Source organism: Oncorhynchus keta, chromosome 34 (assembly GCF_023373465.1).
Source record: "Oncorhynchus keta strain PuntledgeMale-10-30-2019 chromosome 34, Oket_V2, whole genome shotgun sequence".
NCBI lineage: Eukaryota > Metazoa > Chordata > Actinopteri > Salmoniformes > Salmonidae > Oncorhynchus > Oncorhynchus keta.
In genome coordinates, this window is record NC_068454.1 from 44,438,968 (window position 1) to 44,581,664 (window position 142,697).

The window sequence follows — 142,697 nt, forward strand, 5'->3', positions numbered from 1 at the left end:
GCGCCAAGGACTAAAATATTGTGTGTTGCCTCTTCGTGTGCAGGGCAAATAAAAAGAATCCACCCAGCAGACCTCCAGTTGTGGCAGTGTCCTAACTAAAAGTACACAACGCAGAACGAACCACGCTACAGATACATAAGGGTACATCAAGTGTACAACACACCCAATTTTCTCTCTGGAATGCCTAGATACAGTATTAATCTGTAACTCACACTCTCAGATCTCCTTGTGCGCTTTCAAACGTATATGAAACACAGACCTGGGTCAAAATAACATTATGTTTTCTTTCAATTAATTTAGGTGCGCTTGATTTAGCTTGTCTGGTCTGCTGGGTGGGCAGGGTTTGCCCCTTTGGGACAACTTCGTGGGTTTCATTGGACCATTTACCACTTTTAGCCAAGTCCTGTAGCAAAGGAGCACTACTATAAACCACTAAATCTTTCGGTTATACTGTCCATGCAAATATAAATTACTTTCGCACAGAACTGTGGTCAATTCCATATCAAATACCAAATACAAATATACACCTCCTTACAATATTTAACTTTATAATCACTCCACGCAATAAAGCGTTTATAATGGGTTAGTAAATAGTTTGATTTATCACTGCTCCATTTATAAGATATTTAATATAGGTCCTTATAAACCATTTACTAATCATTAGTTAAGTCTTTTTTTGCGTGGCCTCATCTAAAGTGTGGGCTACTCATATTTTATAAAAACGTATTTTCTTTTCAGTGTAATTTCTCATAAAAAGATGAACATGCCACTGGTAGACATTACAACAGTACCTGATGCTCCTTATGGTCTCAGAATAGCCTAGAACATATCAATTGGGAAATGACTAAGCACACAACACGGGATGTTCAAGGAAATATATTGAACATTTTAGTCACAAAAACTGTTGTGAAACAACTGTTACAAGGACTTGAGAAAGAGTTGTAATGTGAATGTTTTTCTAATGTTGCATACCTCGCAAATGCAAACTAATCATAAAACAGGTATATGCAGCCTACACAAAACAGTTTTTGTCTAATGGATTTTTACTTCTTCATTACTACTGATATGTATGATTTGTAGGTAGAAACGTTACATGTATAACACTTAAATGCTTCTAGATGTCAACAGTCTTTAGAACCTTGTCTGATGCTTCTACTGTGAAGGGGGGGGGGGGGCTGAATGAGTCAGAGGTCTGCCAGAATGGCATGAACTGGTCACGCGCACCCACGTGAGATTTAGTTCTGTTCCATTGCATTTTTACAGACAAAGGATGGAACATTATTGGAGATTTATGATAAAAACATCCTAAAGATTGATTCTATACATCGTCATGAGTGGATTTGTGAACTGAACACACTATCAAAAGGAGGTATTTGGACATAAATGATGTACTTTATCGAACAAATCAAACATTTATTGTGGAAATGAGATTCCTGGGAGTGCATTTTGATGAAGATCATCAAAGGTAAATTAATATTTATAACGCTATTTCGGAACGCTGTTGACTCCAACATGGCGGATATCTGTATGGCTTGTTTTGTTGTCTGAGCGCTGTACTCAGATTATTGCATGGTTTGCTTTTTCCGTATTTTTTTTGGTAATCTGACACCGCGGTTGCATTAAGGAGAAGTATATCTCTAATTCTGTGCATAACACTTGTACCTTATATTACATTTTATGATGACTTTTTCTGTAAATTGATGTGGCTCTCTGCAAAATCACTGGATGTTTTGGAAGCAAAACATTACTGAACGTAACACGCCTATGTAAACTGAGATTTTTGGATATAAATATGCACTTTATCGAACAAAACATACATGTATTGTGTAACATGAAGTCCTATGAGTGCCATCTGGTGACGATCATCAAAGGTTAGTGATTAACTTTATCTCTATTTCTGCTTTTTGTGACTCCTCTCTTTGGCTGGAAAATAGATGTATGTGATTTTGTGACTAGGCTCTGACCTAACATAATCATATGTTGTGCTTTCGCTGTAAAGCTTTTTTGAAATTGGACACGATGGGTAGATTAACAAGAAGTTGAGCTTTAATTTAGTGTTTTGCACTTGTGAATGTATGAAAGTTAAATATTTCTAAAAAATATTTTTGAATTTCACCTTTTCAGCGGAATGTTGTCGAGGGGTTCTGCTAGCGGAAGAAAATAAGAAGATATATTGTCGGAGTAGATGACCTTGTGCATTTCAGCTAAAATAACAATTCAATGTCCACATCGAGGGGACCACAGTGGAGAAGGTGGAAATCTTCAAGTTCCTCGGCATACACATCACTGACAAGCTGAAAAGGTCCACCCACACAGACAGTTTGGTGGAGAAGGCGCAACAGCGCCTCTTCAACCTCTGGAGGCTGAATAAATTTGTCTTGGCACCTAAAACTCTCACAAACTTTTACAGATGTACAATTGAGAGCGTCCTGTCGGGCTGTATCACCGCCAGGTATGGCAACTGCACCGCCAGCAACCTCAGGGCTCTCCAGAGGGTGATGCAGTCTTCCCAGTCTACCGGGGTCAACCTTCCTGTCCTCTAGGACACCTACATCACCGAATGCCACAGGAAGGCCAAAAAGATCATCAAGGATAACAACCACCCAAGCCACTGCCTGTTCACCCCACTATCATCCAGAAGGCGAGGGCAGTATTGGTGCATCAAAGCTGGGACCGAGAGACTGCAAAACAGCTTCTATCTCAAGGCTATCAGACTGTTAAACAGCCATCACTAGCACACTAGAGGATGCTGCCTATATACATAGACTTGAAATCACTGGCCACTTTAATAAATGGAACACTAATCGCTTTAATAATGTTTACATATCTTGCATTACTTATCTCATATGCACTGTAGATACTGTATTCTATTCTACTGTATCTTAATGTATACCGCTCTGACATTGCTCGTTTATTTATATATTCTTAATTCATCATTCCTTTACTTAGATTAGTGTGTACTGGGTATATGTTGTGAAATTGTCAGATATTACTGCACTGTCGTAGCTAGAAACACAAGCATTTCGCTACACCCGCAATAACATCTGCTAAACACGTGTATGTGACCAATACATTTTGATTTGGATAACTTCACCATGCTCAAAGTCATATTCGATGTCTGATTGTTTTTACCCATCTACCAATACATGCCCTTCTTTGCGAGGCATTGGCAACCCTCCCTGGTCTTTGTGGTTGAATCTGTGTTTGAAATGCACTGCTCGGCTGAGTGACCTTACAGATAATTCTATGTGTTGGGTACAGAGATGAGGTAGTCATTCAAAAATCATGTTAAACACTATTATTGCACACTGAGTGAGTCCATGCAACTTATTATGACTTCTTAAACAAGTTTTACTCCTTAACTTATTTAGGCTTCCCATAACAAAAGGGTTGAACACTTATTGACTCAATACCTTTCAGCTTTATATATTTTTTTATTAATTTGTAAAAAAAAAAAAAAAAAACAACAACAACAAAAATAATTACACTTCGACATTATGGGGTATCTCAATGTAATCAATTTTAACACAACACAACGTAACACAACAACATTAGGAATAAGTCAAGGGGGTGTGGATACTTTCTGAAAGCACTGTACATGCTCTTGGATATTACGAACTTGCATCTTGGATGATAAAAAATAGTCTCTGACAAAAAGCGATGTACACCTGATTACAGTAAATTATCCAGGACCCATCTGTAAACACAGTGTCTTATTTAATCCAAACAGGAAATAGCCTGAGCATCGCCCAAATTCCAAAGTGGTGGACAGTAGAATAAATTATCTTGACCACTGTGCTCCCGAGTGGCACAGTGGTCTAAGGCACTGCATCTCAGTGCAAGAGGTGTCTGTACAGACCCTGGTTTGATTCCAGGCTGTATCACAACCTGGCTGTGATTGCAAGTCTCATAAGGCGGTGCACAATTGGCCCAGTTTCGTCTGGGTTAGGGTTTGACCGGGGTAGGCTGTCATTATAAATAAGAATTTGTTCATTAACTGACTAGCCTAGGTCAATAAAGGTAAAAAAACAAAAGCACCACCCCTTCACTTAACCCTGACCTTGACCACTTTATGGGTAAGCCATCAACATCACCCGGCAATATTAAATTCAATCGGGAAGGCAATAACCTGTAAAAAGACAGGACAAATGTCTTTGTGTTTAAGCACGTCTCGGTGAAGGACTATACCATGTCAAACAGTGTTCAGGTTTGTCTGAAGGTGGCCAGAACCGGTCTGGCTGACTGTAGGACCATGCCGTACAATGTATCCTCACGAACTTCTCCAGATGCACCATTGAGAGCAGTACAGGCGCATCAAAGCCGGGACTTGGGATGTGCACGATTAACAAAAGTTTTTTTTTCCCATTGACGTCATTCAATAATTTACACAAAAATCTTGCCTCAACTTTAAATCGATAATTGGGCCATGATCACCACACTAAATAAGATTTTCTGTACAATATCTTTGTTCAGATATGCTACATCAAATCCAGAGGCCACTGATTCAAAACGGTTGCTAATAGTCATGCATTTGTGCAATTCATACGCTGTAAACCTTTCAGAAAACAGCTTGCAAGTACTATTACATTCTAAGTTCTATCAACCTGAGTGATACAAAACGTTGAGGGTTTGTGGGAACATTTTGTACAGTTACATGTGTACCCTGCGCCTTTCTAGAACTCGGCAATGTCCAGTGACAAAGCTCACTCTGCCAGGCCCCTGCACTTATGGCGGGGGGGGAGGAGGGGGGACCCTTCCATTGTCGTGCTCTTAGTGGCCACCACTGCTGTCCTGCCAGCTCTGCCACCCTGGCTGTGATAAGAGATGCCGGGGTGTGGAAGCATGGCTGCTCGCCAATATTGTAGGTTGGCCACGGCTCGCCCCCCAATCTGGCTAGGGGAGTTCCCTTTTATGCTCTTCACATTGCAGGAAATCTCCACGGAACAATTGTGTGAAAGAGCACCCCTGGTAGGCCCCCTGATCTCCATGGCGTTGCTGCGCCCAAGAGCCAGGTCCCGGGTATCAATGGTGATGTTACAGTTGATGGTCTAGGGACTATCTCCCACGCCTGCATGTCAATGGTGAGGTGAAAGGTCACAAATCAAACAAAAGGTCACAAAATGGTGCAAACTAAATAGTACAGAGATGGGTCTATTTTCAAATGTTCCCAATTAGTGGTTACACTCTGGGTACACTCTCCCTGTTCCGTCATAAGACTTTAATGTGGGGGAACTGAGGGACTGTCTCTTTAGAATGAAACTTGCAAATGGAACCTGATCATCTTCAAAATCACCTTACATTTCATCCAATGACATGTCAATATTAGCCCTAAGCCGGTGCTAATCTCTGAGGCTGTATTGTCTCTGTGGCAGGAGCCCAACATCGAGTTCGATGGTTCACGTGTCTGGATTCTTCCTGAAACAGCCCATCTCCTTGCGTCTCACCAGGCCTCAATGCTGAGGTGAGTCTGCCCAGCCAAAAAAGAAAGCACTGGTGCCACTTACTCACTCAGTCAGTCCAGCAGCCACCGCTGGACAGGGTGAGAAGATGGGTTAGCACACATACCTTACATACATACACCACCACAAGAGACAGAAGGTATTGAGACCCCTTTACTTTTTCCAAATTTTGTTACGTTACAGCCTTATTTTTTTTTATGGATTAATTTGAGTTTTTTCCCCCTCATCAATCTACACACAATACCCCATGATGATAAAGCAAAACATGTTTTTTAGAAATGTTTGCACATTTCTAAAAGCCTTTTTTCACTTTGTCATTATGTGGTACTGTTTGTAGATTGATGAGGATTTGTATTTTTTAAATCCATTTTAGAATAAGGCTGCAACGTAACAAATGGTGGGAAAATTTAAGGGGTCTGAATACAGTGTAGCTCAGTCGGTAGAGCATGGTGCCTATAATTCCAGCGTTGTGGGTTCAATTCCCATGGGGGACTAATATGCACTTAGTCTAGTATGGATAGTCTAGTTGCTCTAGACAAATAGTATCTGCTAAATTATGTAAATGTACTTTTCGAATGCCCTGTATACAGTATGATGAAAGTATACTGAGATGAGAGAAAGCCTTAAAGTGTATGCATGTGGCTCTAGCTTCCTTTGCATAGTCCTCCAGGTCACAATGCCCATTCTTGGATGTCCCACTGCATGGGCACTCATGTCAATCAGCCCACAGGCCTGCTCACGGAGAGACAACACTGCCTCCCCTGCAACAGAAACCCATTGACAACTCCTACAGTTTGGATAAGGTATGTGCTATCATTTTATTGTGTCTAGGAATTCTTATCCATCCATCTCCACGATCATGTCTGTTGGGAACTGTAAATATTGGTGATCCATATCAGATCACCAATTACTATTTTGTACATTGTAGAATAATAGTGAAGTCATCAAAACTATGAAAATGGACCAATAGCTGTATTGAAGTAGGCCAGTCTATTTTAGGGGTTGTTTATGGATATTTGTTTCTTTCCTTGGGTCCAGCTCAGCTCCTCCACCCCCCCCCCCCCACCGTTTGTTTTTTTACCGTGTGTGTTTGACGGTAGATTTACAGTGTTTGACGGTAGATTTACGTTGTCTGTGGTTATTTGTTCCCACTGTTACTTTTTCACTGTTATAATTTGCATGAGTTATGTTACGGGTCTCATTACCATCCCCCCTAGACTGCCGAGCCAACGAGATTCGTAACACTGAGGAGTGGCTTCCGTCTGGCCACTATCATAAAGGCCTGACCGGTGGAGTGCTTCAGAGATGGTTGTCCTTCTGGAAGGCCTTTATGGTCTCCACAGACAAACTCTGTATCTCTGTCAGAGTGACCATTGAGTTTTTGGTCACTACCCTGACCAAGACCCTTCTCCCCCGATTGCTCAGTTTAGCCAGGCAGCCAGCTCTAGGAAGAGTTTTGGTGGTTCAATACTTCTTCCATTTAAGATTGATGGAGGCCACTTTGTTCTTGGGGACCTTCAATGCTGCAGAACGTTTTTTGTACCCTTCCACAGATCTGTACCTCGACACAATCCTGCAGATTGCAGCTCTACGGACTATTCCTTCGACCTCATGGCTTGGTTTTTGCTCTGACATGCATTGTCAACTGTGGGACGTTATATAGACAGGTGTGTGCCTTTCAAAACCATGGCCAATCAATTGAATTAACCACAGGTGGACTCCAAGTTGTAGAAACATCAAGAATGATCAATGGAAAGGATGCACCTGAGTCTCATAGCAAAAGGTCTGAAAACGTATGTAAATAAGTTAAGTACATTTGCTAAAATTTCTAAAAATCTCTTTTCATTTTGTCATTAAGGGGTATTGAGCTTAGATTGATGAGAAAAAACATGTATTTAATACATTCCAGAAAATCACATGGTAGGATGTTTTATGAATTTATTTGCAAATTATGGTGGAAAATAAGTATTTGGTCACCTACAAACAAGCAAGATTTCTGGCTCTCACAGACCTGTAACTTCTTCTTTGAGAGGCTCCTCTGTCCTCCACTCGTTACCTGTATTAATGGCACCTGTTTGAACTTGTTATCAGTATAAAAGACACCTGTCCACAACCTCAAACAGTCACACTCCAAACTCCACTATGGCCAAGACCAACGAGCTGTCAGAGGACACCAGAAACAAAATTGTAGACCTGCACCAGGCTGGGAAGACTGAATCTGCAATAGGTAAGCAGCTTGGTTTGAAGAAATCAACTGTGGGAGCAATTATTAGGAAATGGAAGACATACAAGACCACTGATAATCTCCCTCGATCTGGGGCTCCACGCAAGATCTCACCCCGTGGGGTCAAAATGAACACAAGAACGGTGAGCAAAAATCCCAGAACCACACGGGGGGACCTAGTGAATGACCTGCAGAGAGCTGGGACCAAAGTAACAAAGCCTACCATCAGTAACACACTACGCCGCCAGGGTCTCAAATCCTGCAGTGCCAGACGTGTCCCCCTGCTTAAGCCAGTACATGTCCAGGCCCGTCTGAAGTTTGCTAGAGAGCATTTGGATGATCCAGAAGAAGATTGGGAGAATGTCATATGGTCAGATGAAACCAAAATATAACTTTTTGGTAAGAACTCAACTCGTCGTGTTTGGAGGACAAAGGATGCTGAGTTGCATCGAAAGAACATCATACCTACTGTGAAGCATGGGGGTGGAAACAACATGCTTTGGGCTGTTTTTCTGCAAAGCGGCCAGGACGACTGATCCGTGTAAAGGAAAGAATGAATGGGGCCATGTATCGTGAGATTTTGAGTGAAAACCTCCTTCCATCAGCAAGGGCATTGAAGATGAAACGTGGCTGGGTCTTTCAGCATGACAATGATCCCAAACACACCGCCCGGGCAATGAAGGAGTGGCTTCGAAGCATTTCAAGGTCCTGGAGTGGCCTAGCCAGTCTCCATATCTCAACCCCATAGAACATCTTTGGAGGGAGTTGAAAGTCTGTGTTGCCCAGCAACAGCCCCAAAACATCCCTGCTCTAGAGGAGATCTGCATGGAGGAATGGGCCAAAATACCAGCAACAGTGTGTGAAAACCTTGTGAAGATTTACAGAAAACGTTTGACCTCTGTCATTGCCAACAAAGAGTATATAACAAAGTATAGAGATACACTTTTGTTATTGACCAAATACTTATTTTCCACCATAATTTGCAAATAAATTCATTAAAAATCATACAATGTGATTTTCTGGATTTTTTTTTATAAATGAAGTGTACCTATGATGAAGATTACAGGCCTCTCTCATCTTTTTAAGTGGGAGAACTTGCACAATTGGTGGCTGACTAAATACTTTTTTGCCCCACTGTACAAATATACACACATACTACATACACACACACACACAAACACGCATAATGATGCCACGCAAAACAATGTTATTCTGTTCAAGCTTTAAACTCAGGCAGTGAGACCCTCTCCTCGAGTTAAGTATTTTGTATTTTGTTCCAAGACCAAGGAGTGTTGTACTGTAGAAGGATTGTTTCCCACTTTAAATCCTTGCCCTAGGAACTGAGAATGAGAGTACTGACTGAGAGCAGAGGCTGTAGGATGTTGTTAGTGAGGAGCATCGATATGTAGGGAGTAGGCCAAGCACAGCCTTGTACACAAATATGTAACAGTGCTTAAGCCTTCTGGTATTCACTGTGTATTTATTCCTCGTGTCATTATTTCTCTGTATATTTAAAAAAAAAAATCTTTAACTCTGCATTGTTGGAAAGGGATCCAGTAAGTAAACATTTCACTGTTAGTCCACACCTGTTGTTTACAAAGCATGTGACAAAAAAACATTTGATTTGATTTATTCTAGAAATACATCTGGTGCGGCTGAGAAAAGAAGGTAAAATCTCTCCCCCCGGGATGAATTATTCTCCAGGCGTCAGACAACTCAATACATAGCTCTTAAGACTGGCACTTTTCCTAGCAGGCGACTGACTGGTCAGGCAAGCGGTATGTAGGGAGTGGTAAATGAGGAAATATCAGATAATAATCTAGATTATTCTTTTTTTTTTAAAGAGTCGGGTGCATAAACACAGTCTAAGAGAACATGTTCTCCAAAAATAAACCCTGGCATGAGAATGTATCAGCCCTCATGATCTTTAAATTTGACATTTTAGTCATTTAGGAAGTGAACATTATTAATAATAAGGGTTACATGGAGAAAATTGGACCTCTGAAATAAAAATAGATGGCCCTCCCTTCAGTAAAATATATTTGACCTAAACCCTCCCTGAAATGACAAGTGACCCTACCCTATACCCCAAATAATAATTTAAACAAAGTGTATAGCAGAGAACATGTCTACCATAGACCAGAGCCTTAGATATGCAGTTTAAGAAAATGTTCTTCATCCATTAAGCATAACATGCAAACACAGGCATTTAAGTGCACAGGCCTGCGGGCCAGACTGTTGTAAAACTGCCGACCACAGTGGACAAGAGTAGGGATGGAAAGATCTCCTATATAGTAAAAGCATTGCATGAGTCTATCATCGTATTTGCAGATCAGAGAAAAAAAAATGGTATTTTATAAATATTTAATGCAACTATGTAATGTTACATATTAGAAGAATGTTTTTTAGTACCACACAAATGACTGAAATGACAGGCTAAGAATGGACAGGTAGGGCTGTGTGTTCCATCTAATCGAATGCCAAATCAGTGTGTCTTGTTTGCAATGAAACTGTCTTCGTTTGCAAATAATTAAATCTGAGACATCATTAGGAATCTGAGCATGATACTTTAGGCCTACCTTTTCAACCCAGACAGAGTAGGCCTACCAATGCAGAGTAGGCCTACCAATGCAGAGTAGGCCTACCTTTTCAACCCAGACAGAGTAGGCCTACCAATGCAGAGTAGGCCTACCAATGCAGAGTAGGCCTACCAATGCAGAGTAGGCCTACCAATGCAGAATTTTTTTATCTTGAACGGTTTGCTACTCTTCTTCCATGGCTTAACCCAACGAGAGGTCACAGGTATTCACCTAAAAGCTGTCTGGGTTTAAACATCTTCTATTGTACAGAAAGTGAATAGCTTAATCAATTGATAATAACATAATTAGATTATTTTCTACATTGCAGAATAATAGTGAAGATATCAAAACTACGAAATAACACATATGGAATCATGTAATAACCAAGAAAGTGTTAAACAAATCAAAAAATATTTTACATTTGAGATTCTTCAAAGTATCCACCCTTTGCCTTGATGACAGCTTTGCGCACTCTTGGCATTCTCTCAATTAGCTTCATGAGGTAGTCACTTGGATAAATGATGCCCTCTGGTGTATTTTGGACATTGAGAGCGGGCTCCTCCCGTCTATGACGAGTCACATTTATTTATTATGCAGTTAATTCTTTTAATTCTTTATTAATCAGTTACCCAATCAAATCAGGGTCCCCCAGTTACCCACGTGGGCCCCATACTTCCTCTCCTACCCCTATATTTTGATGTTATACAGTAGTTCCAAAAGTGCTGAACAATTGTCCCTGGAAATATCTGGATATTATACTGAACAAAAATGTAAACACAACATGCAAAAAATGTCAATGATTTTACAGAGTTGCAGTTCATATAAAGGAAATCAGTCAATTGAAATAAATTCATTACACCCTAATCTATGGATTTCACAACGAGGCAGGGGCGCAGCCATGGGTGGGCATAGGCCCAGATCGTCTGTAAGTCAAAGTCCATTCTGACGGCCGTACAAAATGAAAAAGCAGTGGCGCTCTCACAAATATAATCAAGTTTTACAAGTCCACTACTGTGCCAATTGGTCTCAGCAATACAAAACAATAGCGTTACAACAGTGAATCTCCTACAACTGTAATCAAGTCCATTTTTTGTCACTTGAACAGCTCATAATAAATGTCTGGAATGGCATCAAACATTCCGCCTTTTCTGCTCCAGCCATTATCATGACACCATTCTCCCCAATTAAAAAAGGTGCCACCAACCTCCTGTGGTAATCAAAGTCATATACCAGTTGAGCTCCTACAAATAATCAAGTTGTACAAGTCCACTTTGCGCCAATTGGTGACAGCAGCACCTCAAACGTCTGTGTTTTCATTTGAAATGTCTTTGAACTGATGGTAATGATTACTAAACCAATGTAATTACGTAGCGGTGTTCAAGTTCTCCGTATGGATGACAGCATACATTGAGTGTTTGGCCGTGGCCGGAGAAGTCCCTCTCCAAGACAAAGGCTATTGTGTGTGCCAGGCCGGTGACATCTCTCTGGTAAACCTTGAGGCCCACAAACAAGAAAGTCTTCGCACCTTTTTTGAACTGACATGTTCAGTTGAGGTCGACTGGCAGTTAGGCTTCATAACAATCCAGATTCAATGATCAATACTGAGAACCCCTTGAAGCATTTGTATATTATTTCATAACTTCACAGGTGGATGGGCTTCCATGTGAATGAATGCTCAACAGAGCACTTCCAATTCATGTTCTTCACTGTCAAAAGTGTTCCGTACTAGGACCGTCCATATATCCCAAAAATAATCCTCCTCCTGGTAACACTGTACAAATATCTCAAAAATGTTCCTGTTCATCGACTGCATTACTAAAATGTTTTCCTGTCCATGATTCAGTGAATTCCATAACCTTTACCCACATCACTTCCGTAACCCGAAATATTTTATCGTCCTCTCCGCAAGCTTCTCAACGGCATATCCTTTCCTCATAACGGAAACCCATTTTTTCTATTATAAATCCATCTCTAATCACTTTGCCAAAGCGTTCACGCATATCAAACATTCACCACTTTAAAAGCAAACCATATTTACATTTTGTCACCCGTTACCAAAACATATTTTTGTTAAGAGATGCTATCAATACTATATTCCATATATTCTTAATAAACTATATCCCATATAACCTTAATAAACCCATCTGAAGCCAGTTAAATAAAAGCACAATGTACATCTAAACAAACAAAACACCATCACATTATAGAATTATATTGATAATCAGGTTAGACAAAATGTACATAAAAAAGGGCGAATATAAAGAGGCACACAATCGTAATGACCAAAGTAAAAGGTAATTTGCCCTGAGACGAGGAAATGGAATGAAGAGGGGATAGGACGTAATATATTCGCCTCCATACAGAGACAATCTGTTGACTCCCAATATACAGTGAATTCAGAAAGTATCCAGACCCCTTCCCTTCTTCCACATTGTTACATTTTAGAATAAGACTAACGTATTAAATCAATCAAATAAAAAAATCCACATCTATACACAATAACTGATAATGACAAAGCAACATTTTTTTTACATTTATTTATAAAAAATAGAAATACCTTATTTACATCACTTTTCAGATCCTTTGCTATGAGACTCGAAATTGAGCTCAACTGAATCCTGTTTCCATTGATCATCCTTGAGATGTTTCTACAACTTAACCTGTGGTTAATTCAATTGATTGGACATGATTTGGAAAGGCACATACCTGTCTATATAAAAAGGTCCCACAGTTGACAGTGCATGTCAGAGCAAAAACCAAGCTATAAGGTTGAAGGAATTGTCCGTAGCGCTCCGAGGCACAGTTCTGGGGAAGGACACAAAAACATTTCTGCAGCATTGAAGGTCCAAGAATAGAGTGGCCTCCATCATTCTTAAATGGAAGAAGTTTGGAACCACCAAAACTCTTCCTAAAGAAGGGCCTTGGTCAGGGAGGTCATTAGCTTAAGGCAAATGTGACTGAAGCACTTTCTATTTATCATCTGGGTATTTCATGAATTACTGGAAAATAACCATGTCCTCTGAAGTGTTTTTAATTCCATGTTTTAAAAAAAAAGTATAACTTGAAAACAACTTATTTTCTTATGTTCACCAAAGTAATCTAATCTGTATCCCTTTAATCAGCATTAAAAAGCTATTCAATTTTTCTAGGGCTAGGAGTCCTTTAAAGCTCAATGGGAATCAGGTACAGTGCATTTGGAAAGTATTCAGACCCTGACTTTTTCTACATTTTGTTAATGTACAGCCTTGTTCTAAAATTGATTAAATAGTTTTCCCCCTTCAATACCCCATAATGACAAAGCAAAAACAGGTCATTAGAAGCACATTTGGCAACAATTACAGCCTCGAGTCTTCTTGGGTATGACGCTACAAGCGTGGCACAACTGTATTTGGAGAATTTTTCCCTTCACCAATATTGAACTATTTGGCCTAATTGCCAAGTGCCAAGGAAACCTGGTGCTATCCCTATGGTGAAGCATGGTGGTGGCAGCATCATGCTGTGGGAATGTTTTTTTTTAGCAGCAGGGACTGGGAGACTAGTCAGGATCAAATAAAAGACGAATGAAGCAAAGTACAGAGATCCTTGATGAAAACCTGCTCGAGAACGCTCTGGACCTCAGACTGGGGCGTAGGTTCACCTTCGAACAGGACAACAACCCTAAGCACACAGCCAAGACAACGCAGAAGTGACTTCGGGACAAGACTTTGAATGTCCTTGAGTGACCCAGCAGAGCCTGGACTTGAACCCGATCGAACATCCCTGGAAAGAACTGAAACACTCCCCATCCAACCGGACAGAGCTTGAGAGGATCTGCAGAGAAAAATTCCCCAAATACATTGAAGGGGGGGAAAACTATTTAATCAATTTTAGAACAAGGCTCTACATTAACAAAATGTAGAAAAAGTCAGGGTCTGAATACTTTCCAAATGCACTGTACCCGATTCCCATTGAGCTTTAAAGGACTCCTAGCCCTAGAAAAATTGAATAGCTTTTTAATGCTGATTAAAGGGATACAGATTAGATTACTTTGGTGAACATCAGAAAGTTGTTTTCAAGTTATACTTTAAAAAGAAAACATGGAATTAAAAACACTTCAGAGGACATGGTTATTTTCCAGTAATTCATGAAATACCCAGATGATAAATAGAAAGTGCTTCAGTCACATTTGCCTTAAGCTAATGATTAAAGAGGAACTGACAACTTTGCAGAAACATTTGAGTAAGCATGGGTGTGGTGTGAACTGTCCATGAGTCACCTTTTTTCGAGCCCTCTTAAACCGCCTCTATTACTGTGGAATTGTAAACCAGGAGAGTTCAGGTAAACAATAAACACTGTAATTGACAGAAAATAGTGTGACTCATTGGCTTACTTATTATGCAGGCCAAGGCTGGGTAATGTGTGCATAGAAAACCTGTCTTCAATGACGTGTTTTCAGATGTGGTGTGTTGTAGAGTGTCTAAGAACTAGACAAGGGAATGTCAGATGGAATGGAATGGAATATGCCACTCGGCATAAGCCATGGCCCGAAGCTGATGCTTGTTTGAGAGTAGGGAGGTAAAATGCACATCTTGGGTCAAGCAAATAAGCATATAGTACGAGGATACTTTACTTTCACGACCTCAAATAGACTGATTTAGCTTGTATATGCACAGCTCAGTGTTCTTTCGAATGCTTTTAGCACAAAATACTAAAAACACTTTGGGGCGTCTAAGAACACTTTTACGACAAAAATGGCAAAAATGGTCAAGTAATAATTTGCTGACTGTTTAAAATGTCTTAAAAGTTTGTGGTAAAACAGTATAGCATAGATTTCCCTTAAAATATACCTGGCCACCCATTCTCTGTAAATTCAGGGACATAAATGAACCAGACAAAACAAAAGACAAAAACAGCTCACTATAAAATACTATTACTTATTAGATCACAAAGTAAGCTGGTTAACTTTGGTTTGGCCGGACACACTGGATACAAGCGAGCGGTAGAACAGAACTGAATAGCTCTTGGGTAGGCAACAGTGCTGCCTGCAGGTTCATTGCTGCATAAAACCAATAAAATCATAAGGGCAGGTCGCAGGAGGGAGGGCGCTTGCGTCGCTCTTTCCCCCTCAAAAGTCGGAGGCGTGCGTCTCCACCTCAAACCGAAACCTCTTGGCGTGGGTGTGGTGCGAGTCCAAGGTGAAGTTCTCCTTGTCTTCTGGGTCCTCGGGTGGGGCAGCCCACTTGTTACCGGTGCTCCTGTCGCGGGGTGTACGTGGCGCGATGGGCTCGGTAATTGGGTATTGATGCCACAGCCAGGGGTGGGTCATGCAGTCGGCTGCACTGGACCTGTCCCTGTGTGGAGAGGGTGAAGACAGACCAAAGTGAACACCAAGAGGTGAAAGTTCTAGATGAATTTATATCTCACAAAACACAAATATTTCAAATCAAAAAAGGTATAGTAAGTACAAAAACAAGAATTCATTAATTATCATCTGTATTGCTAAACACAATTTGTGACAACATTTCCAGTCAGTAGCAGTACTTCCCTTATGATTTGAATTCCCTGAACTTTTATTGGTCTGCAACATTCCCACTTACTCTGGTGTTTTGACCAGCAGCTTGCGGATGAAGTCGACGGCGAGCTCCGACACCCTGGAGAAGGCCTCTTGGCTGTAGTCCACATTGACTTGGGACACATTCAGGTACGTCTCCTGTTTGTCGTCCCCTGCAAACGGAGACTCGCCCGTCACCAGCATGTAGGCTATCACCCCCACACTCCTTAGGAACAACACACCCATGACACAGTTAGTACAAATGTGTCAGAGTACACACGCGTGTTGACCTGCAAACACACACTTCACACAAGTGCCTCAGGCAGGCAGGCAGGCAGGCAGGCACAGACGCACATATCTATCAACAGTCATTGAATTTGATAGTGTTGATTGTGATGACTCACCACAAGTCAGTTGCTGTGGTGATAGGCTCGTAGTTCAGAATTTCTGGAGCTAAGCTCGTAGTTTAGAATGGAATAACAAGGGAGAAAGAGAGGCCAGATCATTACATCGCAACATTGATAGTGTAGAAAGTCAGACTTATTTGCAACTGGTTTAGGGAATGTTGGACGTAAGTTAAATGGACGTTGCCTTACCCACGTACTCGGGCGTGCCCAAGATCTCTCGGAGCTCTCCGACTGTGCCCAGTTTGCGCGCCAGGCCAAAGTCCACAATCTTTATGTCCCCCAGCGGAGCCAGGCTGGTCAAGAGAATGTTCTGGGGCTGTAAGAAATAGGGAAGAGTAGTCCAATAGGGTGACATAAGTTTGTGCAGGGTCATAATACAGCTGTATACAGCACAATCCTTTCTGCATGTGATCATGTTTACAGGGGAGAAGTGGGCGGCAGGTATCCTAGCAGTTAAGGGCGTTTGGCCAGTAACCAAAAAGTCACTGGTTTGAATCCCCAAGCTGACTAGGTGAACAACCTGTCGTTGCGTCCTTGAGCAAGGCACTTAACCCTAACTGCTCCTGTAAGTCGTTCTGGTAAAATGTAAATATGCAGGTGGTGATGTAAAGATTAATAAAGGGAGCAAATAAAGTTGAGAAGTGTATTTTAGGTGTATGCACGTGTTGTTGTATGCGTGTGTGCGCAGTGCACTTCTGTTTGTAAACTAGCCTGTGTGTGTGTGTGTGTGTGCATTAAGAGGGGTGGAGGGACAGACCTTGAGGTCCAGGTGCACCACGCTGGTCTGGTGGAGGAGGTGGACACCCTCCAGCATCTGTCTGATCAGGCGTGTGATCTGGCCCTCTGGGAGCAGCTCATCACAGTCACAGTAGTCAAAGATCTCACCTCCTGCCGCACTGTGAAACACAGTTGTCAGTACTGACACAGTGTCTAATGCTAAATATCATAAATTGTTGCATTCTTACATTCATAAAACCTAGGTGGTTTTGGCTCTGATGAGCGTATAAGTCTGTTTCATATGATTTCAGGTTTGGCAACAGATAATTGGCTATTTCTAATAGTCTATTCCATCCCTTTCAGAGTTTACAAGGCACTCTGCTTTCGTGGAAGGATTAGTAAAGCTTTCTTCAAAACTCAATGAAACAAATAGGGAGGGTTGAAACGTTTCTATTAGAGTTGGCGCTCAATACACAAGAGTGCCAAGGGTGGAGTTTAGGAACAACAGAACTTTCAAACCTAAGGACAGAATGTGGATTGAATTCTTTATCTCCAATCTACATTCTAGTTTCTGTTTTGCTGGATTCAGAGAAAAGGTGTACTCGTTCCAATGAAGTTCAAAGCGCAATCACTAGGGATTGTTAATGGTTAACTGGTTAGCCTCTGAAAATACATCTGGTCATGCTTAACGGTCTATAGGTTAATTTGTATAATTCTGTGGAATTAAATTGGCACCCGTTATGTATAGGGCTGTTGCGGTGACTGCAGGGCTGGGCAATATTTCAAATTAATGTCTTTGCACGATATTCCAAATGTCTGTATTGCACAAATCAAGATTGTGTTATTTTTCATGTGTTTATGTCCGCTTGTTCTCGCGTTGTATTTTTAGTCTCGTCTCCTTCGCTGTGTGCACCTTCCCATTCACAACAGAGATCTGTGTATCCATCTCGTCATTATACACATCTCCGCCCTAACAATGGGAATCATTGTCCAAAAGGCAGCAGACAAGCTAATGTCCAAAATAAGCCCATACTGTAGAAACGCATTGGCCTTATTTTGGACAGATTTTTAGCAAGAGTGAAACCTCTCGGGTTTGCCTCTTCCTCTATGGTTTACACACACACCCTGAGCCCCTCCCGCTACCTCTCTCACCAACACAGTTGAGAGAGATCACAGCATCTCTAAAAAGCGGTTTCAACTCGCCATTTGCATTTGAGGTTTGGTCCAACAGAAATCGGTCACATGGACAAACACATTGAAACATTATTTTACTGTAATAAAGGAGAAGTTAAAAAGGGTATCATTATGAAAGTTGTCTCAATTACTCAAATTGCATGGAGAGTAGTGACTAAAATGAGAGTATCAATGAATATTGATGCTGGAAAATGAATGCTCAGTTTGTTGCACTGCATTGGGGCACCAAATAACGTTATACTAGCTGTCAAGTCTGTTTTACAAATGTGCAATAAGCATAAAACACAATTATATATGGAATTGGAAACTCGTTCTCCTTCTGAGAAATAAGATAGGCGACTTGATTTCAACACCTGAACAGTGTACAGGCTAACATGCTTTTCAAACAGTTGGAGACAGGCAGAAGGGTATGTTCATAACAAATCAACTGTTCAAATAGATCCAAGTTGGCTAAACTTGAAATACAAAGATTAGCTGGCTAATCACTAGCAAGTTGGCTTGAGACATTGTTGATGAGACCTGTGTTAATTTATATAGTTTAATGCCTGCTACAAGAAGTTATCATTAGTGAATGTGCATTATGCATGGTTCTAGTTATATTTGTGACAAAAAAGGGGCATTTTCATAGACAGACTTGAAGGCCAGAAAGTGCTTATTACAAAAGAAAAAGCAGGTTAAACTATTGATACAATAATTCAATTGTTGTAACTAATGGTTGTGGATGGCTTATATTTAGGTACAACTTCACAAGAACTGCATTCATTAAATTATTGCTGACTGATTCAAATGCAGTGTGGTTGACCTTTAAAATTGTGCAATGCTTATTTAGAGAAAATATATTAAGGTGTACGGTATCATTCAAAAAAGTTTGGACACCTCATTCCAGGGTTTCTTTTTATTTTCTACATTGTAGAATAATAGCGAAGACATCAAAACTATGGAATAACATATGAAATCATGTAGTAACCAAAAAAAAGTGTTAAACAAATCAAAAATAAATGTTATATGTAGCCACCCTTTGCCAGCTTTGTAAACTCTTAGCATGCTCTCCAACCAGCTTCACCTGGAAGGCGTTTCCAACAGTCTTGAGAGTTCCCACATATGCTGAGCACTTGTTGGCTGCTTTTTCTTCACTCTGCAGTCCAACTCATCCAAAACCATCTCAATTGGGTTTAGGTCGGGTGATTGTGGAGGCCAGGTCATCTGATACATCACTCAGCCTGGAGGCGTGTTGGGTCATTGTCCTGTTAAAATACAAATTAATCTTCCCCCTAAGCGCAAACCAGATGGGATGGCGTATCGCTGCAGAATGCTGTGGTAGCCATGCTGGTTAAGCATGCCTTGAATATATATATTTTTTAAAGACAGTTTCACCAGCAAAGCACTCCCACACCATCACACCTCTTCCTCCATGCTTCACGGTTGAAAAGACACATGTGGAGATCATCCGCTCACCTACTACGCATCTCAAAAGACACAGCAGTTGGAACCAAAAATGTCAAATTCGGACTCAGACCAAAAGGATAGATTTCCACCAGACTAATATCCATTGTTCTTGTTTCTTGGCCCAAGCAAGTGTGTTCTTCTTATTGCTGTCTGTTAGAAGTGGTTTCTTTGCAGCGATTCGACAATGAAGGCCTGATTCATGCAGTCTCCTCTGAAAAGGATGATGTTGAGATGTTTCTGTTACTTAAACTCTGAAAAATATATTTGGGTTGCAATTTTGAGGCTGGTAACTCAAATGAACTTATCCTCTGCAGCTGAGGTAACTCTGGGTCTTCCTTTCCTGTGGCTGTCCTCATGAGTGTCATCATAGCGCTTGATGGTTTTTGTAATTGCAATGGAAGAAACTTTCTTGTTCTTGAAATTTCCCAGATTGACTGAACTTCATGCCTCAAAGTAATGATGGACTGTGGTTTCTCATTGTTTATTTGAGCAGGTCATGCCATAATATGGACTTGGTCTTTTACCAAAAAAGGGCTATGTACCACCCTACCTTGGTCACAACACAAATGATTGTCTCAAACATTTAACAAGGAACACCTGTTAATTGAAATGCATTCCAGGTGATTGATTACCTTACAAAGCTGGATGAGAGAATGGCAACAGTGTGCAAAGCAGTCATCAAGGCAAAGGGTAGCGACTTCGAAAAATCTCAAGATTCGAAATTTTTCATTTGTTTAACACTTTTTTGGTTACTACATGATTCCATGTGTTATACAGTGCCCTCCAAAAGTATTCATCCCCCTCTGCGTTTTTTCCTATTTTGTTGCATTACAACCTGTAATTTAAATAGATTTTTATTTGGATTTCATGTAATGGACATACACAAAATATTTGTGAAATAAAAAAATAATCATTTTACTGGTGCATATGTATTCACCCCTTTGCTATAAAGTCCCTAAATAAGATGTGCAACCAATTCCCTTCAGTCACATAATTAGTGCCTTCCACATGAAGTAATTTATAAATACATACACACACACACACACACACACACCCCTCACTGCTCAAAAAAATAAAATAAAATAGTTTTATTAAATACTTTTTTTCCTACAAATGGCTTCCAGTAATGTTTTTATTTGCAATGCCTGGGCATGCTCCTGATGAGGCGGCGGATGGTCCCTGAGGGATCTCCTCCCAGAACTGGACTAAAGCATCCGCCAACTCCTGGACAGTCCGTCCTCCGCCTCCCACTACAACATGCTCCTGATGAGGCAGTAGTGTGTGTGGCTTCACGGCGGATGGTCTCCTGAGGGATCTCCTCCCAGAACTGGACTAAAGCATCCGCCAACTCCTGGACAGTCCAGATGTGCTCAATTGGAACGGGCAGGCCAGTTGAATGCCTTCCTCTTGCAGGAACTGCTGACACACTCCAGCCACATGAGGTCTAGCATTGTCTTGCATTAGGAGGAACCCAGGGCCAACCGCACAGCATATGGTCTCACAAAGGCGGTACCATGGCAGTCAGGCTACCCTGGCGCACATGGAGGGCCTCCCCAAAGAAATGCTCATGACTCCACTGTCATGCTGGAGGATTTGCAGGCAGTTGTCTCCAACTCTGTCACGCCTGTCACATGTGCTCAGTGTGAACCTGCTTTCATCTGTGAAGAGCATAGACCATGGTGTGTTCTCTGGCAAACTCCGGAGCTGTGAGGGGAGCACAACCCCCGGCACCTCATGCCACCTCCAGGCTCTGATCAGGCCCTACACCCAAACAAGGGCACTGCGTTCATCCACCTCTGGGCCTGCTCGCCTCCCTACCACTGAGGATGAGTACAGTTCAGTCTCATGCTCAGCCCAGTCAAAACTGAGAAGTTCTGTGGCTGCAGCTCTGGCCTATAATTTCCCCTGTTGTCTATTCCATTTGCGCAACAGCATGGATGTACAATCAGTGTTGCTCCCAGTTTGATTTCAGAAGTGTGATTGACTTGAGTTACATTGTGTTGTGTCCCCTTTGACACGTTCTGAAAGGCCCCAGAGTCTGCAACACCACCAAGCAAGCACCATGAAGACCAACATCTACAAACAGGTCAGGAACAAAGTTGTGGAGAAGCACAGATCAGGGTTTGGATATTTAAAAAATATTCGAAACTTTGAACATCCCATGGAGTCCCATTAAATCCGTTATTTAAAAAAATTGAAAGAATATAGCACCACAACAAACCTGCCAAGAGAGGGCCCCCGCCCAAAACTCAGACTAGGCAAGAAGGGCATTAATCAGAGAAGCAACAAAGAGATCAAAGGTAGCCCTGATGGAGCAGCAAAGCTCCACAGTGGAAGTCCATAGGACTCACAAGCCAAGTGAGGATATTTAAAAATATTCGAAACTTTGAACATCCCATGGGCTCACACAACAGAATGGCCAGAAAAAAGCCATTGCAAAGAGAAAAAATAAGCAAACACATTTGGTGTTTGCCTAAAGAAGAATGGCCAGAAAAAAAAGCCATGCTTAATGGGAGACTTCCAAAACATATTGAAGAAGGTACTCTGGTCAGATGAGACTAAAATTGAGCTTTTTGGGCATCAAGGGATGGCGCAAACCCAACACCTCTCATCGTCCCAAGAAAATCATCCCCACATTGAAATATGGTGGTGGCAGCATCATGCTGTGGGGATGTTTTTCCCCATCGGCAGGAACTGGGAAACTAGTCAAAATTGAATGGATGATGAATGGCGCTAAATACAGGGAAATCTTTTAGGGGAAACCGGTTTCAGTCTTCCAGAGATTTGAGACTAGGATGGAGTTTCACCTTCCAGCAGGCCAATGAAACCCCACCTCTTTAAATGCCTTGGAATACCTAGGATAGAATCATAAAGAACCCATTAATGAAGGAGCCAGTTTTCTCAAACATTCCCCCTTGTAGACACAGCTGCAAGTGTCTTGGGGTAAAGCAAAAGGTTTAGATGCAGAACTGAGCATGCGTGTTGTTTCACAAAAAATATTTTGCAAAGTGGCTGTTCAACCCCCACTGGAAATGTAAATGATGAAAAGATATGGTCATAGCTCTCAACCCTAGGTGGCTTAATAGCGCCACACCGGAGTCATCATGAGTAATAATGAGTCATCACTACTGGGTAAAATTCCACAAGACCGTTGAGCCACGGTAATCTCCTTTTATGCACTCTGAATGCACCAATTTGTGGCTTAAAAATGCAGGTTTAAAAAAAAAAAAAAAGTGTTGGAGATTAAAGTAAAAGCGCAATATTTGCCATGTAAAAAAGCTCACGTTTAAGTTTCTTGCTCAGAACATATGAAAGCTGGTGGTTCCTTTTAAGATGACAGGCTCTGGATGGCTTATAGTCTGTATTGCCAGCCTAATCTCGGGCCTTGATAGGCTTGAAGTCATAAACAGCACAATGCTTGAAGCACAATGCCTACCAATGCTCAGTCGGACAGACTTAATTATAATATAACACAGAAATACGAGCCTTAGGTCATTGATCAAATCCAGAAACTATCCATTCTTTCAGGGAAATATGGAAACGCTCGCTTATTTTATCTGGCAATGTCATAACTATACAATCTGGCAAATTACATACTACCTTTGTTAATGAAGCACTGGTTTTACCTATACCCTGATTCAGATGCTACATTTTGGATCAAAGATAACATTTGCACAACCTTCAAATTGTCATAATTATGTACAAAAAATACGGTCTTTGTTAAGAAGCACTGGTTTTCAAAGTTCGCAGCCCAATTTGTAAGTAACTAAATATGCAGGTTTAAAAAAATATATACATTTGTATTTTTTAAGAAAGGCTGGTAAATCGTTAAATCATCATAAGTACTAAAGTTAACACCTTTGGCTCTTGCTGCACTTGCAGAAAAAAAAAGGTAGTCAGCCTAAACAGATGGCACTATGCATTCCACTCAGGGGGGCAAGACTCCTGAACAGGTGCAATTTGCATGCTACTCTCTGTTTATTAAATGTTCTCCGAGTCTGGCATCCGCAAGTTCCCCACCATTAAACCAGTATTTTGGTCAATAACAAAAGTTTCTAGCCAATGACTCAAAATGGTATTTTGGTCCATTCCTCCATGCAGATCTCCTCTAGAGCAGTGAAAACAGACTTAACTCCCTCCAAAGATTTCTCTATATAAAACCAATTAATTTATTTCGGACTAAACATTACAGATGGTGAAGATGTGATGGCATCCGCCAAAAACCCAGATCCAGCCGTCACTGCCAGAAAGTGTGATTCCACTGTTTCCAGCTCCAGAGTCCAATGGTGGCAACACTCCAGCCGACACTTGGCATGGTGATCTTAAGCTTGTGTGTGTCTGCTCGGCCATGGAAACCCATTTCATGAAGCTCCCGACGAACAGTTCTTGTGCCGACGTTGCTTCCAGAGGCAGTTTGGAACTTGGTAGTGAGTGTTGCAACCAAGGACCGGTGCTTCAGCACTCGGCGGTCCCTTTCTGTGAGCTTGTGTGGCCTACCTCTCAGAGAGCGGGACAAGCGGCATGAAGCTCTACTCCTAACAAGTTTAACTTCAAACCCAATTGTTTGCGTATTTAACTAAACCCATGTCATCTGAGGTGAAGAGTGATATATAAATAGACTTGTGCAGTACTGACGCTCAGGTTAATTTTGTGTTTTATGTTCAAGTTGTAAATGTTAATGTGTTGTAAATGTTCATATGGTATACAGTGTTCAGCTGTAGGCTACAGTTTTATGAAGGTGCTGAGCAGACCATCCTGCTGGGGGTCTGTCCTCATCCTCCAGCCTTAATCATCTACATTTAGAATACGGTCTTAACCAGATCGACTTAGGCCTACAGTCAGTGCAGGTAAGACAACTACATATCACTGTCGCATATTGAATTACTGAAATTATTTTCAATACTTCCAAAACAAATAATAGCCTACATATTTCTGGCGCAAAAATGAGCATGGGACGGGAGTGATTTTTTAAATATGGAAGGGACATGGAAGTTCTGAGGTTATAGAACTGTTGCAAGATCAGGAACAGTACAGGAAAACAATTAACATGACAAGATGGGACAGGAATTACTACTAGTCTAGCCTACAAAAGTAACCTACAAAATGGATCGGCAGAAAAGCACCGCCTCCATTCACTTTTTGAGTGCATGCAGATGACATGTATTTTTTCGCCTGCCCATGTGATAACAGGCTATTCTAAATCGAAACTGTTTACATATTAGTAAAGACAAGACTCAATTGAGAATAGTCTGATCAGAGAGAACAGCTGTGCAGCCTGAGGCAAGGAACAGAGTGCAAGCTTTTTTTTGTGCTACTTTCTCAAATCATCAACAGCCTATAGTTGTACCATGCTGTTTTGATTTAGAAGACAGTCTAAGGTTTGTATCATTCACAACTAAAGTTACAAATAACTCTCAATCTACCATATAGGACCTGTTTCAAATGATAACTTTTACACTCAATACAGCCACTTCATATGTGCACTCACTAATGGGGAAAAATATATTTATATTTTCAATTATATGCATCTTTCTATAAAATCAGATAAAATAATGGCACGGGACTTAAGCATATCTTGTCTTCTAAATGAACATGCCTACAGCCTATGGCATGGAGCATAGCCAGATAACATAAGCCAACAGTAGGCCAACTCATATTCTGTTCTTCTGAAATACAAGAGCTTCCTATCATGTTGCTTTAGAACTGACTAAAATAACTAATGGATTGATTGTGATGGTGTACATTAAATGTATTTATTATACTTATTTTTTTATGTAGATGTTCAAAAGGAGTGCATCAGCAGCTTGTATGGGAAGATGCCTAGAAATGCTAAACAGGTTTATATTAATAAACGGTCAATTACTGTAAATTGTAAAAATAAATAAGAATTTGTTCTTAACAGACTTGCCTAGTTAAATAAAGGCTAAATTAAAAAATAATCTCTACTGTTTTATTGGTTTTTATATTAACTTTCTTTTGCTGTCCAGAAGGCTAAGGCACCATCCTAGCCATAGCAACCCATCCTAGTTGTTGGTATTAGATTCCCCATCTTTTAGGTTCTAACAGAGATTTTTTTAGCTCTGTCATATATGGAACTGCTCACATTAGGTGCGCTGTTAAGAACTGTGTTTTTCCACAAATTAAATTTTGGCAAATATTTGAAAACTGCATTTTATTAACTGCTTCATTACAGGGGTTGCATGCTCAATTATAAGATATAGCCTTTTGACTGTAAAATGATAGGCTTGCTATTGTTGCATGTTTCCATTCAGCTCTTAATGAAAAATGTCAGTTCCTGGTATGCATGCATAGTATTTTCTGTTGGTCACGTCCCTTTAGTCTTGTAAAAAAAATATAACCATTTGCTGACCCGGTTAATGAGGGGGGGGGGTTAGTCAGAAGCAAAATGTGTCTAAATTTGCATCCATAGCAATCACACATTATAGTGTCTCAGGTATATGATAAAGTGTTCAGATTTTAAATAGCCTATCATCTGTCCTGTACATTATACATTCATTTTTTTAAAACATACATGAGTTAAGGAGCTGACAGATGTAGTGGAGGAAGCTGATGGGTGTGAAGTGGATGTTGTGGGAACAATGAACATTTCAAATGTTACCGACTGAACTGATTGCATTGAGTGCAACATTTTTTAAAAATGTTTTAAATAATAACTCACTATTCCAGCAGCAGTATTATGTCGTGGTCTGTCTCGTAGGCAGCTTGCAGGTTGACCACACGAGGGTTGTTGCGGGCCGCCTCCAGCACGGCCATCTCGTGCACCACCTCGGCCCGACAATCTCGGCCCTGCCTCCGCTTCCGCAGGAACTTGGCGGCGAACATCTTTCCCGTAGCCTTCTCCATGCACCGCTTCACCACTGCAAATTTCCCCCTGGCACCAAGGACAGAGCGAGGGAGGGCTGAGTAATTTTTTTAAATCACACACTATCTGGGTCATTTTAGTCTTCTCTGAAGGAGACAACATTGTTACCATTTGAACATCAGTTCATACAGTACCAGTCAAAAGTTTAAACACACCTACTCATTCAAGGGTTCTTTATTTTTCTACATTGTTGAATAAAAGAATACATCAAAACTATGAAATAACAAATGGAATCATGTAGTAACCAAAAAGGGTTAAACAAATCCAAATATATTTTAGATCCCTCAAAATAGCCACCCTTTGCCTTGATGACAGCTTTGCACAGGTGGCATTCTCCCAACCAGCTTAACCTGGAATGCTAATCCAACAGTTTTGAAGGACTTCCCACATATACTGAGCTCTTATTGGGTGCTTTTTCTTCACTCTGCGAGCCAACTCGTCCCAAACCAATCTCAATTAGGTTGAGGTTAGGTGATTGTGGAGGCCAGGTCATTGATACAGCCCTCCATCACTCTCCTTCTTGGTCAAATAGCCCTTGCACAGCCTGGAGGTGTGTTAGGTCATTGTCCTGCTGAAAAACGAATGGCGTATCACTGCAAAATGCTGTGGTAGCTATGCTTGTTAAGTGTACCTTGAATTCTAAATAAATCACCGACAACTTCACCAGCAATGCAGCCCCACACCATCACATCACCACCGCCATACTTCATGGAGGGAACCACACATGCGGAGATCATCTGTTTATTTACTATGAGTCTCACAAAGATACAGCAGTTAGAACCAATATTTTCAGATTTTGACTCATCAGACCAAAGAACAGATTTTCCTCGGTCTAATGTCCATTGCTTGTTTCTTCGACAAAGCAAGTCTCTTCTTATTGGTGTCCTTTAGTGGTTTCTTTACAACAATTTGACCATGAAGGCCTGATTCACGCAGTGTCCTCTGAAAAGTTGATGTTGAGATGTGTCTTTTAGTTGAACTGAAACATTTACTTTGGGCTGCAATTTCTGAGGCTGGTAACTGTAATGAACTTATCCTCCGCAGCAGAGGTAAATCTGGGTCTTCCTTTCCTGTGGCGGTCCTCATGAAACCAGTTTCATCATAGCGCTTGATGGTTTTTGCAACAGCACTTGAACTTTAAAAGTTATTGAAATATTATGGATTGATTGACCGTCATGTCTTAAAGTAATGATGGACTGTCATTTCTCTTTGCTTATTTGAAGTATTCTTGCCATAATATGGACTTGGTCTTTTACCAAATAGGGCTATCTGCTGTATACCAACCCTACCTTGTCACAACAACTGATTGACTCAAATGCATTACGGAAAGAATTTCCACAAATTAACTTTTACCAAGGCACACCTGTTAATTGAAACGCATTCCAGGTGACTAACGCACAAAGCTGGTTGAGAGAAAGCTTTGCACACTCTTGGCAATCATCAAGGAAAAGGGTGGCTACTTTTAAGAATTTCATATATAATATATTTTGATTTGTTTAACACTTTTTTGGTTATTACATGATTATGTGTTATTTCATAGTCTTGATGTCTTCACTATTATTCTAAAATGTACAAAAAGTACAAATAAAGAAAAACCCTGGAATGAGTGAGTGTGTCCAAACTTGACTGGTACTGTATGTAAATGTAAAATGTACATTTAGGTCATTTAGCAGACGCTCTTGACCAAAGTTTTAGTGGCCCTCCTGTTGACAGCGGAGAGGAAATGTTGCAGGTTTAAAGCAAGTTCTCTGGATTTTACACATTTTCCATTGGGCGGTGAGAACGTTTAACAATTTTATAACAAATTTCATTCAATTCTACTCATTTCGCCATGTGGTAGTGGAAAATGAGCTGTTTTACAGCTAATTTCCTGCAATTCTACACCTTTTGCCACAGGGTGGAGAGAAACGTTTGCCGTTTTTAATATATCTGAGAGAGGCTGACAAACAAATACAAGGGGGGGGTCCTGCAGCTGGTAATTCAACCATGATAACAGATCTTTGTTTGGGCACAAATTCTTAATGTAGCCAACGTTTCCCCTTCAAACTTTGCAAACACCACCAAGAAAGAAAAAACACAAACTGGAAGTTGCCAGACATAGTTGATTTCCTCATTTCTTCTGTGGCTGAATTCAAGTCTGGTTTTCACATGCCCTTGCTTCCTTCCTCCTGAATTGCACTAGTAAGGTTGGGGACACCGGCGATGTGACATACCCTAATGGGTCCTTTATGATAGGCAACAAATGTTAGGTTTGGCTCATGTAGAGCACTTATAGCCACATCGCTTACAAAAGGACAATGAGGTAATCGTATGAAAACGGAACAAAAAATGTCCACCAAGTATGGATTTTCATGAAATTTCATAAAACGAAATGATCTTGTGAGAAATGCCTTTCCATGCATTTATTTGTAGACTTGCCTATTTGGTGCAATTTCTAACATTTAGCCTATCCAACAATAAAAACTCTAGGCACACCAAAACTATCTGATACACAATCTTAGAGGTAGCCTTGCTAGCTATATTGTAGGTAGGCATTTACAGTTGGTAAACAAAGTTCAAGCATCAATGTAGTTAAAAAGTCTAACTATTAGTCAACTACTATAGCTAACCATACTTGAGAGGTGCCATGTTATAGCTAATTTTAAGGATAACGTTATTTCTAATTACATTTGACGCGTTAGTTAGTCCGTAGTATATTGTGATGTATCGCACTATAATCCAAGAGACCAGTAATGCATTGGAGTCAGAAGGTCAAGATGTGAGAAGAGAATGAAGGAATTAGAAAGCTTTAAAAAGGGGGAAATCGTAACGTTAGCATTGGCTCACCTGCCCAACTCGCCGGTGATTTCGTACATACTGTCCATCGGTTCCGTATTGATAAGGGTTTGAATTTCTCCAAGTAACCCAGTAGGTCCATTGCGGTTGTCAAGCCGCCTCCGAGACATCGTTGTGGTTAGCCTGACTGTAGGAATAAATTAGCGCCTGTTAAGGCTGTAGACTAGCTAGCGAAATGTGTTTAGTACTAAACCAGTTAAGGTTAGTTGGCAGTTGTATAGCTAACTAGCGTTTACTAACATCGTTATATTAGCTGGATAACGTTACATAGCTTACTAGCTAAATAACTAGCTAGTTGTAAATGTTTTAGCTGTTGAGAACTTGTTAGCTAGTTGTAGGAAAGCTAGCTAACGTTAGTTACTTGTTTGACAAGACAGGTCAAGAACAACGGTTAACGTCAGCTCATCTACTGTACTGCAGCTAACTAAACAAGCAAACAACACTAATACGTTAGCTAGCTAACGTTACACCTTTCTAGACAGCGAATTACGTCACTCACAAGTTGCCACTTGTGGGGGTTGATTGACAAACGTGCCGAAACTGTCCCTTGTGACATCGTAGAGTCATTTGCGACATTAGTGCCTAGTTTCCTAAAATCCTTCCCCTCGTCGATGTGCCCAAAACGTCTTCTATTTTTTACTACCAATCACCTGTCCACAGGTTTGATATTTGCCGCTTCGTTATGCCCGCAGCTTCTTCGTTGGTATCATGGCGTTCGCACAATTTATTTGTGCATTTATTTGTGCAATGCCGCCACCTGCTGTGAGGTATGGAAGGCCAAGCGTTTACCCGGAACACTTGTAATTATCATTTTCACTTGCTTTTTTCAAGTGTCAAATGTAATTTGCGTGGATGGAAAGAGTCAATTTATATATACAGTGGGGAGAACAAGTATTTGATACACTGCCGATTTTGCAGGTTTTCCTACTTACAAAGCATGTAGAGGTCTGTATTTTTTTTTTATCATAGGTACACTTCAACTGTGAGAGACAGAATCTAAAACAACAATCCAGAAATCAAATTGTATGATTTTTAAGTAATTAATTTGCATCATCCAGTTTGCTTTTCGCACAGCGAGAGATGCAGTTTGGAAGAAAGCGAAGGAAAGCCCCTTTCTGAAAGAGATCAAATTCAGATTAGTTGAGGACCTGATTGCAGCAGACAAGGCAGCAAAGGCAAAGTTGTGGCCTCTTGTACAACAGGCCCGGAATCAAGGAAAGGGTGGATACCACAGGGAAATCAGAGCCTTTTTCGCCAACGGAAAATAAATACGACCGGGGTGATTTGTTCTGTCGGTAGGTTTAAAAGGTAGCTCCTTCCCCACTGCAAACTGAGCGTTCTAGTTTTGAATTATGGTGTTACTGTTTACCAGTTAAGACTTCTGTTAATGCATATATAAAGCAACTTTTTTTTATAGAGGTTTAGCAAGGACTGCAATGCAGATCTTGTATTCTTTCAAGAAACACATTCATGCAAAGAGGACTATAATTCTTGGAAAAATCAGTGGGGCAATGTCATTTCTTTGGCCCACGGGACTAATCATTCAGCTGGGGTTGCAATTTTAGCACACAATTTCAAAGGGCAATTTCTGTTTACTCAAATGGACTCCAATGGGCATTGGCTAGTAAGCGGTCATCAACCACATGGACAGATTATGTGTTGTGTAATGTGTATGGATACTGTTCTAGTCCTCCAAATAACTTACTTCTAGAGGAAATTCGTAAATCTGAGAAAATATCCATCCAGTCAGATTATAGTTGGTGGAGATTTTAATATGGCTTATTCTAATTGGATTGATAGATTGCCCCATAGGACTAACATTGGTGTGAACAAGTCGGTGAATTTCTGCCAAAGCCTGCACTTAATTGACACATGGAGAGTTAAAAACCCTGGAGAGAAACAATACACATGGAGTAATAGAGATCGTTCTTTACAATCAAGAATTTATTTGTGGGTGATAACCTCTAGTCTTGAGCACAACACTGTAGAGGTAAAAAAAATACTTCCTGCAGTCCTAATGCATCATAAGGTCATGGTTGACTAAATGTGCAGTAATGATGGTAAGAAATACTCTGGTCGTTATTGGAAATTAAATAACTCATTGTTATTGCATGATTTAAAAATGTGATTAAGAATCTAATTTCTGTTTACTGGAGTTTAGCTACATCTAATCCAGAATTTGGGAAATATTGGGAACTGCTGAATTTTAAAATCCGCTCAGCCTGTATTACTTATGGAAAACAGCTTGCTTTAAGAAGGAGATGTGAGGTAGCTGAACTCTTAAAACAATTGCGGATATCACAGAGATTGAGCATCTTGATCTTAATGAGAAAGCTAAATTGAATGATTTACAGAATCAACTAGATACATTGTATGAGGAAAAGGCTAGAGGAACTTTCATAAGATCCAGAAAACAATGGCTTGAAAAGGCGAAAAGAACAGATACATTTTTAATTTGGAAAAGAGGGGAACTCGACACACAGATTAATGGGGTTACCACTGAGGATGCAGAGTTGTTATCAGACTTTACCACTAAGTTTTATGAGAATCTTTACTCCTTAGATGACAATTTTAGTGACTAAGGATCTCCTTGATTCTTTAGAGAATGTTTATTTGGTTAGTGAAGAATTCAATTGGTCTTGTCAATTTTTATCCATTATGGACATACAGTACGGGGTTGCTCAGTTAAAAAATAATACATCTCCAGGTTGTGATGGATTAACCACTGAATTTGACAAAAGAAATAGCACAATTTTTACTTGAAACCTTTAAGGAGGCTATAAAGAAGGGACAACAACCTGCCTCTGAAGCAAGGGGTTATTACTCTTATACCTAAACCAAACAAGGATCTCTTAAATATTGATCATTGGCGTATAGCCTTAGTCTTTGCAAAAAGGTTCAAGTCTTGCTTGAATGATCTGATTGAATGTCAATCAGGGTTTATGAAAGGGTGCCATATATCTAATCATCTGAGGCTATTGTTAGACTTGGTTGAGTATTGTGATCTATTGAATGACTTCCCTGTTATCCTATTTTTGGACTTTCAGAAAGAATTTGTTAAGTCACAATTTTATTGTTGATTGTCTTAAGCATTTGAAATCTGGTCGTATTTTTGTTGATGCTATTAGAACTCTGTATAATGGTGGCAATAGCTGTATCAAACTCTGTCATGGAACATCCTCAGGGTTTAACATTTACAAAGAAATACGACAAGGTTGTCCAATTTCTTTTTTGTTAGTATCTCAAATGTTATGCTCATTATTTCATAAAATTCCATTTGAAGGCATGGTGGATGACACCTCACTTAAAAAAATTGTGTAACAAGCTAGATTAGTTTTGGATATCGTGAAGCAATTCTCCAAAATCTCAGGTTTGGCATTAAATCTCTCCAAATGTGAGATGTTTGTTTCGAAGGAGCTGTCAATCCAGCAGATTGTAACATCTCTGAAAAAGATACTGTAACCTATAGCCTATCAATGTGTAGGCATACTGTGTAATAAAATCGATAATTGTGTACTAAAAACGTTAATGTGTTTTTGCAGAGTATACAACCATGCCGACAAACATCCAGAGAGATCAGTGGACAAAGGGCTGGACAATGGGCTGCACTGAAAAAAACGCATGGTTCCACAGAATACCAACTGGGATGGATCCCGAGGCAAATGTGGCTTCTTCATCACAATCTTTTTGCTTGTGTTAATAAAATAATTATAAAAATACTCTCCCTAGCTTTGATCCATGCCTGGGCAGCAGGACGCACATTTATTTGTTTGTCAGACGAATCATTGGGTCGAAACTACAGAACACACATGGTTAATGTTCAGAATTGTTTTATATATATATATATACATGTGTGTAATGTCTCCAGAGTGGTGCAGCGGTCTAAGGCACTGCATCTCAGTTCAAGAGGCATCACTGCTGTATCACATCTGTATCACATCCAGCCGAGTCTCATAGGGCGGCGCACAATTGGCCCAGCGTCATCTGGGTTTTGCCGGGGTAGGCCGTCATTGTAAATAAGAATGTGTTCTTAACTGACTTGCCTAGTTAAATAAAGGTGAAATAAAATACAAATAAAATGGTTTCATTTCAAATTCAAAATGATATAATATAGTGCCGAAACAACAAAAACTTGTCCCTTTTCCAAGGAACTCACTGTACATAATGTAATGACCTGGCTAGATCATAAAGGAACAATTGTCCAGACAGAGGTATGAGTTTACAAATTCCCAGTTTATTAACCCAACTGAACACAGGCTACTGTTTGGCCGCAGCCCACGCCAAATAAATCAAGGATACCCGTATGAAACAACTGACCATCTCTTTTTAAGACCAGAGGTAAGAGAGAGAACAATGGCTAAACATGGCTTTAGACGTGCGATGCTCCACCTCCCTGCCAACCACCCTCCTCCCCCCACGCTGCTCCACCAACCACCAGGATGCCTGGCACAAGAACATTCCAGGCGTTTCCGTGGTTGGCAGATAGCAGGTTGACTGGCATGTCAGACCCCGCAAACACTCGGTACTGGTAAGTACAACACAACCAGTGAACAGCATTACACATAACAAACAGCTGTCTGTACGGGTTGCTACATAGCCCACCCACCAAAGTCTCTCGTCCCCAAGGGAACAAACTAAATCCCTGAAGCAATCCGGAGGTCTCCTTTGCCTGTGTGGCCGTGATGGTTGCAGAGTATCCAGATTAGAGGTCGACCGATTATGATTTTTCAACGCCGATACCAATACCGATTATTGGAGGACCAAAAATAGCCGGTACCAATTAATCGGCCGATTTGTTTTATTTATTTATTTGAACTTAATATAATACATCAATAAAATCAATTTAGCCTCAAATAAATAATGAAACATGTTCAATTTGGTTTAAATAATGCAAAAACAAAGTGTTGGAGAAGAAGGTAAAAGTGCAACATGTGCCATGTAAAAAGCTAACGTTTAAGTTCCTTGCTCAGAACATGAGAACATATGAAAGCTGGTGGTTTCTTTTAACATGAGTCTTTAATATTCCCAGGTAAGAAGTTTTAGGTTGTCGTTATTATAGGAATTATAGGACTATTTCTATCTATACCATTTGTATTTCATATACCTTTGACTATTGGATGTTATTATAGGCACTTTAGTATTGCCAGTGTAACAGTATAGCTTCCGTACCTCTCCTCGTCCCTACCTGGGCTCGAACTAGGAACACATTGACAACAGCCACCCTCGAAGCATCGTTACCCATCGCTCCACAAAAGCCCTCTGCAAGGGGAACAACTACTTCAAGGTCTCAGAGCGAGTTACGTTACGTTAAGTTAAAATGTATGCAGATGATACAGTGATTTATGTGCATGCAAAGAGCAAACAACAAGCTGCACAAGAACTCACTACTGTAATGGTCCAGGTTACAAAGTGGCTCTGTGACTCGTGTTTGCATCTCAATGTGAAAAAAACTGTTTGCATGTTCTTCACAAAGAGGGCAACAGATGCTACTGAGCCAGATGTCTATGTGTCAGGGGAGAAGCTCCAGGTGGTATCCGATTTTAAGTACCTTGGCATCATACTTGATTCCAACCTCTCTTTAAAAAGCATGTGAAAAAGGTAATTCAAATAACTAAATTCAATCTAGCTAATTTCCGATTTATACGAAATTGTTTGACTACAGAGGTAGCAAAACTGTACTTCAAATCTATGATACTCCCCACTTAACATACTGCTTGACTAGTTGGGCCCAAGCTTGCTGTACAACATTAAAACCTATTCAGTCTGTCTACAAACAGGCTCTCAAAGTGCTTGATAGGAAGCCCAATAGCCATCATCATTGTCACATCCTTAGAAAACATGAGCTCTTGAGTTGGGAAAATCTTGTGCAATACACCGACGCATGTCTTGTATTCAAGATCCTTAATGGCCTGGCTCCCCCTCCACTCAATATTTTTGTTAAACAGAAAACCCAGACATATGGCAGCAGATCCACAAGGTTGGCCATGAGAGGTGACTGTATAGTTCCCCTAAGGAAAAGCACCTTTAGTAAATCTGCATTCTCTGTGAGATTCCATGTCTGGAATACACTGCCATCAGACACACATAACTGCACCACATATCACACTTTCACAAAATGCTTGAAGACATGGCTAAAGGTCAATCAGATTTGTGAACATGGTCCCTAGCTGTGTGTTGCCGCTTTCCATGTTGTCTGTAGCTTGTGAGGTATGGAAACACTTTGTTGCTTTTATGAATTTTGTCTTGCTGCTTTTTGTTCTATGTTGCTCTGTCTGTATGCTATGTCTTGCTTGTCCTATGTTGCTATGTTGCTATGTCTATGGTGCTATTGTCTATATTGTAATTGTTTTTAATAACATGCCCAGGGAATGCGGTTGAAAATTAGCCGGCTGGCTAAAACAGGCACTTTTACTGAAACGTTGATTAATGTGCACTGTCCCTGTAAAAATAAAATAAAAATAAACTAAAAACTAAACGTCACCGATTGAAACGCTATTAGCACGCACCCCGCTAACTAGCTAGCCATTTCACATCGGTTACACCAGCCTAATCTCGGGAGTTGATAGACTTGAAGTCATAAACAGCTCAATGCTTGAAGCACAGGGAAGAGCTGCTGGCAAACGCACAAAAGTGCTGTTTGAATGAATGCTTACGAGCCTGTTGCTGCCTACCACCGCTCAGTCAGACGGCTTTATCAAATATCAAATTAATTATAACATAAGAACACACAGAAATACGAGCCTTGTGTTATTAATATGGTCAAATCCGCAAACTATCATTTCGAAAACAAAACGTTTCTTCTTTCAGTGAAATACGGAACCCTTCCGTATTTTATCTAACGGGTGGCATCCATATGTCTAAATATTCCTGTTATACATTGCACAACAGAGAGAATTCACAACCTTCAATGTTATGTCATAATTACGTAAAATTCTGGCACATTAGTTCGCAACGAGCCAGGCTGCCCAAACTGTTGCATATAATAAGACTCTGTGTGTAATGAACGCAAGAGAAGTGACACAATTTCCCTAGTTTAATATTGCCTGCTAACCTGGATTTCTTTCAGCTAAATATGCAGGTTTAAAAAAAATATACCTCTGTGTATTCATTTAAAGAAAGGCATTGGGGTTTATGGCTAGGTACATTCGTACAACGATTGTGCTTTTTTCGCAAATGCGCTTTTGATAAGTCATCCCGCTTTTGGCGAAGTTGGTCTTCACACAGTTCGCAACGAACCAGGCGGCCCAAACTACTGCATATAGCCTGACTCTGTTGCACAGAAAGCAGGAGAAGTGACATAATTTTGCCTAGTTAAAAGAAATTCATGTTAGCAGGCATTATTAACTAAATATGCAGGTTTAAAATATATATACTTGTGTATCAATTTAAAGAAAGGCATTAATGTTTATGGATAAATACACATTGGTGCAATGACAGTGCTTTTTTCACGAATGCGCTTGTTAAATAACCGTTTGGTGAAGTAGGCTATGATTCAATGATAAATTAACAGGCACCGCCTCGATTATATGCAACACAGGACAAGCTAGATAAACTAGTAATATCATCAACCATGTGTAGTTAACAAGTAATTATGTTAAGATTCATTGTTTTTATAAGATGCGTTTTATGCTAGCTAGCCCCTTACCTTGGCTCCTTGCTGCACTGGCATAACAGCTGCACTCGCATAATGTAATCGGCCGTGATCGGTGTTCAAAAATGCTGATTAGCGATTGTTATGAAAACTTGAAATCGGCCCTAATTAATCGGCCATTCCGATTAATCGGTCGACCTCTAGTCCAGATGTGAAACAGGGGGCTCAGTCCATGGCAGGGGGCTGCCCATCTGAGGCCCAGGGAATGAAGGCAGGGAAATGGGGGACAAGGATGAGGGAATGGGGAATACAGTCCGTGACTCCGGGGAACCACATGGTGACACAGGGAAGGAGACTGGGTGAGTGGGCTGTCTGGAGCCTTGTATGCAGCGCCTGGGTGTGGGTGCCTGGGGAATGTCATTGCCAGAGAGGGGAATTGTGGGGGTCCCTGGGGTTTGGGGAGAAGAGGCCCCTCTGTATGGGGCTAACCTGTCCCAGGACAGTGTCACCTTTCTCCCCCTGGGAGACAGCTGCACCCGCTACACAACCTCCCCTACCCTCTCCAGAATGCTGCAGGGCCCCACTCAGTGGCTGTCCAACTTGGGCCATCTGCCTTTCTTTCTCAGGGGGCTGTAGACCCAGACCAGCTCCCCAGACACAAAGTCCCTTCCCCGGGTATGCACGTCATAGTTCCTCTTCTGCCTCACACACACCTACATTTATCAGCTGCTCTCTGGCAAATGTGTGGGCCGTCTCCAGGCAGTCCTGGAGTCTCCGGCCCCGGGGGAACAGGAGGGCTATACAGGGGCCGACCAAACGCCATCGCTGGAGGGGTGCGGATCTCTCCCCAGCATGAAGAGGGCAGGCATGCAGGTGGAGTCTTGGACAGTGAAGCGGCATGCCATGAGGACCATGGGCACATGCTTGTCCCAGTCATGCTGATGTTTGGCAGAGACGATGGCCAGCTGCTGTCCAAGCGTTTTGTTGAAGCGCTCCACAAGGCCATCACTTTGAGGATGGAGGAGATCAGTGCGGGTGTTGTGCATACCCAGCCTCTCACACATGGTGGTGAACACGTGGGACTCAAAGTTTTTGCCTTGGTCGCTGTGGATGGACTCCGCAGCTCCAACATCCCTGCTGTCAGGGTGTTGACAATGGTCACTTTCTCCTGGTCAGGCAGAGTATAGTCTATAGGCCATTTTGTGAAGTAGACCATGGCCGTGAGCACCCAGCGGAGCACCCAGCGGCACCCAGCATCCACTACATCCACTCCCACCCGACTGCAGTACAGGGTCAAAGGGACATGGCGTTGGAGTGGCGTGCCTCTGCCCTGTGAAGTCGTACAGCTGAAGCTCCTCCAACCAGCGTGCAACCTGCCCCTCTGGCTCTTTGAAAGACATGAGCCACTGGAGAGCAGAGTGGTCAGTCCTTACAATAAAGGGCAGGCCACCCAGGTAGTACTTGAAGTGTTTGATGGAAGCCACAGCAACCAGGAGCTCCCGCCGGGTGACACAGTAGGGGTGCTCATGTTTGTCTCCCTCTCTGGCCCCAGCTGGGCCAGCACCCCACCCATGCCCACATTGCTCATGTCTGTGTCCAGGATAAAGGGCAAGGTGAGGTCAGGGGGGCAAGCACAGGGACCTTGATCAGTGGACGTTTGAGGCTGTTAAATGCCTTGTCTTTTGGCAGCATGCGGTTCAGGGGAGCAGCAACGCTTGGGAAGCCCCATACAAACCTCCTGTAGTACGAGGCCAGGCTCAGGAAGCTCTTCAGCTGATGCTGGTCGTTGGGGGTGGGCCAGTCTCGGACAGCCCCCACTTTGTCCTCCATGGTGCTGATACCCTTCTTCCCAAATTGGTGGGCCAAGAAGGACACCTCTCTCCTCATAAAGTGGCACTTCTCGGGGTGGAGCTTCAGGCCTGCGACAGCCACCCTCTCCAGCACATACCGTTGCGCCCCCAGGGCTGGCCGGAAGGAGCTGCCATGGGCCAGGGTGTCGTCGAGGTATACCAGACATTCCTGTCGGGGGATGCCATCCAGCACCCTGTCTATCAAACGTTCAAATGTAACTGGATCGTAGCACGGGCCGAAGCACAGGACCTTGAACTGCCAGTGTCCTCTGTTAGTGGAGAACGCAGTTTTGGCTTCTGGGGAGAGGGGCACCTGTCAATAGCCACTGCGGAGGTCCAGTGAGGAGAACCACCTAACCAGGTCCAGTGACTAATCGATATGGGGTATGAGTCCTTCCTGGTTACCTCATTCATCTGCCTGTAGTCCACACAGAACCTCAGCTTGCATCCCTTCTTAGGAACCATTACGACTGGTATTACATACGGAAAATGTCAAGAACTTTGAAAGTTTCTTCAATTGCAGTCGCAAAAACCATCAAGCGCTATGATGAAACTGTCTCTCATGAGGACAACCACAGGAAAGGAAGACCCACAGTTACCTCTGCAGCAGAGTACAACTTCACAAATAAATGCTGAAGCCCACATCAATGCTTCAGAGTTTAAGTAACAGACAAATCTCACAATCAACAGTTCAGAGGAGACTGCGTGAATCAGGCCTAAATGGCAAAGAAACCACTTCTAAAGGACACCAATAAGAAGAGACTTGCTTGGGCAAAGAAACACGAACAATTGACATTAGACCGGGGGGAATCTGTCCGTTGGTCTGATAAGTCAAAATTTGTGATTTTTGGTTCCAACCACTGTGTCTTTGTGAGACGCAGAGTAGGTGAACAGATGATCTCCGCAATATGTGGTTCCCACCTTGAACCATAGAGGAGGAGGTGTGATGGTGTGGGGTTCTTTCCTGGTGACACTGTGATTTACTATCTACTCCAGCCCGAGTTGTCTGTTTAGCTCACATAGACCTCTGTACAGTAGTGTGTGCACCCCATAGAAAATGTGTGTGTGTGTGTGTGTGTAAATAAATCCTTTGGGTAGGGGTTATGCAATGAGAAGTCCAAAACCAGGATGAAAACATGCTTTCAAGAAATCGTAAGCATCTGTGTTGGTGTGTAGTGTATGCCCCATGCTTAAAAAAGCTTCTATAGCTGTGTGGATGGTACTGAAGTACAGTTTTAACCATGTTTTGAGGCTACAAAGTCTCTCGTTACAACTGAGTTTTTAGTCGTGACCCAATAGGAAATGGACGCATCCCTTCGTAAAACAATGAGTAAAAGTGTCTCTCATAACAAGGCACATGTCCGATGCCAGTCTCGGCTTCCATATTCCTCATTCAACCACAGTCAGCAATTGTACGAGCTACACTTTGTGCGGCTCTGGTGTTTCTTCTTCTTTGAAGGCTCCTCAGTCTTCCAACTACGGCAAGCTGGAGGTTCATACATTCACTCTTTTGTGATACATTCATCAGTTCACTGAATGGGAGAACATTTCTTCATTGAGAAATAAAGCCTTTTGTTTGGCAATGTCTCAGTGTGTGTGTATTTGCAGCCAGGTGATGGATTGTGATTTTAAGGTAACTAACAAGTTGCCAAACCAGGCTGAAATGCCATAGAATAGAATGCTCTCTATGACAGCATGATAGAATAGGAGCATGTCCTTCTGTTTGACAAAAAAAACCTGAACCTACTCAAAAAATAAAGTCATTGTTGGACCCTGGTGCATTTGTAAAAGTAGACCTGAGTAATATCCACATTATGGACCACCACAGGTGTGGCCGCCAACAGATTTGGGGTTGAAAACCATTTCCTCAGTTTGCTTGACATTTAGGATGAACATCTATATCTCTTACAAACCTCTGTTTCTCTGACACAGTAGTCGGTCTCTTTACATTAGACCCAGAATGTCAGTATCATCAGAAAACTGGGCAATATAGCTATCAGTGTGAATGGGATAGGTTCGCTCTGACCTGCTGGGTCCTGTTGGTCAGAAATGAGTGATACCCCCTGATGGTATAGGGTTTGACTGACATTTTCTGAGTTCACTGTGGAGGATGTGTGGCTGCAAGATGTTAAATGCTGAACCAAAATCCACAAATAGCAGTTGAGCATAGGCCGATGAGGATTGCTTCAACAGTGCCACATTTGTATTTGTAAGTAAGCTGATAAGGGTCCTTCAATACTCCTCATTTTAAGCTGCCCAATTCTATAAGAGTAATTATTTTGAGCCAAACACATTTTTGTCATCATCTGACAATAGTCAAATAGATGCCATGAGTTATAGTAGTCAAACATAGATTTATTGGTAAAAACCAGTAGGCTGTTTGCTACCCAATTATTCAAGAGTAGTTATTTTTATTGGTAATAAATAAAAACTGGTAGACTAATAACTGACATCAAAATTACTTTTATTTTCATATTTTCGCTATATGTGAGGTGTTTGTTGTGTGTTCTGTTAACATTCAAATGGCACAAATTGATTCTCTATCAAGAATAGAGTGCCTTGTAGCTCTCCCAGTCTTATTTCACACGGTCGGGAACCGACCAATAAAAATGTGTTAAGAAACTAAAAACAACACACTCAATTAAAACCGCCTAACCAATTACAGAGCACTGGTTTAACGCCTATCGCTGTTGTTCCTCCCACTTCTGTTGACACGCCCACTTTCAGACACACTCCACATACTGTATGCGGTTACCCATTCTTGCAGCGCGTGGCTTCTCAAACACCATACTTACGATGAGGGGCTTCTTCAAACGGACGGCATCATCGATGTGAACCTAGTATCTCACAATGACAGGGTCATTCACACATGTATTGCACAAAAAGCTGTAAAGCAGAAATACAATCATAGATCAGAAAAAAATGAAAAATAAATGGGGCAATTCAATTGTTTAGCTGGAACTCTGTATTTTCATATTTTCCAAAATACTTTATGGAATGCAGAGTTAAAATAAAATGTGTGTGTGCGTGTGTTCCTTTCTTTCTGCAAAAAATAAATAGAGAATAGAAAACCATGTCCATGGTATGCTGTAGATCTCTATATGCTGCTCTCTAAGTGCAATCCGTTTTGTCACCAAAGCCCCATATACTACCCACCATTGCGACCTGTACGCTTTCGTTGGCTGGCCCTCGCTTCATACTCGTTACCAAACCCACTGGCTCCATGTCATCTACAAGACCCTGCTAGGTAAAGTCCCCCCTTATCTCAGCTCGCTGGTCACCATAGCATCACCCACCTGTAGCACGCGCTCCAGCAGGTATATCTCTCTGGTCACCCCCAAAACCAATTCTTTCTTTGGCCGCCTCTCCTTCCAGTTCTCTGCTGCCAATGACTGGAACGAACTACAAACATCTCTGAAACTGGAAACACTTATCTCCCTCACTAGCTTTAAGCACTGTCAGAGCAGCTCACAGATTACTGCACCTGTACACAGGCCACCTATAATTTAGCCCAAACAACTACCTCTTTCCCTACTGTATTTATTTATTTATTTTGCTCCTTTGCACCCCATTATTTTTATTTCTACTTTGCACATTCTTCCACTGCAAATCTACCATTCCAGTGTTTCACTTGCTATATTGTATGTACTTTGCCACCATGGCCTTTTTTTTGCCTTTACCTCCCTTATCTCACCTCATTTGCTCACATCGTATATAGACTTGTTTATACTGTATTATCGACTGTATGTTTGTTTTACTCCATGTGTAACTCTGTGTCGTATGTGTCGAACTGCTTTGCTTTATCTTGGCCAGGTCGCAATTGTAAATGAGAACTTGTTCTCAACTTGCCTACCTGGTTAAATAAAGGTGAAATAAAAATAAAAAAATGAATAAAGTGTTAAGCCCTACTGGCTGAGCCCCTGCTTCACCTAAAAAAAATACACAGAAAGAAAACACACATTCATGTATCGCTAATTAAAACTTGCCCTGTGCCATTGTCTTTTAATACAATCATTGGGGGTGAAAAGGAGAAATACAGGAGCTTTTGCATAGAGTGGAGTTCTGACAGTGGGATGTCCAATCCTATTGGTAATTGATTAGGCAAGGGGAGTGGTGGTGGCGGTGAGTTTTGTCCTTATTGGGCGAGAAGCAGACTGACTTTATTCTTATTGGACATTCGCAGCAGAAGAAAAAGCCATGGAAAATGTCTTGATTGGCAGAAATGATTTGAACCCCATTGTGAAAGGTTACTGCACATGCCACAAAGCCGCCCCTCCAAGCTCGGGGTGATGTGGGGATGTGTGGACGTTCGAGACTGGGGTCATTCCGTTAAACAGAAATAGGAAGACATGGTTGACTATGCGAGCCCCAAACCATTAGTACATTTCGTGCAAAATAAACAGTACCAGTCAAAGGTATGGACACACCTACTCATTAAAGGGTTTTTCTTTATTATTATTTTCTACATTGTAGAATAATAGTGAAAACATCCACATTGAAATAACACATGGAATCATGTAGTAACCAAAAAAAAGTGTTAAACAAAGACAATGCCAAGAGTGTGCAAAACTGTCATCAAGTCAAAGGGTGGCTACTTTGAAGAATCTCAAATGTAAAATATATTTTGATTTGTTTAACACCTTTTTGGTTACTACATGATTCCATATGTGTTATTTCATAGTTGTGATGTCTTCACTATTATTCTACAATGTAGAAAATAGTAAAAATAAAGAAAAACCCTGGAATGACTAGGTGTGTCCAAACTTTTGAATGGTACTGTATATGTATACACAACAGGGACAGACATACAGTACATGTACAAGTATATACAAAGAAAAGTGCTCTCACTTCCTCTTCGTCATTCATTACTTCCCTATTGGTTCTCTGTGTAGCCATGAACTATGACCCTTAACCTCCATCCTCTAATATATCGTCACGACAAGTGAACACTTGAATGTAACAAAACAATTTCCCTTAAAGCGTGCTGGCACAGTTCTTCAGTAACACTCGTCATAACCTGTCACATAAACAACAATGCCTGTTATAACATTTCATAGTTAGTGAACCCATACACAATGGGACACAAAACATAGAGATATATTTGACGTATCCCTCGTCATGTCTTTGGACGTATTTATAACAGTGCTACGAACACATTATAGCAACATACCCTAAAGTACTGGCTCCTCCCGCTATTTTCTCCACATCGATTGCGATATCCTCATGCAAAATCTAATAAGGACAAACTTGGGTTGCACTATTTCGGCATGCAAATATCGAGCTATAACACAACACCATCTAGGGGTTCCGGACTCAGTGCAGCTCACAGAGTTGCTGAGATGGACCCTGCATGCAGTATCGAGCCAGGCTGAGATATGAAGGCTGCCTCCACAGTGCATCACAGTGGGGCTTCTATTACTATCTACTCTAGCCCGAGTTGTCTGTTTAGCTCACATAGACCTCTGTACAGTAGTGTGTGCACCCCATAGAAAATGTGTGTGTGTGTGTGTGTGTGTGTGTGTGTGTGTGTGTGTGTGTGTGTGTGTGTGTGTGTGTGTGTGTGTGTGTGTGTGTGTGTGTGTGTGTGTGTGTGTGTGTGTGTAAATAAATCCTTTGGGTAGGGGTTATGCACTGAGAAGTCCAAAACCAGGATGAAAACATGCTTTCAAGAAATCGTAAGCATCTGTGTTGGTGTGTAGTGTATGCCCCATGCTTAAAAATGCTTCTCTAGCTGTGTGGATGGTACTGAAGTACCCATATATGATGTGCTGCCCTCTTGTGTTTGCATCCTGGAACTGTTTTGGAATACACTTAAAGCTAGAATCCTTAATTGAAAGAATAACAAAGTGGCACCCCGCCTCTGTTTTGGTAGAAAGCTGAGGGTTGGGCCTGGAGAAATGTAAACCCTCTCAAATTCATAGACAGAGCTATGGATGCAAGGACTGACCATCCATGATATAAAAAGTACAGTTTTAACCATGTTTTGAGGCTATACAGTTTGTTTACATGCACATTGTTTACAATCATTGGAGTAAAACAAGTTTATATTTTGGGTTCTGATGGGGTACAACTGTTGAACTAAGTTCATTATGCATTTATAAGTTATATTCTTCAAGAATCAATGGGTATATATCATTCATTTATAGGTCCAAAAATAGATGTAGGAAGCAACTAAGGATTCTAGCTTTAAACGTTTTTTTTTTTTTGTGTGTGACACAGATAAACCTTTTGAATGTAATTTTGAACAACCAAATAGACAATACAAAGTCTCTCGTTACAACTGAGTTTTCAGTCGTGACCCAATAGGAAATGGACGCATCCCTTCGTAAAACAATGAGTAAAAGTGTCTCTCATATCTCTCATAACAAGGCACATGTCCGATGCCACAGTCTCGGCTTCCATATTCCTCAATCAACCACAGTCATCAATTGTATGAGCTACACTTCGTGCGGCTCTGGTGTTTCTTCTTCTTTGAAGGCTCCTCAGTCTTCCTACTACGGCAAGCTGGAGATTCATACAGGTTCATACACAGGTTCACTCTTTTGTGATACATTCATCAGTAAGTACACTGAATGGGAGAAAATTACATCAGTGAGAAATAAAGCCTTTTGTTTGGCAATGTCTCAATGTGTATGTGTATGTGTATGTGTGTGTGTGTGTGCACATGCATGTGGAGCTACATGCATCTATGAGAAAGTGCATCTCATCTATTTGGAAAAAGAGTGACCCTACAATTGTATCCGTATGTAAGTGTGTGTCAGTTTTAAAGCCTTGCTCATGTAGTCTAACATAAGGTAAGTGCAGTGTGTTTTGGAGTATGACAATGCCTTTGGTGCCCCTTAGGAGCTCTGACATACAATTGAATCCCTTCAGAAATGATAACGGTCTTACTCATGAGGGTCATCTTGAAAGTGTGTGTGTTAGAAGCGTGTGTATGTTCGAAGCCAAGGCATTAGTTCATTATGTATTATAGTGTGCATAGTCTACAGCCCCAGAGTAGAAAATGAAACAGTTCTGAGGTCCAGAACACGAGGTCACTCCAGGAGGAAGCATAGGGGATTAGGATAAGGTTTCTCTGGGCTTGAAGTGCAGGCTGAACCCCTGGAGGAAGGAGGAGGACTGGAGATACAGTAACCAAGGCCATTAAACTGATAAGAGATAAAGCACAAGTGTGGTGGTTGTACGCAGGAATCGAATGGAGGGCATCAGTGTAAGTAAAAGAACAGTAACGTTATTCCAGGAAGTATGGGCTCATGGAGCAGGGAGGTATAGCAAAGCCAGGGGGTCAAATTGGGATTATCTTGTTGGTGAAATTGTCCCAAAGGTTGTTGTTTTTTCTCCACAATGATAATTTCTTGTAGATGTCTATTCAGTCTCCATTGTGTACTGTGAGTCCTGTCTCGCCTCAAGCTAAGGTGGTGGGATTTCCTATCCACCATTGTTCTTACCCAATTCAACCCCTGGCTGTGTCGGACATTTTGGAGAGGTTACTCCAGGCCAAAGGTGCTGGTTTCCTCCACAGCCGTCAGCATTTTCTCGTAGAGCATGGAGAACGACGGGTACGGCGGGAGGTCCAGACGGTTAAAGCATGTGTGGGCCCTGTAGAGAGACAGATCCATAGTGAGGAGTAAACTGACAGAATATGCACGCACGCACCCACGCATGTACAATGTGCATGATATACATTCTACTTTATATGTGCAACAGTGGCGGTCGGTGCCATTTAAGATGAGGACGCCATTTAATTGTTTTACTAGCATGGCCTTATTTTTATTACAGCATATTGGATGACTGTCATTCATATTCCATTCACCTAACTCAATGCAGCATCGATAGATCTAGGCTACTACATGACACTCAAATTTCCCAATACCCATCATGAGGTTGCTACAACCTAGCTTATAAATTAAAGTTTACAACTTAGGTGCACAGGTTGAGAGAATTCTTAGTAATCAAGGTGACAGACAGTAACACATTCAATACCGTCATGCACACTCTTGCCTGTATCTAGCTGATCTAGGGTGTAATCATTAGTCCAACAGTTGCAAATGAGAGTTTCTATTGGACAAATTCAGGTATGTTTATCCCCGTTTCCTTCTGTTTGCTTCCATTTAAGAATCATTGTTCAACAGAATCAGCGGAATGAATACAAATCAAATCAACATTTTATTTGTCACATGTGCCGAATACAAACCTTAACCAACAATGCAGTTGAAGAAATAGAGTTAATAAAATATTTACTAAATATAGTTTTAAAAAATTTAATCAATCAATAGGTAACACAAGAAATGTACATAACAATAACGAGGCTGTACACAGGGGGTACCTGTACCGAGTCAATGTACGGGGGTACAGGTTAATAGAGGTCATTTGTAAAGAGACTATGCATAGATAGTAAACAGTGAGTAGCAGCAGTGTAAAACAAACGCGGTAAAGCAACCATGCTCTCGATGGTGCAGCTGTAGAACTTTGAAGATCTGGGGACGCATACCAAATCTTTTCAGTCTCCTGATGGGGAAAAGATTTTGTCATGCCCTGTTCACAACTGTCTTGGTGTGTTTGGACCGATAGTTTGTTGATGATGTGGACACCAAGGAACTTGAAACTCTCATCCCGATCCACTTTAGTCCCGTCGATGTTAATGGGGGCCTGTATGGTCCTCCTTTTCCTATAGTCCACTATCAGCTCCTTTGTCTTGCTCACATTGAAAGGTTGTTGTCCAGGCACCTCACTGCCAGGTCTCTGACCTCCCTATAGTCTGTCTCATCAATGTCGGTGATCAGGCCAATCACTGTTGTGTCGTCAGCAGACTTATTGTGTTGGAGTCGTGCTTGGCCACGCAGTCATGGGTGAACAGGGAGTACAGGAGGGGACTAAGCACGCACCTCTGAGGGGCCCCAGTATTGAGGATCAGTGTGGCAGATATGTGGTTGCCTGCCCTTACCATCTGGGGGCGGCATGTCAGGAAGTCCAGGATCCAGTTGCAGAGGGAGGTGTTTAGTCCCAGGGTCCTTAGCTTAGTGATGAGCTTTGTGGGCACTGTGGAGTTGAATGCTGAGCTGTAGTCAATTTACAGCATTCTCACGCAGGTGTTCCTTTTGTCCAGGTGGGAAAGGGCAGTGTGGAGTGCGATTGAGATTGCATCTCTGGATCTGTTGGGGCGGTATGCGAATTGGAGTGGGTCTAGGATTTCTGGCATGATGGTGTTGATGGGGTGGCAGGGTAGCCTAGTGGTTAGAGCATTGGACTAGTAACTGGAAGGTTGCAAGTTCAAATCCACGAGCTGACAAGGTACAAACCTGTCATTCTGCCCCTGAACAGGCAGTTAACCCACTGTTCCTAGGCTGTCATTGAAAATAAGAATTTGTTCTTAACTGACTTGCCTAGTTAAATAAAAATATGTTTTATAAAATGTGAGCCATGACCAGCTTTTCAAAGCACTTCATGTCAACCGACGTGAGTACTATGGGGCAATAATCATTTAGGCAGGTTACTTTCGCCATCTTGGGCACAGGGTCTGTTTGAAACAGAGACCGGTTGAAAATGTCAGTGAAGACACTTGCCAGTTGGTCCGTGCATGCTTTGAGTACACGTCCTGGTAATCTGTCTGTCCCTGCGGCTTTGTGAATGTTGACCTGTTTAAAGGTCTTGCTCACATCAGCTACGGAGAGTGTTCACACAGTCATCCGGAACAGCTGGTGCTCTCATGCATGTTTCAGTGTTGTTTGCCTCAAAGCGAGCATAAAAAGGCATTTACCTCATCTGGTAGGCTCGCGTCACTTGGCAGCACGTGGCTGGGTTTCCCTTTGTAGTCCTTAACAGTTTGCAAACCCTGTCACATCCGATGAGCATCAGAGGCGGTGTAGTAGGATTCAATCTTAGTCCTGTATTGACGCTTTGCCTGTTTGATGGTTCGTCTGAGGGCATAGCAATATTTCCCATAAGCGCCCGGATTAGTGTCCCGCTCCTTGAAAGCGGAAACTCTAGCCTTTAGCTCGGTGAGGTTGTTGCCTGTAATCCATGGCTTCTGGTTGGAAAATGTACGTACCGTCACTGTGGGTAACGACAAGTCCATGCACTACATCCCAGAACATATTCAGTCTGTGCTAACAAAACAGTCCTGTAGGGTAGCATCCGGGTCATCGGACCACTTCTGTATTGAGCAAGTCACTTGTACTTCCTGCTTTAGTTTTTCCTTGTAAGCAGCAATCAGGAGGATATAATTATGGTCATATTTGTCAAATGGAGGGCGAGGGAGAGCTATGTATGCATCTCTGTGTGTGGAGGAAAGGTGGTCTAGAGTGTTTTTTCCTCTGGTTACACATGACATGCTGGTAGAAATTGGGTAAAATGGATTTAAGTTTGCCTGTACTTCTGGATGAGCATTTTTCCTGTTTGCTGATGGCTTTATACAGCTTGTTGAGTGTGGTCTTCGTGCCAGCATTGGTTTTTGGTGGTAAATAGACGGCTACGAATAATATAGATGTGAACTCTCTTGGTAGACAGCTTATCATGACATATTTTACCTCAGGCGAGCAATACCTTGAGACTTCCTCAATATTAGACATTGTGCACCAGCAGTTTTTGACAAATGGACACACACCCTCTTGACAAAGCAGTATAGCCTTTGCATCGGACTCATTAAAGAAATACAGATGAAGTCGGAAGTTCACATACACCTTAGGAAAATACATATAAACTAAGTTTTTCACAATTCCTCACATCTAATCCTAGTAAAAATTCCCTGTCTTAGGTCAGTTCGGATCACCAGTTTATTTTAAGAATGTGAAATGTCAGAATAATAGTAGAGAGAATTATTTGGAAGACCTATTTGCGACCAAGCTTCAACTTCCTGACTGGTGTCTTGAGATGTTGCATCAATATATCTGCATAATTTTCCTACCTCATGATGCAATCTATTTTGCGAAGTGCACGAGTCCCTCCTGCAGCAAAGCACCCCCACAACATGATGCTGCCACCCCCGTGCTTCACGGTTGGGATGGTGTTCTTCTGCAAGCCTCACCCTTTTTTCCTCCAAACATAACGATGATCAAAATGGCCAAATAGTTATGTTTCTGTTTCATCAGATCAAAGGACATTTCTCAAAAAAGTACGCTCTTTGTCCACATGTGCAGTTGCAAACTGTAGTCTGGCTTTTTTAATGGCTGTTATTGTTCCTTGCTGAGCGGCCTTTCAGGTTATGTCAATATAGGACTTGTTTTACTGTGGATATAGATACTTAACTACCTGTTTCCTCCAGCATCTTCACAAGGTCCTTTGCTGGGATTGATTTGCACTTTTCACACCAAAGTACATTCATCTCTAGGAGACAGAACGCGTCTCCTTCCTGAGCGGTATGCCGTCTGCGTGGTCCCATGGTGTTTATACTTGCATGCTATTGTTTGTACAGATGAACATTGTACCTTTAGGCATTTAGAAATTGCTCCCAACAATGAACCAGACCTGTGGAGTCTACAATTTTCTTTCTGTCTTGGCTGAATTCTTTAGATTTTTCATGATGTCAAGCAAAGAGGCACTGAGTTTGAAGGTAGGCCTTGAAATACATCCACAGGTACACCTCCAATTGACTCAAATGATGTCATTTAGCCTATCAGAAGCTTCTAAAGCCATGGCATAATTTTCTGGAATTTCCCACGCTGTTTAAATGCACAGACAACTTAGTGTATGTAAACTACTGACCCACTGGAATTGTGATACAGTGAATTAATTATAAGTGAAATAATCTGTCTGTAAACAATTGTTGGAAAAATTACTTGTGTCATACACAAAGTAGATGTCCTAACTGACTTGCCAAAACTATAGTTTGTTAACAAGAAGTTTGTGGAGTGGTTGAAAAACCAGGTTTAATGACTCCAACCTAAGTGTATGTAAACTTCTGACATCAACTGTACATCTTCATCCAGATTGAGGTGAGTAATCACTGTTCTGATGTCTAGAAGCTCTTTTTGGTCATAAGAGGTGGTAGCAACAATGGTGGCAGTAACATTATGTACAAAATGAGTTACAACAAATGCTAAATAAATAAATACATAGCACAGTTGGTTAGGAGCCTGTAAAACGTCAGCCATCCCCTCCTGCTCCATTGTCTTGTTGTACTCCTAATTCCACGCAAACACAGTTCACTTTCATAGTAGCCACATACAGCATGATCACTTTGCTTGTTGTAATTCATTCTCGCAACTATGCACTCTCCCCTCTCACCTTTTCCCTTCACTTGTGGACTTCAGTGCACAACACATTAGCTGTCTGTGACCAGGCAAATAAAAGCTTTCCAAGCCCAACATTCATATCATCACCGCTGCACACAACCTACATCATTGTCACCATCTCATGTCATTGTCAACATTGCTCATAGAACTAAACGCATTTGTAAACCCGCTACAATCATGCTGTACAGTGTACAGTCAGCAAGCACTTCAGCAGTTACACCTGTGCGCCCAATGGCAATAAATTAATAAAAACAATGCTTACCTTGACTTGGAAGCATTCCAGTGTTTGATAGCAATATCCAGCTAGCTAACATACTCTAGCATTCCTCTGTTTGAGCAAGCAAAACTGGCTAGCTAGCTAAGTAAGTGAAAAAATAGGAAACATAGCTAGCTCTCCCTCTTGCTTTAATTTGTTCAAAACTGTTAAACTCTTGTATTTTTCTCTCTTTGAGTCAACTACTCACCACATTTTATGCACTGCAGTGCTAGCTAGCTGTAGCTTATGCTTTCAGTATTAGATTCATTCTCTGATCCTTTGATTGTGTGGACAAAATGTCAGTTCATGCTGCAAGAGCTATGACAGGTTGGAAGATGTCCTCCGGAAGTTGTCATAATTAGTACCATGAGCCTCCAATGTTTTGCATTAGCTGTCCTCCGGCTACACCATGGTGGTTCCCTACAAAGTGCTGTAGACCTTTATTGCAAAACAGTGTGTTTTAATCAATTATTTGGTTACGTGAATATATTTAGTATAGTTTTATCTAAAAATGATAGTTTTTCTAACAGTGAAACTGTTTTAATTTGTATTAAATTCACTGAGTATGGTCCTCCTTTTCCTCCTCTGAGGAGCTTCCACTGATGTGCGCACACACATCACATACACACAAACCTATAGTACACACAGGATAGTGACAGAAGCAGAACATGTTGAATAGCTCACACAAACAGGTAGGCAAATATACAGACAGACAGACGGGTGTACTGTACCTGGGCAAGGAGGTGATTTTGCCCCACTTCTCCACACAGAACCTGCGTGGTCCATTGCTACCTCTGAGGGAGGCAAAGCCCTCATAGGGAATACTGGAGGTGCCTGTCACAAACTAGGGAGAAATAAACAATGTCAACTATCCAATTTTAGGTAACAATATTTTTACAGCACCAAATATGGGCTCCCGAGTGGCGCAGGCTAGAGGCATCTAGCATCTCAGTGCTAGAAGTGTCACTACAGACCCTGGTTCGATTCCAGGCAGTATCACAACCGGCCGTGATTGTGAGTCCCATAGGGCGGTGCACAATTGGCCCAGCGTCCGGGTTAGGGTTTGGCTGGGGTAGGCGGTGATTGTAATTAAGAATTTGCTCTTAACTGACTTGCCTAATTAAATACAGGTTAAATCAATAATAAGCAGGTATTTACATGCAATTATATACATTTTGCACAAAAATGACTTCTTGTCACTAGGATTTTAATTGTACCAGGAAGCACCAATTTTAAGCAAGTAATTTCACATTCAATACCAAATAAATACCAGTGGTAACAGAGCTGTAAAATAAAGAGCTATTGTAAGTTAAGACTGGGGAGCTTAGCCTTTCCTAAGTATCAAACTCTGTTGGAGTTTCCCCTGAAAAGTAGTACCTGCAGCAGTCTCAATTTCTGCTCATTGTTGAACCTCTCCACTGCCGCCCAGAACCAGCGGATTACTATGTGGTTGTCATGGTACCCTGGGGAGAAAGATGGAAGGCATCTCAGTCAGCCGTAGATCAAAATAAGCCTCCTGTTCTTAAAAGTAGCTTTCATGTCCAGTCAAAAGTGTTGCCCCTGCACTTGTTTGTAAACTGGGTGGGTTGTGCAGGGCCAAGCAGTAACAGCTGATTCCACTAAATCAAAGTTATGATCTCATCTTTGATTAGTAGAATTATGGGTGTTACTACTTGGCTGGAGCAAAAGCATGCCCCCACAGCGTCTGACTGACCACCACTGCTCCCGTCTCTACCTCCTCTGTACTCTGTGTTGTTCCTCCAGTCTGCCAGGTCGATCTCTGCAGTGCCAGCGATCACCAGCTCCAGCTCCCGGGCATCAAACACAGATACCAGCCGCACATCCACCACCTAACCAATACATGTCACAATACTAACGTATTATCTATTACAGAGACATTCCCACCTGGCCAATACATATTGCAACACTGATACACCCCTAAGAAATTTAGAGTAACCACATGGAATGTTAATGGCCTGCATGATTATCCATTTGATTATATCTATTTAAGATACATTACCACCTGCTGCATCATTATCTATTACCCAATACACATACTGTACATTACCACCTGACCAATACATACTGTATGTATCACAACGTAACAGTGCATCATTATCTATTGCAGATACAATACCACTTGACCAATACATGTCAGAATGATGGACCATTGTTGGTGTGTGTGATGTCATAGGGCCCTGTGTTTTGTACAATCATGTCACATGACCTAGATTTGAACCTTTATTTAAAGCTTTTTCATCAAACTGTCCCATTCTCTTTTTATTTCAAATGGTCCAGCACCATCCTCAGACAATTTCTTTCATTTTTTGTGAAACAAATTCCAGGATAAGGCTTTAAAATACAGGATAAAAATCATGCTACAGTGAGCTCCATAAGTATTGGGACAGTGACAATTTGTGTTGTTGTTTTGGCTCTGTACTCCAGCACTTTGGATTTGAAAAGATACAATGACTATGAAGTGCAGACTGTCAGCTTCAATTTGACTGTATTCTTATCCATTTTGCATGAACCATTTAGAAATTACAGCACTTTTTGTACATAGTCCCTCCTATTTTAGGGGACCAAAGGCATTGTGACAAATTCACTTATGTATGTATTAAAGTAGTCAAAAGTTATGTATTTGGTCCCATATTCATAGCCCGCAATCAAGCTTGTGACCTTACACATTTGTTGGATTTGCTGTTTCTTTTGGTTGTGTTTCAGATTATCTTGTGCCCAACGGTAAATAAGAGTCACTTTTATTGTAAATAAGAATAGTACATGTTTCAAAACACTTCTGACTAATAATGAGTGAGAAAGTTAGATGCACGAATATCATACCCCGCAAAAAAATGCTAATCTCCCCTGTTACTGTAATGGTGAGCGGTTAACATGTCTTGGGGGTTTATTTGTGCAGCTGTAACAGTCGGCACTTTAACTTCATAGTCATTGCGTCATTTCAAATCCAAAGTGCTGGAGTACAGAGCTAAAACAACAAAAAATGTGTCAGTGTCCCAATACTTTTTGGAGCTCACTTTATGTCACAAGATTGCACAAAACACAGGGCCCTACCTCATAGAAGCCTCGCACCAGGCTCTCCGTCTGCTGAGCCACACCCCGTTCGATGCGCCACTTAACCATACGCTCGATGTACTCCTTCTTATTCTTCTCTGACACTGGAATACCTGCCCCGCCTGGCTTCAGCTCTCTCTCTGTGATCTAAAAGGCCGTAGAGATTGATACACAACATGGGTGAAACTTAGTCTGGGTACCAGTCTTTTTTAGCTAGCATTCCACTTCTTGACGCTTCTATCATTTGCCAAAGAGACTGGCCTTTCTTCAATCTTCCAATATGAACATTCTATCGTTAATGAGCGAGGAGATCCGAGGATTTGATCTTGACTCGAAAACCCTCACAGCTGTCCTCAAATCACAAAGGTTGTGCAAATATTAGAACTCTATCACTCTTTGTTCTCCACATGTCTGTTGGCAGTTGGTTGCTAAGCAACCAATTTTAGTTGTCCAGAGTTAAACCAGTCTGTCAAAGGTTGATAGCGCACATCTAAAATCTCAAACTAAATACGTACTGCAATTCCAACCACAAAACATTTTATACAACAACTTGCTAGAGCTAAATGTTGGTTTTTGACTTTTATACAGATGTTGGATGTTAACTTGATTACTCTTGTCGCTGAGAATTTTCCTGTTGTTTCAAGAAATTCAAATGAGCCTCGTGATTCCTTGAAAATGAACATCAAAATAATATATTTCGCTCACTCAGGCCTAGGTCCCCTAACCGACTTGCCAAAACTATAGTTTGTTAACAATACATTTATGGAGTGGTTGTCAAACAAGTTTTAATGACTCCAACCTAAATGTATGTAAACATCTGACTTCAAATGTAAGTATCCCATGATCTCAGTATATATGCACCTGTTCTGAAAGGCCCCACAGTCTGCAACACCTCTAAGCAAGGGGCACCACCAAGCAGGCAGCACCATGAAGATCTCCAAACAGGTCAGGGACAAAGTTGTGGAGAAGTACAGATCAGGGTTGGGTTATAAATAAATATCCAAAACTTTGAACGGAGAACCATTAAATCCGTTATTAAAAAATGGAAAGAATATGGCACCACAACAAACTTGCCAAAGGGACGGCCGCCCACCAAAACTCACAGACCAGGCAAAGAGGGGGTTAACCAGAGAGGCAACAAAGTTACCGAAGATAACCATGAAGGAGCTGCAAATCTCCACCGCGGAGATTGGAGTATCTGTCCATAGGACCACTTTAAGCTGTACACTTCACAGAGCTGGGCTTTACGGAAGAGTGGCCAGAAAAAAAGCCATTGCTTAACCTCTCTTGGGTAGAGGGCAGTATTTTCACGTCCGGATGAAAAGTGTGCCCAAAGTTAACTGCCTGTTACTCAGGCCCAGAAGCTAGGATATGCATATATTGGTAGATATGGATAGAAAACACTCTAACGTTTCTAACACTGTTAAGTTAACCCTCGGAGTGTGGTTTCAGGAAAATAACCTCACACTCAACGTCAACAAAACTAAGGAGATGATTGTGGACTTCAGGAAACAGCAGAGGGAACACCCCCCTATCCACATCGATGGAACAGTAGTGGAGAGGGTAGTAAGTTTTAAGTTCCTCGGCATACGCATCACAGACAAACTGAATTGGTCCACTCACAAAGACAGCATCATGAAGAGGGCGCAGCAGGAGGAGGCTGCGCCCTGAGGCACCTCAGGAGGCTGAAGAAATTTGGCTTGTCACCAAAAGCACTCACAAACTTCTACAGATGCACAATCGAGAGCATTCTGGCGGGCTGTATCACCGCCTGGTACGGCAACTGCTCCGCCTACAACCGTAAGGCTCTCCAGAGAGTAGTGAGGTCTGCACAACGCATCACCGGGGGCAAACTACCTGCCCTCCAGGACACCTACACCACTCGGTGTTACAGGAAGGCCATAAAGATCATCAAGGACAACAACCACCCGAGCCACTGCCTGTTCACCCCGCTATCATCCAGAAGGCGAGGTCAGTACAGGTGCATCAAAGCTGGGACCGAGAGACTGAAAAACAGCTTCTATCCCAAAGGCATCAGACTGTTAAACAGCCACCACTAACATTGAGTGGCTGCTGCCAACACACTGACTCAACTCCAGCCACTTTAATAATGGGAATTGATGGGAAATTATGTAAAATATATCACTAGCCACTTTAAACAATGCTACCTAATATAATGTTTACATACCCTACATTATTCATCTCATATGTATACGTATATACTGTACTCTATATCATCTACTGCATCTTTATGTAATACATGTATCACTAGCCACTTTAACTATGCCACTTTGTTTACATACTCATCTCATATGTTTATACTGTACTCGATACCATCTACTGTATCTTGCCTATGCCGCTCTGTACCATCACTCATTCATATATATTTATGTACATATTCTTTATCCCCTTATACACACAAGTGTAAGACAGTAGTTTTGGAATTGTTAGTTAGATTACTTGTTGGTTATTACTGCATTGTCGGAACTAGAAGCACAAGCATTTCGCTACACTCGCATTAACATCTGCTAACCATGTGTATGTGACAAATCAAATTTGATTTGAATCCAAGTGGTGTGTAAATAGGGGTGCTAATTTGCATTCGTGTAAAGTACTTAAGTAAAAATACTTTAAAGTACTACTTGAGTAGTTTTTGGAGGTATCTGTAGTTTACTATTTATATTTTGGGCAACTTTTACTTTATTACATTGCTATAGAAAATAAAAGTACTTTTTACTCCCTACATTTTCCATGACATTCAAAAGTACTCATTACATTTTGAATGCTTAACAGGACAAGAAGATTGTCCAATTCACACACTTATCAAGAGAATATCCCTGGTCGTCCCTACTGCCTCTGATCTGGCGGACTTACTAAACACAAATGCATCTTTTGTAAATTATGTCTGTGTGTAGGGGTGTACCCCTGACTATTCGTACATTTTAAAACAAGAAAATGGTGCCGCCTGCTTTGCTTAATATAACTCATTTGAAATTATTTATAAATTTACTTTTGATACTGAAGTATATTTAGAACCAAATACTTTTACTCAAGTAGTATTTTACTGGATGACTTCCAATTGTACTTGAGTAACTTTCTATTAATAAAAAGGCATCTATAATTTTACTCAAGTATGACAATTGGGTATTTTTTACACCGCTGCTAATTTTGTCCCAACATGTTTAAATAGAATGATATGGGAAAGCTCTGCCTTCCTGGTGCTTTTCTCCACAGTAACGTTTTAACAGTGTTTAATATTTATTTTGGGGTGAACCTTCTTTTTAGTGATTCTGTTCTGCTGATAGTTACTACAGGGTTTTTGAGTCTACGAAGGCAGTAGGATCAGTCCAACTGTTGTTTAATTCTGAATTATATCGATTTTAAAATAGTTGTTAATCACTGTTGTTTCTAATTAACGCATTTGTATATCTTTTAAAATTATAACTAGTTTGGCATGTATTTGCGTTGCGAGTGCTGTGGGGTTTGCCATTAAGTAGTGTGCTTTATTTGAGCTTAGTAGTTGTTGTAGTTGTTGGCTCTCTTCAAAAGTAAAAGATCATATATTCCTGTTTAAGTTTTTTTAGAGTACTTTCTTCTTAAGATAGAAATTCAAATGAAAGAGAAATAAATCACTAACTCAGATGTAACTTTTGCAGAGTATGAGATTATCATTTCCCTATGTTCGCCTTAAAAGCATCCAAAATTATATCGAAGGTTGGCTTTTCTCTGTCCTCTATGTCTACATTTGTAATGGTTTTTATTTTTTTCATTTAAATATTTAATACATTTTGGGTCTTGAAGATGTACTCTGTTCATTCTCCATATTCTGTCGCTAATTGTATTTTCTGTTGATGTAATTAAGCATGAGATACAGGTGAATGATTTGATATGTCAAGGATTTTATAACCAGTAAATTATTGTGTGCATTTTTGTAAGAAGCAAAAACGTAGTAAATTCTTGAATAGTCCTTCTATAATAGCTTTTCAATAAATATTGTTTTGTATTTGGGAATCATAATCTCCAGGTGTCCTGTAAATTATTTGTAGAGATGACATTTTTCCGCATCACTGGAGGCTCAATGAAAACGTATTTATTGCGACATCTGTCAAACTTATTGAATGTGTGATTTAGTGTTGCCTGCTAAAATAATAGTTCATGTCTGGATTTGATTTAATATAGCTTGAATTCTATCTATAATTAACAGATTTGACATTTGATTTGCATTCGCCTTCAACACACAATTTCAACAGTAGAACTATATCTGCGAAATAACGATTGTACTGCAGAAATATTTAATATATAAAAATGCAGTAGTTAAACTACGAACCTACGAAACAAAAATATCCTCCAGGAGTGAAGACGTGCGCTTCACTTTAAGAGCCGAGGTGGAGGTACAGGGTTTGAAGGACAACTATGAGAGCCAATGGAATTAAGAGTTCTGATGACAAGCTATTTTGAAAACATTTCGTTGTTGGTCAAGGGGTCGTGAAACGTTCATGCAGAATTAAATGAACAGAATTACATTTACATTTACATTTAAGTCATTTAGCAGACGCTCTTATCTAGAGCGACTTACAAATTGGATTATACAGATTTAAATCAAATAGTATCGATTCATGTACAAAAATAGCACTCACTTCTGTCATCATGAAGTGCTCTGAGAGGCTAGGATCATATCACCTCCACTTTACCTGACACCCTAGAACCAATGCAATTTACATACTGCCCCAATAGCTCCACGGATGATGCAATCGCCATCGTACTGCACACTGCCCTATCCCATCTGGACAAGAGGAAGACCTACATAAGAATTATGTTCATTGACTACAGTTCAGCCTTAAAACACCATAGCCATACCCTCCAAGCTCATCATTAAGCTTGGGGCCCTGGGTCTGAACCCCGCCCTGTGAAATTGGGTCCTGGACTTCCTGACGAGCCTATCCCAGGTGGTGAAGGTAGCCAACAACACCTTCACTACGCTGATCCTCAACACTGGGGCCCCACAAGGGTGAGTACTCAGCCCCTTCCTGTACTCCCTGTTCACCCATGACTGCATGGCCACGCAGGTCCCCAACTCAATCACCAAGTTTGCAGCCACTGTTGTGCCAGGTAAATAACCTGAGCTGATCGTGGACTTCAGGATACAGCAGAGTGAGCACACCCCCATCCACATCGATGGGTCCACAGAGGAGAAGGTGAAAAGATTCAAGTACCTCGGCGTACACATCACTGAAAATCAAAAATGGTCCACCCGCACAGAAGTCGCAACAGTGCCTCTTCAAACTCAGGAGGCAGAAGAAATTTGGCTTGGCCTATAAGACCCTCACAAACTTTTATTGGTGCACCATTGAGAGCATCCTGTCGGGCTATATCACTGCCTTGTATGGCAACTGCACCACCCGCAACCGCAGGGCTCTCCAGAGGGCCCCCTCCTAGTACCCTGCCCTGAACTGTAGTCACTAGTTGCCTTCCACCCGGTTACTCTACCATGCTGCTGACCTATGTATACTTAACAGAAATATAAATGCTGCAGGCGACAATTTCAAGAAATCTACAGATTTACAGTTCATATAAGGAAATCCTTACATTGAAATTAATTAAAACCTAATCGATGGATTTCACATGACTGGGCAGGAGCGCAGCCATGGGTGGGCATAGGCTCACCCACTTGGAAGCCAGGCCCAGCCAATCAGTGTTTGTTTTTCTCTACAAAAGAGATGTATTACAAACAGGAATACTCTTCAGTTTCATCAGTTGTCCGGGTGGCAGGTCTCAGACGATCCAACAGGTAAAGAAGCCGGATGTGGAGGTCCGTGGTCTGCGGTTGTGAGGCCAGATGGACGCGCTGCCACATTCTCTAAAATGACATTGGAGGTGGCTTATGGTAGAGAAAGTAACATTACATTCTCTAGCAACAGCTCTGGTGGACATTCCTTCAGTCAGCATGCCAATTGCACACACACTCCCTCAAAACTTGACATATGTGGCATTGTGTTGTGTGATAAAACTGCACATTTTAGAGAAGCCTTTTAATTGTTCCCAGCACAAGGTGCATCTGTGTAATTATCATGTGGTTTAAATCAGATTGTCTTGGTATGCCACACCTGTCAGGTTGATGGATTATCTTGGCAAACTGAGAAATGCCCACTGACAGAGAAGTAAACAAATGTGTACACAACATTTGAGTGAAATAAGCTTTCTGTAAGATCCTGGGATCTTTTCTTTCAGCTCATGAAACATGGGACCAACATTTTACGTTTATATTAATTGTTTAGTAGACAGTCATGGAACTGGTCACTTTAAATAATGTTTACATATTGTTTTACCCCATTCATGTATTCTAGTCAAAGCCTATCCCATGCTGTCTAGGAGCTCTACGGACAATTCCTTCAACCTCATGGCTTGGTTTTTGTTCTGACAACTGTGGGACCTTGATTAGACAGGTGTGTGCGCCTTTCCAAATCATGTCTATTCAATTGAATTTACCACAGGTGGACTCCAATCAAGTTGTATAAACATCTCGTAACCAAATGTGTTAAAGGTCAAGGGGTCTGAATACTTTCTGAAGGCACTGTACGCACACACACACACACTCACTATTGTTTTTATTTGTACTATTTTGTTCATTGTAGAAAAATAGTAAAGCGATCAAAAGTATGAAATAACATATGGAATCATGTAGTAACCAAAAAAAGGTTAAACAAATCTAAATATATTTTAGATTCTTCAAAGTAGCCATCCTTCGCCTTGACAGCTTTTCACACTTAGTATTCTTTCAACCAGCTTCACCTGTAATGCTTTTCCAACAGTCTTGAAGCAGTTCCCAGTTCCCAGTCTTGAAGCAGGTAGCCTAGGGGTTAGAGTGTTGGTCTTCTAACCAAAAGGTTGCAAGATCAAATCCCTGAGCTGACAAGCTAAAAATTTAATTCTGCCCCTGAACAAGGCAGTTAACCCACTGTTCCAAGGCTGTCATTGAAAATAAGAATTATTACTTAACTGACTTGCCTAGTTAAATAAAAGGTAAATAAATTTTAAAAATACGCTGAGCACTTGTTGGCTGCTTTTCGGTCACTCTGTGGTCCAACTCATCCCAAACCATCTCTTTGCAGCAATTCAACCATGAAGACCTGATTCACACATCTCCGAACTATGCAATAACTATTTTGGGAAGAAGCAGTCGGCTGGTATTCTGTCTATAATGGAGTGGCCAGCACAATCACCGGATTGTGGGAGCAGCTTGACCGTATGGCACGTAAAAAGTACGTACCATACGTAAAAAGTGCCAATCAAGCCAATCCAACTTGTGGGAGGTGCTTCAGGATACATGGGGTGAAATATCTTCAGATTACCTCAACAAACTGACAACTAAAATGCCAAAGATCTGCAAGGCTGTAATTGCTGCAAATGGAGGATTCTTTGACGAAAGCAAAGTTTGAAAGACAATTATTATTTCAATTTAAAAAATCATTATTTATAGCCTTGTCAACATCTTGACTATATTTGCTACTCATTTTGCAACTAATTTCATGTATGTTTTCATGGAAAACAAGGACATTTCAAAGTGACCCCAAACTTTTGAACAGTGTATTTTGATTTGTTGAAGACTTTTTGGTCACATGATTCCATATGTGTTATTTCATAGTTTTGAGGTCTTCACTATTATTCTACAATGTAGAAAATAGTAAACATTTTTTTAAAAAAAATGGAATTAGTAGGTGTGTCCAAACTTTTGACTGTCACGCACGCACGCTCCGGACTCAGATGTTGCTCGTCCTAATATTTCTTAATTAAATTATTTTATTTTCATGTATGTGCATTGTTAGATATTAGTGCACTGTTGGAGCCAGAAACGCAATTATTTTGCTACAACCGCAGTAACAAATAAATGCCAAATGTGTATGCGACCAATAAAGAACAGTATGCCTAGGGTGGCTGTAGTCTTTTTTAGGGCCTTCCTCTGACACCGCCTGGTACAGAGGTCCTGGATGGCAGGAAGCTTGGCCCAGGTGATGTACTGGGCCGTATGCACTACCCTCTAGTGCCTTGCAGTTGGAGGCCGAGCAGATGCCATACCAGGCAGCAGAGGTGTGGACTCGAGTCACATGACTTGGACTCGAGTCACAAATATGACTTGCAACTCAACTTTGACTTGAACACCAATGACTCGTGACTTAACTTGGACTTGAGCCTTTTGACTTGACCTGACTTGATACCCTCCTCAAGCCCAGATATTAAAAATGATGCTATTAAAAAAAAGGGTGCAGCGCACAAACTCTTCATTTAACAGATTACAATTTGAATTGGAAAGTAGCCAATCAAATTGTGGCAGCTGAGAAAAAAGTGCGTGTGGCAGTGCAGAGGAAAGTCGGCTGGTGAATTCAGATGGAGCCCTTGGAAAGATGATACCCAAAATGATTATTTTTGGATATAAAGACGACGCTGTATCAACAAAAACGGATTGCAACTTGCAAAACATGCGGGAAGAAAATTACAGACGGAGGTGCAACAATTTCCAACTTTGTTCGACATTTGAAGCTGCACAAAGAACAGTAATTTGTGGCAAATATAGCCGACAGCTATATAATTGATATCTTTGTTAGTGTAGTATGTAGGCTAACATAACGTTAAATCAATGAGCCTCCACAGTCAGTGCGGGAATGTGAACATTGCACCCAAGATTGAGCTACAACTGGCTATGCAGTTGGTAGCCTAAATCCTGCCAGATGTTACTGCTGTTCCTAAATACTTTGACATACGTTAGCCTAATGTAACCACACACAGGGAATGTGCGTGTGCGTGTTAAGGTGGTGAGATTGTGTACAAGCCTACGGCGCCCAATAGCGATCCTCGATAGTCGATTTCTATGGGGGAAGGGGGGTCTTTCTCATGGCTACCCATGTATTTCCATGGAAATACAAAGTTTATTCGGAAAGTATAAATATATATATATATTAAAAGCATTCATCATTTGCATAAATGTAATATACTATTACTCTTGTTAAAAATATGAAATGGTACTACAGTTGGTGAAGAGCACATTATGACTTGTTTAGGACTCGACTTGGGACTTGAGTCTTACTTGTGACTTGTAAAACAATGACTTTGTCCCACCTCTGCCAGGCAGTGATTCAACCCATCAGGATGCACTGACCTCCCTATAGGCTGTCTCATCGTTGTCGATGATCAGGCCTACCACTTGTGTCATCAGCAAACTTAATGATGGTGTTGGAGTCGTGCCTGGCAGTGCATTCATGAGTGAACAGGGAGTACAGGAGTTGACTGAGCATGCAACTGAGGGGCCCTTTGCTGCAGCAACAGATCAGGCTGAAGCTATCACCAAATCTATTGGGATGTTTAATCGCTGCAGACATAAGACCACACTCTGTTGTGGAAAACAAAAAGGCTTAAAAATATTGTTAAAATGCTTGAGCCACGCTACGAAATCCCCTCATGCCAGATCTTTGTGAACAGGAAAAGATCAAAATTGAGCACTGAAACTGCACCGTCTGTGTCCATGATCCTACCTCTGAAAACAAGGATTCTACAGTGGTTCCCACTTTAAAAGTTGGGGCACACCTAGCATGCTGCCTCAGCTTTCTGTGGCACGTCATTTAATTCTCAGCCATTTTTTATGTTACTGCAAGTAATTGCTAGTTTGACCACCAGAGGGGATCTTTGAGAAGCATTTGATAGTATTCCATATAGGCATTAACAGAGAATTTAAAACCTTTTTTGTATAGTATGAGGTTGATTAAGAAATGTGGCTTAATTAATTTGATTAGAATTATGGTGTTTCTATTCAGAGAAAAACGAAACCCTCAGGGTATCTATGGCGCTGTACAACGTGACGTCGGGAGTAGACTACAGGATCGGAGGATTCTAAATTGTTTGTCATCATTAGACAACTTCGTTCCAATATTTCTGTAAATCAGTGATATTTATTCCCATAGTAATTCGTTATGGATCCATAACTAAATCAACTTTGAAAGAGCATTTTGAAAGAAAATCATTATTGTACTAAATAAATGTGTTTATTAGGCTACTGTGCAGTTTACAATAAATACTGTAGTAAACATGGCTAATTCCTTACATAAGGGAGAGTAGGCCATGTCTATACTACAGCATGCGGGGTACGCGGGAGACCGGTGTTATGTCCGGTGTGATGTCTTCACTATTATTCTACAATGTAGAAAATAGTAAAAATAAAGAAAAATCCTGGAATGAGTAAGTGTCCAAACTTTTGACTGGTACTTGCTTAATTAATTTGATTAATATTATGGTGTTTCTATTCCATGAAAAACCCTCTGGGTTTCTGTTCGAATGGAACGGAAAATATGATGCTGTACAATGTGACGGTAGGCAGTACAGTACTGGGCTATTTAGCTAAAGAATCCCTGTGTCCTGTGGACGGGAGACCGGGTGGAAGGAGTAGGCTGTTCACGTAAATAGGAATTTGTTCTTAACTGATTCCATATGTGTTTTTATTTCATAGTTGTGTTGTCTTCACTATTATTCTACAATGTAGGAAATAGTTTTTTTTTTTAAATATAGAAAAATCCTGGAATGAGTAGGTGTGTCCAAACTTTTGACTGGTACTTGCTGGAACGGAAAATGACGGTCGGCAGTGCAGTACTGGGCTACGCTGTCCTTTAGTTCATAACTGACTTGCCTAGTTAAATAAAGTTTACACTATGAGCATAACACTTCTGCACCCTAATTTTCTAATTCTTGTCTAACCAATACCCAAATATTGCGATTAAGTGAAATATAACTATAATTTGAATGTCCTTTTTTAAATGTTATTAACGAAAGCATAAAGATAGATGAAGAAATACTGTGCTGCTGTTTTGAGTTAGAAATGTAACACTTTAGAGTACTTAAGCATCAAATACATTGCAAGTTGAGGGATTTCCACAACAGTAGCCATTATAAAAAGTATATTGTCCTGCTAATAGGAAACATTTGCATGATGGGCTCTTTAAATAAATAAGACCTACACCATTTAACAGTATATTTAAAAATATATTTTTTAAATGATGTGACTCTCCGCCAATAATTACATTTAGAGGATTCTCAGATATTCTCACAGATCCTAAGGGGCTTTTATATAATTCTAAAGTAATTAATAATAGCTTTGATAAAAAGTAACGCTATTTGAGATTTTGTTTTCATTTCACCTAGAGTGAGCGAGAAAAAGGCAATTCTTGAACATGGGGTGAGACATTCTTACTAATTTGTAAATAGTCAGTTATTTAGAATGATTTATTTCCGGAGAAACCTAACTTGATTATTTAGCAGACGTCACTTGGTTATATTCAGTCAACACAGTGGGGAGAACAAGTATTTGATAACCTGCAAAATCGGCAGTGTTTCCTACTTACAAAGCATGTAGAGGTCTGTAATTTTTATCATAGGTACACTTCAACTGTGAGAGACAGAATCTAAAACAAAAAATCCAGAAAATCGCATTGTATGATTTTTAAGCAATGAATTTGCAGTTTATTGCATGACATAAGTATTTGATCACCTACCAACCAGTAAGAATTCCGGCTCTCACAGACCTGTTAGTTTTTCTTTAAGAAGTCCCTGTTCTCCACTCATTACCTGTATTAACTGCACCTGTTTGAACTCGTTACCTGTATAAAAGACACCTGTCCACACACTCAGACTCCAACCTCTCCACAATGGCCAAGACCAGAGAGCTGTGTAAGGACATCAGGCATAAAATTGTAGACCTGCACAAGGCTGGGATGGGCTACAGGACAATAGGCAAGCAGCTTGGTGAGAAGGCAACAACTGTTGGCGCAATTATTAGAAAATGGAAGAAGTTCAAGATGAAGGTCAATCTTCCTGGGTCTGGGGCTCCATGCAAGATCTCACCTCGTGAGGCATCAATGATCATGAGGAGGGTGAGGGATCAGCCCAGAACTACACGGCAGGACCTGGTCAATGACCTGAAGAGAGCTGGGACCACAGTCTCAAAGAAAACCATTAGTAACACACCATGCCGTCTTGGATTAAAATCCTGCAGCGCCACGCAAGGTCCCCCTGCTCAAGCCAGCACATGTCCAGGCCCGTCTGAAGTTTGCAATGACCATCTGGATAAAAAAGTATATTGTCCTGCTAATAGGACTAATTTGCATGATGGGCTACATTCTTTACTATAACCACAATGTCACGTCATTTGTATCTACCTTTCCAATTACTTTTAGACTTTGGGAATTACAAATGCGTGCTCTCTTTTTAGTTTGAACGTGCAGACTTTTTTTCTTTAAATTGTTTTATGTAGGATTCTAAGGCCTAATAAAAAAAATCCTACTTCTACTAGGCTGTTAAGCCTCATAACTTGCTGAGGTAGGCTAAGTTATTTTATATACAGTGGGGCAAAAAAGTATTTAGTCAGCCACCAATTGTGCATGTTCTCCAACTTAAAAAGATGAGAGTCCTGCAATTTTCATCATAGGTACACTTCAACTATGACAGACAAAATGAGAAGAAAACAAATCCAGAAAAATCACATTGTAGGATTTTTAATGAATTTATTTGCAAATTATGGTGGAAAATAAGTATTTTCCACCATAACGAATCATAATACTTTTCCCCCTTTCCATGTTAAAGATTCCAATTGATAGTGTTTTTAGCCACAATCGGCCCAACCCCAATTAATACATTTGGGCACAGACGATAGCGTGCTGGTGTCACGTCCTGACCTTAGTTCCTTTTTATGTCTCTATTTTGGTTTGGTCAGGGCGTGAGTTGGGGTGGGCATTCTATGTTTTTGCCTGGTATGGTTCCAAATCAGAGGCAGCTGTCAATCGTTGTCTCTGATTGAGAACCATACTTAGGTAGCCTGTTCCCACCTGGGTTTGTGGGTAGTTGTTTCCTGTTTTTTCACCTTACAGGACTGTTTTGTCGTTCACTCCCTTTTTTTGTCATTCAGTATTCAGTTTATTGAATTAAATTTACTATGAACACTTACCACGCTGCATGTTGGTCCGATGATTCCTATTCCTCATCATCAGACGAAGAGGAGAGCCGTTACAGCTGGACTTCAGGCTACAATGTTGAGGGTTTGAAATCTGCTCGCTGTAATGAATGAGTTTGATCCACCTGGTATTGGATATGGCTGGGAAAAAAAACTTGCTAAATAGCGATTTTCGTAAATTAACTTTTTGACTCTACATTAACTAACATATCCCTCTCAATTGTATTTTTTTTGCTTGACTCGTTATGACGTTATAATTACTTAAATGATCTTCCCCGTAATGTTTTGTCAGCCATCTTTGCTGAAGACACCAGGGATGGGTGGCCCGTGTGAAATTCGTCATTGGAACCACTCGATGAATATCAACATCTTGGGACCCAAATGCATAATGAGTGCTATAACTATGAATATTAATTCAGAACCTAACATACACAGATCGGCTAGCTACACATCCATAGGCATACAATTACTTTTATCCTCCACTACACAATAAGCAAGTAAATAGTTAGCTAGCTATGTACTTCAGCTGCATTGCAAGGCAAGCTTACACAATTGCACAACCAATTTCCAGTAAATGCTTTAGCTAGCTAGATTCTGCACATCCACAAGACGACAGCCTGGTTTGTTGGTTCTCAGGAGTCCCTAAAACATTAAACACATTAATTCTCCTAACACTAGCTAGATGGTTAATGTTAGCTAGTCAGATAACTCGCTTAATAGCGATTTTCATAAATTAATTGTATGACAAAATAAGTACAAACCTTTGTCTCTACATTAACATATTCCTCTCAATTCTATTTTTTTTGCCTGACTCGTTATGGCGTTATAACAACTTACATGTGGTTCCACCATAATGTTTTGTCAGCCATCTTTGTTGACGAACGCCACAAGGCAAGGGTCAAAATTCATCATTCGAGCCACTCATTATGATTGGTCATTTAAAAACCTTTGGGATCCAAATGCATAATGAGTGCTCGAACTCTCCCTTGTGGTGGTCTGGAGAAATGAAGCTGTGACACTGGGTACCTCTAAGTCCTGCGGTGCAAGCTCGCAACTTTTAAAAGAAGGAACCACTGTACAATCTATGGTCACAAGTGAGGAAGACATCACAAGAGATGTCAAGGCAGCCATTTAGAGAGGATCGGAACCCCAGAAATCCCCCTAATGTACAGGACTACCTTCATAGATCTACTGCACTGGATCCAAGGTTCAAGTCCCTGTCTTACCTAGACCCTGCCCTACGCCAGAGGACATACAGTGATCTCACCACTGAGATTGTGGCTACTGAAGAAGTAAAAAAAAAATAAAGTGTGAATTAGTTAATAAATATGCTGCAGTCTAATCTCAGTCTATGCTATTGCTATTAGAATCATCCACTTTTGATTTTGAATAATAATCGCTTTTAAATGTTATTGCCACAATTATAGTTATATGAAATATGAAAATAAATCATTAATTTAATAGAGCAAGTCATTTTTTCTGCGGGGTCAAGCCACAGTACCGACAGGAGCAGACTCACAAAATAGGCATCTGCTCCACAAAATAATTTGGCCATGAAGGAGTTTTTCAGGGAGACCTTTGCGAGCAAGGACACGGGCAAGACGTTGGAAACACCATCAAAGAGGAGGTGGCATCCTACAAAGCAGCAAGTGGCATTCCAGTGGGGGGTGATCCACTGGTATGGTAGAAAAGCAATGAGTGTAAATACACTCACATTGCCATGATAGCAAGACGCTACCTGGCTGTGCCTGGCACTTCAGTTCCTAGTGAGAGGATGTTCTCCACAGCAGGGAACATAGTGACTGCAAAGAGGTCTACCATCTCCCCAGACATCCTCCTCTTTTAAAAATGTTTTATTGTAAGTTATAAGCTCAGGTTTGCTTTGCTTTATCTCAACTTTTCTTTTATGTTGACACAGGCTATTTTTTCCATTCACTATTGTTCAAAGGAAGAAGGTATCATGCCTCATATTGCACTTTAATTTAACAATTGAGAACAGAATATTTTATTTTAAATTTGTATTTAAACATTAAAAAGTTCCTTGCTTTAAGTGTACTTTAAGTAATAAATGGAAAGCAAAGTTCTATTTTTCTCCCGCTGATCCGAATAATGAACCGATCCGTAAGTCAAAACCGCGATCCGATCCCTGAGTTTTGTGATCCGTTGCACCACTAAAATCTAATGTAACTGAAGTGATTTGGTAAAATGTCAAGGAGTAGAAAAGTAGGTTACTTCCTTCAGAAATTACTTGAGTATGAGTACAACCCACAGAGAGTAACTAGAAAAGTACTAGTTCCTCCAAAAATTCAAAGGGCCAACCATGCCAACTATGGCATATGTGTGCCGGGGTCAGCGGCTATAACAGCTAGACCACACAGGCAACCAATCATTTATTCGACCTATTGCTTTCCTTGAAAATAAAATAAAGCAATTAATAAACAATTCATACAATAAAACAACTGTTTTACCCCTAATGAAAAATACATCTACCCTTTACAAATATAAGAATTCCCACGAGACCCACTGTAGCCTACAAACACTGCTTCCAGCTGCCCCCAGAAGTGACTCTAAACATTCTATATTCATTCAAATCCTGCTGCTGAAGGATTATTTTCCTCCTGCGACGAAAGGGGTGACATTAAGATCCGACATATGTATAATTCTAATTTCGAGGCCCCACATATTGTCATGGAAAGTGTTATTTCCAACAACCAACGAGCAACTCTGGTGGAAATCAAGCTGTACGTTGAGATTGCTGACAGGCCAGTCTCTTTGGCAAATGACAGGAGGGGCAATTAGTGGAATGTTAGCTAAAAATGACTGATAGGTGAATCCTACCTTCCCATTGACATCAATGCATGACTAAGCAAAAATGTGACTTAAGTAGAAGTTAGGATTCAGCCACAAGTACAGCACACTGCAACAAACAGTCAAATATAAAATGCAGGGCAGTGTATTTAGTCTAAAAACCATTGAAGATGCATACAATATATTCATTAAAACAATCATGCATACACACACCTGTCCAAAGACCTCCTCGTTGACGGTAAAGGTGAGGTCCAGCATGTCCTCGATGTCATTGTCCTTCATCCACTGTAAACTCTGGTGAAACTCCTCATCCAGGAACTCCAGGTCACTCAGGTCACACGGGCTGCAGGGGTCAAAGGTCAACAAGAGGAGAACAAGTGTAAATAGAGGTCAAAGATTGAACTCCTAACTCTACCACGAATAAGTCTTACATTTCAGTCATTTAGAATGTGCTTACCCAGAGTGTATATCAACCACTTAATAAAAGCATGGTAACTGAATTATTAATGCCAAATCCATTTAATCAACTTCTGTCAGTTCACCTTCCACCAGGTCAGTATAAAATATTTCACGTTAAAGCATTACTCGCTATTTGACATTGTGGTTGTTTTTCCAAAACCTAACACGCATTAACAATGCGTGTTCATGACAATAGGAGCCCTAGCCAGCTGCTGGCTGGGGGCCTGATTGAGACACTCACATGCGCAGCAGGCCCTTGTAGAACGGGCGGGTAAAGAAGGCATCCAGCAGATACTGGTGGATCAGAGCCAGGCCCAGGATACGCCCACTGAAACGGAACCTGGAACACAGAGCAACATCACTGCTAGGTGTACAGTGCAGTGTGTTTATGATGACAAGTCAGATGTTATGGGTTTTTGTGTCTTTGTTCTTTATTTTACCTACAGTCGGTCTGTCCAGCATGTCTGTCTGTCTTCCTATATCCATCCACCCACTCACCATCCATATCATTGTAATGTAAACTTGTCACTCACCACTCGTGATGGTTGTCCACGAAGGCAGACATGGGGCTGATCTGCACAGTGTAGGTGTCGTTGGCGGAGTACTCAAACAGGCCGTAGTAAGGGTTAAACAGCTCCCTCGACACCAGGAAGAAGAACTCCCTCGAGGGGCCGCTGTAGTCCAGCCTATGAGACACACAACACACTTTTGTAAACCATATATTAAGATTATGGAAAATACACAACTTACACAGCGGTGGGCTAGAGTTTAGAGCGTTGGGCCAGCAATGGAAAGGTTGCTGGTTCGAATCCCAGAGCCGACGAGGCGATCTGTCAATCTGCCCTTGAGCAAGGCACTTAACCCTAATTGCTCCAGGGTCACCGTCAATAATGCCTGATCCCTGGCCGTGACCCCACTCGCTGAAGGTGTCTCAGGGCGAGTTGGGAAATGCAAAAAAACACATTTCCATTTGACACCGACACACTTGTAAAACACAGGAGAAATATAAGCACCCACCTATCGGACCTTGACATAACAACCGATGCATATGAGCAAACAGAAGGAAATGTGTCGCATATATGAAATACCTAAACCCAAACACTCACCCTTCCTCGCCCACAAAGCTGACGTAGAGCTTACTCCTCTGCAGGTCTTTGCGGGAGTAGCACATTATCTGATTGAAGGCATCCTCCAATAGGTGATCTCTACGAATGATCAATCTGGAAGGTGAAACACACAGTCACGAACGTGCACATCACACATACACACAGTTTAAGATTATTATACGGCTGATATTTATCTGTTCTCTGAACCTGTTGAAACACGTCGTCAAACAGCAACAGTACTCACTTGACTTTCCCAGGTCCCTGGCCATAGCCTTTCGTCTCCAGCTTGCGATAGAAGTTTCTCAGTTTGGCCTCAAAGTCACGTTTGTAAGGGGCAGGGGCGCGTGCATTCGCCCGCTGAGTACCTGAGAGGGGGGCAGAAAAGGAAGAGCAGAGAGGAGGAAGATGAAAAATAGACAAAAAATACATAAGTTTATCAGAAAATCGTGTATCTCATTATTACAACTTTCATTAGAATAGAATTAGTTCATATGAAACACTTCACTTTACTGATTGAGAGCGCTAACAGCAACTTCTACGGCTCAAGGCTTATTCTCACTGTCTTGCCCTGGTTAGGATGGATAGTTTGGATTAAAAGCAAAGCTATGGGAAGAAAAGGCATGAGGAGAAAGTGTGTGCGCACGCGGCTTTGCATGTGTGTTCTCACCGGGGGAGCTCTGAGGGGAGGAGCAGTAGCTGGGGTGCAGTAAGGCATGAGGTGGCACATAGGACATAACCTCCTCTTCAAACAGGCTGAGGGAGAGAGGGGTGCTTAATAACACACACACACTTATCACAAGCACACTAACAAACACAATACTCACAAACATACAGTCACACACACATGCAATACCATCTCGCACACACAAACACACACAAATCACAAACAGACATTAACCCCCAGAAGACACACCTGAGCAAAATGACTAGATCAGCATCGCTAGAGAGACGAGCAAGCCCAGAAACACCCTCACTGCGAATGAACTGTAACCTTTCCCTGCAGACACACACAGGTTAACATTTGTGATACTGCTGTATGGCACAAACATAATACACTTAGAGGGTTAGGATTAAAGGTTAAATATCTGGTTAAAGGGTTCCCATGGTGATTCGGGGTGACCTACTTGAGTGAGTGGTTCCTGACGAGCTCTGGCTGCCTCTCCTGCAGGATCTCAATGATGTTGGGTTGCCGTAGAAACGCCACAATCTTGTCGTTGTAGGCTGGGGAGAGACCTGTGTCAATATCAACATTCCTGGGTCTGTAACTGCATGTGTGCGTGCACCGGCGTGTGTGTGTGTGTGTATAAGCCAGTGTACTCACCCACAGGCACCAGGTCCTGATTGCGAGTGGACCCACTGAAGGTGCTGGAGGGGCAGGGCACGACAGGTGGGCTGGAGTGTCGCATGTCATCTACAACCTGCAACATAAGGGACACACATTTTAGTCAAGTCCATTTGGCAGTCCATTTGGCAATACTTTGGCAGTATTGTCTATTTTGGATGTGTAAGCTAGCATGTTCAGCTAGCCAGGCAAGCTGCCAAGCCACATGTACTGTAGGGTAGTCCACTAGTTTGCATGCTGTCCGGTCTGACCATGTTTTGAGTCGCCTAAGGGAATTTAGCAGTAGTCTCACCTCGCCTGCGCTGTGGCTGCGTTGGCGGTTAAGGTGCTGTCGGTGGGCCAGCAGGCTAGTTGAGTGTGCACTCTGGAGGGGGAGCCGCGGGTCGATGAAGGTTGTGGAGCGACAGTTGTGATCCACAAAGAAGGGCTGTGGAGAAACACAGCCAGCCACTTACATTAAGATAGATAAACAAATGACAGTTTATAAAGGTGTACTGTACACACAGTTCCAGTCAAAAGTTTGGACACACCTACTCATTCAAGGGTTATTTATTTTTACCGTTTGCCTTGACAGCTTTGCACACTCTAGGGATTCTCTCAACCAGATTCCCCTGGAATGCTTTTCCAACAGTCTTGAAGGAGTTCCCACATATGTAGGGCACTTGTTGGCTGCGTTTCCTTCATTCTGCAATCCAACTGATCCCAAACTATCTCAATTGGGTTGAGGTCAGATGATTGTGGAGGCCAGGTCATCTGATGCAGCACTCCATCACTCTCCTTGGTCAAATAGCCCTTACACAGCCTGGAGGTGTGTTGGGTCATTGTCCTGTAGAAAAACAAATGACAGCCTCACTAAGCCTAAACCAGATGGGATGGTGTATCGCTGCAGAATGCTGTGGTAGCCATGCTCGTTAAGGGTGCCTTGAATTCTAAATAAATCAGTGTCACCAGCAAAGCACCCCCACACCTCCATGCTTCGCGGTGGGTACCAAACATGTGGAGATCATATGTTCACCTACTCGGCATCTCACAAAGACACGGCAGTGGGAACCAAAAATTTCAAATCTGGTCCAAAAGGACAGATTTCCACGAGTCTAATGTCCATTGCTCGTGTTTTTTGAACCAAGCAAGTCTGGTCTTACTGGTGTCCTTTAGTAGTGGTTTCTTTGCAGCAATTCTACCATGAAGGCCGGATTCACGCAGTCTTCTCTGAACAGTTGATGTAGAGATGAACTCTGAAGAATCTATTTTGGCTGCAAATTCTGAGGCTGGCAACTCTAATGAAGTTATCATCTGCAGCAGAGGTAACTCTGGGTCTTCCTTTCCTTTGGCAGTCCTAATGAGAGCCAGTTTCACCATAGAGCTTGACGGTTTTTGCGACTGCACTTGAAGAAAATGTCAAAGGTCTTGAAATGTTCCGGATTGACTGACCTTCATGTCTCAAAGTAATGATGGACTGCTCGACAAAGATGGCATTGATGGAGATGGCAGCATCGCGACTAGCTCTTAGGAAAATGCAGTATTTTTTTTTTTTACATTATTAGCTCAGGAAATGTTGTCATTACATACAGCCGGGAAGAACTATTGGATATTAGAGTGCCGACTCACCAGAACTACCAGACTTCCCTGGAGCAGATCCTTTGTTCACTCTCCCCAGAACAATTTAACTTATTCCAGAGGCCGACACAGAACGTCACCGGCGGAGGAGAGGCACTCGACGCGGCCTGCTGGTTTGACCTAGGAGGCGCGCACACCATATACCACTTCTGAGTATTTAACTCGCTAATGTTCGGTCTTTGGATTTAAAAAAAGTTGAGCTTAGAGCAAGGATTTCTATCCAGAGAAACATTGCGTACTTTGATTCACGGAAACATGGCTCTCTCGGGACACTGTCGGAGTCCGTAAAGCCAGCAGGATTCTCACTACATCGCACAGACAGGAATAAATATCTTTGGGAAGCAGAAGGGCAGTGGGGTGTGTTTCATGATTAATGACTCATGGTGTAATTCTAGGAACATACAGGAACTCAAGTCCTTTTGTTCACCCAACCTAGAATACCTCACGATTAAATGTTGACCATATTATCTCCCAAGAGAATTCTCCTCCGTCATCACCATGGCCGTTTACATCCCACCTCAAACCGAAACCTCGATGGCCCTCAAAGAACTTCACTGGACTTTATGCAAACTGGAAATCACATAACCCGAGGCTGCATTTATTGTAGCTGAGGATTTTAACAAAGCACATCTGAGGACGAGGCTGCCAAGGTTCTATCAACATGCTGACTGTCCTACCTGAGCTACTAAGACTCAAACATTGCTATTCAAACTTCCTGAATGCTTAAAAGGCCCTCCCCCGCCCTTCTTACGGCAAATCAGTCCACATCTCCATCTTGCTCCTCCAGTCCTATAGGCAGAAACTCAAACAGGAAGTACCCATGCTTCGTACTATTCAACGCTGGTCTGACCAATCGGAATCTATGCTTCAGGATTGTTTTGATCAAGTGGACTGGGATATGTTCCAGGAAGCTTGTGAGGAAATAATCTAGACGCATATACGGAGATGGAGTTTATAAGGAAGTGTATAGGAGATGTAGTACCCACTGACTATTAAAACCTACCCCAACCAGAAACCGTGGATAGATGGTAGCATTCATGCAAAACTGAAAGCGTGAACCACCGCATTTAACCATGGCAAGACGATCGGTAATATGGCAGAATATAAACAGTGTAGTTATTCACTCCGCAAGGCAACCAAACAAGCTAAATGTCAGTATAGAGATAAAGTGGAGTCGCAATTTAACGGCTCAGACCCGAGACGTATGTAGCAGGGACAACAGACAATCACGGACTACAAAAGGAAAACCAGCCACATCGCCGAAACCGACGTCTCGCTTCTGGATAGGCTAAACACATTCTTCACACGCTTTGAGGATAACAGTGCCACAGACGTGGCCCGCTACAAAGAGCTGTGGGCTCTTCTCTGTGGCAGATGAGAGTAAAACATTTAAAATGTGTTAACCCTTGCAAGGCTACCGGGCCCAGATGGCACCCCTAGCTGCGTCCTCAAAGCATGTGCAGACCAGCTGGCTAGAGTGTTTACAGACATATTCGATCTCTCCCCATTCCAGTCTGCTGTCCTCACATGCTTCAAGATGGCCATTGTTCCATTGTTCCTGTACCCAAGAAGGCAAAGGTAACTTAATGACTATCGTCCCATAGCACTCACCTCTGTCATCATGAAGTGCTTTCAGAGACTAGTCAAGGATTATATCACCTCCACCCTACCTGCCACCCTACACCCACTTCAATTTGCTTACCGCCCCAATAGATCCACAGACGATGCAATCGACATCACTCTGCACACTGCCCTATCCCATTTGGACAAGAGGAATACCTATGTAAGAATGCTGTTTATTGACTATAGCTCAGCATTCAACACCATAGTACCCTCCAAGCTCATCATTAAGCTCTCGGCCCTGGGTCTGAACCCCACCCTGTGCAACTGGGTCCTGGACCTAAGTAGGAAACATCACCTCCACTCTGCTGATCCTCAACACTGGGGCCCCACAAGGGTGCATGCTCAGCCTCCTCCTGTACTCCCTGTTCACCCATCACTGCGTGGCTAAGCACGCATCCAACTCAATCATAAAGTTTGCACACGACAACAGTAGTAGGCTTGATTACCAACAATGACAAGACCGCCTACAGGGAATAGGTGAGGGCTCTGGGAATGTGGTGGCTGGAAAACAGCCTCTCACTCAACGTCAACAAAGCAAGATGATCGTGGACTTCAGGAAAGCTTACATCCCTGACAAACATCCCTGACAAACTGAAATGGTCCACCCACACAGTCAGTGTGGTGAAGAAGGCACAACAGCCTCTTCAACCTCAGGAGGCTAAAGAAATTTGGCTTGTCACCTAAAACCCTCAAACATTTACAGATGCACAATTGAAAGCATCCTGTCGGGCTGTATCACCGCCTGGTACGGCAACTGCAATGCCCACAACCGCAAGGCTCTCCAGAGGGTGGTATGGTCTGCCCAGCGCATTCCCGGGGGCAAAATACCCACCCTCCAGGACCCAATGTCACAGGAAGACCAAAAAGATCAAGGACACCCGAGCCACTGCCTGTTCACCCCACTATCATCCAGAAGGTGAGGTCAGTACAGGTGCATAAAAGCTGGGACCATGAGACTGAAAAACATCTTCCATCTCAAGGCCATCAGACTGTTAAACAGCCATCACTAGCACATTAGAGGCTGTTGCCTGTAAGCATAGACTAGAAACCACTGGCCATTTTAAGGAATAGAACACTAGTCACTTTAATAATGTTTACATATCTGGAATTACTCATCTCATATGTATATACTGTTTTCTATACTATTCTAAGGTATCTCATTCACTTAATGTTTACATATCTTGCATTACTCATATGTATATATTGTTTTCTATACTATTCTACAGAATATTAGTCCGTTCCGCTCTGACATCGCTCATCCATATGTATATAGCCTTAATTAATTCCTACTTATATTTGTGTGCATTTGGGTATATGTTGTGTAATTTGTTAGATATCACTGCACTGTCGGAGCTAGAAGCACAAGCATTTCGCTACAACCGCAATACATCTGCTAATCATGTGTATGTGATGTACCAATAAAATTTGATTTGACTCATTTCTCTTTGCTTATTTGAGCGGTTCATGCCATAATATGGACTTGGTCTTTTACCAAATAGGGATATCTTCTATATACCACCCCTACCTTGTCACAACACAACTGATTGGCTCAAACACATTAGGATGTGAAGAAATTCCACAAATTAACTTTTAACAAGGCACACAAGTTAATTGCAATGCTTTTCAGGTGACGACCTCATGAGGCTGGTTGAGAGAATGCCAAGGGTGCGCAAAACTATCATCAAGGAAAAGGGTGTCTACTTTGAAGAATCTAAAATATATTGATTTGTTTAACACTTTTTTGGGGGGGCTTTGATGTCTTCACTACTATTCCACAATATAATACAAGTAATACAAGTAAATAAAAACCCTGGAATGAGTAGGTGTCCAAACTCTTGACTGGTACTGTATATCCACACACTCCCTGCTCTTACACCCAACCCCACTTCACACACACCCCTACCCCCCACACACTGGTCCAGACCTTGCCAGTCTGGTCATGCTTCATCTCCCAGCCCCTGGGTAGCTCCAGCTGGCTGTTGGTGAACATGTTGAGGAAGGCCACCAGGTCCCGATTGTGCTGGTAACGCTCATAGTGGTGGGCGTCCCGACGCACCTTACTGATCATGTGCTTCAGGCAGGTGTTGCTCGTAAACATGCTGTAGGCACTCTGGGGAGGGAGGGGGGGGGGGACAGACTGATGAGGACATCAAAAGAGGGACATTAAATGCTGGGCTCTTCTGTAAATGGGGTTATTACTGTGAGCAAACACATTAAGGGAGAATGACGAATGAAAACCCAGGTAGCATGGCTCGTATTTATATATCAATTAACCTGATGAAGGCAAAATTTGAAGTAAACGAGAAAAGAGCAGTTCACTCCAAGAAGCTCTTTCCTTACCATACACACCTTTGCTGATCATTATCAACTACTGAGAGATATGACATGGTAAGGGTGACCTTGAGGGACCAAAGGTGATCCATAAGAAGGTGAAAGGTGAGAGTTGAGCGCCTGTGCAGCCAGACTCACAGGGTTAGAATGCAGCACGGTGAAGAAGTCTGTGCTGCACAGGAACTTTGCGCTTGGGGACTGGAGCAGCAGAGAGAGACGCGACCGAGAGCTGGAGTGACCCACTGCGCTCTCTCTCCTGTACTCTACAACAGACAAAACAAAAACTGTTAGAGGTAAATATATGTTGGAAAGGGTGTGTGTGTGTGTGTGTGTGTGTGTGTGTGTGTGTGTGTGTGTGTGTGTGTGTGTGTGTGTGTGTGTGTGTGTGTGTGTGTGTGTGTGTGTGTGTGTGTGTGTGTGTGTGTGTGTGTGTGTGTGTGTGTGTGTGTGTGTCTGTGCATGTGCTTGTATGCGCGCACATACAGTATGTGTGCATACCTCGTGTGTGTTATCAGTGCGTGTGTGTATGAATGTTAGTGTACAAGCACACCAGGGATGGTCTGGGGCAGAAAGTCACTCTCTGTGGGCTCTGGCGGGAGGTCAACTGTGTTCTCCTCAGACCTCTCACTGGTCATCGTCCTCCTGATGCTCTGATATCTGACAGACAGAAATAGAGTAAGAGGGAAAGAAGGACAGTGTGAGAAAAAGAGGAAAGGGTGTGAAGGGTTAAGGAGAGAGAGGAAATGTAGAGGATTGAAGTTACAAAAGTGTGTGTTCACCTGAGTGTGTGAGGGAGAGAGATGGTGTGAGTACGTATATATACGCACATATATGTGTGCGAGTGTATGAGCGCATGGTGTGTATGTACGTGTGTGTGTGTGCGTCTCTACATGATTACAGACCTGCGGTTGAGCTGCTCCATCTGTTGGATGGAGCTGGAGCGGGTCAGGCCCTGGGGAGCGGGGGGTCCGGTGGGGCGCTGCCACGTGGTGGTCCGGTTCACGTGATCGACAAAGAAAATACGACCGTGACTATCGATCCTCGCCTCCCAGTCTGAGGAGAACAAACACATGGCTTTACATTCGCAAACACACACTTAACATGAGACAGAGGCAATGTCCCAAATGACACCCTAGTTCCTTTATAGTGCACTACTTTTGACCAAAGCCCGTAGGGAATAGGGTGCCATTTGGGACACATTCAAACTGAATTCACACATGGTTGACATGCAGATGCATTCTGACAGAACCATGACACCTCGAATAGCATAAAAATACAGTATATCAAATAGTATACCATTGTGTATATAGCAGTTAGAAATGTAGGACAAGTCATAGATTTAGATAGACAGCTCTAATGACAAAGCGTGTTTTAGCATGGGCAGTGCCATTGAGAACTGTCACCATTTTGAAGTAGATATGCAGGTCATAAGGAAAGGATCAGCCAATTAATTATACTCCTCAGCAAACATTCCTTAACTGCATGTGGCAGTAAATTTCCAACATTGGTTTTATACATGTTCAGACAACACACTCCAGGTGGCAGTATGCACCCTTTCAGTTTGTCTACATACTTATAGAAGTAATAGTCAAAGAAGCCATTAAGGCACAAATACAAAGAAGCCCCCTCTATCAGCCTCTATGAAGCCAAAAATACACATTGTATCAAGCAGCCTTCTTTCTCTCCTTTTTGTCATCTTCCTTCACCTCAAATACATACAGATATAGTATGTAATATAATAATAATAATATATGCCATTTAGCAGACGCTTTTATCCAAAGCGACTTACAGTCATGTGTGCATACATTCTACGTATGGGTGGTCCCGGGAATTGAACCCACTACCCTGGCGTTACAAGTGCCATGCTCTACCAACTGAGCTACAGAAGGACCACAGACAGACACTTACTAGGAGGTAACGGTTCGTCCACTCGTTGGTAACGGTGAATGTCATGGCGCACTGAGGGGAGGCAGTGCACGGGGTGACCGTTCACTTGAGCACCTGAGGATACATTCAGGAAAAGAGCACATGAGCCTTTTTATAGTTATGGTAATTCACTATTAGTTTCTACATGACTGGATTAATTCATCATATTTAATGATAATTTCAAGTAGGGGTGTATGTGGATGCTTTGATGAATCCCACGGAAGCAGAATAGTAATATAATGTAGTTATAATTTCATCATGTAATTTCTAAGATACTGCAAGGTAAATATTAGGCTGCAAAATAAAGCATGAAGAAATTATTTTAAAAGTGGTAGTTACACACCCTCTTCTCCATCTGCCTCCATGGCAACTGCGTCTGAATCAACAGATACAGCCACCCCTGCGGGTCTTGGCTCCTCCCCCTCCTCATCCTGGGGAACATCCCCAGATACCTGTAAGCTCCACATCCGCTCACTAATCTCCTCCCCTGGCTCCAGCGCATAGGCAGACGGAGCATCTCCTTCAACCTCATTGGCTGACGTATGCCCGCCCCCCTCGTCGTCTACGTGCTGGTGGGTGGGTGGAGTGCCAGTGAAGGAGTCTCCCCCTGGGTCAATGGCAGCTACTGCCCTCTCCTCTGCCTCCTGCAACATGAGGGCTCAATGAGGTCAGAACAGTGTTTCCCAAATGATGGGTCAGGACCAGGGATGTAGTGGAGCATTAATAAATGATGTTAACACACCTTATTTGCTTTGGTGAATAACGTTTGTGCGCCTATAACACTAAAATGACATTGTTAGTATTTGCGCTACCTGCCGGCATCATCTCGAAAGGCGTTCTTGTTCACCCACCTTTTTTGAACCACTAACCACATCTCTGGGTAGGACCCAATGGCGGGTTGTGGTTCATTCTTTTAGAACCGCAGCTTTTTTTATTTTTGATACCTTACTTTGTGAGGTTTGCTGAAACAAGGTAAGGTCCTGGCTAGAAACATTGTTTGATGTAGTATTGTATTAGCTCGGTTTTCAACCTCAGCATGAGAACCAATCCTGAAACAGGAAGACCACTCAGTGAGCAAGCAACTTTATAGCTTTAAATCCTGAATTGTTCCTTTACTAAATGTCTCATGGACAGACACGCATAACTGGTATCCTAGCATCTGTCAACAGACGGACGTCTAACGAGGAACTTTGATCCGATATTTCATCAATCTTTCGGATATCAGATGGGGAGGGGACATTTGGCCCATAGAATTGCCTGTAACTTGCAAAGAGAGCTACCGCCCTGCTTCCACTCCTCATTCTAGCATATTTTCTAACGTGTCGAATTTAATCGAGCATCTGACACAATCACGCAAGATTTTAGTTCTGGGTTTCCGTGATTGTTCCTTGACTTACTACTACAGATATATTTTTATGTATTGCATAGAGAACCTTTAACCACGGGTATGATCTACTCACTTAACCACCAGTCACTCACCTCAGCCGTGGAAATTGTGATTGGGCAACTCTCTGAGGAAGAGAAGACTGTCTGTGGGGCCATTGCCATGGAGCAGGTGTCAATCGGCGACGAGGGGTTGTCAGCGGGCCCCTGGCCTTCCTCTGGCCCCTCCAGGCCCACAGTCAAAAGACTCTGGGACAGCGCCTCGGAGAAGAAAGGAACTTCCTCCACCTCCGAGAAAACATCAGGCTCTGAGGAGTCCTCGAAGTCGAGGGCCAGGTCTAACTCAGGGGCCACATTGGATTCACCACCAGGGGCACAATCTTCCCCCGTTACCATCAGCTGTTCATCTCCCACCACACTGGGTTCCAGCTGCTCAGGGTCAGGATCCTGCTCTAGCTCTGGGACAACGTCTTCCTCTTCAGGCCCCTCGGGACCCCCGTTGAGCAGCAGGGGGGACCCGGGCACCGGGTAAATGTCAGTGGGCCCCGAGCGCTCCTCATCTTCGTCTGAGTCAATGTGCAGCATGGCACTGAGACGTGTGTGAGTGGGAAAGCTAGAGCGCAGCTTCGGTGAAGCAGCGCCCAGGGGCCTCTCTCCGGGGCCCTTGGGGGCCTCGATGGCATCCAGGCCTTCGCTCAGGGACCTCTGCAACCGTAGAGGGCCAGAGTAGGATTCACCCTCTGTGGTTCTGCCCTCTGTACCGCTAAAGTCCCTGTAGTCTGGGACTGGATAGGCTGTGGCCCCACCTTCCCAGGACCTCTGTGAGCCCAGGGAGCCAGTAGGGGAGGGGCCTCCAGTAACCACCCCCGGGAGTAGGTGGGGCAGATCCTCGTCATCTGATGGAGTCCCAGGGGCCCCGTTATTGGGCACACCAATGATAGAGTCTGGAGAGGCCCCTGAGCATGAACGAGATCAAGATTCATCATTTTGTAATACCTTTTTATTCCATTACAATTCAGCAGTGTGCACTTCAATTAGGTATTGTTGTTTACAAACACAATAAATTACAGGCAATGGCCCTCACCGTCAGGTCCAGTGGATGTGAGCTCCACCCGGAACTGCATCTGGCCACTCACGTGCTCAGTGGGCAACCGTCGACACAGAGAGAAGCTCAGAGGCTGGAGACTGAGGATAGACGGACAGACAAACAAACAACCAAATGCAATTACTCAACTATAGTTAACACGCAATGATAAAGTATAGAGAACAATCAATAATTATGAGCATGGGTCTAAATGAGCATCATTAAAAACACGTATGTCTTTGAGTGTGTATAAATTGTTTGTTTATTTTAAAGCACATTTTGTGTGTGTGTGTGTGTGTGTGTGTGTGTGTGTGTGTGTGTGTGTGTGTGTGTGTGTGTGTGTGTGTGTGTGTGTGTGTGTGTGTGTGTGTGCGTGTGTGCCAATGTTCCAGGTTACCTACCCAGGTATTTTCTCAATCAGCCTCTGCACAGGAATGGTCAGCTGACCAAGGAAGCGTTTGATGATTGGTCGACTTTTGGCAAACTTGTCCTTCACCTCGATGTTCAGAATGTCTGTCATCAGTGCTACAAAAGTGTATTTCTACAGAGAGAGGGAGACACAGACTGTGAGCTAAGCACCATCTGACCTTTCTAAGTAAAAGTGATTTGCGGTGAGCAGAGGATTAGCACCAATTTAAGTGGACAGCAACTTAATTGGAAATCTGAAGTGAAACACCATGACAATCTGAGCAAGGAGAAGCCTAGCGGGGAAGGCTCGCTCGGCTCCCCATGAACTCTATATTTCGCTTGACTCTTCAGCCATATTGATTTCAAACGTTTAATCTTTACAATATTGTAAATAATAGGGAACACATCTAGTGAGTGAACCAGTGATCTATGAGTGGAGTGAGTGTGCACGTTTGCGTGTATGTCTGTGCACGTGTGTGTGTGTGTACATGCATGTATATAGATCACCTCTCCGCGCCACTTAGGGTTGGTGGTATTGGCGATGATGGCGGAGCGTCTCTCCTGTCCGTGGTGGCTGAAAGTGGGGAAGCCACTTCTCTTCCCAGGGTGGATGGACATCTTCAGGTAGGGATCCGGGTTGAAGAACATACCCTTCTTCAGCCCCACCGCATGCATATCTACACAGAGGATGACCGTCATTAAATCAGGGTCTGTATTATGTCAAGAGTCTCCGAGTAGGAGTGCTGACCCAGGATCAGTTTAGCTTTTTAGCTCACAATGAATAAGACTACATGGAAGATGTGGGGGGACATCACTCCTACTCTGAGACCCACTACATTACCTTGTCATTTAACCTTCTAAAAATGGACATGTCAAGCCGTTTCAATAAAGGCTTTTATCTGCAACTGCAGTTTTGCCCAAGTCCAATTGTTAATGTCACAAGCCAGGGAAACCAAAGAGCAGCTTACCATTTGAACTCATATTCCAAACGAAGAGTTGCAGAAACTTTGGCTTTTTCACTAGTTGTCGGAGGTTTATTGCAAGGTAAGGATGACATACAAACACATTCATTCGGTTCTACTTTTGCGAAGGAAATCCGTGCTCGAGGCCAATTGGAAGGAACTTTAGTCAACGATTGAGGCTGACTGTATAACTGCTTGCACGTCGGATGTTAGGAGCAATGCAAAGTTGGAACTTATTTTCAAGTGGGAATAACACATGTAAGGAGGAATAAAAAGGTCAAATAAAGAAGTAGTAGTAGATTGTAATAACGAGTTCATCGATAGTGGAAAACTTTGACGCTCTTCTATTAAATCATTTGAATCCGAACTATAGAGGGCACCTTTTCTGAGTCAATGAGGACATCTTCCTGGTTTTAGCCAAACCACACCTCACCTGTCAAAGTAAAGCTGATTAGTTTGCGAGGATGATCTGTGGATGACTGCCCCTCACTTTGACCTTCTCCCTGAGAGACACAGAGAAGTTGAATGTGAAACACACACACAGACACACCACACACACACACACAACAAACCATAAACACACAGGCAGACACACCAGGACTCCAGGGTTCTTCACAGTGATGCAGGGGGTGGTTGCTCTCAGGGCTCCACTGACGCCGTGATAGTACTTGAAGCAGATCTTGGTCTCAGCTAGAGGGAAAACAGAGAGATGCATGATATGAACACCATCCCTCGTTTCTCTCTTCACCCACTCTTTGGCTGGCTGCGCCTCAATTATGAGACGGGACTTGTAATGTTCTTACGCAACAGGGAAGTGCGTACATGGAGTAATGCAAAACGTACAAATCTTGCTCACAATTACTTGTGTTTGCATGTATTATAGAATTAACAAGTCAATTAAAAGTAGTCTACTGTGCAATTGCAGTGTAATTCCCTTCCCATTAGTTACCCATGAAATAATGCCACTACGGTTGTTCCCTATAGGCCCTGCTCAAAAGTAGTGCACTACGGGGCCTCCCGAGTGGCGCAGCTATCGAAGGCACTGCATCCCAGTGCTAGAGGAATCACTACAGATCCGGGTTCGACCTGTAGCACGGGAGTTGCAGCAATGCGACAAGACTAACTACCAATTGGATATCACGAAAGGTAAAAAAATAAAATTGCGCACTACATAGGGAATAGGGTGCCATTTGGAATGAAACCAATGTCAATTATTAAGTATTGTATCTCCCCCTTCTTAATCCTGTCCCATTGTAATGAGTGTGGTCCAAATGAGTGTGTAATGAGTGTGGTTTTGAAAAGTAGTTTCGACATTATACTTGATCATATTTCTCACTGTATGAATCCCACTGATGCTTTCTCTCCTCTCCTCTCACCGTCCATGAAGTAAGGCCCAGGCTCCAACCTCCAGACGATCTGGCCCCTCTGTGTCCCATTCACCCCACGGTTCTTACAGTCCCACACATTGGATGGGCTGATTTCATCTGGGCCGGCGAACAGAAAGAAAGCGCCGTCAGTCCAGTCAGTATGTGTGTGGGGTTCTAAATGAGCGCGTGTTGTGTTCTATGAAGACATGACAGTGACAGACAAACTTCTGGATTATTGTCCAACTTTGAAAATGGTTGACCCCAAATAATGTTATAAATGTTATGGCCAGATGTTTATTGAACAGCACTTGTCTACGCTCCAAAATGCAGCCTTATCACAGCTGTTGTTCCATGTCTGTTTAGCCTCATGTCATATAACCATGACAGATACCTAACTTCAGACAATTTTCCTTTAATCCATAAATGTAGTGCCTAAAATGCATTCCCTGCGACCTCTAACACAAAGGACAAGAAATTGTAACCTACCACGGAGTTAAAACGGAGGGAATTACGCTGTACGTAGCACTTTCCCCCCAAAATGAACCACCACTTCAGGCTGAACTGAACGAGCACGAAGCAGCACAATGGGAGGGGGGGATGGGGTGAGGTGATATCATTGAATGTCTGCTTAGTAGTGGAAAGTGGGAGAGCACGGGGCACCCCGGGGGATTAAGACCCTGACGCTAGTAATGAAGTGCATGATGGCCTCGTGATCGATAGCCACGTGGCCTGGCGCCCTCCCTGCATGCTTTCTCTGCTTTCTCCTGTCTCTCATATTTCAGCCTTACAGCGAACCCTTGGTATCCTTCTTCCTTAAAGGAGGGAAGTCCAGTGAGGTCAAGGGGCGGGTGGATAGAGGACTCATGGAGCGTCTAGAGGTCGACTGACTCGTCCCGACAGCCAATTGGTATATTGGTAAACCGGTAAATGAGAATTAGAGTCAATCATAATGTGGTTGCTCTAGCTTTCTGTTAAATAAATACTAGAGAGTTTGTTGGCTGAATGTCTCTAGTGGGTATACATAATTACATAGAACCGAATTGGCCATACTGTAGTTTCAAACAATATGTGGTTCATAATATGAACAATATGCTAGATAGGTTGCTTTTCACTGCAACAGGGGAACATTTAGGCTTAGTAGCCTTATGCAGTGTGCTGCTAAAGCAGGGCTATCATGTTAGGGACCACCCAGAATAGTCTAAGTGTATATGGTATACGTGATGGTGTGCGTGTAAAGCCTATCGCATGTTTCCCAGTAAAAACAGTTTGCGTATATATATTATGACAATTTGTGCACCGTTTTGGTTCATTTTGGTGTTCGGCTGTTTATCGGGCTGCACAACGTATTTTCTTTAGTCAAGTCGAAGTTTGGTAGCCGTAGTCTATGCCCCTTCATCGTTGATTGGTCAACAGTACTACTGCTAGTAGGAGTGGGAACTAAGGACGGGATTGTTCAATTAAGTGTTTGAGAGACGACTAATTTTCATGCACGTTTTCTTACATGAGAATGTAGTTAGATGTCAAATCTGCAACTAAGAACTCCCCTGCAAATTTTTTTTTTTTTTAAATCAAGAAATCTTAGACTAATTCCGATTATATGAGGAAGTGTATACTGGCTGTGTTGTTGCTATGGCCTCTCAAGAGGGACAAACAGTAATATTGCTGCTTTCTTCTAGTTTTTCATGCATATGTCTTTTAAGAGAGCATGCGCGATGGCACACATTTAAGTCACCTAGCTGAGTTCTGCTCGGAGCAAACAGAACCTAGTATGCGGGCGCCTTTATAGTACACCAAGTCAGAAATATTTCATGTTGACTCAGGCCTCCCTTCTGTGGAATTTCAACAGCTCCAGTTTCAATATGGACTCTGGAGACTCCTGCTCCAGAGACTTGCTATTCTCAACTCTACAAAACTAACTAGAATCAGCCAGTCCTACAGAGCAGCTATCTGTTCAGTCAGCTCAGTACAACTAGTTAATCAAAGAAACACTACTGTTATATTATCAATGAATATGGAACATTTCTTTCAACCTTTCATTCCATGCTCCACCAGTAAATGGACATGTTTCTCAACTCCAGTTCATTTTTGTTCAGGCAGATACGAACACTCCCGATTCAACAAATCAATGGCTATATTATTAGTTGAGAAGTTGAATCAGGTGGTGTTCGTGCAGGACTATGTTCGTGCTGGGGCCACCAGTATAGGTGTTCTACTTTAAACTTTCCTAGTTATGAACTACATCATTGTGAAATGAACATACCAATTTGATACAGGCCGATCCAGTCGGTGGCGTCCACCTCCTCCTTGATGTCCCAGGAGATGACCAGGTTCTGGCCCCTCCCCAGCGTGAACTCCAGTGTGGACGCAGTCAGCGACGAGCGGCCCTGCGAGGTCACCAGGTCTGTGTCGCTGTTGGCCCTCGGGAGACCCATGGGGCTGCTCACCACAGAAGCCGTGTCCCTGGCGGCACCGCCTCGCTCCGCCAGGCTCCGCAGGTTCTCTGGGCTGAGCGTGTGTCGCAGGTGTGGGCTGCGCCTCCGTGGGGCCGACAGGTGCTCCCGCCCCACGTGTGCAGACAGTCCGTGTGCATTGTGGGGGGGGGCTGTGTGGGGATGGTTACGGGTCCTGGGAAGGACCGCGAGTGAGGGACGCATGGTGGCTGCGGAGGAGGGACCAAAGCAGGAAATTTAACGTTTGGCAGGGTTACGGAAGACGGGAAGGTGTTGATGGGCCACAGATAACAGGAAACCCTTGGACTTAGTAGTTGGGTTAGGCATCAAAGATATGGTCTACCTCGGCCACTTAACTATAGTAGCTTGCTACAGCTTTAGCTTTCTGATGGTGGTGTCAGTAGTGTTTGGTGTGGAGGCTGCAGACCTTATCCTTCCATAGAAGCTCTGTGGTGTGTTGTACCTAAAGTTCTGACAATTCTCTCTCTGGCCAATGTACAAACAGAAGCATGTCTTGAGTGCAGTATGCCATCCAGGAGCAAAGACAGGTTGAAGACACAGCCAGCATTGTCCACGCCGCTACCCCAAATTGACACTGTCCAACAAGCAAAGATCAAGAGAGAGACCTCGAGGCTAGGAAAGAAGAGAACAAGGCAAGATGGAGGGGAAAATGGAGGGACAGAGGCAGACAGACGTCAGTATTCCTAACAAACGAAATTCCTAACAAACCCGTCAGTATTCCTAACAGATGCTCTATACACACAGCAAATGTAGTGGACACTGCTGTCAAAGATCCAGTCACCTTGCCTGGCTACCCAAACGCTACCTAACGCCCACAGACATGACTTTCTTCCACGCAATGAGTCTGGATTCGAGTAGCTCCCCAACAATATCTAGAATGGAAATCTATTCAGGACCATCCGATTGGTTCCACACGTGGGTAAAGCAGTGTTTTGAAAATTCGTCATTGGCTTTGATACTCTGATTGGTTAGAGATACAGTCACTGGTGACTTTGTTTTGTACAGCACCCCTCATTTTGACACCACCACATGACTTCAATGACGGCAGTCTCCGACTGAAGTATGTAGCGAACGGTAAGAGCAGCAGAAGAATTTCGTTTGAGGCGACAAGCACCCAGTCACCAATGCAGTACGAGACGTAGCCATTCCAATTTACACACCATGTCATTCTCTACTTCTTAAATCAACCTTCCAAATGAATCAGGAAATCTGTGTGTGTGTGTGTGTGTGTGTGTGTGTGTGTGTGTGTGTGTGTGTGTGTGTGTGTGTGTGTGTGTGTGTGTGTGTGTGTGTGTGTGTGTGTGTGTGTGTGTGTGTGTGTGTGTGTGTGTGTGTGTGTGTGTGTGTGTGTGTGTGTGTGTGTGTGTGTGTGTGTGTGTGTGTGTGTGTGTGTCTCAGATTGACTGCCCCAGAAAAGGCAAGTGGAGAAAGGCAGCTGTAACTGCTTCTCTGGATGCTCCTAATTCAGCAAAGGCAGCTGGGGGATATCAGGTGGGGAGGACTGGCTGATTGGCTGTCGGATTCTGAACCACAGCCGTTTAGTAGGAAAAGGGGGACATGCGACTTAATGATCCAACAGGAGCTTATTTTAGATGTGCTGAGCAACAACCAAGACTTTTTGAAGCTTGGGTATAATTTGAGCTAATGCTAGCGCAAGTCATTTTTGATTTGGGCTGATCTATGCTGGGCTCGTCTCGTCGGCTGGTCAGCACTATTTTAGCCGACTATGCTGTTCTGGCTGCTTGGAGACCATTGCATAGTAATGTAGCTCCTCTGTAAATTGAGGCGATTTTTGACGAGCTTAAGGGGTGTGAGCTAAATCAAGTACCTAAAGTATCTGAAAGAATAAATGTTAGGAGCCAGGTCTACAGCCTTCAGAGTCAGCGATGAAGAGGCGACTCCGGGATGCTGGCCTTCTAGGCACAGTTGCTCTGTCCAGTGTCTGTGTTCTCCCCCCCCATCTTAATCTTTAATTGGCCAGTCTGAGATATGGCTTTTTCTTTGCAACTCTGCCTAGAAAGTCAGCATCCCGGAGTCGCCTCTTCCCTGTTGACGTTGAGACTGGTGTTTTGCGCGTACTACTTCATGAAGCTGTCAGTTGAAGACTTGTGAGGCATCTGTTTCTCAAACTAGACTATGTACTTGTCCTCTTGCTCAGTTGTGCACCGGGGCCTCCCAAGCTTTCTATTCTGGTTAGAAACTGTTTGTGCTGTTCTGTGAAGGGAGTCGTGCAGAGTTGTACGAGCTCTTCAGTTGCTTGACAATTTCTCGCATGGAATAGCCTTAATCACTCAGAACAAAGAATAGACTGACGAGTTTCGGAAGAAAGGGCTTTGTTTCTGGCCATTTTGACTCTGTAATCAAACCCACAAATGATGATGCTCCAGATACTCAAGTAGTCTAAAGGCCAGTTTTATTGCTTCTTTAAATCAGAACAGTTTTCAGCTGTGCTAACATAATTGCAAAAGGGCTTTCTAATGATCAATTAGCCTCTTAAAACTATAAACTTGCATTAGCTAACAACATGCCATTGGAACACAGGAGTGATGGTTGCTGATAAATGGGCCTCTGTACACCTATGTAGATATTCTATAAAAGAAAATGTGGTTTCCAGCTACAATAGTCATTTACAAAATTAACAAGTGTCTGCACTGTGTTTCGGATCAATTTGATGTAATTTTAAAAATGGACAAAAGTGCTTTTCTTTAAAAAACAAGGACATTTCTAAGTGACCCAAAACGTTTGAACGGTAGTGTAGTTTAGAATGATGTTTCTGCAATACACATGATTGCCAGTGTTCTATTTGTGACACTTAGGGTGTGGGTTGGTGGTCACTAGACTTGATGCCCTGATGTTATAGACTGTTCTCATATCTGTAAGTAGTGCTTGACACCAGAGCAAGTTACTGAAGGTCCAAGGACCGAGGACACACAGTTTATTCACTGTTGCATTGATGACATTATGTGGACACGGATGTTCTGATTCCTTTGTGACTGCCCTTTGATGTAATTGATTACTGATGATCGTCTGACTACTGTGATCGCTCTATTGCAGTTTTCTGTAGTAGCTGATGTTTGTAACTCTGTAGCAGGAGACAAAGGTCACTGCTACACTGGGTTTTCTACAAGCCCCTGGGGCTAATGCTGTCAAAACAGTTTACTGACTGATTGGGGTATAAGGGCTTGTTTAGAGAAGGCCAGGTAGACTTTATCTGCTTCTGTGCTGGGTGGTGTCTCCCTGTTGCAGCTTGTAATACACAGAGTGATTTTTGATTGCTCTCCTTTTGTTCAACTGGACATTCCTATAACAGACACATACCGTGCGTATGTGTGTGTGATGATTGCCTGTGCTTCCAGACTGATGCTGAAACTGGAGAAAGGGATGCCTGCATGGATGTCCCGGAATCAACCAGACTATATAACTGGGGCACACACACGCACAAACAGATATGGGCACAGCTACATGCACACACTTACTTGTGGGAAGAGGAGCAATTTCAGTAAACAATCAGAGGCTTTACAGTCGAGAGACAAAAGTCTGTACACTTGCATAGAAGTTATGCAACTGTTCTTGAGGTCAGTGGCGCAGCTGTGTATGTCACTGCCTCTCAGTGCAAGAGGCGTCACTGCAGTCCCTGGTTCGATTCCAAGCTGCAACACATCTGGCCATGAATGGGAGTCCCATAAGGGCAGCACACAATTGTGGTCGTCCGTCACTGTAAATAAGAACTGACTTGCCAAGTTAAATAATGGTTAAATAAAAAAATAAAACATGTAAAACAGTCCTCAGATTCTATGTCTGTGTTCCGTTGTTTTCACTGATCTGAGTGGGAGAAGTCTGGGTTGTCTTTGTCACTGAACTAACGGGATAAGGAGTATGTTTCACTATCTCTACACACAGGGCCATGACCTGAAGATCCTTCTTCCCTTCCTTGAAATAATTACTGATCTAACATGACTGGATGAAAGCTTCCACTACACTGCTTTCATCCATCATGTCATGTGAGATCTGTGATTTATTGACATCTGAGAAGAAAAGGAAGCAAGGATGGTGGTAGCCATTTCTGTTTAGGACAAGAAATGCAGGTTTGAAAGGTTGGTGAAATAAAAGGATGCTCTTGTGTAGTGGGACCCACAGATTCCATCTAGTGCCTTGAAATTCTGGTTATAACTGCATGAAACAGTGTATTATTAAGCCTATAAATAAATAAAAGTTTGATTTTGCGCTCATTGGACACCAAGCTTATGGTAAAGCCATAGAATATTTTTGTTGGACAAGAATACCAGAGTGACATTTTGCTTGGCACAAATACTGGTAATTTCAACTAAGAAAATATTTTTTCCCCTCCTGATAGCGTTGAATCAACGTGGAAAACTGACTGGATTTGAAAGTCATCGACATAAAAAAGGAATTTTGAAAACGTGTGACTTTTTCCTCAACCAAAGTTGAACCTAAAGCCAATGGCATGGTTCCAATTTTTGTCGATATCAATTTGAAATTCCAAACTAGATTTTGAACCTCCATCCCTTCTCTCAAGGAACGTCACTGATCTGACTAGATCGGTGAAAGATATGTCGTTGACTAGGTACGCTTTCTCTGGTTCAGTCATGCTAAATCAATCATTACTTCAAGGAAATAAGAAAGGAAGGACGAATGGGAGATACATGCAACGTTTTGTATCGAACGACAGGGGTGAGTATAGATATTACCCTTCGGGAGTTTGTAACATCACTGAGCGTCACTATTACAAATCCCGCACACCTCAGACCTGGGACCCACTTCCAATGGCCACACAGTGTACCATCCCACTTCGAAACACCAATGTAGTGAAGAATGGGGTAGATTACCTCCCTGAGAGCGGATGGAGCCATGGCTGCCTTACTCCAAAAGCAAAAGTGCTAGCAACAAACCTTGGTTAAGTTCACAACTACAGTATTCATTCAAAACGGGAAGTTGGTGAACTGTTGTATTCATCACGTGACAAATAAAATTTGATACGAAATAAACTATTTTTTTTAAAAGGATGCCTGGAATAAGGATATTGCCTTTCTTGACAATTGACCCGCATTCTACCAACACCACTGGACACTTTGTGGGAAAGGTATCACTCCCTCTCTCCTTATACGTCTGTGTCCCTGCTGGAGGGTGGTTGGCCCTGTGAATATTGATTGACAGCGGTCTATCTTCCAGGCTTCCTGTTGATAGCCTGTCCAGAGGAGACCGGGGCCTCTCAAAGACTGAAACACTCAGGGAGGATAGATGACAGTATGGAAGAGTGCACACACACACACCTCTTGCCAAGAAGAAGTGCTGAATCTTCACAACGCAAGGTGCTGTATACAGCACTCTTTTGCAGCACACACACACACACAAACTTGCACTCCCATTATGTCATGCGCATGGGTGTGTGTACACACTGACAGTAGTATGTTAGCAAGTGTGTGCACAGTATTGTTTTTTTTTTAAACTGACAGCACAGACCTGTATTGTTTATCAAATACTGTAATGGAAAAGAGTTTGTGCATAAATGTGCATAAATCAATGTCTGGGCTTGAGTACAATATGCTCCTCCTGTGATGTCAGCAAAGGGGTTCCTTTACTGTATGTGTGTTGATGTCAGCATAGAGACCCCTCAGTGCTCCTGTGGAGGTGACTGCAGCACTTTCCTGCTTGACAGAACAGGCACCTTGGGGAGCTGGCACGAAGAGTGTCACCAGGATCTAAATGTGCCTCAAACGCTTTCAGTAAGGACTCAGACATACAGCCAGCACACACACAGGCATATGACGCATACACATATGGCACCCCCAGAATCACACACAAAACCACGTGCAAAATGGGCTCATAGTCCACACAAAACACAGCTATGAGTATGACACTATGCTCACATTACTGTAGATGTAGGCTAATCATTCATGGACCCGTGCACCATGGGTAACGCAGTGCACCATGGGTAACGCAGTTCATCAAAACATGTACATTTTGTCAATGCACAGAGACCTCATAATACTGAACGCAGTTCTTACTCACAACGACAGCGGGAACAGACTGTTCCCGAGTATTCCCAGCAATATGCCATGCAGTTACAGTCAGGGCTACTTTGCCGGCTGCTTCCCAGTGAGAATATGTTCTTGGAATGAGTCACATGCTGGGAGGTATCCCAGCAGAAGAAGTATGACAAATGTATGCACTCACTACTGTAAGTCGCTCTGGATAAGAGTGTCTGCTAAATTACTTCAAATGTAAGTATCCCAGAATGACCTGCAGTGTGAGCGAGCACCACGGAAGACGCTCCATTCACGCCCACTTTCTGTATTCATGAAGGATCACTTTAGAACGCAGATATAGTTATAAAACATAATGGAAGTGAAGGCTGCTAACATATGCACACTGCACAGGAATCTGTACCTTAATTGTTACCTTTACTGTTGACGTACACACACACACAGTCAAAAAAAACACATGAAACAAGCATACAAACTGTACAGCCAACCCCAATGTGCTGTCATTACTCAACTTTTGAGGAAACCAGCTACACTTAACGTCGGAGCCGTTTAAGTGATTTTGTAGTCATTACTCAAACCGATACAGTCACTGTGACCCTGTAGGAGGTCCAGATGTGAGTTGTATCAGCTTGAACATGTTGACTAACTCCCCCACTAAGCCACACCTCCAATTTCATTTCCCAGTGTGCCTTGCCTTCGAGTAAATAAGTTAAAAACACATCAATGACCATGTCTCTATTTTCAGTCCCTTGGCCTTCACTCAGTGAGTTCCTAGGCACATATCATTAAACTCGTTATGACAATACATTACATAAGGTCTTATTCTGAGGCCTAGATGTATTGTAACAGTGGCCTGAAACTCATGGTTTACAGGGCACACCATGCCTACAAGTATGATTCCAAATTACAGTAACAAATTACCAGATAAAAATACATGGATTTCCAGGAATCTTTACAACCAGGATATCTGTAAAACCTGTGAAATTTACCCGAATTTTGCAACCCTACTTGCAAGTCACATTATACTGTCTTGCAAAATTATATGTGATTCCCATTGGAATCCAGCCAGAATTAGGATATCCAACACGTTTGTATTCACCCACAACCTGCATTCATAAATGACTGCCAGGGACAGGAACCATGTGAAGAGACTACCTAAGCCATTTAAACTGGAACAACTATTTCAGTAACACGTGCAAACAACTAAATGATTGGATTCATTTATATTTTCATATATATTTGTCTTGCATAATCAATCACTCAATGTACATGCAAAAACTCTGATATTAAAAACAATGATTTTTTTTACCTGTAATAAAGCATGCTGGTTAAATTAAAATTGTTATCATTTTTTTTTTTTGATGATGTGACTTCATTTAGTTCAGTCAGTACCACAAACATTTGAAGTAATAATTACTTTTCATTGACCGAGTTCAACTTTGAGTTAAAAATGCCTTGGGGTTTACAGGTCATTGTTCTTACTCCCTACTTACTGTACATCACTGTGTCCGACTACACCTACACTGTAGGACTTACTTTCCCCGCAAAACAGATGGCGACAAAGACAGCCAGAGACAACGAGGGACAATAACATGCAAACGTTACCACTCTGGGTTGCCGATAGGCACAGACCTAGCATCAGCTTTCTCATCTCTGAACCGTGACCTTAGAATGGCGTCGCCCAAACGTTGTTATGTTTTTTTAACCATTTCATTTTGAGTTCAATTTCATTTCCTACCTACCTTCAAACTCAGTGCCTCTTGTGGACATCTGCAAGTCTGGTTCATCATTGAGAGCAATTTCCAAACGCCTCAAGGTACCACATTCATCTGTACAAACAATAGTACACAAGAATAAACACCATGGGACAATGCAGCCGTCATACCGCTCAGAAAGGAGACACGCTCTGTCTCCTAGAGATGAACGTACTTTGGTGCAAAAAGTCCAAATCAATCCCAGAACAACAGCAACGGATCTTGTGAAGATGCTGGAGGAAGCAGGTACAAATGTATCTATATCCACAGTAAAACAAGTCCTATATTGACATAACCTGAAAGGCCGCTCAGCAAGGAAGAAGCCACTGCTCCAAAACTGCCATAAAAAAGCCAGACTACGGTTTGCAGCTCACATGGGGACAAAGATTGTACTTTTTGGAGAAATGTCCTCTGGTCTGATGATACAAAAATAGAACTGTTTGGCCATAATGACCTTCGTTATGTTTGGAGGAAAAAGGGGAAGGCCTGCAAGCCGAAAAACACCATCCCATCATGTTGTGGGGGTGCTTTGATGCAGGAGGGACTGGTGCACTTCACAAAATAGATGGCATCATGAGGTAGGAAAATTATGTGGATATATTGAAGCAACATCTCAAGACATCAGTCAGCAAGTTAAAGCTTGGTTGCAAATGGGTCTTCCAAATGGACAATGATCCCAAGCATACTTCCAAAGTTGTGGCAAAATGGCTTAAGGACAACAAAGTCAAGGTATTGGAGTGGCCATCACAAAGCCCTGACCTCAATCCCATAGAAAATTTGTGAAAAAGTGTGTGAAAAACTGAAAAAGCGTGTACGAGCAAGGAGACCTACAAACCTGACTCAGTTACACCAGCTCTGTCAGGAGGAATGGGCCAAAATTCACCCAACTTATTGTGGGAAGCTTGTGGAAGACTACCCAAAACATTTGACCTAAGTTAAACAATTTAAAAGCAATGCTACCAAATACTAATTGAGTGTATGTAAACTTCTGACCCACTGGGAATGTGATGAAAGAAATAAAAGCTCAAAGAAATCTACTATTTTTCTGACATTTCACGTTCTTAAAATAAAAGTGGTGATCCTAACTGACCTTAAAGAGGGAATTTTTACTAGGGTTAAATGTCAGGAATTGTGAAAAACTGTAAAACTGAGTAATTACATGCTAGGATCACCTTTGGAAGCGATTATAGTAGTCTTTCTAGCTAAGTCTAGCCATAGATTTAGGTCAAAATTGTAACTAGTTCACTCAGGAACATCATATGGCATCTTGGTAAGCAACTCCAGTGTATAATTGGCCTTGTGGTTTAGGTTATTGTCCTGTTGAAAGTTTCATTTGTCTCCCAGTGTCTGTTGGAAAGCAGACAACCATGTTTTCCTCTAGGATTATGCCTGTTCTTAGCGCTATTCCTTATATTTCTATCCCAAAAAAAGTCCTTGTCGATAACAAGCATACCCATAACATGATGCAGCCACCACCATGCTTGAAAATATGAAGTGTGTTACTGAGTGGTGTGTTATGTTTGGGGCAAATCCAACACAACGCTCTGTACTCAGTCCGCCATTGCATGATCAAATCTGAAGCAATCATAGACGTCCATGTTTCACAAGTTTGGACATCACAGTACAGTATAACACAGTTGAGAACAGCACAGTAAAGAAAAGTACAGTACAGTACAATACTGAACATATCTTTACTATAATATACTGAACTCAACTGTGCCGTCTATGTTTAACAAAAAATGTAGACATCTATTTCAGATTTTGTCTGGTCCGGCTCAACAAAAAGTGGTCTTGTTTGGGGGCAGAGCGCATTACAATTGCCAGTGTGTAGAATGAAATACCCAAATATGCAATAGAAGGATATTGTTTTTATACAGTTTTTATTTATTTACTTTTCTGCTCTTTTGAACTTTGTGACCTGTTTGCCACATTTCAGGCTTCATAAAACTGTATTTTTTTGAAGAATCAACATGCCTTTTGCACACAATTGAAGTGGACTGACATTTTTTTATTGTTATATTTCAAATTTTTAACAAATCAAAAACTGAAAAATTGGGTCTGTGCAAAATTATTCAGCCCCCTTGCAAATGAATACTTGTTCTCACCTTTTGCTGCTGGTTAAACAGCTGTAAATAAATTGCGGTATAAAATAAAAAAATCAGTTTTGCACATCGAGAGACTGACATTTTTCCCATTCCTCCTTGCAAAACAGCTCGAGCTCAGTGAGGTTGGATGGAGAGCATTTGTGAACAGCAGTTTTCAGTTCTTTCCACAGATTCTCGATTGGATTCAGGTCTGGACTTTGACTTGGCCATTCTAACACCTGGATATGTTTATTTTTGAACCATTCCATTGTAGATTTTGCTTTATGTTTTGGATCATTGTCTTGTTGGAAGACAAATCTCCGTCCCAGTCTCAGGTCTTTTGCAGACTCCATCAGGTTTTCTTCCAGAATGGTCCTGTATTTGGCTCCATCCATCTTCCCATCAATTTTAACCATCTTCCCTGTCCTTGCTGAAGAAAAGCAGGCCCAAACCATGATGCTGCCACCACCATGTTTGACAGTGGGGATGGTGTGTTCAGGGTGATGCACTGTGTTGCTTTTACGCCAAACATAACGTTTTGCATTGTTGCCAAAAAGTTCAATTTTGGTTTCATCTGACCAGAGCACCTTCTTCCACATGTTTGGTGTGTCTCCCAGGTGGCTTGTGGCAAACTTTAAACAACACTTTTTATGGATATCTTTAAGAAATGGCTTTCTTCTTGCCACTCTTCCATAAAGGCCAGATTTGTGCAATATACGACTGATTGTTGTCCTATGGACAGAGTGTCCCACCTCAGCTGTAGATCTCTGCAGTTCATCCAGAGTGATCATGGGCCTCTTGGCTGCATCTCTGATCAGTCTTCTCCTTGTATGAGCTGAAAGTTTAGAGGGACGGCCAGGTCTGGGTAGATTTGCAGTGGTCTGATACTCCTTCCATTTCAATATTATCGCTTGCACAGTGCTCCTTGGGATGTTTAAAGCTTGGGAAATCCTTTTGTATCCAAATCCGGCTTTAGACTTCTTCACAACAGTATATCGGACCTGCCTGGTGTGTTCCTTGTTCTTCATGATGCTCTCTGCGCTTTTAACGGACCTCTGAGACTATCACAGTGCAGGTGCATTTATACGGAGACTTGATTACACACAGGTGGATTGTATTTATCATCATTAGTCATTTAGGTCAACATTGGATCATTCAGAGATCCTCACTGAACTTCTGGAGAGAGTTTGCTGCACTGAAAGTAAAGGGGCTGAATAATTTTGCACGCCCAATTTTTCAGTTTTTGATTTGTTAAAAAAGTTTGAAATATCCAATAAATGTCGTTCCACTTCATGATTGTGTCCCACTTGTTGTTGATTCTTCACAAAAAAAACAGTTTTATATCTTCATGTTTGAAGCCTGAAATGTGGCAAAAGGTCGCAAAGTTCAAGGGGGCCGAATACTTTCTCAAGGCACTGTATATTGCACATACCTGTTTGTAGCCATAATTCTGTATAGTACAGATCAGGGACCTATGATATAATTCCGTTACCGGATGTTGATCCACTTCACCTACTGTAGTAAAATAACCAAAATGTATTTTTTTTTTTACTCAAAGTGTCATGTCATAACTGACACCCTATTCTTTCTTTAGACATCTTTTAATCTTAATTCGGAACAGATAACAGGTTTTGGAAAATGTGGTCGCATTAAAAAAAACTCAGCGAGATTTTAATCGTCATTCTGTTACCAAAGTTTGCATCTGCACAGGTGTTCCTGTAAATGTGTTTTATGAAACTTTGTAAAACAAAGTAGTCCTTGTGCATAGAGTATTGTTTTTAAGAGCGTCTGCTAAATGACTTAAATGTAAATGTAATGAAACTTTGTAAGACAAAGTAGTCCTTGTGCATAGAGTATTGTTTTTGTTTTTTTACTTTGAGATCAATTGTTTTTGTTTGGAAAACATTTTAAAGCGTAAAATCTGATGTTAATGTTGTGGTAAAGTTGATTTTTAAAATTATTATTAAATAAAATGGACTAGGCCTATATAATAATGTAATAATAATAATAAGATGTTACAGTTTGCTTTGATAAACCAAGTGTGATACACCCAGGATGTGAGGTGACTTATACTGTATGCAAATGCCATGGGGCACAGTTCTTGTCTTCAGGGGCTAGAGTCGTGCTGCTTTATCTCTCTCCCTGTACTAGCACTGAATTGATCGATTTAAAAATCACTGATTTCCTAAAGAATGAACACACATGAAGGCTTTTGACAACTGAGCCGAACCAAGCCCAAATCAAGGCGTACAGAGCTCGCATGGTTACAGGAACCATTCTGAAAATAACAACGTGAAATAAAAAATAAAGTGAGCCAGCACAAAATGGTTTGGATCTGCATAATAACGTGAAAGGGTTTCCATCTCCCAGGACTCAGATTAACAGGATAGGACGAGAACCAGCAGACATGTCGGCCGTTGAAGACCGGACCTGTGACACCCTGACACCCTGGCTGATGACAATGTTAATGCTTAGCTGCATAGGCGCATGGCGTAAGCATTATTCTGTACTCCCCAGGGCATTATTCACAACAAAGTTGTTACAAATCGGTAGCCTATCCTGATGTTTAGCAAATTAAATAGTTAGCTCATCTTACTATAGCATCTAGCACTGGTATTCAGCCAGTAGCACAAACGACGACCTCACTTTCCTATGCGAATGAGGAAACCATAAAAATAAAAGCCTGCTTTTGAAAACATTGCGATGTGGATAAGTTATCAAATGATATTGAATTTTAAAATCAAATGGCCACATTTATTGTGCCAACAAGAAAATGCAATAAGTAATTTCTGAAAACAAATAGAAAATATATGTTTTTACCTTTTCAAGTGTGAGATCCAAATATCTAACGGTTGCCGCAGCGTGAGGTTTTGTTATGCGCATGATGTCAGGATGCACTCACTCAATGTAATCTTTACACAACAGGACATAGGGCTGGGTGATATGGCCAAAATCTCATATCCCAATATAGGTCATTTCATATCCTGATAATGATACATATCACGATATAGCACATTTTCTGTAAATTCAATGAATAAATAGTTTATGTAAAATGACCACATGTAAAGGCCTATTTTTTATTTAATTTTGAATTATACGCAACAAAAAAATGTTAAAAGTACTTACTCATGTTATTATTTCTCCTTTTAGAACCTTTGTGAAAATGTTCAATTAAGGGTGTAACAAAATATAAAATATGAATGTATAAAATAAAAAAAATAAAAAAAGGTAAATAGAAAAGACTTCATGTATAGTTGCAAGCAAAATAAATATCTATTTATTTATTGGGGGGCTTGTCTGTTTTGCATGTTATTTTGGCATTAACACGTGCCACATGTCAATTTGTATGTGGTACCTGGGGTGGCAAGTAGCCTAGTGGTTAGAGTTTTGAGCAGTAACCGAAAGGTTGCTGTATCGTATCCCAGAGCTGACAAGGTAAAGATCGGACATTCTGCCCCTGAACAAGGCAGGTGACTGAATGTTCCTAGGCCGCCATTGTTGATAAGAATTAGTTCTTAAACGGACTTGCCAGGTTAATTAAAGGTTAAATCAATTAAATAAATAAATAAAAAACTTGGGTCGAGTGATAGCACCAACTCACAAAACCCCTGTTTCTCTCCCGTGTAAATTTGGGCCATGTCTTTGCAGACGTAAGTTGTAATAGCAGCTGTTATCTCCTTCCGTCTTCGTGATTCTTTGCCATATGGTGTGCCGGGGGCAAAAGCCTCTTGCAACGTCTGAGTCAGGGGTTTGTTTTGAGCACTCGACTGTAGACTCTCTCCGTACGTTTCACATGATTATTGCGTAGGTGGTAAAAGAGGTTAATGGTGTTTGAGCCCGTTGTCGGGACCGACCTGCATATTTTGCAGAGGACGGTTTTCTGGTCCATGTCAGACTTTTCATACCCGAACCACGTCCATGCAACCAAAGTATTCCCTCTTAGGGACGAGTGCTGTGTCTGCTTTGTGTCACATTCACTCTCGTCCATGTTTGTTTGTGTTGTAAATTTCCTTCCATACGGCACGCCAAGTGTCGTCCAATTGGTGAAAAATATTGCCAGAGTGATTTGCGACAACGAAATAAACGACAGAGCATAATATGAAACAATAGACATTTTTCTATTGTCACACGATATATCGTCATAGCGCCCAGCCCTAACAGGACAGTTCATTTACGCTGCCTGAATTATCTATAGACGGTTCCAAATTGTCAATTTCAAATGACTTTAACAGGTTTTATTTTCTAACAGTTGAAATTGAGGTGTGTGCCACCTCATTAATTTGCATAAGTAGGCCATTTTCACTGTTAGAGAGAAGTTTGTCTGGCTCCGTAACACCTTCGACGAGAACCCAAGCACTTCCCCAGATCAAGTATCTCTAGTCAGAACAGACCTTGCAAACTTTCCCTCCTGGCCAGTGGTGTAAAGTACTTAAATAAAAATACTTCAAAGTACTACTGAAGTTGTTTTGTGAACTTTTACTTTACTACATTTAAGAAAATGTGCTTTTTACTCCATACATTTTCCCCGACACCCAAAAGTACTCCTTACATTTGGAATGCTTAGCAGGACAGGAAAACTGTCTAATTCACATTCATCAAGAGAACATCCCTGGTCATCTCTACTGCCTCTGAGCTGGCGGACACAAAACACAAATGCTTCGTTTGTAAATTATGTAAATGACGGGATATCCCGTAAGTCACGTTTTTTAAAGCCTTCTGGTTTGCTTTATATAAGGAAATTTAATTTTATACTTTGATAGTTAACTATATTTAAAACCAAATACTTTTGAGTTTTACTCAAGTAGTATTTAACTGGGTGACTTTGACTTGTGTCATTTTCTATTAAAAAGGTATCTTTACTTTTACTCAAGTATCAAAATTGGGTACTTCTTTCACCACTGCACCTGGCACATTTTCTGTCTGGCACCCGCATTACCTTTTATTTATTTTTTAAGGAAAACAAACTCTGCAAATGCACATGGGTGCGTTCCTATCAAAGTAAGTGCCTTATTTTCTGTATATTGTTTTGTTGTTTCTACTGTAGCATACCATATGCATGTATGGAGCGTAACATATTTGTTTTATTCACATTTTCAAGTACTGGTGAAGAATCATCCATTCCGATTCTTGCAAATATTGTAATAGACACGTGTTTAGAATACTTTTTTGAAGGTTGTACTGATTATGATGAGCTAAATGCTAAGCTATGTGTGGCGCCATGTTTGTCACAAAAGCGTCTGTCAGACCAAAAATGTTATAACGAAACGAGATGAAGTAATAATTTACTCGACTGACTTGTGCTTTCACGACAAATGGGAACTCTGAAAATACGAGGTCAAATCATGATGTCAGTGAGCTTCAGATCGGAAAGTCAGAGCTCTAACAAGAAGCCAGAGTTCCCCGGATGGAATTACGAGTTGGATAACCGTTAAACGATTTTTCCCAGTCGATGCTCATTTTTTGTACGAGTTCCCAGTTGTCTTGAACACGCTGAAGTCAGAAATTGGAGATTTCCCAGTTGCCGTGTTCAAGACATCAGATTGTTACTATGGTACCTCAGGGTTGCCAGCGCAGTGCCCCCTTTCCAGGGGTTTTATTTAGCATAAACTTCTGTGTTTGCCCCCCTTTTATTGATAAATCCCCTATAGCAATATTTCCTGCATGCATTTGCTCTACTGTTAGGCTAGTATTTGGGGTGATGATCTGTGAGGTGATAACATTTCATTTGCATTGCGATTTGTCTAATACTGTAAATGACTTGTCAAGTCATGTCCTCCAGTTCTTGTATATACAGTAACAAGTACATTGAAGATGTGCATTATGCTGAAACGTGACCAAAGCTCAATTTTCAGGCAACGGATACAGCCATCTTTGACCGTAACTTTGTTTATTTGCATGTTATAGTGAATAGCATTCTGGGATTGAGTTTTTGCTTGTCAAAAATAAACAACCATGGCTGCCATCAAAGAATTTAGCTGCTGTTAGCTTAGCTGACAGGCATCTCTTTCTAAACAATATTACATTTCTCCCATCTGCTCACCAGAGATGTTAGGTCGCTAACTTATGTTTTGTTTGTTGTCAGCGCAACCTGTTATTTAGACTGGTTAATGGAATGAATTTGGCTGTGGATGTGTTCCATGCGATGCTTGGATGATGAAATTTGCATTTATCTTTTACAATAAAAAGGTGAAATTGAGGAATTTATGTTGTGAAGACCTTTATTTCCCATCAGTACAAAACATTGTTTAGATGCTTTTCAGACAACTCTTCCAAACACATATTTGCAATGGTATGCTGCAGGGACCACTCAACAATAATCACAAATATGTAATCGTACACAAAAAGTGTTTGAAAACATTTAAAACCAATAATGAAATAAATATACAATGTTGACACTGGTATGTTGAGAATATTGGGCTGAGTAAAAGCTTGTTGAGGGGGTGGTGGGGGGGTATGTCCCTAGGGGAGCAGCAAGTAGCTGACTAGTGGTGGCTATTTAGCGGTCTGAGGGTAGAAACTATTTGCCAGTCTCGCAGTTTTTGCCATGATGCTCCTGTACTGCCCGTGGCTGAGTGATTGAATCATGGAAAACAGGGCATGGTTTGGGTGGCTGGGGTCCCTGATGATCTTCTTGGCCTTCCTGCGACACCTGGTGTTGTAGGTGCCATGTAGGGAAGGCAGTGCACACCCAATGGTGCGGTCGGCTGCACGGGTCACCCTCTGAAGCATCCCAACTGTACCTGGCTGGGATGCAGACTGACAGTATGCTCTCGATGGAGCTCCTGAACACTGAGGGCCCTCAGGGAGAGGCTGAATTTCCACACTTTCCTGAGGTTGAAGAGTCGCTGTCATGCCTTCACCACAGTGTCCATGTGGTTGAACCATTTCAGGTTCTCCAAGATGTTTAAGAAGAGGAATTTGAAGTTATTGACAGTCTCCACGGCGGCCCTGTTGATGAGGATGGGGGCGTGTCCAGCCTGGTTTCTCCTGAAGCCCACAATCAGCTCCTTTGTTTTACTAACATTAAGGGAGAGGTTCTTTACCTGGCACCATTCCGCCTACATCCTCCCTGTAGGCTGTCTCATCGTTGTTGGTAATCAGGCCGACTACTGTTGTGTCATCAGCGAACTTGGAGTTGGAAATGTGGGATGTGTTGCCTACCTTCACCAGGATGTCCAGGACCCAGTTGCATAGGGAGGAGTTCAGACCCAGGGCCATGAGCTTTGTAATGAGCTTATAGGGCACTATAGTACTGAAGGCCGAGTTCTAGTCGATGAACAGCATCCACATATGCATTCCTTTCTGTGGACCTATCAGGGCGGCAGGCGAATTGGAGAGGGTCAAGGGTGTCGGGGAGGGAGATGGTGATATGGTCTTTGACTAGCCTCCCAAAGCACTATCTGCTGATGGAAATCAGTCAGTGCAACTGGTCGGTAGTCATTCAGTTCAGTTACTTTCCCTTTTTGGGAACAGGGATGATAGTGGACATCTTGAAGCGGGTGGGTATTAGCGGCCCGAGTTTGGGAGAGATTGAAAATGTTTGAGAACACAACAGCCAGCTGGTCTGCACATGCTCTGAGGGCACGGCTATGGATGCAGTCTTGGCCGGCAGCCTTGCGAGGGTTAACATGTTTGAATTACTTACATATGTCCTCAGTGGAGACCGTGTGTAGCCCACGTTGTCAAAGGATTTCTCCTCGGCAGCTCAGAGTCATTATCCTCGAATCATGAGGGAAAAAAGATGTTTAGCTTCTCCGGTATGGTGGCGTTGGTGAATTCGATGTGGCTGGCTTTTTATTTGTAATCCGAGATTGTTAGGAGCCCCTGCCACTTATGCCTTGTGTCCGATCCGCTGAATTTCTTCCCCACTTTTTTCCCTATACTTGTATTTTGCCATCTTGATCGATCTGCGTAGGTCGTATTTGTATGGTTTAACCAAACAATTGTCCCTGGTTACCTCGCCCTGTTTATAAGCAGCAGCTCACTCTTTCAGGTTTTCCTACAAGGCTGCTATCAATCCACCATTTTTTGAGTCGGGAACGTTTAGAAAGACATCGGTATCAAGTCATCTATGCATTTTTTGAATCCGGTGACTGTCGACATATTGATGTTATTCATCTCCAGAGGCAACCCAGAACATATTCCAGTCCACGTGATCAAAACAGTCTTGGAGAATGAATTCTGAATGGTCGGACCAATGCTGTGTAGACATCACCACAGGAACATCCCTCAAGTTTTTGTTTGTAGGTGGGGAGAAACACGATGGAGTTATGGATGTGCCGAAAGGAGAAATGGTCAAGAGCAGAATGAAAGTTGGACAGTCAATGTGTTGGTAGTAATTACTTGTTAAATTCCCCCACAACAATGAATGCTGCCTCCAGAAATGCGGTCTCCAGTTTGTTCAGGGTCCAATTAAGATCTTTGAGAGCCTTTTTTGTTTCGGCTTGGGGCGGGATGTACTCATCCATTGCGATAATCCCTGAGAGCTCTCTCGGAAGGTAAAAAGGGCGCCATTTGATGACCAACTATTCCAAGTCGGGGGAGCAGAAGATCGCAAGCTCCTGTACGTTTCCTCTGTCACAAAATGGGTTGTTGGTCATAAAGCAGAGCCCACCACCTCTGCTCTTGCCAGAGACAGCCCGCTTACAATCTGCTTAAAAAACAGTAAAACCTGCTGGTTGTATATAATCCGTTTGGATGTCAGAGGAAAGCCAAGTCTCAGAAAAACAGTATGTTGCAGGATCTGATGTCCCTCTGGAAGGAGATCCTCACCTCAAAGTTTGTTCATTAATGGTTGAACATAGGCGAGTAGCATGCTTGGTAACTGAGGATGGGTCACCCGGCGTCTGAATCTTATTAAGACCCCGCCACATCTACCTCTCCATCAGTGTCATCGCTTCGTACTCTCCGGTAAGACTGCCAAGCAGCTCAGCGCCTAGTCCATTGTTCCGCCATCTCAAGGATTCCGGGGAGGTTGAATGGACAGTGATTACCCAGCAATTTGTATTCCAAAAGTTCTACCCAGATCTGTGTAGTAATGTAGTAAAACTGATTAACATTTCAGAAAACGCAGGAAAAAAAAGTAGAAACCGGCAATGTTTTATCGGCGCTCGAGGCGAGGCACCCTTCGTCGGCGCCATCTTAACCACCTGCACATCACTAGAGCTTGGGATGTGTATAACAGTCAAAGCTCTGCTCTTCGATCACTCTCTACAAGCCAATATGTATCCCAATTACAGTACAGTGGGGCAAAAATAGTATTTAGTCAGCCACCAATTGTGCAAGTTCTCCCACTTAAAAAGATGAGAGGCCTGTAATTTTCATCATAGGTACACTTCAACTATGACAGGCAAAATGAGAAGAAAAAAATCCAGAAAATCACATTGTAGGATTTTTTAAGAATTTATTTGCAAATGATGGTGGAAAATAAGTATTTGGTCAATAACAAAAGTTTCTCTCAATACTTTGTTATATGCCCTTTGTTGGCAATGACAGAGGTCAAACGTTTTCTGTAAGTCTTCACAAGGTTTTCACACACTGTTTCTGGTATTTTGGCCCATTCCTCCATGCAGATCTCCTCTAGAGCAGTGATGTTTTGGGGCTGATGCTGGGCAACAGACTTTCAACGCCCTCCAAAGATTTTCTATGGGTTTGAGATCTGGAGACTGGCTAGGCCACTCCAGGACCTTGAAATGCTTCTTACGAAGCCACTCCTTCATTGCCCGGGCGGTGTGTTTGGGATCATTGTCATACTGAAAGACCCAGCCATGTTTCATCTTCAATGCCCTTGCTGATGGAAGGAGGTTTTCACTCAAAATCTCACGATACATGGCCCCATTCATTCTTTCCTTTACAAGGATCAGTCGTCCTGGTCCTTTTGCTGAAAAACAGCCCCAAAGCATGATGTTTCGACCATCATGCTTCACAGTAGGTATGGTGTTCTTTGGATGCAACTCAGCATTCTTTGTCCTCCAAACACGACGAGTTGGGTTTTTACCAAAACGTTATATTTTGGTTTCATCTGACCATATGACATTCTCCCAATCTTCTTCTGGATCATCCAAATGCTCTCTAGCAAACTTCAGACGAGCCTGGACATGTACTGGCTTAAGCAGGGGTGCACGTCTGGCACTGCAGGATTTGAGTCCCTGGCGGCGTAGTGTGTTACTGATGGTAGGCTTTGTTACTTTGGTCCCAGCTCTCTGCAGGTCATTCACTAGGTCCCCCCGTGTGGTTCTGGGATTTTTGCTCACCGTTCTTGTGATCATTTTGACCCCACGGGGTGAGATCTTGCGTGGAGCCCCAGATCGAGGGAGATTATCAGTGGTCTTGTATGTCTTCCATTTCCTAATAATTGCTTCCACAGTTCTTCAAACCAAGCTGCTTACCTATTGCAGATTCAGTCTTCCCAGCCTGGTGCAGGTCTACAATTTTGTTTCTGGTGTCCTTTGACAGCTCTTTGGTCTTGGCCATAGTGGAGTTTGGAGTGTGTCTGTTTGAGGTTGTGGACAGGTGTCTTTTATACTGATAACAAGTTCAAACAGGTGCCATTAATACAGGTAACAAGTGGAGGACAGAGGAGCCTCTTAAAGAAGAAGTTACAGGTCTGTGAGAGCCAGATATCTTGCTTGTTTGTAGGTGACCAAATACTTATTTTCCACCATAATTTGCAAATAAATTCATTAAAAATCCTACAATGTGATTTTCTGGATTTTTTTCTCTCATGTTGTCTGTCATAGTTGAAGTGTACCTATGATGAAAATTACAGGCCTCTCATCTTTTTAAGTGGGAGAACTTGCACAATTGGTGGCTGACTAAATACTTTTTTGCCCCACTGTATATTACAGGGTATTGCATTGAGGGCTATGGATGGGGTAGAGAGCAAAGCGCTGCTGGATATGTACGACACATTCCCTCTCCAAAACTACACATATTTGATTAGTAGTGACCCTACTGGGTATTTCCCACCCCACTTTAGCTGAGACAGGTAGCAAAGTTCTCTCTACAAGACAATAAGTATCCCATATACCGTGTATTGCATTGCAGTGAATGACGTGGGAGTAGTAAGGAGTCACCAGTGCTCTGTATTAAACCAGTTGCCAGCACAAGAGACCATTTAAGTTTCAGAGTAATTCTGTATGGAGTAATTCCAAATAACACATTTGTATTTCATTGAAAGTGTGTTTATTTTAATATTGCCTACACAACAGCTTTCAACCACAGGAGGTTGGTGGCTCCTTAATTGGGGAGGACGGGTTCGTGGTAATGGCTAAAGCGAAATAAGGGGAACTGCATCAAATAAAACATGGTTTCCATGCGTTTGATGCTGTTCTATTTGCACTGTTCGGGCCATTATTTTGAGCCGCCCCTCCCCTCAGCAGCCTCCATTGCAAATATCAGTATTTGTGTAAACTTTCAAAAGAAATGCAGGTATAAATACAGTATTAAACTTCAACAAATTATCCATTTATTTTGTCAAATGAGGTTGCAGTGTTGTGAATAAGTTGTACTGCACTAGAGTCCAGCCCCCCCAATTTAAAAAATATATATATCGATATTCCCAAAGTTCAGCATCTCTTTGCAGGGGGACTCTTATTTTGAATATAAAAATACCCGATCGTGCTGTAGGCATACTATCCTGCTACTATGAACACGGTAATGCAAGTACTACCGACATCGATTAATTTGCATGTCAATACGTTTCTGTGGTGCGTCGAGCCCACAGGCTCATTCCCTTGCACACAATCCTGAATAGGGACTGTACTGAACAGTATGCTACCAATACTTGCTATTGGGTTACTCTGGGATTTCCCTACGTCATTTCTTAATGCACATCTCATTAATAAGACGCAGGCTTTAAATCAATCAATTTCACTTCATTGAAAGTGATCAAGACATGCACACATGACGCTTATACCAATGTAGTGGTTTGACTATAAACATATTTAAATTCCTTTTGTTGAATGGTGACAATGAACGATAATAAAATATAACATTCTGACCACGGGTGCATCGGGTAGCCTACCCATGACTTACCTTTTGCGCAGAGGCACCGAGATAACGGACCCACAAAAATAAACGTGAGCACAGCCTTTAGCCGCAGTTATAGTGTTGATATCACGATGAATTAATTCGTTTCCGTTTTGTGCAGTCTCGGGTTTATGGACGGGCGGGGTACCGCTTTAGGGGGCCCAAGTCCACCGCAGGGGTGTAGAAGTATTATGGGTTTGAGTCACGTACAGCGTCGGCATCACTCCTTCGGTTGGCAGCACCTTTGGTGTGAAATTTTCGGGTTGCGGAGGCAGGTCGGCCTTTTTGTAGCAAAATGTCACCGTGTCTAAAGGTGCGCGCTAGCAACACCATTCTCCTTAATTATTACAAATGCACGGTTCGTTTTGTCTCCTTTTCAACGTATCCCCCATATTTGCTTCTTCATCGCAATGCGCCTTCTACACCCTCACGAATAAGGTCCTCCCTATCATCCTATCATCTTCTCTGCCAGCAGATTCTCAAATCCGAACGCCCTGTCCCGCAAGCAATGCAGGTTTGGAGCCAAACCTACCGAGTAAGATGGCGAATGTAGCCAACTTAATTATCGCAGTTTGGTTCTGAGTCCTTTTTCTATTTTTTTTTTGAAATTATGCATAATATACCTGATGCGTGAGCCGTTCCTCCTCACTGTTGATATGGTTTCATTATATTATGGGGGAGAGCACAACGTGGGCGGTGACTTAAAAGGGACAGACCAGCGTTTCCCAAACTTGGTCCTCGGGACCCCAAACGGTGCACCTTTTGGTTATTGCCCTAACACTGCACAGCTGATTCAAAATATCAAAGCTTGATGATTCGTTGAGTATTTGAATTAACTGTGTAGTACTAAGGCAAAACCAAAATGAGTTTGGGAAAACCTGGGATAGACCCATCCTGCAAGAATGTGTGTGTGTGATATTTTATAATTCATTGACGTGGTTTAGGTTAATATCCCATCCACTGTGGGCTCTGCCTGCCATGTAGCTAATGGTATATAGCCAGCAATCCCATCCAGAAAAGCAATATTTTGAAATATATATGGTGGAAGGGCAAATTGTTTATTTTAAAGGTGACAGGCTAAAGTCTCCATGTAAACCATAACACTTAATAATAATGCTAATTTAGGCTTCATTAAAGGGGCAATCTGCGGTTCTAACAATAACAACGTGGCAACTGCTTTTGTAAATAGCTGAGGGATGTGGCTGGAGAAATGTAATCACTCTCAAACCCATGGACAGAGCTATGGATACAGGGACTGACCATGCATGAAATCAAGATGATAGCCTAAAAACATGTTTAAAACTATAATGTTTGTTTACATTTGCATTATTTACCAACAAAGGTGTAAAACAAGCTCATATTTTGGGTACTGATTGGGTATGACAGTTGACCTAAGCTCATGAAGCATCTATGGGTTATATTCTTCAATAATCAATGGATACAGTGGCTTGCGAAAGTATTCACCCCCTTGGCATTTTTCCTGCTTTGTTTTCTTACAACCTGGCTTTGTATAATTTAATTTACACAACATGTCTACCACTTTGAAGATGCAAAATATTTTCTGGGGGGAAACAAATAAGAAATAAGACAAAAAAACAGAACACTTGATCGTACATAACCATTCACCTCCCCAAAGTAAATACTTTGTAGAGCCACCTTTTTCAGCAATTACAGCTGCAAGTCTCTTGGGGTATGTCTCTATAAGCTTGGCACATCTAGACACTGGGATTGTTGCCCATTCTTCAAGGCAAAACTGCTCCAGCTCCTTCAAGTTGGATGGGTTCTGCTGGTGTACAGCAATATAAGTCATTCCACAGATTCTCAATTGGATTGAGGTCTGGGCTTTGACTAGGCCATTCCAAGACATTTAAATGTTTCCCCTTAAACCACTCGAGCGTTGCTTTAGCAGTATGCTTAGGGTCATTGTCCTGCTGGAAGGTGAACCTCCGTTCCAGATTCAAATCTCTGGAAGACTGAAACCGGTTTCCCTCAATAATTTCCCTGTATTTAGCACCATCCAGCATTCCTTCAGTTCTGCTCAGTTTCCCAGTCCGGGCTGATGAGAGTTGATGGGTTTGTACCAGACATATGTTTTCCTTGATGGCCAAAAAGCTCCATTTTAGTCTCTGACCAGAGTACCTTCTTCTTTTTTTCTGGCCACTTTTCCATAAAGCCCAGCTCTGTGGAGTGTACAGCTTAAAGTGGTCATATGGATAGATACTCAAATCTCCACTGTGGAGCTTTGCAGCTCATTCAGAGTTATCTTTTGTCTCTTTGTTGCCTCTCTGATTAGTGCCCTCCTTGCCAGGTCCGTGAGTTTTGGTGGGCGGCCGTCTCTTGTCAAGTTTGTTGAGGTGCCATATTCTTTCCATTTTTTAAAAATGGATTTAATAGTGCTCCGTGGGATGTTCAAAGTTTAGGATATTTTTTTATAACTGTAACGTTCTGGGTGTCGTGAGTGGGAAGTCAGGTGCAGGAAACAGAGAGTTCAATATAGTGCTCTTTTAATGCACACACGGTGAACAACGGCCACCCCACGAAACACTGGGTGCTCAAAACAAATGCCCCAGACATGGGGGACGGAAACTGTCCAGCAAACTCCACGAACATAAACCAACACATTCGTCTACACCAAACACAAAGGTTACAATAATTAATCCCGCACAAAGAAACTAATTACAACAAACTCAAAACAGGTGTAACCAATAAACACATAAGGAGGGGGTGGAAAGAATCAGTGGCAGCTAGTAGGCCGGCGACGACCACCGAGCGCCACCCGAATGGGAAGGGGAGCCACCTTTGGTCGGAGTTGTGACAATAACCCATCACTCATCACTCATTCATATATCAAATCAAATGTATTTGTCACATACACATGGTTAGCAGATGTTAATGCGAGTGTTGCGAAGTGCTTGTGCATCTAGTTCCGACAATGCAGTAATAACCAACGAGTAATCTAACCTAACAATTCCAAAACTACTACCTTAAGCACACAAGTGTAAAGGGATAAAGAATATGTGCATAAAGATATGTACACATTCTAACTTCCTAGGAAACTATGCAGTATTTTGTTTTTTTACGTGTTATTTCTTACATTGGTACCCCAGGTAATCTTAGGTTTCATTACATACAGTTGGGAAGAACTACTGAACATAAGAGCAACGTCAACTCACCGTCAGTACGACCAGGAATATGACTGTCCCGAAGCGGATCCTGTGTTTTGCCAGTTCAGAGATGAACGTACTTTCGTGCGAAAAGTGCAAATCAATCCCAGAACAACAGCAAAGGACCTTGTGAAGATGCTGGAGGAAACAAGTACAAAAGTATCTATGTCCACAGTAAAACAGGTCCAATATCGACATAACCTGAAAGGCCACTTAGCAAGGAAGAGACCACTGCTCCAAAACCACCATAAAAAAGCCAGAATACGGTTTGCAACTGCACATGGGGACAAAGATCGTACTTTTTGGAGAAATGTCCTCTGGTCTGAAGAAACAATAATGGAACTGTTTGGCCAAAATGTCCATCGTTATGTTTGGAGGAAAAAGGGTGAGGCTTGCAAGCCAAAGAACACCATCCCAACGTGAAGCACGGGGGTGGCAGCATCATGTTGTGCGGGTGCTTTGATGCAGGAGGGACTGGTGCACTTCACAAAACAGATGGCATCATGTGGAGTGAAAATTATGTGGATATATTGAAGCAACATCTCAAGACATCAGTCAGGAAGTTAAAGCTTGGTCGCAAATGGGTCTTCCAAATGGACAATGACCCCAAGCATACTTCCAAAGTTGTGGAAAAATGGCTTAAGGACAACAAATTCAAGGTATTGGAGTGGCCATCACAAAGCCCTGACCTTAATCCTATAGAGAATTTGTGGGCAGAACTGAAAAAGTGTGTGCGAGCAAGGATGCCTACAAACCTGATTCAGTTACACCAGCTCTGTTTGAAGGAATTGGCCAAAATTCACCCAACTTATTATGGGAAGCTTGTGGAAGGCTACCCAAAACGTTTGACCCAAGTTAAACAATTTAAAGGCAATGCTACCAAATACTAACTGAGTGTATGTACACTTCTGACCCACTGGGAATGTGATGAAAGAAAGAAAAGCTGAAATAAATCATTCTCTCTACTATTATTCTGACATTTCACATTCTTAAAATAAAGTGGTGATCCTAACTGACCTAAGACAGGGAATTGTTACTAGGATTAAATGTCAGGAATTGTGGAAAACTGAGTTTAAATGTATTTGGCTAAGGTGTATGTAAACTTCTGCCTTCAACTGTAGATGGATAGGTAGATATACACCAAAAAAAGATGTGTGTATATACACTACTATTAAAAAGTTTGTGGTCACTGAGAAATGTCCTTGTTTTTGAAGGAAAATGCATTTTTTTTACATTAAAATAACATCAAATTGATCTGAAATACAGTGTAGACATGGTTAATGTTGTAAATAACTATTGTAGCTGGAGACGGGAGATGTTTTATGGAATATCTACATAGGCGTACAGAGGCCCATTATCAACACCCATCACTCCTGTGTTCCAATGGCACATTGTGTTAGCTAATCCAAGTGTATTATTTTAAAAGGCTAATCGATCATTATAAAACCCTTTTGCAATTATGTTTGCACAGCTGAAAACTGTTGTCCTGATTAAAGAAGCAATACAACTGGCCTTCTTTAGACTAGTTGAGTATCTAGAGCATCAGCATTTGTGGGTTCGATTACAGGCTCAAAATGGCCAGAAACAAAGCCCTTTCTTCTGAAACTCGTCAGTCTACTCTTGTTCTGAGAAATGAAGGCTATTCCGTGCGAAAAATTGCTAAGCAACTGACGATCTGGTACAACGCTGTGTACTAATCCATTCACAGAACAGCGCAAACCGGCTCTAACCAGAATAGAACAATGAGTGGGAGGCCCTGGTGCACAACTGAGCAAGAGGACAGGTACATTAGTGTGTAGTTTGAGAAACAGACGCGTCACATGTCCTCAACTGTCAGGTTCATTAAATAGTACCGGCAAAACACCAGTTTCAACGTCAACAGTGAAGAGGCGACTCCGGGATGCTGGCCTTCTTGGCAGAATTCCTCTGAAAAAGCCATATCTCAGACTGGCCATTATAAGAAAAGATTTACATGGGCAAAAGAACACAGACACTGGACAGAGGAACTGTGCCTAGAAGGCCAGCATCCCGGTGTCGCCTCTTCATTGTTGACGTTGAGACTGTTGTTCTGCGGGTACTATTTAATGAAGCTGCAAGTTGAGGACTTGTGAGGTGTCTTTCTCAAACTAGATACTCTAATGTACAAAACACTCCAAGGCCCTTTTCTCAAAAGTTAATCAACTTTCACAGCAGAATTATTTTCCCATTGTTCCTCAAAAATGCAGTGTATGATATACCATTTTGTACTTTTTACTAATAATAATCATTTAAAAAAATCAAATTTAGCTACAAATGACCAAATCCAGGTGGTGAGTCACATTTGTTTATATCAAATGAATTCCCATAATTTAATTTAATAATTTAACATTAGTGAACTCTGTAGTTAGTCTGTCAGGCAATAAAGCAAGAGTGGGTTGGAGAGAGAGTGTGTGGAATGGGAGGTGTGTTACTGTATCACACTATTTATTATTAGGAAGAGAGTATGTGTATGGTTGAGAAAAAGAGAGGAAGGAAGAGAAAGAGTGTGAGAGGGAGATTATGTTCCTGACCGCAGTTGTATCCTATTTGTTGCTCCTCTCCCTCTGTTCCTCTTGGTCGGTGAAAGTGAGGGAAGTGATGTTGAGAGTCAGAGCTCAGCAGAAAAAGGAAGGGAGGAAGATGAGTTATGGTGATTAGATGAGAGAGATTTGGAGCAAGGAGGGAGGAGTGGAGTGAGGGGAGAGTGGAGGGAGAGAAGAAGAGGAGAGTGAAGGAGGGATGACTGGAGGTGGAGAGGAGAGTAACAGGGAGAGGAGGAGAAGGTAGAGTAATAAGCAAAGGGAGAGGAGGAGGCAGAGGAAGAGCACACCCAAGTATGTCTGCCCCAAGTCCCACCATTCGCCCTTGTACCACACAGCCTGGGCCTAAAGTGAAAGTGGCAGGGGTTTTGGAGTTGTTTTTGTAAGTGGTAGGAATTTATCTGTTCCAGAGCTTGTAATAGATTACAAGAAGAAAATTGGAGGGGTTGACCATCTTGCCCAATTGAGGAGCTATTACAAAGTTGGACGCTCAGGCAGAAAATGGTATGTGTTTTGGGGGATGCTCAACATTCATCAATGCGTACATTGTGTGGGGGACCCTGCAAAGCCCCCTTCCCAGAAACCGCAGGCGCTGGTCCCTGAAGGCATTCAAAATTCAGCTTGTGCATTCACTTTGTAATATGGCTACAGTGGCAGGAAGGGGAGTGTGGCACCAGGGTGTGTGGACCGAGTAACTAAATTGTATGGTGTTGCATCCGGAGTGGACGCAGGGCAAAGAGTGGGAGATGTGTAGAAACCTCCTTTGGGTGCTCTACGTGTTCTGTGGCACTTTGCAGGATGGGGCTGTGCTTCCAGAAGTTCCATTACATTTTGTAGACTAAATGCAAACTCTAAAGTGACCGTGTGAAATATGAATTTGTCCTACAAACATTTTATTGTCTCTGAACAGTTGTTGTATTTTGTATCTTCTCTCTTTATCTGTCTCTATATAATACTTGATGCATTCACTGAATTATTGTCAGTGTAGGCTACTATTTGTACATTGTGTGTAAGGCCTGGCCTGTGCTAAATCTAATTGAGAGAGCTAACCTAAATAGTTGTTTGCATTTTTACGTTGTTACAGAAGTAAGAATCGTTGTCAATCAAATAACCTACTTTGTGTGGGTTTTGAAATACTTTCTGGATATTGTCCTCTGGTCACATTGTATAAATGTATTTATTTATATGTAAATATTATTTATAAGTATAATGAGTGAGTAATTTATTCAAATTTACTACAATTTAATTACTCTAGGGTTTTTTGTTGTGTTAATTACTTTTTGATAGTGAGTGTATTCACATACTGGAAGACAACATTCGTGTTATTCCTATTGACATGAATGTGGTATCATATTAAAGAAGAGGTTGTGCTTTTTAATGTTAAGTTAACTTGAAATTGGCATTTGTTCTTTGTTTTTGAGCTATGTCTGTTTGTTTGAAATGTGTGAGAAAATTAGTTTTATATTGAAAATTCTCAGTAATCTACAGAAGAATTCTAGAATTATATTGGGGTCTACAGAGACAAAATTAATATAAAAACCGCAATAGGCTATACATTTACAGTAAAAGTTCAATAAATACACTCAGTGTAGAAAACATTAGGAACAGCCTTCTTTTGCCATTCTGTTGCACTCCCTTTTGCCCTCAGAACAACCTCAATTCTCCAGGCAAGGATGACAAGGTGTCAAAAGAAATCCCCAGGGATGCTGGCCCATGCTGACACAAATGCTTCCCACAGTTGTGTCAAGTTGGCTGGATGTCCTTTGGGTGGTGGACCATTCTTGATACACATGGGAAACTGTTGATCGTGAAAAACCCAGCAGAGTTGCAGTTCTTGACACACTCAAACTGGTGCGCCTGGTACCTACTACCATACCCCAAACAAAGGCATTTAAATATTTTGTCTTGCCCATTCACCCTCTAAATGGCACACATACACATTCAATAAAAGACAGTACTGGCAGCTGTCTTCATCGACCTGGCCAAGGCTTTCGACTCTGTCAATCACTGCATTCTTATCAGCAGACTCAATGGCCTTGGCTTCTCAAATGACTGCCTTGCCTGGTTCACCAACTACTTCTCAGATAGAGTTCAGTGTGTCAAATCGGAGGGCCTGTTGTCCGGACCTCTGGCAGTCTCTATGGGGGTGCTACAGGGTTAAATTCTCTGGCCGACACTTTTCTATGTGTGGCAGGGTGGCCTTGTGGTTAGAGAGTTGGACTAGAAACCGAAAGGTTGCAAGTTCGAATCCCTAAGCTGACAGAGTACAAATCTGTCATTCTGCTCCTGAACAGGCAACCCACTGTTCCTAGGCTGTCATTGAAAATAAGAATTTGTTCTTAACTGACTTGCCTAGTAAAATTAAATATGTATATATCAATGATGTAGCTCTTGCTGCTGGTGATTCTCTGATCCACCTCTACGCAGACGACGCCCTTCTTTGGACACTGTGCTAACAAACCTCCAAACGAGCTTCAACGCCACACAACACTCCTTCCGTGGCCTCCAACTGCTTTTAAATGCTAGTAAAACTAAGTGCATGCTCTTCAACCGATTGCTGCCCGCACCCTCCCACCTGACTAGCATCACTACTCTGGACGGTTCTGACCTAGAATATGTAGACAACTACAAATACCTAGGTATCTGGTTAGACTGTAAACTCTCTTTCCAGACTCACATTAAGCATCTCCAATCCAAAATCAAATCTAGAATCGGCTTCCTATTTCGCAAACAAAGCCTCCTTCACTCATGCTGCCAAACATACCCTTGTATAACTAACTATCCTACCGATCCCTGACTTCGGCAATGTCATTTACAAAATAGCCCCCACCACTCTACTGAGCAAACTGGATGCAGTCTATCACAGTGCCATCCGTTTTGTCACCAACGCCCCATATACTACCCACCACTGCGACCTGTATGCTCTTGTTGGCTGGCCCTCTCGTTGGTTGGCCCTCACTAAACCCACTGACTCCAGGTCATCTATAAGTCTTTGCTAGGTAAAGCCCCGCCTTATCTCAAGTCACTGGTCACCATAGCAACACCCACCCGTAACACGCGCTCCAGCAGGTATATTGCACTGGTCACCCCCAAAGCCTTTCTTTGGCCGCCTTTCCTTCCAGTTCTCTGCTGCCAATAACTGGAACGAATTGCAAAAATCTCTAAAGCTGAAGTCTTATATCTCCCTCTCCAACGTTAAGCATCAGTTGTCAGAGCAGCTTACCGATCACTTTACCTGTACACAGCCAATCTGTAAATAGCACACCCAACTACCTCATCCCCATATTATTACTTACCCTCTTGCTCTTTTGCACCCCAGTATCTCTACTTGCACATCCTCATCTGTCACTCCAGTATCAATGCTAAATTGCAATTATTTTCGCCTCCATGGCCTATTTATTGCCTACCTCCCTACTCTTCTACATTGGCACACACTGCACATAGATTCTTCTATTTGTCTTTTCTCTTGTGTTATTGACTGTACGTTTGTTTATGTAACTCTGTGTTGTTGTTTTTGTAGCACTGCTTTGCTTTATCTTGGCCATGTCGCAGTTGTAAATGAGAACTTGTTCTCAACTGGCCTACCTGGTTAAATAAAGTTGAAATTAAATAAAATAAATAAATAATTGCTTCAAGGCTTAAAAATCCTTCTTTGGATTTAATTTTTTTTTGTTGTTGCCTAAAATGACATACCCAAATCTAACTGCCTGTAGCTCAGGACCTGAAGCAAGGATATGCATATTCTTTGTACAATTTGAAAGGAAAAACGTAAACATTTGTGGAAATGTTATATAACATATAACATATTAGATCTGGTAAAAGATAATACAAAGCAAAAAAATGTGCGTTTGTTTTTCCGTAATCTCTGAAATGCAAGAGAAAGGCCAAAATGTTATATTCCAGGTTAGGCTCAATTTTGACTTTGGCCACTAGATGGCAGCAGTGTATGTGCAAAGGTTTAGATTGATTCAATGAACAATTGCATTTCTGTTCAAAATGTTGTTTCAAGACTGCCCAAATGTGCCTAATTGGTTTATTAATACATCTTCAAGTTCATAACTGTGCACTCTCCTCAAACAATAGCATGGTGTTCTTTCACTGTAATAGCTACGGTAAATTGGACAGTGCAGAATTTAAGCTTTCTGCCCATGTCAAATACGTCTATGTCCTGCGAAATAGTCTTGTTACTTACAACCTCATGCTAATCACATTACCCTATGTTAGCTCAACCGTCCCGCAAGGGGAACACCAATCCTGTCTCATCCTCTTCATCTACACTGGAGTGGATTGGAGTGGATTGAGTGGATTGGAGTGGATTTAACAGGTGACATCAATAAGGGATCATAGCTTTCACCTGGATTCACATGGTCATTCTATGTCATGGATGTTTGGTACACTCAGTGTACAGTGGCAAGAAAAAGTATGTGAACCCTTTGGATTTACCTGGATTTCGGCATAAATTGGTCATCAAATTTGATCTGATCTTCAGTCAAACAATAAACAAACATTGTGTGCTTAAAACTAATAACACAAATTATTGTATTTTTCTTGTCCATATTGAATACATCATTTAAACATTTACCGTGTAGGTTGGGAAAAGTATGTGAAAACCTAGGCTAATGACTAACCCCTAGGTTAATGACTAATGACTAGGAGTGTCAACTAAAGACTTACAAAAATCTCTGGAACGTGCTAACATCTCTGATGACGAGCTACGATACGTAAACCACTAAACAAGAATGGTGTTCATGGGAGGACACCACGGAAGAAGCCACTGCTGTCCCCCCAAAAAACTGCATGTCTGAAGTTTGCAAGAGTGCATCTGGATGTTCCACAGCGCTATTGGCAAAATATTCTGTGGACAGATGAAACTACAGTTGAGTTGTTTGGAAGAAACACACAACACTATGTGTGGAGAAAAAAAGGCACAGTACACCAACATCGAAACCTCATCCCAACTGTAAAGTATAGTGGAGGGGCCTGGACATCTTGCTATCATCGACGGAAAAATGAATTCCCAAGTTTATCAAGACATTTTGCAGGAGAATGTTAGGCTATCTGTCTGTCAATTGAAGCTCAACAGAAGTTGGGTGATGCAGCAGGACAATGACCCAAAACACAGAAGTAAATCAACAACAGAATGGCTTCAACAGAAGAAAATACGCCTTCTGTAGTGGCCCAGTCAGAGTCCTGACCTCAACCCAATTGAGATGCTATGGGATGACCTCGAGAGCAGACATCCCAAGAATATTGCTAAACTGAAACAGTTTTGTAAAGAGGAATGTTCCAAAATTCCGCCTGACCGTTGTGCAGGTCTGATCCGCAACTACAGAACATGTTTAGTTGAGGTTATTGTTGCCAAAGGAGGGTCAACCAGTTATTAAATCTGAGGGTTCACATACTTTTCCCACCCTGCACTGTGAATGTTTACATGGTGTGTTCAATAAAGACATGAACACGTATAATTATTTGTGTGTCATTAGTTTAATCAGACTGTGTTTGTCTATTGTTGTGACCTAGATGAAGATCAGATAAAATTCTATGACCAATTTATTTCGAAATCCAGGTATATCCAAAGGGTTCACATCATTTTTCTTGCAACTGTAAAACAGTAGTGTATGGTCCAACAATGAGACAATTATTAGAGACTGTTGGAGGGTAATATACTGGACTGGTCTGCCTTGTTGTTCAATGGAGTCTAATGAAACCTGTCTTTCAGGAGTGGGCACCAGAAAACAAAAGCAAACAAGGGTAGAAAGAGTTACAGCAAGCCACAATAGAGGTGAACATGTCTCTATCTATCTTCATGACCTCATGCTACAGAACAACCTTATTTCAGTGATGCTAAATATTTGGAGTCGTTCAGTACTCATATACCATCTCATTATGATGAATCATAATTTCCTAATTATTATTATTATTATTGACTGGTTTGGTAATTGTTTGTAGATAGTGTTATGTGTCTGTCTGTGTGTCTGCTAACTCTATGTCCCGGGCATGATCTCATCGTTACTAACACCTTGTTCCAGCAGAACAACAAATATAAAACGGAATAGATTTGCCATTGACACTAATTCCGTCCCGCTGACACGTGCCATGAGGGGTGCAGAATGCTGGACAGATCACCGTATGATACTGGCTAAACTAGTCCCCCCTAACGCCTGCAGAACACTGTGACTGGCTTGAGAAAGCTGCAGTAAGGGACGAGTTCCATCGCTCTCTCGCTAAAAGGCTGAGGGAGATTGAGGCTATTCTGAGTGCAGAGGATCTTATTGACCGGAAGTGGGCATCTATCAGCTCAGTGATTTATCAGGCAGCGGCCCACTCCATTGGCTACAGAGGTAGGAAACATCAGGACTGGTTCGATGAGAACTCAGACACCATCACAACCTTACTGGACTATATGCATAAAGCACACAGGGCTACTCTCAACAGCCCCATATCTACTACTCTCCGCCAGCAATGGTGTGCATCACGCAAGGAAATTTATGCAGACAAAGACAACATGCTCAATTTCTACAACTTAGCGAAAACTATCTTTGGCCCTAGAAGTCGCTCCATCACCCCCCTGAAAACAGCTGATGGTCTGACTCTCTTGAAGGACCAAAACCAGATCCTGCTGGGCTGACCACTTTGAAGCACTACTCAATCAGCGCTCTCCTACAGACCACTCCATTCTGTAAGAACTGCAGGACCGTCCACCCATTCAAGACCTCAACCATTTGACAACCTTCCAAGGGGTGTTATCAGCTATCCATTCCCTCAAGAACAACAAGACTCGTGGCACTGACAGCATCCCGGCAGAGCTACTTAAGAAGAGAGGTTAATCCTGCACCAGATCGCTCCACCAGTACATCACAGAGGTTTGGGACCAAGAGATCGTCCCCAAACAGTGGCAGGATGCAAACATTGTCACCATCTATAAGAGCAAGGGTGACAAGTCCATCTGTGGAAACAGCAGGGGGACATCCCTTCTGGCTGTTGCTGGCAAGGCCCTACACAGGCTGGCTAACAACATCACAGAGGAACTGCTGCCAGAGTCACAATGCAGCTTCAGAAAGAACAGGAGAAGTGCCGTGAACAACATCAGGACCTTTTCATGGCCTTTGTCAACCTCTCCAAGGCCTTCCACACTGTGAGCAGGGAACTACCATGAGGCATTATACTCAAATTTGTCTGTCAACATCCTTTGCCAGTTCCATGATGGGATGATGGCACGGGTGGCCATACGAGGGCAGGAGTCAGTGTCGTTTGGAGTAAGCATCGGTGTGAGGCAGGGGTATGTGCTGGCACATGTACTCTTTAACAGTGTCACACAGCTTCTCCATAAGGAGTTTGAGGACAGCAGTGGGGTTGTGGTGGACTTCAGGCTGGATGGAAACCTATACAACATCAGGAGGTTCCAAGCAACCACCAAGGTTTCGAGGGAGCGTGTTCTTGAGCTGCAGTGTGCGGTTGACTGTGCTCTTGTGGCCCACACTCAAGACGACCTTAGCAGGATGAGACTGTCTATCAACACCACTAAGACAGAGGTGGCCTGCCAATGGAGATCCAGCCTTCCACCCTCCATGCTTGTCTTCACCATTTAACACAAATCACTGGCAATAGTCCAATTATTCAAATGACTTGGCAGCATCCTCTCGGAAGACTGCAGCATCGACCTCAAAATTAATAGCTGGCTCAAGCAAGCATCTGCTGCCTTCGGGAAAAAGACGCATTGTCTTGCAAAACAGTGATCTCCACCTCCACATCAAAGTCTGCATCACCATACAGCTGTGAAGCCTGGGTCACTTACAGTCGCCACAACAACCAGCACAAGCGATTACACATAAGATGCCTGCAGCACATCCTGGGAATCACCTGATACGACCATGTGACCCATACAGAAACACTTGCTAAGACCAACTGCAAGAGTATGGAGGACATGGTCACCCAACACCAATGGCGCTGGCTTGCGCATGTCATTAGAATGTATCAGGACCACTTGCTGCGGAAGATCCTGCATGGCCATCTACACCTTGGCCGGTGGTCTGCAGGGGGGCAGATGAAGGTGTCATGATGTGACTACCATTAATGTGATGACTGCTATTCATCAAATAGTTACCTCCTACATTTAATTTGAACCCGATTTAAATTAATCATGTAAAAATTAGCTCATTAGGAATCTGGGGCACCATGGGAAAATTTTGTTTAATGAGTTACCGTTTCCCGAATTAACTCAAGAATATATCAGAATTAATCGATATCATACCAGTCATCAATTAATAATTTCCTCATATCAGTCTCATTCTGAACGTCGTTGACCTTGTAAATCTGCATGAACCCTCGACTAAGTGATGAATAAGCGATATTGGCTTAATTATTTATTTAGTAACTAATTAAATAATCACACAGAAATACATACACATACTCAGTATAGATTATCGATTACTAACATAATGCATAGTGTAGCCTAGTGCATAGTGCATAGTGCATAGCCTAGTGTGCTAACCCGATATGATGGCTTGTTACACAATGAAAAGAGGGTGGGGAAAAGTAAAGAATGGGAGAGACAAATAGAGTGGACTTATCGTACATACATGTACATGTGTAAGCTATGGTCATGGGAATAGATCATTTGCACATGAAAGACCACTCATTCAGAAAATAAACACAACACCTGTTTATGCGTAGTTGTCTTTCTCTGTCGTCTCCACATCGGTGGGAGGAGGAGAGGAGCACAAAGAAACAGCAAAAACAGCTCAGGAGACATACAACGTGCCTACCCCACGCTAACACCTATTGCACATGCCCCACCTGCAATAAAATCTGTGGATCTCGGATTGGACTCAACAGTCACCAAAGAAGTCACCGCTAACTCAAAGGTGGAAGTCATCATTGCATACGATGGACTACCATAACGTAACGTGTGTGCGTGTGTGGATGGATGCATTCACAGACACAGCGTTCTGCTTGTGAGGGTGAACTAGGAGCACAGTGCTGTAGCGGTGGGAAAGAGGAGATGGTAACCGAGAGGGCTTCGTCAGGAGTTAGCAATATAACTTTGGTCAACCGGTACCATAAAAGTGGCTTACCTTTTAGTCAGGTAAATTTCTATGGCAACAAATCCTTCAGAACTAACCTACTCTGTGGCAGGCAAACTCATGGCTAGCTTAATTTATCCTGAATGAAGTGACTGAGCCACGAGTTTAGCACCATTGAAATCAGATATCCTCCATCTCGCAACTATTGTGTCATCATCCCCTTCATTTGAGGTAGACAAATATTTTATTAATCAACATTCTTTTTGCGTGTGAAAAAAATTGTAATGTTAAAATGTGACCGACCCGCTCAAATCGGTCTTATTTAGCAAAATTTGAAGGTGTGTTTTTACATTGGATAAAAGTAGAGACTCATACACTCATCATACACTACAGTTGAGGAACAATGAGAAAGTAATTCTGCTTTTAAAGTTGATAAACTTGTAAAATGTTTTTTGAACGTTTTGGTACGACTACTGGATAGCCCTCTTTGTCTACACCCATTCAGCATCATTCACACCCTCTTAAGCTTTAGCCCCACCCATCTCTTTAAGGGTTGATCCGAGCGTTCTGTACTAATAATAGCAGTCAAGCACCCAAGCTAACTAGCTAGCTACTTCCAGACAGAAATGAGAGAACAGCTCATTGTGCATTACTCACCCTAGCAGGGCTGGGTAGACTGTTATGGTATCCAAAGTGTTGGTGACTGCAACTGTGCTGTCAGATTGTCTGTTTGTAAATTCAGAGCGTTTCGCTCTCGGAGCGTACAGAGCGCACACTGGACACTGGCCGATGAGTAGGGTTGATCAAAGGCAGTCAAGCACCCAGGCTAATTGGCTAACATTGGCCAACTTGCTAGCTACTTCCAGACACAAATGAGAGAACATTTTACTCACCCTAGCAGTGCTGGTTAGGCTGTTATCATGTTATCCAGAGCGTTGGTGACTGTAAATGTGCTGCTGGCAACAATTTAATTAAGCTTTTTTTGCTGACGTTTACTGACACCGGCCATATTCAACGGGTGTTGACCATTTGTAAATTCATTCGTTATTCTGCGCTCTGGCAAACTCAGACGAGAGTGCTCTGAAGTTGGAGTAGATGGTAAACAATGAACCATAATCCCAACTCATGACGTTACTACCCTGCATGAATCTGCATGTAGCTAACCAATCAGGTTCGATGTTAGCTAGCTAACATTAGGCTATAGCTAGCCAAGCAAAGGGCTCTGAGATACAAATAATAAGATCATACACATAACGTTAGCTAGCAAGTCAGCCATCTAAGATTAGCTAGCTAGCTAACAGTACACTTTAACTTGAAATGAAGCCACTTTCTGTCAAAATTAGAAATGTGTAATATCTGAAAATGTAGGTAGCTAGACTATTTTACCCGTATACATCATTCATGGATGGATGCGTCTCCTGTTGGATGCCATGGTTGCCCTTAGTTTGAAGATGTAATCCGGAGACAGTGTTTTCTACATCTCCTGAGCTATCATACTTGAATTCCACTAATTTCAAAACTCGGCTTCATCAATAAGTGCATCGAAAGACCCCAAAGTGACTGTACATACATACCCCAACCAGAACCTATGGATTACAGGCAACATCTGCACTGAGCTAAAGGGTAGAGTTGCCGCTTTCAAGGAGCGGAACCTTAACCCCGAAGCTTATAAGAAATCCCACTATGCCCTCTGACGAACCATCAAACAGGCAAAGCATCAATACAGGACGAAGATCGAATCATACTACACCGGCTCTGACGCTCGTCGGATGTGGCAGGGCTTGCAAACTATTATAGACTATAAAGGGAAGCACAGCCGCGAGCTGCCCAGTGACACGAGCCAAGAGGCGAAAGAAACGCACACCCATTTAGGCGAGGCGCTGGGTAGCGGAGTGGAACGCTTTAAAAAAAATAAAGGAGAGCTGCACACTCTAGGAGCTCAGATGCAAAAATATTGATGTCCAACGTTTGGACAGACAAGCTGTCTTCATCAGGGTATAATGACAAACACTGCGGGATGACTAATTTATATGACTAATTTATATGACTAATTTATGTCAAAAGACACACAGATGTCTGTAATCATGGCCGGGTGTGGCCTGATATCATTGGTTAATTCTCATATATTAAAATAGCATACAAAAAACGTAAATGGATAGCATACGATCATAGATACAATTTGGCTACATAAGCCTACAAACATTTACAATAGCAAAATCACAAGAATGGCTTCAGATCAAAGTCTACGTTGAGACCGAAGGGAGCAAGGGTCTTGCAAACTATTACAGACTACAAAGGTAAGCACAGCCGAGAGCTGCCCAGTGACACGAGCCTACCAGACGAGCTAAAAAACTTCTATGCTCGCTTCGAGGCAAGTAACACTGAAACATTAGCTGTTTCCGATTGTGTGGTCACGCTTTCCGTAGCCGATTTAAGTAAGACCAGGTCAACATTCACAAAGCTGCAAGGCCAGACGGATTACCAGGAAGTGTACTCCGAGCATGCGTTGACCAACTGGCAAGTGTCTTCACTGACATTTTCAAACTCTCCCTGTATGAGTCTGTAATACCCACATATTTCAAGCAGACCACCATAGTCCCTGTGCCCAAGCACACAAAGTTAATCTGCCTAAATGACTACCGAGCCGTAGCACTCATGTCGGTAGCCATGAATTGCTTTGAAAGGCTGGTCATGGCACACATCAACACCATTATCCCAGAAACCCTAGACCCAATCCAATTTGCATACAGCCCCAACAGATCCACACATGATGCTATCTCTATTCCACTCTACACTGCCCTTTCCCACCTGGACAAATGGAACACCTATGTGAGAATGCTATTCATTGACTACAACACCATAGTGCCTTCGAAGCTCATCACTAAGCTAAGGACCCTGGGACTAAACACCTCCCTCTGCAACTGGATCCTGGACTTCCTGATGGGCCGCCCCCAGGTGGTAAGGGTAGGTAACAACAACACTGATCCTCAACATGGGGGCCCCTCAAGGGTGCGTGCTCAGTCCCCTCCTGTACTCCCTGTTCACTCTTGACTGCATGGCCAGGCACGACTCCAACACCATCAAGTTTTCAGATGACACAACAGTGGTAGGCCTGATCACCAACAACGATGAGACAGCCTATAGGGAGGAGGTCAGAAACCTGGGGGCGTGGTGTCAGGACAACAAACTCTCCTTCAGTGTGAAAGACAAGGAGATGATTATGGACTACAGGAAATTGAGAACCGAGCACACCCCCATTCTCATCGACGGGTCTGGGAGTGGAGAAGGTTGAGAGCTTTAAGTTCCTTGGTGTCCACATCACCAACAAACTATCATGGTCCAAGCACACCAAGACAGTCGTGAAGAGGGCACAACAAAACCTATTACCCCTCAGGAGACTGAAAAGATTTGGCATGGGTCCTCAGATCCTCAAAAAGTTATACAGCTGCACCATCGAGCGCATCCTGACTGGTTGCATCACTGCCTGGTTTGGCAACTGCTCGGCCTCCGACGGTCCAGTAAATCACTGGGGCCACACTTCATGCCATTCAGGACCTCTATACCAGGTGTTGTCAAAAAGTGTCAAAAACTCCAGCCACCCTAGTCATAGACTGTTCTCTCTGCTACTGCACGGCAAGTGGTACTGGTGCACCAAGTCTAAGTCAAAAATACATATTCAACCCCCAAGCCATAAGACACCTAAACAGCTAATCAAATGGCTCCCCCCTCTTTTACGCTGCTGCTATTCTCTGTTATCTATACATAGTCACTTTAACTCTACCTACATGTACATATTACCTCAATTACCTCAACTAACCGGTGCCCTCGTACATTGACTCTGTACCGGTACCCCCTGTATATAGCCTCGCTATTGTTATTTTACTGCTACTATTTAAATATGTGTTACTTTTATTTCTTATTTTTTACTCAACACATGTTTTTCTTTGAACTGCATTGTTGGTTAAGGGCTTGTAAGTAAGCATTTCGCTGTAAGGTTGTATTCACCACATGTGACAAATAACATTGGATTTGATTTGTATCTCTGTTAGTCTAATGGCTGGGATGCCAGTAAGATGTTAAACTAGAATACGGAGTCGACTCCACCTGTGGCATCCTCTACATCTGCTATTCCCAAACTGGGGCATGCGCAATGATGTCGGGGGTACGTCAAATAAAAATGTGATTCACATTTCCAAACAGTCCATTTAGATATTCCAACGGCGCTATACATTTGGGTGATGTTTTTTCTCACCTGAGTAGTCTCGTTTCACTGCATAAAAATAAAATTAAACCATCTAGTGTTCAGCAAAATACTAGCCCAACTAGCATGGACACTAATAGTTGTGAATCTAATGCAGCCGAAGATCCACTGCCCCTTACCCTGGAAAGCACCGAACAACAGACAGGGACGTTGGACCATCGACGAGGGGCAAATATGATTAGAACTACATTGATTTGGAGTTCACATATATTGGGAGTAGTGCCTTTCCTCAGCCACACTGTGTTATATGTGCAAAAGAACTACCGTTGAAGTCAGAAGTTTACATACACCTAAGCCAAATATATTTGAACTCAGTTTTTCACAATTCCTGACATTTAATCCTAGTAAAATTCCCTGTCTTAGGTCAGTTATGATCACCACTTTATTTTAAGAATTTGAAATGTCAGAATAATATTAGAGAGAATGATTTATTTCAGCTTTTATTTCTTTCATCACATTCCCACTGGGTCAGAAGTTTACATACTGTATACTCAATTAGTATTTGGTAGCATTGCCTTTAAATTGTTTAACTTGGGTCAAATGTTTTGGGTAGCCTTCCACAAGCTTCCCACAATAAGTTGGGTGAATTTTGGCCCATTCCTCCTGACAGAGCTGGTGTAACTGAGTCAGGTTTGTAGGCATCCTTGCTCGCACACGCTTTTTCAGTTCTGCCCAGACATTTTCTATAGAATTGAGGTCAGGGATTTGTGATGGCCACTCCAATACCTGGACTTTGTTTTCCTTAAGCCATTTTGCCACAACTTTGGAAGTATGCTTGGGGTCATTGTCCAGTTGGAAGACCCATTTGCGACCAAGCTTTAACTTGCTGACTGATGTCTTGAGATGTTGCTTCAATATATCCACATACATTTTCTACCTCATGATGCCATCTATTTTGTGAAGTGCTCCAGTCCCTCCTGCAGCAAAGCACCCCCACAACATGATGCTGCCACCCCCTATGCTTCACGGTTGGGATGGTGTTCTTTGGCTTGCAAGCCTCACCCTTTTTCCTCCAAACATAATGATGGTCATTATGGCCAAACAGTTCTATTTTCATTTCATCAGACCAGAGGACATTTCTCCAAAAAGTACACTCTTTGTCCCCATGTGCAGTTGCAAACCGCAGTCTGGATTTTTTATGGTGGTTTTGGAGCAGTGGTTGCTTCCTTGCTGAGTAGCCTTTCAGGTTATGTCGATATTGGACTTATTTTACTGTGGATATAGATACTTTTGTACCTGTTTCCTCCAGCATCTTCACATGGACCTTTGCTGTTGTTCTGGGATTGATTTGCACTTTTCACACCAAAGTACGTTCAACTCTAGGAGACAACGCATCTCCTTCCTGAGTGGTATGATGGCTGCGTGGTCCCATGGTGTTTATACTTGCGCACTATTGTTTGTACAGATGAACGTGGTACCTTCAGATGTTTGGAAATTACTCCCAACGATGAACCAGACTTGTGGAGGTCTACAATTTTTGTTCTGAGGTCTTGGCTGATTTCCTGTGATTTTTCATGATGTCGAGCAAGGAGTCACTGAGTGTGAAGGTAGGCCTTAAAATACATCCACAGGTACACCTCCAATTGACTCAAATGATGTAAAGTAAGCTTCTAAAGCCATGACATAATAAGCTGTTTAAAGGCACTGTCAACTTAATGTATGTAAAGTTCTGACCCACTGGAATTGTGATACAGTGGATTATAAGTAAACAATTGTTGGAAAAATTACTTGCGTCATGCACAAAGTAGATACCCTAACCCACTTGCCAAAACTATAGTTTGTTAACAAGACATTTGTAGAGTGGTTGAAAAATGAGTTTTAATGACTCCAACATAATTGTATGTAAACGTCGACTTCAACTGTATCTCACTGCTCTATGAAGCCTTCATGCTTGCCGCAGACATTTAGAAACGAGACATGCCAATTTGACAAATAAGCCATGGGAGTTTTATGAGCGAGAATTAAGACTACTTTCGAGTAGTAAGGCATGTATAAAAGCAACAGATACCATTAATAAGAAGGGGCTAGAAGCCTCTTATATGTTAGGCTACCGAGTGTCTAGGACAGGTAAGCACCATACTATTGTGGAGGACTTACTTATTCCTGCTGCCGTGGATATGGCTGGGGAAAAGGCCCAAAAAACTATACAGACAATGACTTCATCAAACAACACTGTTTCACGACGCGTCAGTAACATGGCAGGAGATGTTTTGAAACAATTACTGCTTCGCATACAAGCCAGTGAATTATATGCGTTACAGCTGGATGAGTTAACAGACATGGCTGGCAACTCCTGGTATATGTCCGTTACATTTATGGGGGGGGGGGTCAATTAAGGAAGACATCCTCTTCTGTAAACCAGGACAACAGCAGATTATATTTTTAAAGTACTGGACAGCTTTGGTGGTCAAGATGTGTTGGTATCTGTACTGATGGCGCAAATGCCATTACAGGGAGACATAGTGGAGTGGTAACGCGCATGCAAACAGTTGCTCTGGGACGTCACTTGGGCACACTGCAGCATCCACCGAGAGGCTCTTGATGCTAAGGGAATGCTTGACAGCTTGAAAGACGTTTTGGATACTACAGTGAAAATTGTTAACTTTGTTAAAGCAAGGCCCCTGAACTCTCAAGTATTTTCTGCATTATGCAATGATATCGGCAGCAACCATGTAACGCTTTTACAACATACAGAAGTGCGCTGGTTATCAATGGGCAAAGTATTGACACGTTTTCTTTTAAATTAAGAGACGAGCTTAAAGTTTTCTTTACTAACCATAATTTTCACTTGTCTGACTTCTTGCATGATGACGAGTTTCTCACACGACTGGCCTATCTGGGTGACGTTTTCTTGCCTGAATGATCTGAATCTAGGATTACAGGGACTCTCTGCAAAAATATTCAATGTGCAGGACAAAATTTAAACTATGATTAAGAAGTTGGAGCTCTCTCAATCTGCATTAACAAGGACAACACACAGGTCTTTCCATCATTGTATGATTTTTTTGTGTGCAAATGAACTCATGCTTTACAGACAATGTTAAATGTGATATAGCGAAGCACCTGAGTGAGCTGGGTGCGCAATTACTCAGGTACTTTCCCGAAATGAATGACACAAACAACTGGATTCGTTATCCCTTTCATGCCCTGCCTCCAGTCCACTTACCGATATCTGAACAAGTGGTTCTGTGAAAATGTTATTTAATCAGAAGTCACTGCCAGAATTCTGGATAGGGCTGCACTCAGAGTATCCTGCTTTGGCACATCACGCTGTTAAGACACTGATGCCCTTTGCAACCAGTACCTTTGTGAGAGTGGATTCTTGGCCCTCACTAGCATGAAAACTAAATACAGGCACAGACTGTGTGGGGGAAATTATTTAAGACTGAGGGGCTTATACAACCCAACAATGCGGAGTTATGTGCATCCTTTCAAGCACACCCTTCTCATTAACCTGTGGTGAGTTATTCACAATTGTTGATGAACAAATAAAGTTTTATATGTAAAATGGCTAAATAAAGAGCAACATGATTGTTTAGTATTATATTATTGTTTGTGCCCTGGTCCTATAAGAGCTCTTTGTCACTTCCCACGAGCCGGGTTGAGACAAACTCACACTCACTCGTATGTTTAATAAATGTATTGTGTATCGTATATAAATGTATCGTATATAAATGTAGTGTGTGTGTGTGACAGGCTTACAATGATGGCAAAAAAACAACATTTGAGAGTGTGTTGACCCTGGTGCTAGAGGGGGTACGCAACTGGAGGTTGAATGTTTGAATGTTTGAACCACTGCTCTAAATGTACACGTGAGTATCCTCCCCTCAGCTCCTCAATGGCTCCTCAATGTGTTTTTTAGAAGGTTTAGTAATGCCTTATTTGCCTTGACAAGCAGCCCATTTCCAATCAGAATACCTGTATTTATACTGGTATGCCTTACGGAGTATGACCGTGTCAATTTTCTCTCCTTCCCATTTACCCCTCTCCCCTCCATTAGTTCCTCTGGAGAGGCCTGCCTCGGATGAATGAGGCAGAGAGCAACCCACCCAATACCATCACCTCATCTCACTGAAGAACGAAGAAGGCAAGACTGTGAGGAGTACATGTAAAGTACCATGGTCTAAGAGAGAGAGGCGAAATGAATGAGTAGTGCCGAGGGCAAGTGGGTCACGAGAGGAATCACACGAATACATGATCACGTTCAAATGTGTAATAGAGTTAAGAATGTGCCGCAACCTCACTCCAGAGCTAGCTTGAAATGTCGCGGATGGTGCCATCCAATTGGTACCTTTTGGGTGGCTCAAGCTGTCGATAGGTTGTCAAGGAGGATGTTCATGTGTGTTTGCGAATAGAGGATCACTGGTTCGAGCCCAGGGTTCGAGCCCCTGTGTGGGACAGGGACAGTGGAGGAAGATATACTGTTTTTGCATTACCACTACACACCTGACTCAAATCATTGACACTTGATGATAAGTTGATCATTTGAATATGTTGTGGAGGCAAAAACAACAATGTGCACCCCTTTGGGTCCCCAGGACCAGCCTAAGAAGTGCTGTCCTATCTAGACTAATCACATTCCCCACCTCACCTATCCCCGGAGACCGTATGTAGACATGATTAAACTCTGTGAACACATTGACCATACTATAACGAATGTTTGTTACGTGTGCCTATTTGCTTTTTTTTTGCCGACGACAAGCATGTAGGTTAGATATGAAAGCATTGCTTGGTTTAAAAAAAAAGTGTTGTTACCGTTTGCAGACAAAGTAACTGTGACACTTGTGTGTTTAAGGTGATTCCCTAGAGGACTCTAGTCGTTGGGAATGCAATTAGTGTAATCAGGTGTGTTAGCTGTGGAGGACTGGAGTACAACGAGGAGGATGATCAGAACGAGATGGAATCAACAGATTCAACGCAAGAAGCAGCTTGATCTGATACATGGCTCTCTGATTCTAATAACTAGCTGGTTGATAAACTACAGGAGGGTAACTTTCCAGGAGATCTGAACCTCCACCTAGTCCCCCAAACCCTTTTCTCTTGTAACCTCTCTCCCTCTACTGTAGCCGTGTTTGGTGATTGGACTGAGAGAGATGTAAACACAGACAGCTTGCAGCGACCACATAATTTAAAATAAAGTGAATAATCTTTGTTTCATATTGTTGTTTGTTTGTGCTAAGGTTAATTTGAAAAGTACTGATGAATGTAGTACAAGTTGACTTGAGTGACATATGTTTTTATGTTTTGGTATTGTATTACTTTCTGTAACTGGTGTCATCACCTGTTGCTTGCATTTCAATAGCTAAGTTCTTTTTGAATTACACACAGGGGCAGCTCTAGCTTTTTGGAGGCCCTAAGTAAGATTTGGTTGGGGGGGGGGGGCACTTACATTTGATCCGGACATCAAGTCTGGAGGCTCTGTACAGAGGTTGTGATGCAATTGCGAGCCTCCGGAGGCTTGCAGACACCAAATCGAGCTCTGTACGGCGATGCTGTGAGCCTCCCAATTTTTGTAACAATGCAGAGGGCTCCGCTTAGCTCCACATTGACATGATTGGTTGACGGTAAGTAGGGGCAGTACATCCTGTATAAACAAACTCACTCCCTTGATAATTTGAATTGTTGTTGAATTTGCAGTGCACTTTGACGAAAGGCTGTCAGAACAAGTTCATAAAAAACATATTTTGTTTGTAGGGATTTCAAAGACACGAAAATGAATTTGAACTCCTGGAAAGAGATTGGGTAGGTAATGGGGATAAATGCAATAAAGAGGTCAATGGAATGCAGACCGTGGGGGAATAGGACACTGGATTGGCGCACATTCAACAAATCTGATCTAACAAAGTGGATATTTGTCAATTCCGTCATGATTGATGTATTGTAACAGGCCCAAAATGTGGTTAATTTGATATATTTAATTTGATATATTTGGCTGTTTTTGCTACATAACATTAAGAAGTTATCCCTTTTCAGGTTTAGAAAAAGTGACTGACAAATGCTAACTCCCATTCGTATAAGCTGGTAGTGTAGCTAGCATACAGAAATCGGTGGTGGTAGTCAAAGTAGTTTTTCTATAATGCAGTTGATTGATGAAGATGACATGAACATGGTTTGTTGAGATCGGAGTGGAAAAATTTGACTGACCTGCACAGAGCCCTGACCTCAACCCCATCGAAACACCTTTGGGATCAATTGGAACGCTGACTGCGAGCCAGGCCTAATCGCCCCAACATCAGTGCCCGACCTTACTAATGCTCTTGTCCCCGCAGCAATCTTCCAACATCTAGTGGAAAGCCTTCACAGAAGAGTGAAGGCTGTTGTAGCAGCAAAGGGGGGACCAACTCCATATTAATGCCAATGATTTTGGAATGAGATGTTTGACGAGCAGGTGTCCACATACTTCTTGTAGAGTGCCTAGCAGCCGAGACAATGTCACAGGGTTGCATCCTCACAACTGACACTACGGGTACACTACAGGTGCCGTGCTTGGCTCAATCCACACAAATGTATGGTGACCAATAAAGTAAAGGAGATCTCCTTTAATTAAGATTATCCATAGATTCTATCCAAGTAATAGCTTGATTTCTAAATACACTGCTCAAAAAAATAAAGGGAACACTAAAACAACACAATGTAACTCCAAGTCAATCACACTTCTGTGAAATAAAACTGTCCACTTAGGAAGCAACACTGATTGACAATAAATTTCACATGCTGTTGTGCAAATGGAATAGACAGGTGGAAATTATAGGCAATTAGCAAGACACCCCCAATAAAGGAGTGGTTCTGCAGGTGGTTACCACAGACCACTTCTCAGTTCCTATGCTTCCTGGCTGATGTTTTGGTCACTTTTGAATGCTGGCGGTGCTTTCACTCTAGTGGTTGCATGAGACGGAGTCTACAACCCACACAAGTGGCTCAGGTAGTGCAGCTCATCCAGGATGGCACATCAATGCGAGCTGTGGCAAGAAGGTTTGCTGTGTCTGTCAGCGTAGTGTCCAGAGCATGGAGGCACTACCAGGAGACAGGCCAGTACATCAAGAGACGTGGAGGAGGCCGTAGGAGGGCAACAACTCAGCAGCAGGACCGCTACCTCCGCCTTTGTGCAAGGAGGAGCACTGGCAGAGCCCTGCAAAATGACCTCCAGCAGGCCACAAATGTGCATGTGTCTGCTCAAACGGTCAGAAACAGACTCCATGAGAGTGGTATGAGGGCCCGACGTCCACAGGTAGGGGTTGTGTTTACAGCCCAACACCGTGCAGGACGTTTGGCATTTGCCAGAGAACACCAAGATTGGCAAATTCGCCACTGGCGCCCTGTGCTCTTCACAGATGAAAGCAGGTTCACACTGAGCACGTGACAGACGTGACAGAGTCTGGAGACGCCGTGGAGAACGTTCTGCTGCCTGCAACATCCTCCAGCATGGCCGGTTTGGCGGTGGGTCAGTCATGGTGTGGGGTGGCATTTCTTTGGGGGGCCGCACAGCCCTCCATGTGCTCGCCAGAGGTAGCCTGACTGCCATTAGGTACCGAGATGAGATCCTCAGACCCCTTGTGAGACCATATGCTGGTGCGGTTGGCCCTGGGTTCCTCCTAATGCAAGACAATGCTAGACCTCATGTGGCTGGAGTGTGTCAGCAGTTCCTGCAAGAGGAAGGCATTGATGCTATGGACTGGCCCGCCCGTTCCCCAGACCTGAATCCAATTGAGCACATCTGGGACATCATGTCTCGCTCCATCCACCAACGGCACGTTGCACCACAGACTGTCCAGGAGTTGGCGGATGCTTTATTCCAGGTCTGGGAGGAGATCCCCCAGGAGACCATCCGCCACCTCATCAGGAGCATGCCCAGGCGTTGTAGGAAGGTAATACAGGCACGTGGAGGCCACACACACTACTGAGCCTCATTTTGACTTGTTTTAAGGACATTAAATCAAAGTTGGATCAGCCTGTAGTGTGGTTTTCCACTTTAATTTTGAGTGTGACTCCAAATCCAAACCTCCATGGGTTGATATTTTTGATATCCATTGATAATTTTTGTGTGATTTTGTTGTCAGCACATTCAACTATGTAAAGAAAAAAAGTATTTAATAAGAATATTTTATTCATTCAGATCTAGGATGTGTTATTTTAGTGTTCCCTTTATTTTTTTGAGCAGTGTATATACCTGTTACCATTGAATGCAGTTTTGTGAACTAGAAACAGAATCTATTGAACACTTATTCTGTCATTGTTTACTTAGTGTTCTGGACTGATGTAAAACTACATCTTGGCAACAAAATGCATACAACCATTGATATATCTAAGTTTGACATTATCTTACTACACTGATTCCACAATTGAACATGAGTATGTCATAAATCTCTATTTTTACTAGGAACATTTTTCATACACAAATCAACATTTATGAAGAAAAATACCCTTTTCTAAATTTGTGTATCTGATTTGGAAAACTATTTAGAATCATATACAAAACAAAATGTAAAAAAAATATATATTTGCTACATGTCTCTATTTTAATGGATATGTGGATTTCTATTATTATAATTTGTATTTCTTTGTGGAATCCCTCTGGCTGTTCTGTTTTTTGTGTTTTGCATGTTACTGTAAAATGTTACTGTTACTGTACATGTTACTGTCAAATAAAAAATAAAAAATATATATTAATTAAAAGGTGCACTATGCAGAAATCGCTCCGCCATTTCCTGGTTGCTTACATATTAATTGTTTGCCTAATTTCAGTTTATATGACAAAACAAGCAAGTATATTGTAGACAATCATTGTACCAGGGGCGGGACTTTCACTGAGGACGTGTCGTCCCACCCCCCTGCCACATTCTGAAATCCCCCCCAGTTTTATCATTGAAATGTGATACAAAACGAGGCTAAGGAGTGCTGCATTTGATTCAGCACTCCATCATTCTCCTTCTTCGCCAAATAGCCCTTACACGGCCTGGAGGTGCGTTGGGTCATTGTCCTGTTGAAAAACAAATGATAGTCCCACTAAGCGAAAACCAGTTTGGAGGTGTATCGTTGCAGAATGCTGTGGTAGCCATGCTGGTTAAGTGTGCCTTGAATTCTAAATAAATCAGACAGTGTCATCAGCAAAGCACCATCACACCTCCTCCTCCATGCTTCACGGTGGGAACCACACACGTGGAGATAATCTGTTCACCTCCTCTGCATCTCACAAAGAACCAAACATCTAAAATGTGGCCTCATCAGACCAAAGGACAGATTTCCAATGGTCTAATGTCAATTACTCGTGTTTCTTGGCCGAAGCAAGCCTCTTCTTCTTATTGGTGTCCTTTAGTGGTTTCTTTGCAGTAATTCGACCATGAAGGTCTGATTCACACAGTCTCCTCTGAAAAGTTTATGTTGAGATGTTACTTGAACTATGTGAAGCATTTATTTGCGCTGCAATTTCTGACGCCGGTAACCTCAGATTAATGTAACCTCTGCAGCATTGTAAACTCTGGCAGTCCTCATGAGAGCCAGGAGTGTTTCGGTCTGTAATAAAGCCCTTTTGTGGGGAAAAAACATATTCTTATTGGGTTGGCTTAGCTCACCCATGCCCAGTCATGTGAAATCCATAGATTAGGGCCTAATGATTTTATTTCAATTGACTGATTTCCTTTTATGAACTGTAACTCAAGTGCTCATAACGCAACTTTGTTTTCAATAATCTGTCTGTTTTGCCCATAGTTGTGCAGATGCTAAAACAACCAACCCATCTATTATAAGTCCATTAATTTACATCATTCTCTAAATAAGCAGTTGATTAAACAACAGAAAGAGCAAATGAGGTACAAAAGTGTAAGACACCTGTGGTTGCCATTTCTCACAACTTTATTTAAACAGAAATAATGCTAACAAATTGCACAAATATGTTATAATAACATTAGATAAAAAATGTCTACAATATAAAAAAAACACCAAAGCAATCTCTTTTTTTGTTGCGACAATGCTAAAACCTGAGAATTGAGTATGCCGGTCCTTGTCACTTGACCTATAACCTAACTGTAGAAACAGACTCCAAACATTCACTCAGGCAAGGTCTTTTTGGGTCCAATTTAATTTTTGGAACATTTCTTGTTCAGCAAAGGTCAGCAAGAGACCATCTTCACACAACGAGGACCAGTTCGAGATAGGAGGTTATAGGTTGAAAGTCACCTGGGACAGAAACAGCGAGAGACCGCATCAGTAACATGACTATCAGCGTGTAACGACAGTTTGGTAACACTTAACTGGATGTTCACTTCCCTATAGTCAACAGAACATCAAAGAGCAAGTGGAGACCCAAACATTCATTAGCATTCATCTGGACTTTGCAGCTGCCGAACTAAACCTACCACTCTAGTTGAATATGTATGTTGGGACATTTACATGCAAGTATTTTGTCCTTGGGTGTGAATCGAAGTAGTAGTGTGTGTGTGTGTGTGTGTGTGTGTGTGTGTGTGTGTGTGTGTGTGTGTGTGTGGGGGGGTCGCTGTGGAGTTGAAGTCTGTCTAGCATCCTAGTTGCAACAGTAAAGCTACAACAGCACGAAGCAACAGCAATTCACTTCATTGGACACACAATATGTACAATTTGGAGACACTTTCCTTAAAATCATCAGCTATATCCTTGGTATAATCATTCGTCATTCCACAAGCAGCCACCATCTACACCGTTACTCTTACCGTGATCATATACATTTTCAGGCAATCATAACGTGAATTATGTCTGCTTTTAATAACAAACAACTGTTATGACCACTTACAGTTGCAATAAACAGATTCTAATTTTGAAAAAGTACGACTGCTAACATTACAATCATAACAGCTATGGATGCAAACGGGCATTTCGGGGTTCAAGGAACAGTATTCCATACAATGATTATTATTTATTTAACTTGTGTAGTGCTTTTCATTCCATCAAAAATAATCTCAAAGAGCATAAAAAGCTTAAACAAACATATTTAAATTGAGATATGCTTGTGGCGACAGCTTCACTCTGGTTGGTTACGTTAGAACATGAGTAGTTGCCTGGGTGTCAATCTCACTTCAGAAATCACGGGCACCGGTCACAGTGAACACCAATAAAATAAAAAAAAAAGAAGAAAAAAAAAAATATCATATTCATAGAAAACATATGCCCATTTCTACTAGTTTTACCACAAAGTTTCATCTATATAAATCTGGTCACAATTCACATTTGGAGTGAGGCAGAGTATGTACGTTTCAAAGCACTAAAAACTGCACCACATTGACATACTATATAGTTTAGTACACACAAAGCACCCGCACTAAAGGTCTTACATACTTATGCACACACATACAGACAAACAGGTACATTCACAGTGCAGGTGACACGGGGAAGGGGGGTCGTCGGGGAGAGTGTGTAGTATACGCGTGTGTGTTCGTGCTGGAGTGAGTTTGGTCTCTTTAAATTGAAGCTAGCTAGGACGGACAAAGGTGTTAAATTCCTAGCCTGTCTTGTTGAGCTTGAAAAGTCGTAACACTGTACGAGAACCAAGCTGCCTTTACCTTGACATGACACCGTTGTGGCTTTGTCAAGTCATTTAACATACACCAACATAACCTGTTCCATTCCATGTAACCATTCTGTATTTGAAATCTGTTCTGTCTTGCAAATAAAAGTGTTAAGACAGCTACAAGCAAGAGTTATGCTCACTACTGTTGCACTCAGATGACCAGATTAGTCACTCAGAGATGCTGGTCTATGTCACAATCTTATGCCCTATACTAGGGAAGTGTCTTGATTGACAGGCAGATAGGAGAGTGAATGCGTGGAGAGGGAGGGGCAAATCGGCAGAAAGGCACTAGCTGCTTTGTCCAAGGGATGCCAACAGAGTTGGGGTCAAGGGGTGCTGGTGAGCATCAAAAGTACACGTACAAACACACAGACACTATTGGTTAATTCTTACAAAACAATTGTCAAAAAACACCACTAACACAATCCACTGTGTTGTACATTGGAGTGGAGCTATGGCTGATAGGGTTTTACGCAAACACACCCACCTTGAATTAGCAAACAGTAGAGGGTGAAACAGTCTAAAGGCACCATCTCTGGTGCCTCCATGTATCGGTGGCAATAGGGCTCCTTCATCTGATCCTGAAGATCTACAACCCTGTGCTTTCATTACGACAATGAGTGTAATACACACTTATACATGTGTCTGCCTTGTGGAGACCAAGCCGATGTCAGTTTGTCAACTGTATTTCAATGCAGGAGCTATGCGTCTTTAGAAAGTCCAGTTTGGAAAAAGGTGAGGTAACTGATTAAGGCAAATGGAAATACCAAGTGCTGATGTTTTCCAAATAAGTAACGACTCTTCCAGTAAATAATAGGGGCCATGGCCTCTTAACGACATCAATAAAAAAAAAAAAAACAAAGATCCCTTTAAAGCGAGCTCTTCAAGCGGAGGACATTTTGTTAAATCAGAAATAGACAGTAGCTTGTAACAGAATAGCAGAGTCACATGATAGGCCTGTTTGCAAGGTAATATCAGATCTAATATACTCTAGTATGGATAACATCAACCTGGACTCCGTCCATAGAGATGCACAGGAAAAACTGCTCGAGTAGTTATGTTACGACATAGATACAATGTCAAGTTATACCCCCAATGATCTGATGTGGAATAGCTCCATACAACCTTCCTACAACATTGCACAACTAAATTAAGCTATGGTGTGCAGGGTCATCCATTCCTCATGATATCCTATAGGTAGTAAGGACCTGGTCACTTTAGATCGAGACTAACCAATAACATTCATAGCTATATGGCCACATACTGCATAATAAAACGACCATACTTGGCTAAGAACAGGTTATGTAGTTAGGAGCTCCACTTTCAAAAACGCATCATCTGTGCTTTGAACAGGACGATAGCAACGTAAGATAGCAGTTGAAGAAGGTTTGAGGGTGTGATAAGAGTTTAAGAAAACCTTTCAAATCTTTACACTGTCAAAAGCATGACGGAACATGTCCGGTGCAGTTACAATAGCTAGCCAAGCAAGCGAGTTAGCCACGGTCATCTTGCATACAGTACAGCTAGCTGCATGACATCATTGTAACTAAGGTTGCAAAGGGAGGGAATGTTACTGGTAACTTTCAAAATTGACCAGTAAACTACCAGACTTTTGAAAAGTTTAAGGTTTTTAATACATTTTCATAGCATGTAAAATATATATTTTTAAATTGTATAAATGGAAAATTACAGGTAGTTTTGCAACCCTAATTGCAACACTTGACTGCTTATGACATCTTACTAATGACAGAGTAAAGGTAGCTAGCTTCATGAGTGTATTCAAAGTTACCAATAAGACAGGCCAAGAAGTTTAGGGCCAAAAAACAGAATCCAATAAACACGAGACAAATCCCCTCATACTCATTATTACCACAATTATACTGTACTAAAATAGGTTAAATTACAGTTGTATGAAAAACGATGAGAGCAATATCCTGTTGAGAACCACAAGTATCAGGTGTGACATTTGTTATGAAGGAGTAATCTCGTCATGCTCCTTGACGACAGAGCCATATATATACAGAGTAAGGCAAACTTGGTTAAGACTGGGAATTCCAATGGTAGCCATGTTGGCACCAAAAGCTTGGAACACTTGGAGACAACATGGCGGACAGTTTCGCAAACTATGTATGTCTAT

The 142,697-nt window shown here is 42.1% G+C and overlaps 2 protein-coding genes across 5 annotated transcripts; both read right to left on the reverse strand.

Moving 5' to 3' along the window:
- Positions 1-10,863: 10,863 nt before the first annotated feature.
- Positions 10,864-29,995, reverse strand: LOC118367189 (serine/threonine-protein kinase 17B-like). Of its 2 annotated transcripts, XM_035750333.2 has the most exons (8): positions 29,774-29,995; positions 29,266-29,401; positions 26,236-26,448; positions 16,957-17,095; positions 16,389-16,515; positions 16,197-16,245; positions 15,839-16,018; positions 10,864-15,592 (listed from the first exon to the last, which is right to left on the reverse strand). In XM_035750333.2, exons 2-8 carry the CDS (start codon positions 29,382-29,384, stop codon positions 15,367-15,369), a joined length of 1,053 nt encoding a protein of 350 aa, XP_035606226.1. In that variant the 5' UTR covers positions 29,385-29,401; positions 29,774-29,995; the 3' UTR covers positions 10,864-15,366. The 2 variants fall into 2 exon arrangements, with proteins under 2 accessions (XP_035606226.1, XP_035606227.1); XM_035750334.2 differs by lacking the exon at positions 29,774-29,995 and having other exon boundaries at positions 29,266-29,754.
- Positions 29,996-44,208: 14,213 nt separating this feature from the next.
- On the reverse strand, positions 44,209-110,714 carry LOC118367561 (E3 ubiquitin-protein ligase HECW2-like). Of its 3 annotated transcripts, none has more exons than XM_052493931.1 (30): positions 110,642-110,714; positions 87,935-88,757; positions 85,684-85,791; positions 84,903-84,997; positions 84,741-84,810; positions 83,853-84,022; positions 83,339-83,478; positions 82,938-83,038; positions 81,950-82,809; positions 80,814-81,114; positions 80,453-80,545; positions 79,447-79,597; positions 79,095-79,201; positions 78,683-78,807; positions 78,138-78,323; positions 73,266-73,400; positions 72,953-73,049; positions 72,756-72,864; positions 72,545-72,628; positions 72,299-72,384; positions 71,876-71,996; positions 71,632-71,745; positions 71,059-71,211; positions 70,767-70,865; positions 70,280-70,409; positions 54,274-54,420; positions 52,937-53,051; positions 52,579-52,664; positions 51,933-52,045; positions 44,209-46,314 (listed from the first exon to the last, which is right to left on the reverse strand). In XM_052493931.1, exons 2-30 carry the CDS (start codon positions 88,326-88,328, stop codon positions 46,203-46,205), a joined length of 4,602 nt encoding a protein of 1,533 aa, XP_052349891.1. In that variant the 5' UTR covers positions 88,329-88,757; positions 110,642-110,714; the 3' UTR covers positions 44,209-46,202. The 3 variants fall into 3 exon arrangements, with proteins under 3 accessions (XP_052349891.1, XP_052349892.1, XP_052349890.1); XM_052493932.1 differs by lacking the exon at positions 110,642-110,714 and adding an exon at positions 110,025-110,457 and having other exon boundaries at positions 72,756-72,852; XM_052493930.1 differs by lacking the exon at positions 110,642-110,714 and adding an exon at positions 110,025-110,457.
- Positions 110,715-142,697: the final 31,983 nt, after the last annotated feature.

Coding starts and splice junctions, on each gene's coding strand:
- LOC118367189 (XM_035750333.2), bottom strand. CDS start 29,384: ATGTCTCGGAGGCGGCTTGACAACCGCAATGGACCTACTGGGTTACTT. Junction 16,246..16,388: donor GGGCACGCCCGAGTACGTGG/GTAAGGCAACGT, acceptor CTACGAGCTTAG/CTCCAGAAATTCTGAACTAC. Junction 15,593..15,838: donor CTGCTGGTCAAAACACCAGA/GTAAGTGGGAAT, acceptor CTCTCCACACAG/GGACAGGTCCAGTGCAGCCG.
- LOC118367561 (XM_052493931.1), bottom strand. CDS start 88,328: ATGCGTCCCTCACTCGCGGTCCTTCCCAGGACCCGTAACCATCCCCAC. Junction 79,598..80,452: donor GGACGAACCGTTACCTCCTA/GTAAGTGTCTGT, acceptor TGTTCTCCTCAG/ACTGGGAGGCGAGGATCGAT. Junction 70,410..70,766: donor TACAAGGGCCTGCTGCGCAT/GTGAGTGTCTCA, acceptor TGACCCCTGCAG/CCCGTGTGACCTGAGTGACC.